Source organism: Melopsittacus undulatus, chromosome Z, assembly GCF_012275295.1.
Source record: "Melopsittacus undulatus isolate bMelUnd1 chromosome Z, bMelUnd1.mat.Z, whole genome shotgun sequence".
NCBI lineage: Eukaryota > Metazoa > Chordata > Aves > Psittaciformes > Psittaculidae > Melopsittacus > Melopsittacus undulatus.
This window is the reverse complement of record NC_047557.1, coordinates 44,450,585-44,556,208: the sequence shown is the minus strand read 5'-3', so window position 1 is coordinate 44,556,208 and position 105,624 is coordinate 44,450,585. Positions and strand designations below refer to the sequence as shown.

Below are 105,624 nucleotides of genomic sequence, written 5' to 3'. Positions count from 1 at the left end.
TAACTACTAGTTAAAAGATTCTGCAGCCTTAATTTTAAAGATCATTTCTACTTACAGAGACGCTCACTGGTTTGGGCAAGTAAGATCTGCTGTTTAGGTTGGTTTGGTTTTTGGGTCTGGTTTTGTTAATTTTTCATTGTTGGCTTTGGTTTGTTTTTTTTGTGGGGGGTGGAGGTTTTTATTCCATTTGGGTTTATGTTTTGTGGTGGGTTTTTTGTTTACTTAGAGTTTTTGTGTGGTTTTTTGTTGGTTTTTTTTTTCCAGACTGGATCCAAACAGCAAAAGCTCCAATCTGCTTCTCTGACTTGTGAAAATACTACCTCAAACGCAAACCAGTGAGCCTTTATGTGCTAAACTCGAGAAGAACTGCAACATATGATTGTGAAATATACACTTCACTCAAAGAAACAGGGAAAGCAGCTTTCAAATATACACTGAAACAGAGTCCCAACTGCAGACCATGTTGTGCAGTTTACACTTCACCACGGTTCACATTTTCACTGTGAAGAACTTAATATAATCTCTAAATACACATTTTTAAACACTGTACTCTTGAACTTCATTAGAAGCCTTGTAGTGAAGGACTGTAAGCCTTCACACAGTTTTCACAGATGGAAGCAGACACTGGAACCTGTGACATGATGCCAGTCCACCAGTGTCTCCAGAACCCAACACCATTAGCAGACATCTGCAATCATTCTACACCTAATATCCAGACAGCTTTTCCAGTTGGAAGAGATTTTCTTTATCGGCACCCACATAAAACTGGTCCCTTCACAGACTACAGAGATATCACCATCCATGACTGTTCTTCATGCCAAAGCTGGAAAATCCTCAGGATCATCAGGATTTGGAGCAACAAGCTCCACCTATAAAGTAAAAAAGGAAGCCTTAGAGAAAAAGGAATGCATTTCAAAAGAACCTGACAACTATAGATATATATTTTACCCTGAAAAGGGTTAATTCTCTGATTAAAGTTAAATGCTTTGTATCCATCACTATCACAGAAACACTATGAATTTATCTCAGAAGTTATGACTACTGTAATGTCTTCAGCATGAACTGATCCATGACCTGAGGAGGACCACAGGATCACAAGTTCTGCAGCACTGAAGTGAAGAAAAAAAGTAAAGTAACCTCACCCAAGATACTGTCTGCTTCTAGAAGCTGCATTATTATCTTGTTACATCATGAGGCTACTGCACATATCAGATTGTAAATTCTATGCTGTGTGCTTAAAGAGCCTTTTTCATTCCGATGAAACAAATGCATCAACTTGCTTCTGCATTATTCTATAAGTTCCCAACCTTAAACTACTTGACTCATGCTAGACAGAATTAAACCGAGACCTTCATTTAGCAGAAAGAAAAATATATTCTTTTTCAGTACACAAATGCTTCCTTTTTTTTTTCCCCTCAAGAGAAAATGGTCAGTAGAGGGGTTTTTTTTAATGGTTACATTGAACACTTGTCTCATTTTGTAGGATTCTGCACAACCCCAAATTTACTTACTGATCTCACTCTCAGTAATCAAACTATTACTGTACCATACTGAAATTTGCTGTAAGGGATACAAGGCTTCAGTAATTTTAATTACTTTTCAATTTATATGAAAACTCATTTCAGAAACAGATCTTCATTACATCCTTTCCTCTAGTTACCATTACAGCTACTAGTAATCAGACCTTTCAAATTATATATGTTAAGAGTTGTGAGCCTGAACCAGTATTTGATTTTGGGTCAGGAACTCAAAATAACCAGGCCAGCATACTATGAGCAGGAATTAGAAACAAGTCTGTCACTACAGAAATCAGTAATTCCACAGAAAATGGGGCATGACACACACACTTATTGAGATAGTTTAGCTTAAATTATTAAGCATTAGTCTGAGTCACTTTAGTATTATTCTGTAATGTATACAGCATAAAAACTGTATGTACAGTTTAGAGTTTAGTATGTCATTTGCTTAGCTTTAGTTGCTTAGCATGAGCAGCTAGATTTATTGAAGTCTTAGGCCATAAACTATGACTTTTGGCTGGAATAGAGTTAAATTTTCTTAATAATTTTCCTAGTAGCTACTACAGCACTGTGTTTTGTCTTCAGTGTGAGAAGACTGTTGATAATACACCAAATGTAGTTGTTGCTAAATAATGTTTATCCTAGGTCTAGGACTTTTTTTCTGTGCTCTGCTGACAAGCAGGTGCATAAGTGGACAAATCAGAAGATAAAGAGGCTGCAGCCATCAGCTGAGGCTGCAACTCAACAAGATAAGAACAGTTAACAGCCTGCCTGTACAAAGACAGAGAAAGAATCTAGTAAGGTGTTAGAAGACCCCATATCAAGAAGCCACCATTAGACTAACAAAGGCCTATGAGGGATGGGTGAACAAATCATAAGGGTATAGCTGCCCAGGGATTTCTTCGTTCAGGGTTCCTCTATGGAGGCACCCAGCTCAAGCTGTTCCTTCTGCCGTACCACTCAATTACTGAATTGTTTTTTCCTGGAATTGAACAGCTGAGACTCTGCTGCAGGAAACCTGGGGCAGAGCCTGAAGGAGGAAGTGAGTGTGTCCAAGAAGTCAAACAGGGCACCCATCATGTCAGTGGAACCATCTGCTGCAGAGGAACTCCAGTCCTAGCAGTTTAAGTCTTGGTTGGTGTGTGTGTAACTCCCTGAAGAGTGTGTGAATGTTCAGGCAGCAGCCACTCCCATAACACATGCACATCAACCAGCAAAAAAAATCCCCAGGCAAGCAACAAGATGACACATAAAATCCGTTACCATTACTGCTGATTGAAGTCTTCTCCCCACAGCTTGTCTGCCACGACCACCACCTCGTGCTCCTCTTGATCCACGGCCAGGGCGAGGAAGACTCCCAAAATTAATATCCAGCTGAGATGTTATGTCATTCACTGGTCTTCGGAAGACATGAGAATCATCTTCATAATATTCTTTTTGCAACTAAAAAAGAAACCGAGTTAAAGCCTATAGCTTCCACGTACAACCTTCTCTCCTTCTGCTATGTACATATTACAGACCAAGCAGCAAATAAATCAATATAACATCTGGAACAGAAGACAGGCCTTAACTTGCACAGGGTTTTAACTGAGGTGAGACAACTGTAGATTCCCAGGTACCTGGGATAGTTCTTCATTGGCTCAGATTTTGTCCTGGCAACAAAATCATTCATATCAGCTCTGTAACACTGAAGAGGATTTTCAGAAATATATCTATGAGGTTTTCTAATGGACTGGAAAATCAGGCTTAAGCTTACTCACTTCTACAATTATCTTGAAGTAATGGTTAAAGGCCACAGTAATGCACAGTATCTGGCTACTAAGCAACCTATTAGTCTGTCTGCAGCTATGAGATTAGTGTTGTTTTAACTCTGGATATTCCTAGTAGCTGTAGTGGATGTAAGACTACTTCCCATCATAATTCTAATGTGCACTATATTAACAGTAACATATGTATAAACTCCATACAGTGATAAGTCACTTACTTTATTCAATGTCTAATGCAGGAATTTGACTTGTCCATGCTACACAGTTCCCCGTAGGTCTTATTCTATGTTCACTTTTACAAGGTCCCTTGATACTACCAGACAAGAAACTTCATGGGCAAAAAGAACAGAAACTTGCATGCACACCTCACATACTTCCATAGTCTTTTCAAAGCTTGTGAAAGACAGTCACTCTACCCCTACCACCGTATCCCTCTGAAAAGGGCGAAGAGGCTAATGACAACTGTAACTACCAAAAGCCATGCTAAAAAGAATGCAGGTCACTTCAGTATTAGCATCTGTCCCTGGAAGTGCTCGATGACCTGAAGCGATTAAGGCTTAAAAAGCTGTAAATTTTGATATTAATATTATAACAAGACAAAGGATACTACATGTATCTATACATGCATGCAGTCATTAAGAATAAGAATTCCATTAAGCTAGACTATTTTGACAACAAAAATCTGAAATCTTAAAAAGCAAGAATCTGTGAAAGAAGTCTCCTCTCTCACCCTAAAAAAAACCCTAGAAGTTCTCCCTAAAATGGCAGTTCCAGTAGAATCATGGAATAGAAGTTAGAGAAAAAGAGGGGTTGAGGTGGGGGGAAAGCACATTACTACAGAACAAGCTCTCCAGAGTCACCTCTAAAAAGCAGGACCCTAAAAGTGAAAAATAAAAAGCAGTACTAAAAGAATGTATATTCCAAATGTGCACTGAAAGCTGTTATCCAGCACAGATGAGAAATAAGACACGTAACATTCAGACTAACCCAAGTTTAATATATACATGCAAGGGTATCCTGGCAAGTAAGCTAAACAGGATTCAAAGTCAGGGTAAGTAGTGTTTAGCAAACACAAGTTTCTCTAGCAGCACTACCAGTGATTTGCCTAGGTGGCACCAGCAAGGACACAGGTTTTATACTGCTAAGTGTGAGCTATGAGGTAGAACAACTTGATATATTTGTAGACAAAATAGGGTTAATGATCTGAGAAAAGAAAATGAACAGACATTAAGTTTAAAGCAAGTTTTGAGGTACATATGTCATTACAGTAATCAAGCTTAGATATTGATTTCTAGGCTATTCCCTGCCCATGGCAGGGGGGTTGGAACTAGATGATCTTGAGGTCCTTTCCAATCCTAACTATTCTATGATCCTATGATTCTATTATTCTATTCAGAATGTACTAAAACTAGTAAAAAGCCAATACAGTTTCTTAATCCTGGGTATAAAGTAGAGAATTCCACAGGCAATGCTTACATGATTGCTGTATTTTGACTTGTGAATCACCACTGCTCTGGACAGAACAATGGATTCTGGCTTCCGAATGTTGAATTCAGGCTTTAGTCGATTTCGTTGCTGAAGCCTTTTCCACTCATCCAATGTCATTTCTTTAACTACTTCTTCCATTGTCTCTCCTTCAGGAACCCTAGAGATTTATAGTTGTAAAGTAAAAACCATTAGTTTGCAACATGCCAGGAAGAACAAAAACACTGAAATAAGGATACTGAACAAAACATTTGGATTATTTCTCATCAAATTACTATCCCAAATTTCACTTACTCCCCACAGTAACTTGATGTGCGAGTCCTACATTAATGTAAGTTGGAAAATATATTTAATTGCCTGCTTGAAATTATTTGTATGAACAAATGCTGTCTCCAGACTCCTGTAGTGAGTTCTGGTGTTTATTGAGTCTCATTATAAGTTCAAGCACTTCAGATTCTAGACAAAACCAGTCTGCCTTTTGATGTGACATATTCTCTGCCCTACTGTTTAATAGTGAATCTACAGTTTTAAAACTGTATTAAAATACCCCAATGTCATGGTTTGTACTGCAGTGACTTGTACTGCAGGATGACAATGAGATAAATTCATGTTTCAGTGTAGCTTTCAGTCATGGTGCTCACAGAATAAGATCTTCTAGGTAATTATTAACATTTTCTTTGTTAATTTCGTAAATGCTTCTTTGATTTCTTTTGTCAAATGTAGTAGCATACAAGGAGACAGTATTTATCATCTGCAAAACTAGGTTAACTGTAGTCCACTTTTAATTGGTCACAAGGTGCAATAATGTTGATACATTCAAGGAAAACACATATAATACATTGGAGTGTGCCTTGCGTATTTTTGAACTGTAAAGATGAAAGTCCAAGGCTTTGTCTGTATTCATAAGACAAAATACATAAGTCAAAACTAACGATTCTTCTCCACACATCACTGCTTGACTACCCTTCTGCCACTTTTCTGAGGCTGACCAAGACTGACTTGCCCAGAACCAGCAGCTATTGGAGTACACTATGGGTGCAGTGTACTGGTATCTGGGGAAAGCTGTCTTCAACTAAGCAGCATCACATGCAAGGAACACAGCTCGCTTCATCATCATAATTGTTTGCTGAGAAACAAGTCAAATACCATGAATTACAGGAAAACCTGCACTGATTACTCCCAGATACTTGAGAAACTATTGCTTCCTTTTCCCACACAAAACTGTTACACATTGCAATAGCAGTCAAACTTGGTTAAGTATTTAGCTAACATTGATTTTTCCAGTAAACCCTTTCATAATTAGGTCCCTTCTGGTAAGAGAAATACGTATTTGGTTTTCCTCACTCAATCACAGTTCTAAGTCTTGTTCTAACAAATGTTGATGATTTTTCCAATGTAAATACACAGCTGATCAGATGCAAGTTGTAAATTTATTTTATCATCGAAAGACACAGAGTCAAACGACAGTGAACTCTGAATTTTGCTTCTGAAGTTGTATGAGCACCCCATCAGAACACACACATCTGTTGGAAGTGTTCTGTGCATTTAGAACTAGCCTGTATAAGAACAGGCCTGCTCCCTCTTGATATTGCAGAGAACCAATCCATTTCTTGCAGTTCAAAATGACACATTATCTTCCTGAAGAACCCGGCATATGACAGGTAGAAGCAAAACTGAACAGTAATTTGGATTCTAGAACAAGCACAATTTTAAATGCAGTTTGCAGAAAAAGTAAATAAAAAATATGCAAGTCCTGTACTATATACCTACCCTCTGACATGCCTTCATGCCCTGCTCGTGGAAAATTCCTGCTACATGAACCAGAAGCTAAAGGTTAGAAGACTGGTAAGCAGCTGTAGTTCTGTACAGATTAAGAAGATCTGAAACTGTATTAGAAGGACTGTTAAGAAAAAAAGATTAACTGGTTTAGTGAGTTAATTGAAAGAAATACCCAGGCGACAGATGCAGCTGCTTCTGGAAAAACACCAATAGACAGTGTCCCATCTGCAAGAGCCTTAAGAAGTAACTGCACCCCAAACATTGCAGTTTGTTGTCCTCAAGAGTAAGAGGCCAGATAATTCTTTTTTCATCAGTTACCTGAAGCTTCAGTTTTGGAAATGGGTGCTGAAAATGCAGGACCAGTTGCAAGCATCCAGAGGAAATAAAAAGAGAGAAACTACAATAATAACAAGGGGTTCTATGAAAATGGTTTAATCTCTTCCTAAGCCACTGCCCATGGGACAGAATCAGTAAATGGCATATCTGAACTTTAGGGAGTCTTTTGTCATCCTCTCCCATTAGGTTTTCACCACATTAGGGAGACACTATTTCAGTCCTTGGTAAGAGCTGTAGAAAGATACAGAATTGGCTGCAACAGTATATGAGAAGGAGCTGTCGATTTTTCAACTTGCAAAAGAAAAACAAGCATCTGAGTGGAGCTATGAGGTCAGTTCCATGCAGTTATCAGTAGTGTAATTTTCTAAACACATTTTCCACAGCACAAAGCTTCTGAAAGAAAAGGGCAATGGCACAAGTGTTCAAGAACGCTGCATGACTGATCTTAGCATTTCAGTGATATGAAATGCTAAGGCCAAGTAAGTAATTCCAAACCAACCAACCAAAACAGCCACCACATGCAAGTTCCAAGGACAGGCAGAAATACATACTTGGTCAAAAGTATCAGCTATCCAAACACAGAAAGAACTAGCAAGGCAGAAGTTCCAAAGGAGGGACCCCTAACTCCCCAAACCATGCAAGAATATTGCAGTTTACCCAGTCAAACTGAACTTTAAATCAACAGCATTTTTCTCTTCTGCAACAGTGTATTATCATAAGGAGATAAAGTTTTATTTGGAACACATGTCACTGCTCCTGGGATGGAACAAGGCCTCAACTAAGGTTTTGTATGTGGGAACAGGTAGAAAAAGTCCAAAACAGAACTGCAAGACAGACAGGTCTAAAATACGTGATCTACATGGGAAACCTTTAAAGATGCTGAGGAGGAAACGTGTAACAGTAAAAAAGAAGGAAACACATAATAGTAAAAAATAAATTAAATTTTGCACATTCATGGTGTTTCTCGGGAGAAAACCACCCCAAACACAGTAATTTCTGTTTTCAATGTATTGGAAAGACCAGCAAGGAACACCAAACTCTCTATCAGTAGATGACATTAATGTCACCTAGACAGGTAAGAAAAGTGGCACCGGTATGTCTGGTGATACCCTAAGTCACCAAGCTCCCATTTAGATCTAAATTTCTATGATCGTAAGACAACAAAACCACATTTCACTACACAGCAACTTCTCAAGAAAAGCAAACACAAGTATTGCTTTGATAAGCACACATCTTTGATAAATAAGCACACATTTTTGATAAATGACAACTTACCTGTTCTAAAGGAAATACTAGTGGATTTACACTGCAAATGTTTGGCTTTTCAACCATAAAGAGTGGTTTGATTTTTACTCCAAAGGATGGTTATTAGCAGTACAGGTGTACTTTAGGATGCTAAGACTCTCAAGGGGAAACACCTCCCACTAATGAATCATAGCAAAAGGAACATGTACATTACATTTTGGTCAGAGACTTGATTGTAGCAGGTTATTCTGGGCACCAAGCCTGCATGGAAGTGCACTCAGTGCATGACTGTCTACCTTGTAACCTTATGCATTTTCAGTAACTGTTTGGTGTACATCTTCATTAATCAAGCATGCCACCAATCATGCTTACAAAATATTGTGAGACACGTTAAGTGCAGCCTCTGGACAAGGGTAAACTGAATTCACAGTGCAAGTACATATCGAAATACCAAATAAGAGTCTTCAGTAATGGTTCCTACAGCCTGTTTTCAATGGATGACCATAAACCTCTACCTACACCTTGTTTACTGTGCATTCCTTTCCTGCAGGAACCACTCTGTGTGAATACAATATTATGCAGGAGAAATGACAATGGCACTCAGCTACTTGGCCGATTATTTTAATTAAAAATAATGATAGCAGGTCTTTTTCAGAATGTTTTTTTCAGATTCAGCTATACAAAGTGAATTCTTACTCAGCTTTTACCAAGAAATCAATTATATCAATCTTTCCTATTAGACACAATTTACAGAAGTTAAACAAGGTCATACCAAGCAGCAATTGTACAAGTTAACTATAAAAACAAAACACTGAACCAAATTCTGATGAAGAGCTGGCCTGGTCTGTAGATAGCTGTCTGTCACTCTTAAAAAAAACAACTAAAAAACACCAAACCAGCCTCCCACAACCCAACCCCCGAAACAAAACAAACAAACCCCCCCAAACCAAACAAGAGGTAAATAGCCCTGCAAACTTGAAGGCAAACTTTTGAAGTTTCCTATTAAATGACCAGAAGAATATACAGCTCCACCAAAAAGAAAGGTCAGCCCTGTGTGAAGAAGTGCAAGAAAGCCCTATAGAATAAATACTAACTCTGCAAACACCCTTCATAGGAATTAATCAGACTTGGTCATACTGAGTTAAAAAAACAAACCTGTTCATTTGAATTACCAGTCAACACAAGCATGTTACATTGTTCAGACAGTGAAGACAAGTTCAACTGAAAGCACCTGTAAGGAAAGCTTATACTGCTGTGTACTTGTACTATATACTAACTGCTTGCAGCAAAAATACCCCAACTATTAGCATGGAGTTTGTGAAGCTGTTGATATATTCAAGAAAACATCAAGATATGAAAAAAAAAAAAAAACACCCTTGATTTATATTATGGAAGTATTAAAGAAACTTCTGTTCTTTGTGTCTCCCCCCCCTTTCTTTTAAATGGGAGCAGTTACAACAGGAAGGAGTGTAAAAGAAGAAACAAACAAGCCCAGTCTTCCATCTCTTCCTCAATGCAAGTACAAAACTGCAATCAAACAGGAGGCAAGAAAAAGATTCTTTGGAGTCACTGCATTTAAGAGTCAAAATGAGAACAATCCTAGTAGTAGCTTAAGCAAACACACATCCTCCACCCCAGTATTGAAACTGTAGCAAAAGCAGAAGGTAACCTAGTTAGAATATTTTGATGTGTTTTACCTGCCAGAAGCCAGCACCTCTGGAGAGCAGGGGCAACCTAAGCATGTAACACTTCAAAATACATCCACCACCTCTTGTTTTTTAATATTAAAAGAACAATTAAAAAATATTCCACCTTAAGGTGTATGCCATACAACTCTCCCTAATTACCTATGTGATATTCACACATCTATTATAAAACACATAGTCAGCAAGCTGACACTGTTCCCAGAGGTAAGTGCAATGAGGTATATGCAATTTGTATTTTGTATACAGATTTGTAAGTCTTCAGGACACTATTTACCACACTGGAAACATACACAAACCAGAACTTTGTACTTGGAGGTTACTTGTATTTTTTAATCTTACAGATTTCAGTGGACTATTCCTAAGCAAAGAGTTCTTTAAACACATGAGAAGTAAAATCTTTAGTAAGGTTCACAGTCTGACTGAATACTTAGTGATTCCTGAGAAAGTGAAAAGAATTAAAGGCAACTGGCAGATTCAGATACTTTTTCCACTTTTCCCATGCCTTATGCACTACAAGGGACTGATGTCAGGATGTATCTACAAAGAGCCTGGAGTAGAATCATGTAAGTCTGAAACAAATAAAAGGTACTTGTAGCTAACAAATAAACAAAACCAAACTGAATAACTGTTCTCATATTTAGCTAATACCATGCATTTTTGATAGTTTATGTACCTTACCCATCCAACTTTAAGTTAGTCTAAATGCAGTTTTCTGGAAGTCAAATCAGTTAATCTCAGAAACAGATTTCCTCCTATATAACTGTTCCTCAAAAGCCAGTTTAAAATTTAAAAGAATTGAAACTGTACCAGTTCCAGTTCTTACAAGAAATTAACAAAGCCACTAATAACTGGAGCTGCACCACTAGGTCAGAGGACCTATTCACCACATGCTATTTGATTATTCTTTAAAGTCTTTTACTTGGACAAGACTGCCCAGTTATTTTTCCTTATGGCAGTGTTTATTTGCTGTAAATTCTCACTGGACACTGAGCAGAATGAAAGCCAGAAAACTAGTAGATTTCTCTCTCAATTTCCCCACTCCTAAGGCTCAGTGCAAGACTACTGCCAGCAAGTTTCAAGCTCTGCAGGAGCTTTTCATGTGTATGTGACACCTGCATGGTAGCAGTGACTGATGAATACTGATTTACAGAATTTTATCTTAGTGTATTTTGATTGTGTTTGCATGATTGCACAGGCATCTTCAATACCTTTTTTGTCAGAGAACTTCAGAAAGCAGGGTAGTTTTTACAAACAGGCTGTTACAAGGATAACAGGCAATATACAGCTTCTTCTTGAAATATTACCAAATCTTAGGAACCTAAGCATCACTGGGCAAGCAAATGCAATCTGCAGCTGTATAAACCAAGTTTCAGTGAAGAATTAGGGATGCATTTTCATGATTCACATACAGACAAAGCTTTTCTATTTTTAAATATGTGTAGTGACAAAACTTCACAGTTCACATTTCAAATGTGTCTCCCAATACAAGTGCATCTGTAAGTCAATTGTTTTCTTTGCATTTATAAAGAAAATACTGTAGTGAGACTATACTTGTTCAGAGACTCTCCTCCAGATGCCCTTGGCTGCCCATCTGTTTCTGCAGTTTCTTCCACAGGAGTAGTCTGTTCCATCCCACTAAAATGGTAAACAAATAAAAACAACAAAAAATGCATTAGAAAAAAAGCCTTTGCTGATCAGTACACCACTTTTTTCCAAGAATTCCTTGAGACAAAAGAAAAAAAGAGAGGAAAACTCCTCTAGGAACATAAGAAAGTAGACCTACTAAGTGACTAGTTAGGCGATATCCGGGTTCAGCAGTAGCAGTCATTTTTCTCCTTCTTAATAGCTGGTGCAGTGCTGTGGTTTTGACTTTCAGCCTGGGAACAGCACTGATAACACTGATGGATTTAGTTGCTGCTTGGTAATGCTTAGTCTGACCAAGGACTTTCTGAGTCTCATGCTCTGCCATGGAGGAGGGGAAGCCGGAAGGAAGCAGAGACTGGACACCTGACCCAAACTAGCCAAAGACGTATTCCATATCACAGCACATCACGCCCACTATATAAACTGGGGTAAGTTACCCAGAAGGGTTAGATCACTGCTTGGGTTGGGCTGGGTATTGGTCGGCGGGTGGTGAGTGGTTGTATCCTGTTCCCTTGTTATTTCCCTTATCATGATTATTATTGGTGGCAGCAGCAGTGATTTGTGTTATACCTTAGTTACTGGACTGTTCTTATCTCAACCCATGGGAGTTACATTCTTTCAATTCTCCTCATCGCTCCAGGAGAGGGAGGAGGAAGTGGAGGGGCAGTGAGCGAGCGGCTGCGTGGTTCTGAGTCTCTGGGCTTAAATCACGACAGGCAACTAACTAAATGAGAATTATAAGAAAAAAAATCTGACTTCTATGTACTATCAAAATAAGTAAAAAACATGCATGAAGACAAAATAATTTAATAGTAAACAGTAACACCAGTAACTTGATTACAGCTTATCACTGATGTTGGGGTTTGCCTTTTTGTTTCTTTTCTACTATTAAAATGGTAGCATTCATACTTGCTTTTTTTCCATAACATGGGCATTAGTTACTGCTCTCATTTGACAGTGAACAAGCACTTAATTTTAAATGTGTATGCCTACCAACAGAATGAAAGTAACACAACTTTAAGGCATCGTTGAGCACAATTAAGGCACAGACATACTTTCTGAATCATTTAGACAACTCCAATTTAATGCCACTTCTACCACACACACTATTTCACAAGAAAGCATTGGCATCTCACGTTTGTATCAAGTTCTGATGCTATTGAACTAAAAAAATATAATGGATCTTAAATTTCTTGTATTTTATGAAGTTCAGACAACCTTCCCTGACATCCTATAGAAGGTGGTTTTGTGATTTTGGTCAGCTAGTTTTGTGCTATCACCTCAGAACTATGTTAAGCTAGCTGATCCTTCATTTTTAAAAGGAACCTATCTTTTAATAAGAAATTTTATAGAAGAGATGGAAATTAATATTCATGAGAATGTGGACTATTAAGTCCGAAAATTATTACCCATCTCAGCTGTATTTTTCAGCCTTTTAACCAGATTGTCTGAATCCATGATTTAAGTTTAAAAAAAGTTTGGGGTTTTTCTTGTTTGCTTGGTTTTGGGGTGTTTTTTTTTTTTTAACAGTTTAATGAATCTGTGTGTATATGGCTACAGATTTTTGCTGTAAGTTCAAAGTGCTGCCTTTTCTCTGCCCTTTACCAGCCTTCAGTTAAAGACTTCTACAGATATATCTAAGAACAAAAGCTACTGGAAAGAGTGGCACACTGAGAAAAAGTCATATTGAGACTACCGAGAAAAATCATAGCTCATTTCAGCTAAAAGACGTGGCCCCTGTCAAAAAAAATGTTGGTAGTCTTATTTGAAGAAACATCACCCATGCCTTTGCTACAATTTAGTCTCTCCAATATGAAGAAGGTGAGGCCAGAAAACTGCAAAACTACATTCATCACAACAACCAATAGAAAGCAAGACTCAAAATGTACACAAAACCGCTGAACAGAACATGATAATATAAGACGGACCATTGCAAATGATAATCGATGACAGGCACAAGTGTATCTTTTACCTTGTATCATCTTTAACTCTTCTCCAGCTGTAAGCTCCACTTCCACTCTTTTTGTCAGCTATTTTCATTCTTCTATAGAGAAAATAAGGGTTCTGTGAGTTTAAGAGCTTGCTTTCATTAGGACCTCAAACTAAAACCAGCACTGACTTTTTGCCAACCAACCTGGATATAGAAGAAGGGATCAGAATACATAGGAGACACTACTGCAGAGCTGGCTATTGCTTACTTGTACAGCAAATAAGAATCAGTACACAGATCAGTTACATTTTCATATTCCCGCTTTGTCTTTCAAAATCCTGTCTTCCTCTCTGGTCAAAGCCATCAAAACTTCTATTTATTCCACTACCTCTTCCTCTACCTCGCATTCCACCTCCTCCACCATGATCTCTTACTGGCCTTTCACAGCTGTCTAATCTTTCAGTTGATATAAAAATAATATTTCTAGTCAGATTTTTTGTTCAGACAGAACAGTTGAAGGAAAAAAAAATTGCATGGTTGTATTTGTGCAACTGTGAGACATCAGAGTATTAGAGCTACCACTTAATATTTAGAGCAGTACAGCTGTGTTAGTTTTGTCATTAAAAATAGATATAAACTGAATACAAATAACAGGAAGAGAAAGATCAGCTGTTTATTGGCTACACTGAAAACATCCAAGAAGTTAAATAATACATTATAAAACTGTCAAATACTCAACAGCTTTATCAGTCAATAGCCCGCTGTCTAAACACAGACTCGTATGCAACTGCTAAAAATTTCAGGGAAATTGTTAAATACCAACTATTGTGATATAAAATAAGAACAGACATGCTCCTAAGCATTAAAGGTTTAGGTGGGCTTTTATAGTACTTGTAAGGAAAGCAAAATTGACATGCATTCACTGTCCAGTAGTGAATTGTATCACAAAAATGTATTTTCAGTTTGAACAGTAAAATTCATTCCACTTGGAACCTGCACCGCATGTTCTGCAGAGCCTGAATAGTACTAGAGCTCAGACATGAACATTTATGCTGCAGAGTAGGGGTTAGGCTTTCAGATCCTCACACTGCTCAGTTTTGCCTTATATTTCCAATATTTAACAGAATCATTCCAAGTCCATCTGCAAGGAAGCTGAAATTACAGCTTTGGTGGGCAAGAACCAATCTTTCAACAAATCTATACATTATTAATGCAACCATACCTTCAAGTTACATCTGGGTACTAGATCTGTTTTATGGTTAAGCCTTTCCCTTCCCAATCCTGTGCAGACCCTCTACGAAGCACCTTACTTCTCCCTCTATGATACATACCTTTCCACTGTGGGTTCCACTTGGCTTTCTGTTTCATTGGAACGATATCTTTCAAAATATGGTCTCTGTTCATTTTTGGCTTGTTTCACCTCTGCTCTTCTGTTATTGAATCCTTGCTGTTCTCTCCAGTTGGGTGCTTGCTTCTGGCCTACACAAACACACATATACAGATTACTGACAGTTTAGTAATAACTGAATTGCGGTTATCAAACTACTGACTGAAATGAGCTGATTACACCTTACAGTCTTTTGCAAGTCCACCCAAACCAAAAAGTACTTAATGTTGCCAGACACTGTCTGTTTTAAGACATTCAATTACTTTCCTTTCTGTATCAATGAATCTGCCTCAGGAAAAAAATACTATGGATATTGACAACAACTCACACATTTCCAGAAAAGACAGGCTACAGAAAAATCTCATTTTGCTATCAGAAATGGAGAACAAACACTGTTTATCTCATGTTCTCTCAAAGATCTTGCTAGTGTACTACAGAACAAGGCAGAGAAGCTTCAATAGAAGACATGAATTACAAGACTGCTGCAGGAGCAACAGAGGTGGGAGAAAGAGGACTGTCAGACACTAGTTGTCTGTCATGAGACAAGACACATCTTGCCAAATGAGCTGAATTTAGAGACCTTTTCTTTAAGCTCACAGTTAGAGTATCCAATAACCAAAAGAGGGTCACCTCCTTCTGGTACTGTTCTCTGGAACACAGGACCATTCACCTACATTAGAAGTCACTGGGTTTAAGTGGCAGAAACCCAAGCATTAAGTACAAAGACTCCAACACCACTAATTGTCAAAATGTCAATATATTTCAAGGTAAAACATATTTAAGCTTTTTGTGGGTTTTTTTCAGCTATTGTCAGGGCTAAGGAGGAACAGCTTGGGTAGGGTGAATACACAGAAACTGTGTATTATAGGAGAGAATAAACTGAGGTTGTCCACTCAACCCATACAGATATATAGCACATAAAAGAAAAAAGCCTATTCTACCCCACAATAAAAAAAATATTAAGATAAAATTAATTCATAGCTCCACAGAAATGACCTTTAAGATGTCTGATGAAAGCTTCATCAGCAAGCATGAAGACTGTAACATCACCTTTAAAAACAAGACCTCAAAGAATTATCCACTCAGGAAATAAGGTACAAGAATGATAAAACAAGCTTGTTATGCTGTGAGGACAGTCATATCTGTACACAGAAGATAGTTTTCTCTGTGCCACAGAAGCAACATAAGCTTTGGTTTTCCTTAAAGTACACACCACTTGACATAAGATACTCCAGTAATTCTCCTCAAGGTTTGAAGTTTCTCAGCCCTCACAGCAACAAGCATATTTGCATCCCAAAAAAACTATAGCGTATACTCTGGATAAAGGACAACTTTTGAAACCAGTTTCTGAGTAAGCCTTTCAAGCCAGGATGCTTTAATAAATAGCAAAACTTTAAAGAACACAGAATTGTACACACTGTTAGGGAACATGTCTACTCTACACAGATCTCAACTACACCACCAACTATACAAGTGGTAGTTCCAAACCAGGATCTTGCTGTGGAAAGAGTGACTGATTTCTGACCTAACGTTTACTTACTTTGTTTGGAACTGAATGCACAACTGCAATATAGAGCACATTTTTATTCATTTTTCAGTTTCTCAGTGGCTATCAGAAACATCAATTATTCTAAACAGATTAACTTGGCAAGAATGCATCAGTCAGAGACCACCTTCCCTAAGTACTTACTATTAATGTCAATTACACCTTCCGATTCAAAGAGCTCCTTAAAAGAAGTAAATCAATGCAAAAACATTCAGCTGCAAAAGTAATCTTAAAAAGATGGTCTTCGCTTCTGTTACCCAGTACCACTTGGAAGTAGTTCAAAGTCTTTTTGCCAGATATGCCAGTGTATTATATGTATCACTAGCACTGATCATGCTAGACATGATAGTCAGCTCTACTCTGACTTCGGTACAAGGCTATTTCACTTTTTCACTTCAAAGGCATGACAATTCTATTTTTCCTACTACTACCTCAATAATTCCCAACATTTGCTTCTCTCAGACATGGCAACTGGAGATAGACCTGCTGTCCTACTCTTTAACAGTCCAAATGACTCCAAGCTCTTGTTCATTAACTAAAATAGCCTGAATAAGAAAAATCTTCACATGGTAGTACAGTTTGCAATGCTGCCCCTCACCTCAGTCAAAGTTCTCCCATATGTATTACTTTATACTTACTGATGGTAAATTTCCTCTGTTGTTTTATAACTCCTTTACAATATGTAACTTGTGTCATTGCCCTGTAACTCTTCTTCTACTGTGCTATACAATCTTGTACCAGCAAACTTTGGTTATTTATTGGTTCTATTTTTGTCATAGATCTTTCAGCAAAGTCTTCCCACCCACCTACACACACACACACACACACACAAGAAAATAACTTAAACTGTGCTTAAATTATTTCATTTCAGACAAGTTTCAGGTGCTTTGTAAATGTTAAAACAAAGCTAACAACAGCACAACCATTGGTCCTAAACTCAAGTCTCTCCTTCATCTTATTCCAAGGCACCCTTCTTTCCTTTTCTTTCAGCTTAACTTTTAAATTGAAAAATCTGAGCCTCATGAAACAATTTAGTAGGAGTTCAGAGGAGAAGAAGAAAGTACAAAAACCAAACAGGAGTACTGCTCCGGTTTGTCTGGAATGAGGGCAAATGGAGAAATAATTCAAGGATCTCTGTTATTAACTATGGCTGCATGCAAACCTACAGCTTCATTATCATCTCAGTAACACAATGATACCTATACATATACAGCTCATCTTCCTTTATAGTAAAGCTGCATAACTGGAAATAGGAAAAACAATTCACACTTTCAGACACATTTTTCTATATTTGAGAGTGCAGGAGATCTAAGACTGCACAATCTGATCTCCTCCCCTTCACAAGTGTGCATTCATGTGATTTTGATTTCAAACTTCAAGTTATTAATTTTGTAAATTAAAGCATGACCAATTATATGATTTGCAGGATAATACTCCAGTATCTGAAAACACACACACAAAAAGGCTTCAGCTACTGTATATACCACACCAAAAAGAGATGTGCAGTTAAAACTCCGTTCTGTGGTACATTTTGGTTTCGTGTGTGCCAGTACTCAATCACAGAATTGCCTACTGCAGCTTTCCTCCAGGCAACCTTATGACTATGTAGCTGAAAGAATGCTATTGGAAGAAGTTATTTAAAATATGAAAATTGCAGTCAGTACAAGATAAAATTCCCCCAAAACATTCCATGCCATATTAATCTTTAAAACAGTAGCTAAAAACTCAAACATACAGTATTCAGTATTGCATCTACATGTTACACAAATCATCAAATTTATATGAAAGAAGAAAAATTTTTATAGGCATTAGCAACAAAGGTTTAAAGATTTCAACAGAAAAGAGCTTATTACTGCATGATCAACACATTTAATTTGCCTGGACTGGTAAAGAATGCAAACTCTGCAACTGGGCCTTTTGAACAAAGAGCTGGTAAATGAGTTTGGCCACTGTGCTAAGAAAGAACTGAGTTAAGAGTAAGAGGCACAATTATAAGAGCTGTAGTATCTACAAACCGCCTTTATCCAAATCCTTACCATACAGTATAAAAATCACTGAACACCACAGTCAGTAAGGGATAAAGCAATACATCACATATATAAGGAGAAAGTTCTTTAAGGGTGGTGAGGCACTGGAATGGGTTGCCCAAGGAAGTTGTGAATACTCCATCCCTGGAGGTGTTCAAGGCCAGGGTGAACAAAGACTTGGGTGATATGATTTAGTGTTGAGGTGTTCCTGCCCATGGCAGGGGGGTTGGAACTTGATGATCTTAAGGTCCTTTCCAACCCTAACTATTCTATGATTCTATGATCATTAAGGTGAAAAGTATAGGTTTTGATGGGCTGTGAAATACGAATCCATTTTCTCCTTAAAGATAGATTCAAAAATAGTCAGCTGTGTCAATTCATAATAAGTAGTTTGGATTCTACAAGTCAAAGTACTGGATTATCTGTCAAAGTCCACTTGGGAGGCTTGTTTCAAACTGAAAACATCTCTAGAAAATAAGTAAAAACTCCCCTAGAAAAGGCAATGAAGAATTAACTAAAAATAAAAAAATATCAACTCACAGAGCTTTGTGAGTAAACCTTCCACTCAAACTTCAAAACATAACAATGAAAGAAGCCTCTCAGACTACTGTAAAACCTTTTCTCTATTTCAAGATCAAAGACTAGGCCTGCTTCAACTCTCTCTAAAGACTATTTTTTTCAGATTTAATATGCTCAAGAAATAATACAATAATAAAACAAAAACTGTGAAACTTCTAACAAGACTTTCTGTAACCCAAAAAAGCAAAACACTCAGTAATAAGAAAAAAAAGTCTGGAGGTGGTCCCATGGGGGGCCATGAAGATGATCAAATGGCTGGAAAGGCTGCCCTATGAGGAAAAGCTGAAGGAGCTAGGTCTCTTCTCCCTGGAGAAGGCTCAGCTGGGGGACACATCACAGTATTCCAGTACTTGAAGGGCAGCTACAGAGTGCTGAGAAGATGAAAGCTTCTATCTTCACAGGAAGCCACATGGAGAAGACAAGGGGCAACAGGTATAAGCTGCATGAGGAGAGTTTTCATCTCAGTTATCAGAAAGAAATTTATAAGAATAATTCACTAGAACAACCCCACCAGAGCCATGGAGGAGTCCTCATCTCTGAGGGTTTTCCAAATGCAATGAGATAGGATGCTAGATGATCCCTTCTAGGCTGCCTTTCCCAGGAAAGGTTGGACCCTGCAATCCTTTGAGGTCCCACTCAACCTGAGCTGATTTGTGATGATTTTATGAACATTAATACAATACAGACTGAATTTTGTCATTTCAACCACAATACCATAATCTGATTCAGGTGTTTAGATTGGTCTAGATTATTTTTATAGTCTTTAATTCCTAATCAGTGAAATGAAGTTAGAGGGAGTTATGCCCAAAACCTGGACTTTTTTTTTTAATAAAAGTTTAGTGATGAGCATCAAGATTTCATAATTTTAATCAATATGCTTTATTTCCCCAAACAGAGAAGCATTGCTCTAGCACTGCATTTACCATTATAAGCTTTATGTCAAACTGAGCTGGCATGAGGACCTTCCTGAGTGAGCACTCATTCTCAGCCACTAAGCTGGTATCTTCTACTCTACCCAGAAGTTTTCTGGTTGAATCCTGTATAACAAATCAATTTTGTATGGCCTAAATGAAAAGCTGCCCCTGCCTTGAACACAAAACAAAATAAAAACGTTAGATTCCCCCCCCCCATGCTTTATGTTTGCCAGCTACATCATCACTGTATTTGCCCTAAGTCAGAGGGTGAGCTCTGGTCTTCAGAGGAGACTCACTAAGACACTACTTCCACAGGAGCAACATGCAGGCAGGAGCAAGTGTCAATTCTCCACCATAGTTTTACATCCCGAGTACCATACATTTGCAATCCTTACTTCACAACAACCTCAAGACACAAACATACAGCATATGAAAAATCCAGGATAGCCACTTTCTGTAAAGAAAGTGAGGCATCTTTTTCACAGCAACTCTTCTTCAAATAGATATTCATTCACTTTCACAAAGACTTCTGTAAGTCACTGGTCTTTTTTCCATCTTAGCAAGCGACCAGTTAAAACAAGGCATGTGTACCTCATCTCTCTATATGAGAAACTAGGTTTCTTAATATCAAGGTATTAGAAAATAGTCAAAACCACTCCACAGAGTCACTGTGTATTACCATAGAATTACACTCAGAATCTGTGTGCTTAAGATAGCTATAGACAAGTGGCAGGTGAAAGATGCTCTTCACATCCTTCCAATACTCCTAGCAGGTTACCAATAACCACCAGCTCTTGTTCAAGAACTTTTTCATCAAAACTTGAGACTTTGAGGGTCCCTGAATAGGCCTCTTCACTTTAAGGTCCACAGCGCAGTATCCCTTAAGTACAATAAGCCTGTTACTAGTGTGACTATTGGTCTTATAGCAGAGATCTGTGACAAAGTCACATAACAATCACAGAGGAATCTCAAAAGGCAAGTTTCATACAACTACTGAACAGGACAGTAACAATTTAAAATCATCCTCTGCAAAGAGGATAATTAACCAGTACTTATTTGTCACTGAAAGAGTCTCTGCTGCACAAGGTGAGATAATTGCTGTTGGAACAAGACTGTATGTAAGTCTAAGCAATAAGAACTGGTAGCACTGGCAATGTCCTGATGGAGCAATAACCCAGACTGAAAGGCCACACCTTTTCCTAGGGAATTTAAACACACAGTTCAACTACTGTGAATTTAATAGGAGCTCTTACTACAGGAAGAGATCAGTATCTTAATGTGTTCAGCTCCAATGCCTGCGGCAGGTGAATGGGAATTTACAGCTCAAGAGGGTAAAACCAGAGTTTTTTGACACAGTGTGAAGAGCCAGCCCTCCAATACTTTAGATACTGAATTCAGAAGCCTGGGGCTCAATACCAGGTAAGTAATAACAATAAGACTCACAATAAAAGAAGACTCCAATTGCAAGGAGCCATTGCCCAGCAAAGCCTTCAGCTGCAAAGAAAACTGTGACAAACGTTCTGATACAAAAGCCGACTGTTCCCTGTTCCCTTGAAGCAACATTCTGCATCACAACCTTGCAGCTGACAAACAGCCTAGACTATTCCTGAACACCGTGCTAAAGAGTTTTTCTAGCAGATAAGTTTTTATTCAAATGTTTGTGCAACAATGCAAGCTTAAGGCAAACTAAGAGCATATTCCCGGGCATATTATAACCCTGAGGAAGCTAAAGTACCAGAAGACTCAGATGGTCCAAGAAAACAAGTCTAGAAGCATCAGACACCACAGGTAAACGGCCACTGATGAAATATATCAACAGGGATGCTAAACCAGCAAGAAAACTACAGGTGCCGCGGCGGCAGAGTTAATGCTCTTTCATCTGTCTCTTAGGTCTACTTCCGAAGTTCTCGTTTGCTCGTCCGAAGACCCATTTACCTTCCTAAGCCCCCCCGGGGAGGATAAGAGAGCTCCCACAATGGCCTCGGAGCTCGGCTCCGCAGTGACGCCCAGCTGTCCCAGTCTCTTCAAGGGGACTTTCAGGTACCCACTCACAACGACAACCCAATGAAATCGATCTTCTCATTACCGCAGCCGCAAGCGGCTGAACGCCCGGACGCCTGAAGGGAGGCAGGGCAGGCGCGGGGCCAGCCGCGACCCCCACCACGCTGCAGGGCCCTCTCCCTGCACCAGCACCCTACTCTTAGGGAACACCGGCTGCCGGACCGCTCGCCCCGCCGATCCCCCCGTCCCCCGCCGTACCGGCTTCCTGCGTCCCCCAGGGCTCAGAGGGATTCCCGGGCTGCTTGCGCTGCTTCTGGGACTCCCTCTTGCCGCCGCCCGTCCTGCCGCTGGAACCGGCTGTCCTGGCGGCTGCCTCAGCCGCCTCTTCGCGCTTCTTGCGCTGGTGCCGGCGGCGCTCGACCTCGCTCAGGATGTCGAAGGGGTCGGACTCGTCGTCCAGGAGCTGGTAGAAGCGGTTGGCGATGGAGCAGCCAAAGCTCTCCTGCATCAAGGCAGCCACCGGACTGTCCACCGTCCCCTTCATCATCGTTCCGGACAACTGACCCTATCCCTTTCCCTACCCGCGGTGCTCTCCGGGGCGGCCGCTGAGTGACCACGGAGCACTGTACCCCGAAACCCACTGCGTCGAGCCCGACACCGGCTCAGCACTACCCGAGCCGCCGCTCCATTGCCATAACCGTTCCCGGTGCCCCGCCTTTTACCGAGCCGCGAAACCAATGAAACTCAGCAGCTGCTAGCGGAGCCGCAACCACCACCTATCGGCGGCGCCGGGCCCACCCACAGCGTCACGAGCAACCAATAGTGCGAAATAACGGCAAGAGCGAGAAACCAATCCGCAATAGCGCCTTTAGGCTTCGCCCCGCCCCTGAGGTGCTGCTACGGCAAATTAGCGTGCAGCACCTGCACCGTCAATAATGGGGCACTGACCAATTGGGTGTGCTCCTCAGGGAGCCCGGTAGTATTAGTTATGCATGAGCCATGGCATTCTGAAGGTGCGCTCTCGTGCTGCCCGTCGGTGGTACGGGGCTGGCAAAGCGCGTCTGTGTGTGCGTGCCTGGGTAGGTTTTTCAGTAAGAGACTGTAATGTAATGTTTTAGCATAACTGTCCCACGTGCCTTCTGATACAATCCACATCCACTAACGACTGACCTTAATGAAACGCTGTACTGCGAGCTCTCAGTGCAACTGTGCTTCAAGCACCCAGCACGCTTTCACAAATTCACCTTGTATTCCCTCGAAGTGTTTTAATTGCCTCTTTCCACTTAAAACAGTGGTGGTGTTGGTTCCTTACATTGGTGAACCCCTGCGGTCATAACAGCTTACTAATGCAGCATAAGGGTGAGACATACAGGTTCCAGAGTCTAACATGGAAAGCTGCTCTGTTCAGCAAAACCAGGAGAGCCCCCAAGCTATCACTAAGCCTTGTATGATGTGAGAGTGTACATGCAGGCACCCTATAACTGTAGAAGCCATGTGGGTCAGTGTCAGCAATGCCTGGAGTGAGCTGCAAATCATTTTCCCAACTCTGAAAACCAACAGCACAAAGACTCCTGGGTTTTTTTTTTAGCAATATCCAGTGATAGGACAAGGGGCAATGGGTGTAAACTGGAGCATAGGAGGTTCCACGTTAACGTCAGGAAGAACTTCTTTACTGTAAGAGTGACAGAGCACTGGAACAGATTGCCCAGGGGGGGGTTGTGAAGTCTCCTATGTTGGAGATATTCAAGGCCCACCTGGACAAGTTTCTGTGTGATGTACTCTAGGTTACCCTGCTCTTGCAGGGGGTTGGACTAGATGATCTTTCGAGGTCCCTTCCAACCCTTGGGATTCTGTGATCCTATGACTCAACAAGGTTCATTCACAGTGTTCAGTGGACAGGCAACTGTGCAGGAAAACCACCCCTGCCCCCTCCATCAGCTACAGCAACCCCAAACGCATGGTGTAAAAATCTCAGCCTTTCAGACACATTCACCTAAAGAATGCCAACTGCAGTCGAGATTTCTGTGGTTAAACTGTGTTATTTCTGTGGTTAGACTCTGTTTTTATTCTTGTCATTCATAAGAAATTTAGCAGTTCCTTTATTATGATAACTTCACTGTATATCCTACCTTGCCTTGAAATTAATCTTATCCTTAGCACAAGTCCTTGAAAGTAAATCAGGCTCTGTACTACTTCATAAAGCGGGATTAGAGACAGCACTGGCAGCATAACAACCACCTCCCTCTGTCCCGGAGTGCAGATAGGTCAAAGTACACAGTACATCCTCCACCTGTTATTCTGAGCCTTGAACATAATCACTGTCTCCCCTAGCCTTCATACAGACCCACGTATGCAGGGCTTCCTTGCTGCAGAATAAAAATGATTTCATTATACTGTGCCCTTTAACAGCTTCATCCTCATTTGTGAAACTGCAATCATGGTAGGGGGGTTGGAACTAGATGATCTTTAAGGTCCTTACCAGTCCAAAGCATTCTGTGATTCTATCAATGGAAATAACGACAGCAACTAAGTTAGGGCTATTGTCTGCTCACAAACAGCTTTACGAAATCCTGGTGGTCAAGTCAAAGCTCTCAGGCTCTGACATGCTTCAAATTGAATAAGGAAATTCTAACTCTTCAAAGAGAATATATCATTATTAATTATGCACAGTTTTGAAATTGTAAAGAATAGCTAGCCATAATTAACAACAAATTAAGAATTTCTGAAGGTACTTCTATGAATATGACACAACAATAAAATGCTGTAAATGTTTATCCAGATCAACTGTACTTGCCTCTGAATAGTTGCTTTATTTTGTAGCAAGATGAAATTACATGCATTTTCAGTGAAAAGAAGTAATTGGAAAACTACTTTACCCTATTTTATTCTGTGGAAATACATTAATGCCACCATATTACCACAACACATAACAAAACTACCAAATCTTTCGCAGGCTTTTGTGCAGCCTTTTGGTATCAATCACAGCATCCACACTACATTGCCTCAGCAAATACTGGACCCAGAGAGCTTTTTAGAAATTTCTGAAACCTTATTTTTATTTAAAACACTTTACAAATATGAATCAAAGCCGCCTGAATTTATACTATATATATGAAAAATGGCATTAAAAGGATGTTTTTATTGACTGTACAGACAATGTGCTTGCAGCTTCAACAGGTGTTTTGAAGGTCATCTTTGGATAGGAATTCAGAAATACCTCAGCAGCAAGACTAACCATATGGTGTTTTGTGGAATCTGGCTTTGTTTTTATGAAGTTTCAAAAGAGAAAAATAATAAGGGACTCTTCATTAGGGGCTACAGTGATAGGACAAAGGGGTAATGGGTTAAAACTTAAACAGGGGAAGTTTAGGTTAGATATAAGGAAGAAGTTCTTTACTGTGAGGGTGGTGATGCACTGGAATGGGTTGCCCAGGGAAGCTGTGAATGCTCCATCCCTGGTGTTGTTCAAGGCCAGGTTGAACAGAGCCTTGGGTGACATGGTTTAGTGTGAGGTGTCCCTCCCATGGCAGGGGGGTTGGAACTTGATGATCTTAAGGTCCTTTCCAACCCTAACTATTCTATGATTCTATTATATATATATATATGTATATATATACATATAACTTCTCTGAGAAGTAGCCAAAAATAGCACTGATCAAGGACTCTTCAGTCTCTCATGCTCTGTCAGTGAGGAGGGATGCAAGAAGCCAGGAGGAAGCAGAGACAAGACACCTGACCCAAACTAGCTAACCGGCTATTCCATACCACAGCACATCATGCCCAATACATAAACTGGGGGAGTTACCCAGAAGGGACTGATCTCTGCTCGGGCTGGGTATTGGTCAGCAGAAGGTGGTGAGCAGTTGTATTGTGCATCACTGCTGTTTTCTGAGCTTTCATTTCTTCTCTTGTTGGTTCCTATTATTATCAGTATTGGTATTGTTGGTATTATCACTATATTTCACTTTAGTTATTAAAATATATTTCACTTTACTCTGGTTATTAAATTATTACCGAGTTCTCATTTCAGTCCGTGGGTTTTACACTATCCTGTTCTCCCCATCCCACCCAGGGAAGGTGGAAGGGGCAGGAGTGAGCAAGCAGCTGTGTGGTGCTGAATTACTGCCTGGGTTTAAAACACTACAGGTCCTCTCTAATCCAAACCATTCTGGTTTGGATTTGCAATGCCTTGCACCATTCACAGCATATGCAATTTTACATACCGAATCGTAACATTAGTTCCCGCTGTCACTGGAGTTCCTCTGCAGCTACGTGTGCTACTCGAAGCGTTGAGTCGTGTAGTTTTTGAAATTTATGGTGTTCTTTTTAGTGTTTCTACCAGCCAAAGCCAAGTCGATGTATGCCACCGTATTCCCAAACCATTCCTCGCTACCACCGCATCTGTCTCGCACTAGCCAGGCACCTCTTAACTCACACAGATGATTGAGAGCCGGGACCAACCCCCACCTCCTGTGGCCGCGGACCGGCAGCCGCCCTGTATACAGTTTGTGCTAGAGGGTTGCAGAACTGGACTGGGTCTCCGTTTCAAAGGATGCAGGCTGGAAATGTAAGTGGTAAGATGCCGTTTTGCTAATTGCAGTGAAAGTACCTGAGCAACTACATTAGACTGGGAAACAAACAAGCAAAACAACAAACAAAAACACCAACAAAACAACCCACACACCAACACTCCTCAAACAGTAATACACTGACACTGGTAACCGGCACAAACTTTTACTATCTCATGCCTGAGAAGACTCCTAAAATTCCCGAGCCGCGGCCCATGGTGGCCTGCCGACCCGTGCCAGCACTGGCAGCCGCTTGGCACAGCCGCCTCCCGCTTCTTTCAGCCTTAGGGACGGTGCCTGTTGTCCCACAGGGACACTGGCAATGCCCGGCGGGACAGGCTGGCCCCTGGCAGTCTGGCTTGCGGCAGAGCGCCACAGCCCTCAAACACCTCGCAAAAGCCATCATGGCCGCACCACAGCGCCCTCCAGCGGTACAAGCGCCGCGGCCGCCTCCTCTCTTGGGGACTCCTCCGTGTCCGCAAACGAGCCACCAGCACTGCGGACAGAGCCGCGGCACGGGGAGGGCGGAGGAAAGCGAACCCGGCCCCACCAGGGCGCTGCCTCGGGACGCGGCCTCTTTAAACTCTGCTGCCGCCGCCAGGGCGCGCGAAACCCGCCAGAGCGCGTCAGCCCCCCGCGGAGGGCCAGTCAGCACCTCCGCCGGGGCGGGCGGGCAGCCGCCGGGAGGGGGGGGGCGGGGCGGTCCGCAAGCCCACTCAGTTTCGAACTCCGCCGGCGAGCCGGACGGCTGCCCAATAGGGCGGCAGAAGAGAACCCGCGTCCCGCTCGAACCCCGCCTCTGAGGGCGTGGCCTTTGACTTCCCCTCCTAGCGGTTGGTCGGCGGGAACCGCCGGTCCGTGACGTTGGCGCCGGGGTGGGTGATTGGTTACGCTCAGGCGCGAAACGTAACGCGGGAAAACCTGGGGCTCGGCCTGGGGTGTGGGCGCGCAGGGGTGGTGGCGGCTCCTCCTCGGGCATCGCTAGGACCTGGACTGCAAGAGGAGTCGGCGCCGCTTCGGAAAGGTGTGGGGAGGCTGCGGCTGCTGTAGTCCGGCCACTGCTATGGCCTGGGGTGGGCGCTGACTTTGCGGATCCGATCGGGGGTGGCCGAGGAGGGGAGGAAAGCACCGAGATCCCGCCGGGAGCAGCCGTTCCCGGCGATGAGTGGCTGAGGTGGGCCAGAGCGGTGGCCGCTGGACCTCCGTGCCGCTCCATAGCTCCTTCCCCGTCCCGGGACGCGGAGTCAGACAGCGAGGCTAAGCCACCGCTCCCTCACCCGCTTCCCGGCGCCGGTGCCCGCGAGGAGTCGGCGATGGCGGAGAGACTGCCGCCGGGTCCCCCGGTGATTTTTTGCCAGGACTCCCCGAAGCGCGTCCTGGTTTCCGTTATCAAAACGACCCCGATCAAACCATCCTCACCGGCAGTCGGCGAGGAACCGGCGCCCGCCCCGCCCGTTCCCAACAGCCCCGGCTTCAGCGACTTTATGGTCTACCCCTGGCGCTGGGGAGAGAATGCCCACAACGTGACCCTCAGCCCTGGCGGCGCCGCCGCGCCCCCAGCTCTCCCACCGTCTCTCGGGGGAGCGGGCAGGGCGGCCACCGGGGACGCCGAGCGAGCCGGGAGCCCGAGCGGAGGAGGCGGCAGGCACCGGCACCTGAAGGTGAGTGAGTGAGGGCCCGGGGCGCGGTGGGCGGCCGCGGCAGAGTTAAAGGGTGACTGCGCGCCCTTCCCCCGCCTCCTCCCGGAGATTTAAAGTGAAGTCATATCCGGCAGCGGCGCGCGCGTCCCGGTGCCGCGAGGGGCGATAAGGAAGAGGGAGGCGGTGGAGCCGGGAAGTGGGTGCCTGCCTGCCTGCCTGCCTGCCGCCCGCCCTTCCCCTGGCATTATGCACTAGGGAAGAGAGAGGAAATAAAAGCCCTCGCCACACACAGAAGTTGTTTTCAGTTGTGCTGCTTCCCCCCATTTCGTTAGTGCACGTCAGAGTGCTGGTGGTGCCTGATGACCCCCCTGGCACTTGCCGGTCGTACCTCCGTAAAGAGCGCGTTAGGTGGTTACCGGTAAACCGCTAACGCTGTCACCGCCCCTCGGTCACACAGACGCGACGCAAAAAGTCACTTCAGGGAAAGTTGCATGTTTCTGGTTACACCGCAGCGGTGGGACCGTGCGGGATGCCAGCTCCTCGCTGTGTTAATGCAGGATGGGCTAAGGCGAGGTCGTCCAAGAGCAGACACCGTCCGCGACCTGATTAACGAAGGAGAGCATTCTTCCAGCAGAATACGCTGCAATATCTGCAACAGGGTTTTCCCGCGAGAGAAATCTCTGCAGGCCCACAAACGAACGCACACCGGTGAGTAGAGAGGTGTGAGCCGCGTAGGAAGCAGCAGGGAAGGAGCTACAAAAGAGAACAACCCCCCAAAAAACATAGAAAACCCTCAACAAACTCAACCTGTTAGTATTTTATTGACCCTATTAAATAAATCATACTTTTCTTTCAATGCTTAGTGCAATGGATGTCTTTATAACAGTATTTGTCATGGGAAAGCATAGAATAGGCCAGGCAAATCATGTAAATACTTCATGTGCTGCTGTCATGGGCTTACTTTGTAAGAGGGAGGGCTTTTCTTGAGTGCAGTGCTCTATATGTAGCGCTTTCTATTCTCACTGCCTCTTTGTGACTTGTTTCCTTCTTGCCAGTATATTTTTCACAGAGATATGGAAGGTTAGCTGTCAGAGGAGACAGTAACTTAAAAAGGGGCTGGTAACTCTTGTGGGGCAGTGTAACACCCTAGAAGTGTAGCTTAAATGTTGAAGAAAGAGTTCAAATGCTCAAAATTAGTTGTGTCTCCCTAGAATTCACTTTCTCCAGTGGAGGTGGTAGCGCAAATTCAATGAATGAGCTGTTTGTAGGAGACAACTCCCAGTTAAAATGTAGCATCAACCTACTCAATACCCAGCTGAGCTTGAACTAAACCGGAGATGCTGGGGTTTTTTTAATACAAGTAAATATATTTTTTACCCTCTTCATGTTCCACCAGTACTCTATTTGCAATAAAGTGTGAACTAATGCAGCTCACAATACAGACAACAACCGTCAACACAAACAAACAAAAACCACCCAAAACAAGACTTCAGAAAACTCTTAGCTCACATGGTCTCTTTCTGACTCAAATCACTAAAACTAAGCTAGATACTGATATTGAACAGCAGTTTCCCTGTGCTTTTTGGTCAAAAGATGATTTTATTTCACTTGGTTGCATTAGGTGTTGTCTGAACTACTTAACTAAGCAGAACATACCCTGTTGTTATTCCTCAGACCTAGCAAGTCAGTATCACACTCATTTGGTCACTCTTCCTGAGAGGTGATGACATGGCATGCCCTGGCATAGTTGCCTACAGTCAGATCCTTTTGACGGAGGAGATGCCTGCTACATCTGTTCTTCTCGTTGCTGTTTGCATGAGGAATTCTTCCTTGATGACTGCCCTAAGAAAACCTTCTTGGCTTAAGTCTGGAATAAGTTTCTCTGTGCAAGAGGCTTTAATTGGAAAATAGGGCAAGGAAAATATATATCTACTTTCTTCTTCCTCCCCTGTCCACCTCCTCCCCCCCCCCCCCCCCCCGAAATAGCTGTATTATCCAGTGGCATCAAGCATGTACTTCAAAGTAAAGATTTCTGTGGGGTAAAAGTGTGCCTCTGCTATTTAGTATACCAGGGCTTTTTAAGTAGGTACAGGTGTCTGAATGGGTAGAATGGGAGCTTGCTTGTCTAAGTCTTAAGTCAGGGACCACCACTCCATACTATGATTCCTCTTTTTATATTCAGCTTTCATAACTCTGTCCTTTTGTTATTTTTAAGGTGAAAGGCCTTATTTGTGTGACTACCCAGACTGCGGGAAAGCCTTTGTTCAGAGTGGACAGCTCAAAACCCACCAGCGTCTCCACACAGGGGAGAAACCTTTCGTCTGCTCAGAGAATGGTGAGCCGTCAGGAAAGATTAGCAGCTTTCAGCCTAGGGTCAGACCAGTACTGGAAACAGGCAGCATGTGCATGTGGCAAAGATCCATAAAAGCTTTGTATTTTAATTTTGGATGAGCTTCAAGGGAAGAGAGGAACCACACAAAAATCTGCATAATCATGCAGATATGTAGCTAAGGATTGCATATCTTATTATGTAATTAGGTTATCAGTAATTCTGTCACTTGATACTAATGTATAAAATGCTGTGTCAGGTTTTTACCTCGCAGCTAGAGCTTGCTGTTTTCAACCAAGCCTAGGGTTTTATGAGTGAGGAAAGCTGGATTCAGCAGCAGCTTCATCCCACAGATAATGCACTTACTTGTTGTTTGACTGCTTTCTGTAACATGTTCTTTGTTATCACTTTGTGGGGTTTTTTTAAGGATGTTTAAGCAGATTCACGCATGCAAACCGTCATTGCCCCAAACATCCATATGCCCGACTGAAGAGGGAAGAGCTTACAGACAGGCTGAGTAAGAAGGAGGCGGCTGACAATAAAGCTGTAGCTGAGTGGCTAGCAAAGTAAGTTCTGTCCCTCATTGTGTCATCTTTCTCTAAGTACTTACAAGGGTCATCTGGGAAAGCATTTTATTCTTGGGGTAAAAAAAAAACAACAAAAAGCAGCTATTCCTCCAGTACAAATCAGTTTGGCCTTGCCTTTCCTTAAAGAAACGAACTACTAGCTAAGGCAGAGTTCCTCACAAGACTTATCTGGATCTTTTTTTTATTTATTTTGTTTGTTTGGGTTTGTTGGTTGTTTTTTGTTTGGTTTTTTTTTTTTTTGTTGTTGCAACAGGGGTTTATGTTGGGTTTTTGGGGATTTTTTTTGTTTGTATTTGTTTTTTGGTTTTTCTCTTTTTAAATACTTTTCTTTGTTTAATCAGCACCTACTAATACCTTCTGTTTAGTGCTAGTGTCTTGCTGAATTTGCGTTTGGAACACCATGTAGAGAAGGAATCAGTCACAGATGTTCATGTGGGCACTTCACACTTAAAATAATAAATAAAGAAGGTTTCTGACAGCTGAAATATAAGGAGTGAAAGATAAAGCCAAATGCAGCGCTTAGTCATATGCAGACTAGTACTTATGTGGGAGGTTTTTGCTGGCTTTGAATTGATGTGCAAGTCAGTTGCATGTATTTCAAAAGCATTTACTAACTTTAATTCTGTAGATACTGGGAGACCAGAGAACAGCGGGCTCCTGCTTTGAAAAGTAAAACAATACAGAAAACAGATCAGGAGCAGCAGGACCCCATGGAGTATCTTCAGTCTGATGAAGAGGATGATGAAGAAGAGAAAAACAGCGCTCATTCAGCTGCTTGCCGCCGCCTCCAGGAACAGCGTGAACGCATGCATGGCGCACTGGCTCTTATTGAGCTTGCAAACCTAGCTGTGGCACCGCTGCGACAGTAGATCGGAACAGAGTCTGCCTATACAAAATGTACTTACTGGTGGTATTTAACCAGTTAGATCCTGAGTATAAATAAGCTAAGCACCTTATTTGCTTATCATAGGCTGCTATTCTGTAGAATTTATGAAGAATGTTGTTGCCCCATCACATGGGGTGAGAGAATTGCACTTTTTTTAAGGTAAAAGATAGTTGTAAAGTTTCTAAGTATTTTGTAAATAAAGGAATGCATAATGCAGGGTTGACAAATGTATGTGTTGTGGGAAGCTAGATTTTGCAAGGTTAACTCATTTATTTGAAGCAGTTTTCACAGGAAGCACTTTCTAAACAAAGTGTTTGTGATTAGCAGAATGGTACATGTGGCCAAAGAAGCCTGACAAAAAAAAGTATTTATCTATTTAAGCAAGTTTATATTAAGTGGTAGGTCTGAAGATGTTAAGCAGCAATGAAACCGTATTTTTCTGGTGTGAGTACATCTTTACCTAGTATCACTGAGGCGGAAGGCAAAAAGCTTGGTTATCTCAGCTTTCAGAAGGGAAGAAACTACTTCATGCAGGAAAACGTAAGATCATTAAGGATTGTCACTGTGACTGCTCAAGGTATGAGGCTTGACTTTGCTGTTTTACCTTTTCTGATTTGATTTTAGCAGAATCTCTTGGTAGCACTTGTTAATCCTAACGTGGTTAGGAACTTTTGCACATTGTTGGGTTTATCTGAAAATGATTAGGCTTGCAAAGTCTACACAAAGGTAAACGATTGGCAACATTTTTTCAGATATTTTTGGACCCTGTAGTGATTTGGCACTTGAATTTGCTAAAGGGGTTATTTACATGGTGGTATGGATTTGCAGTAAACCATTTTAGGAGTCCTATTAGCAAACACTAAGTTCTAAAGTATTGCTTTTATGTGATTATTAGCAAATAGAAGCCTCCGTACTTTCCGTGCATAAAGCCACCTTATTGCTTTACTTCAGGATAACATGCCAGTTTTGTTTTCACTAACTGTAGTACAGCTATCAATTAAACACTGCAGAAAAGTTTTCACTATACAACTAGGAAATAGACTTCCGCAGATAGTTACAAGTGTGATAACAGTGTGATTTCATGTATTTCCCAAATAAATGAAGTTGCAGAATGCTGCCTAGTGCTCAGATGCTGATAAGAAATGTTTAGTAGGGTATCTTGTCACTTCATGAATGTTGTATACTTTCAAAGAGGATTGTCTCATGGTGATAATTTTCTGTATTTTGCTTTGAAGGCAACCAGAGATTCCTAATGTGCTAACAAAACTTTTTAGCTACAGTCGTTTAAAATCTATTTTCAGATCAGACTTTTTGTTTTGTGTGGTTTTTCTGGTTCTATTCTTGTTTCTTTAAGCTCCTGCTTATGGGGCTATTTTTCGTACATCCCTGTAAAGAGATATAAAAGTTTATATCCCTATAAAGGGATATAAAAAAAGAATAAGTTTTATTTGCTGACCTGCTTGCTTTAATTCCTTCTTCTCGTTGAAGGTCAGGAAATTCATATGAGAAGGGAAGTCACTTTCCCTCTTGCTTATACGAGAGGAGGAAACAATTTTACCAATAATTTGACAGAGACTGACCAGATGCATACAGCTGTTCCAGAAAAGTAGCGAGATTTTACACCAGGAACTGCAATTGTTGGATCATGTTCTCTAATAACCTGTTGTGGTTGAAAATCTCATTAACCCAGTTTGTTTTGGTTTTAAGTCATGTATTGATGCACTTAAGTAAAGAGTAATTGAAAATTAAAAATGAAATTAAGTCATTGAATGTAAATAATTTTGCACCAGTGATACGGTTTAACTTTTGCTTTCAGTTCCTAAACTTAGCAGGTGTCAGGGTCATTTGTTTCTGTTTTAAAGTCGTCCAGGTTTAAAGATGTGAAACACTGTAGTCATTCTAGGCTTCTCAGCCTATGTATTAAACTGGTAGTTTGCATGTGTAGGTTTGGAGACTCTCAAATTAGGTGTTTTTGAATGCTTAGCTGGCTGCATGCAAATAGTCTGATCCCAAAATGAGCCCTGAATGTAAATCTGTTGTACTTCTGAGTCATAATTCAGAACTGATCTCATGTAGAATTTCATGGGGCACAAGACTGTGGTAATTACCAGCCAGTTGCAGACTGGAGTTGTAACTTCATAGCATTGATTTTTAACATTTTTTCTTTAGTATTACTGTTTTTTTCCCAGTTGACTGTAATGCTTTGGGCAACTTGCAGAGTATTTCTTCAGATCTGACAAGTACACTGAATTGTACTTGTTTTGTGTTGTGACAAGTTTTGGGTAAAATATCAGGTAAAAAAAAAAAAACAAATGTGGAAAACCGCTTTTCATTTTATTAAGGAGTGATTACATGCAAGGAATCTTGAATTATTCAGTACTTTGAAAGATTAAGTTGTAGTTTGGCATGACTTAACAGCAGAAGAGTGGATATGCTGTCATTTAAATAGAAGCTTTGAATAAAAACTTGGTTTGATTTTCACGTTTACTGTGTGCTGTTTGGTAATTATTACGTACTCTTCCTCATTTCCGTAATCCTGCCAGCCTGGTTTGGCAGAGGATGGAGGTGTTCATTTTCCTGTTGTAATTTGATACAAGGTAACTGCCCAAAACACATTTTTTGGTGATGAAGGCGTTTTTTTATTATTATTTATTTGTTTGTTTGTTTTCCGACAAACTCGTGCAGGGCCGGGCCTGTGGAAGCGATGTGAAACCGAGCTCGGTTGCAGTCCTGGGTGCTTTGAGCCTCCTTCTTGCCTGAGGGCGAGTGCCCAGAGGTGCCGAGCTCCTTTCGCACCAGGGTGGTAAACACCGGACAAGCTGGTGCCGGACGATGGTCCCGGGTGCGGCTGAACCTGCGGACCTGTCCCCCTGGTGCAGCGGCGCCCTGAGGCAGCACTTCGCGCTGGGTTTTACCTCTCATACCTTGCCTCTCGCCCGAGCCGCAGCGGGTTGTGCTGCCGGGGCTGGGCCGGAGGGGAGAGGGGTGGGGTGGCGGCAGGCCTCACACCAGGGCTCCCCACAGGGCTCCGCCCCGCCAGGGAGCGGCCTGCCGCCGCTGCCGGTTCCCGCTGCCCTGGGCCGGGCCGGGCCGCGCCGCGCAGGGCCCGGGAGGAGGGGTGGTGTCCCGGCTGGCAGCAGCAGCCGTGCGGTCCGCGGCGAAGCATTTCCCGCAGCCGCTCATTCCCGCGATGAGCGCCGGGCAGGCCGTGGGGGAGGCGGCGGGCTGCGGCGCGCCGTCAGTGCTTCCCAGAGTGCTCTCAGCCCTTTTCTACGGGACGTGCTCGTTCTTCATCGTGCTGGTGAACAAGGCCCTGCTCAGCGCCTACAGGTGAGGGCCGGCGGCGCGGGCCGGACCACAGGCAGCGGCGGGGCTGGCGGCGGGGCCTGTCCCGGCTCGGCCGTCCCGCAGACTGGCGGCGGGACCGCTCGCTGCCTGGCGAGGGCGAGCTCCCTAACCGGAGTGGAGCCGGGCCGCCCCGCACCGCCCATCAGGGAGCTTTCCCATTGCCCTTCGCATCACATAGGGGTGTTGGGCCGGGGCAGTCATCTCGCCCACCGGCACAGCAGCTGTCATGGTAAGTGCTGAGGGCCGGGTCGGTGGCTTCAGTTTCAGGCCCCATTTTGGCCAGTATGTACTGCTTCGGTAACACCGCCCGATGACAAAGTTAGTGTCAGGCGTACTTTTGAAGCAGGCTAATCTTTTCCTCAAAGGCTTTTCGTTATTCCCAGCTTTGAGGCTAGTGTTTCACCGGTTGTATCACCTTAGGTCCTTCAGGAAAACAGCGTTCCCCCTAACTGTGTCTACCAGTCTGATTACCTTTTTTTTCTGAGGTAACAGAACGCGAAAAGTGAACCCTAGAAAATCTCATAATAAAACCACCAAAGCTACATCCTTGACTTGATGGAGCATCTTATATGGAATCATTGTCCTGTAGCTGTGATCTTTTCATCATTACTATTCTTTGCTTTAAAAGTTTCCTTTGGTTTTGCTGTGTTTCAGCTCATTCTGAACTAGGGGAAAAAAAACCACAAAACACCTAAAATGTGAGAAATATTTAAAAGCAAAAAAAGTTAAACCACAAAACTTGCATTTATTTTCTAATTCAGTGCTATTTGAACACATAACAGGTGTATATAACATCTCCCAGAAATGATGCAAGGCAAGTTGAGATTTTGTTTTATAGTGGTTTTTATCATACAATCTGCAGTAAGTCCCTGACATGCGCCTAGCACATCTGTGAAAGATAATGAAGGACAGCATGCCCATCAGTAAGCCAAAGTTTTGTATACATACCTTACATCTGGGATTGTTCAGGGCTCTTCAAATGAAAAATGCCTGGAGAAATCTGCATTATACAGAAGTCTCCGTATTTATATGGTGTAGCTGTATGTACAAGCCAGTTTAGGAGTCACAGGATTATAAATGGAAGGCCTGTTTTTTCTGCTCTTTTTTTTGTTTGTTTGGTTTGTTTGTTTGTTTGTTTTTTATCATTTCCCCTAAAACCTCTGTTTCCTGTAATCAATTTTGCTACTGGCCACTCCTGAGTCTTTTTCAGTGTTACGACTCCAGTGTCATTGTAGCCCTTCTGCTGTGTTTCAGAGCACTTCTTCCTTTTGCTAATACTATGTTTCTGTCCCGTTGGTGCTCATTTGAGATTTACATTTCTCAGCACACCAGGCAGTAGTGTCACAATTCCCGGTGCCTTCTGTGATAAATAGCCACAATCTTAAGGAGCCTTGATAGTGAAAAATCACAATACTTGCTGTGAATGTGGATCCTCCTCAAGCATTTTTTAGGGCAGATGTGCACAGAGAATGAAATGGGTTTTATTTAGACTTCCTGGATGCAGGTTTCTGTGCGAACACTCCTGATGGTGCAGTCCAGCAAGATGCTGAATGACTCCAGGGAGGCAACAGAAGCTGTCATGGTCAGGGAGCTACTTGATACTCAAGACTTTTGGGCAGTGAGGCTCCAGCTAGTGGTGGTTATGACATAAAGCAGACATCATTCATAAATAACTTCTTTACTTGTGTTTCAGTATGCATGCAGAGAGTTAGCAGTTAGTGCCACACATTGATTGGGTTTAATTGTATGTTGATTTACGGGGTAAAAAGGAAGCACTCAGGCTTTTCAGGAGTCCAGCTAAAGTTTCTGCTTTCTTAATATTTAAGTATCCATGCTTTCCAATAAAGATAATTGAGGGGCTATGGCAAGAATTTAGTTGGTTTAGCAGACAATAAATGTTTCTACATTTACCTAGGTACCTTTATTTTCACAAAAACACACTCCTAGTGAGTTTGGGCTGTGGACATAAGCTTCAAAGTTAGGGCAAGTGGAAGAGATTTAAGTTACTATACCATCTCAGGGTGTACAATATATATGAGTCCACTCAAAAAATAATGCATTGTTAGAGTTCTCCAAATGTGTTGTTACCGTCACTTACAAATATCCCCAAAAGAAGTAGTAATTTAGAATTGATCAACTGTGCATATGCTATATTATTCGGATGCAGCTTGTGTTTTGCTGTAGCAGAAATTAAATGTTAGGACTCCAATAAGGGTAGAAGCTCCTGAACTCTTCTGAAGGACAGGCCAGACATCCACATGTCCAGTTGTTGGCTCTGGGGCTAAATTTTTTTTTTTTTTTTCTCAGAATTAAATATCTGTTTCTGTTTTTCAGCTTCCCGTCACCAGTGTTTCTTGGCATTGGGCAGGTACGTTCACAAGTAAAGCATACTTAATGTACTTATTATTTTGTAAATTAAACTAATGTTAGCACAGGGGGGAATGCGCATAAGGGGCAGGAATCTTAGTTATACTGCACTGCTTGTCTTCTGAATTAGACAGATTAGATGTAAGGAAGAGTGATTTGTTTTAGTGAGATCAAGGAAGTTTCAAGTCAAAACTACTACCTGGGAAGAGTCATGTAAAGGACTGGAAATGCCATTTATTTGCCTTTGTAAAGTTCAGTAATTCAGAGATCTGGCTGTCAAAACTGTCAGCATTTGTTCTAGTAAACGAATAGATCCTATAAGACTACTTGAGCATTTGTGGATTTTCTGCAGAGATATCGCCTCTACTTGTAGATAAATTTCCTCATAAATTTCTCTCCTCTTTACCAGGAGTTTTCCAGTAGGGCTACCACACAATTTTGGTTCTTTGTTGCCTTATTTACCTGTGGGCAATTGCACTGCTGTAGCAGAAATATATGTTTGTGGTTTTCTCCTTTTCTTTTCTTTTTTTTTTCTTATTTTATTTTTCTCTTCCTTTCCTTTCCTTTCCTTTCCTTTCCTTTCCTTTCCTTTCCTTTCCTTTCCTTTCCTTTCCTTTCTCTTTTCTCTTTTCTCTTTTCTCTTTTCTCTTTTCTCTTTTCTCTTTTCTCTTTTCTCTTTTCTCTTTTCTCTTTTCTCTTTTCTCTTTTCTCTTTTCTCTTTTCTCTTTTCTCTTTTCTCTTTTCTCTTTTCTCTTTTCTCTTTTCTCTTTTCCTTTAATTTCTGGGGTTTTTATCTATCTTTTTTCTTTATTTTTTATTACTATTCATTATTAGGCATCATAGTAAAACCAAAGTTCAGATGTATGACTGCAGAGGTATGGCTGGGAAATATGGAGCCTTGAAGCAAGCGTGGTTTAGGCAAATACATTTAAAACAGAGGATTTACTTTCTGCTAAGGTTGCAAGCCAAGGGGTAGTGAGAAAGAAGTGAAAACAAGGTACTGCAAGTCTGACATCTCTGCTGCTTGGTGCTGAAGTAAAATGTCTTGTAAAGTCTTGGCAGTGTGAGAGGGTGAGGCAGAGTTTCACACGTCTGGTCTGCTCAAGGAACCACACAGATGATGTTTCAGTGGAAGCCAAAGAATATAAAATGTGGCAATAATTCATGTTAAGAGCAATGGTATGGCTTTGTTTCATTGCAGAACTTAAGACTCAGTAGCATTTCCATTTTTTTATTGTCTGATCCTTCCAAGACTTCCCTGAACATTTTGTAAAGTGTATATAATATGGTATAATACTTTAGTCTGCAAAGTGTGACTCCACCCCATCCTCTAGATAGTCTATTATTGTATTTTTTAATAAGAAAAATGTTAATTTTTTTTTCATCCCTGGGGCAAGCACCAAGTTATGATGTGTGATTGCTCAGATATTTTCCTTCATCATGTCCATCTATTTATTGTTTCTTCCTCATGTTGTCAACAAACTGATCAATGCACAACCCCTGCCTCACATTACCAAAAAAACTGTAGGAGTGTTTTCTCAGACTAACCAACACTCACTGAAAATAGCATCACTACTCTGGGATCCTGTCCTGTTTTATTTCCTCCGATCCTTCTCAGCATGCATTGTTTTACAGAGTGCTGCTAATTTTCCCAAGCTAGTAAAGCACATGTCTATATTTAAATAAATAACTGGCCAAATTCATAATAATAAAGCTATTCCAGTTTATTAATTGCATTCTGTATTGTTCTTTAGCAGAAATACATAATACCTAGCATTTGTCAAAGGCATGTAAAGGTTTTGGTTTTGAAGCAATTCTTTCAGTCATACATGACAGTTTTGCTCTTACATGACTTCTTTGTTTTTTCTCTTTATTTAGATGGCAGCCACTATACTTATCTTGTATGTGTCAAAAATAAATAAGGTTGTTCACTTCCCCGATTTTGACAAAAGTATACCTCTAAAGGTAAGGACTGCATAGGTTCTGATATTAATACTAAAATGTTACCTCTTATACTGGCATTCTTTCTTATGGAGACAAGATATAAAAGAACAACAGATAAAAAAAATGCATTGTTTGTCAGGTGTGATTATTTATATCTTTGTTTCATTTAATATTAGGTTTGACCATGTTAGTTTCCCTGCAATATTCACGCCTTTTGTTTGCACAGAAATGTGGTGCCATTTTGGCATGTAGTACATAGGAAAAGGTGCTGTACCTTCATACAGCTGATGAAATCTTTCAGATTCCTGAAGTATTTATCTGGATATATACAATTCATTCTAGGATCAATGGGAGATCTCTGTTTCAGAAAAAATTTGCTCACAGTATGACGAGAGAAACGCTGCTTGGAAATTTGAATGGGATATGTGATAAAACAATAGAAAAAGAATATGTGATAGATCAAAAACCTGAGTAGCAGTTGACTCCAAATGTAAGATTTATGTTCCATGGGAATGACTAAAAAAATGCTCACTGAAAATATTGTAGGCAGGGGATAGCTCCTGCCTAAAGTGTACATGGTCTGAAGAGTCAGGGCAGAGAAAATATGAGAGGATATTTTATTATCTCAGACTGGAAGCTAGGATCTGAAATTACTACAGCAATGATCCATGTAGACTTTTGCATCTATGTGCAATATTGCTGGAGCTTTACTTTTATGCATAAGCCTGTGCATTTACTTTTTTGTTGCAGGTTATTGGTCAGTGTTGGCTCAGAGTTACAAAGTTAGCTAACAGCTCTGCTGCAGGGCTCAGATGTCGTAGCTTTTCAGGCCAGCATCTTCGCTGCAGAATCTTGTACTGTCAGTATGAGGTTTACTATGAATGTCTTGCAGCCATTTGTGAATGCTGTTTATTTTTAATGCATACTGAAATTATTGGCCAATTATAAAATGGACAATCCGTATTTATTCCAAAATAGGAAAGAAGAAGGTTTCAAAGTGGGTAGTTTTGAGTTTTGCATATAAAAAATGTCGAGAAGCTTCTTCCCTCCACCTCCCCCTGTTGCACTATACTATGCCCTTTCTTTGCTGTTGGCTTTACTTCAGCATTAGTATAAATTCACTGAAAAAAATACAGCACCTATTTTCTTTGTTTTAATAATACCTATCCTTTGCAATACTTCCCTGGATATGCTGGGAGCAGTCAGCACTGCAGCACCTAGGACTTGTATGTTGCCTATAGTGCTGGATTAGGCTAGTCACAGTTAATCAGATGGATTGCTCATTGTTGATTTCTTTACTTTTTAAAGCCTCCTCTGACTGACTCTTCATCCTTTTGACAACTTTTGCTTTCATTGACACTAAGATTATCATTGCTTTTCACTCCAGGACTGGTTTATGTGCTCAGTTCTTTCAGCTAGAGTTTTTAAATTAGCAAGGTGCTTTTTTTTAGCGATGAAGCTTTGGAGTGCTTGACCCTTTCTAAGTAAACATTTCACTGATCTCTGATGTTGTAATTTTATCTTTACAACAGATGGATTTCAGAGGAAAACAAATGTAATGTCAGCTCTGCTTTCATCCTATGAATGAAATAGACAATTTTTTTCTAAAAAACCTGTAGAAAAGATAGTGCATTATAATTTTTTTTCAAACTTATGTTGACAGGCTGAGTATTTATTGTTACTTCTGTTTATAATCCTGTTTACTTTCGCTTTCACTTAAAAGTTAGCTTTAGTTAGCTGTAGTTAACTTTTACTGCACTTTTCTCTCTTCTCTTTGCTGTCAAAGAAATGCAGAATTGTTAACATAGATAAAGTGCAGCCTACTCCTCTGTACACTTTTCCAGCACACAATGATATGAGAGGGTGTAGCCTCCAATCACAGTTTGCTGATCAGTCTCCTGGAGCATGTATAGGCACAACAGCAGCTATTACACGTTAGGATAGAGTACTTGTCTTTTTCCTGTTTCAGCTCCACTTGACTAATAGTGAGTGGCATTAGATTTACACACCACCTTTGTCCCCATTGATTCCTTTGGTTGGTTTTAATCTTCTGCAGCTTTTCTATGGTGAGAGTATTAAGAGCTTTGAGCTGCAGCTGAATATTGTGTAGATGCCTCACTTGTACATTTTCTTAATGAGCTTTGAATATCACTTACTGTTTCTCTATATTGTGTTAAGGCCCATATGTTTCTGTGCAAGTCAGTTTCATTATGATAGAATTTGGGGAGGGCAAAGTTTATTTTACCCTAAATACTTTTTTTTTTCCATTCTGTTATATCACATAGCATAATTTGTTGGGTAGATCTGAAATGGTGTGTCTGCCAGGCATATTAATGTGGAGTACATAGAGAAGCACAGCATGCTTACTTAGTATGAGGTTTATTTATTCTTTTATTTCACCTGTTCTCTTTCTTATTTAGCTACTGTTATTAATATTACTTTATGCCTAACATTCAGATGTTATGATGAGTATTAATCAGAGGATTGTAAGTAATTCAAATAAAACTGTTTAACATTTAAGCAGAGTCTCAGTCTCATTACAGGTAGATTGCAACTCTCCTAATGAAACCAGTGGAGCTGTGGTTGTGAATGGTCACATGAACACGAGCTGCAGATGAGTTTGCAGCACAGTTGATTCTCTTTTTTCCTTAAAAAAACTCTCTTCTTGCTAAAAGTACATCTCATATTAATACAGTTATCAAATTCTAACAAAGTTTCTTAACAGTGCTTAAAACATAATAATCTGAGTTGTGCTTTTAATTTTATCACAGTTGTTTCCTCTGCCTCTGATTTATGTTGGAAACCACATAAGTGGATTATCAAGTACCAGCAAACTCAGGTACAGTAAATGGAAGATATAAGTAGACTGTTTGGATTTTACCCTTTTCTTTTGCAAGGGGTAAAAATCCTGTAAAAGTTGGATTCATGGGTTCTTCTTTCCCATTTCCTCACTGTATTTGTAAAAGAAAAAAGTTTAGTAGGTTATTTTAAACATAAGTGTAACATATCCTCCTCCTGTGGCTGATTTATTTTAGATTACTTTCATAACTGATTTTTATAACAGAAAAGTAAGAATGGCTGCAGTGTTTCTACCATTATCATTTTGTTAAATTATGTGATATTTGTTTGTATTTTAGAATTTTTCATCTTGTTTGGGTTGTCTCTAAGGTGTAGATGATCCTGTGCATAACTTCAGAATGTCTGTTGGAAAATGATTATACTCCATGTTAGGATTTGTATCACTTATTAATGCAGTTGCTAAAAGTTATCTTGAACCGGGAGTTAATTGGTCCATATGGCCATGCTGTCAGATTTCCAAAGTGTCAGATGCAAGTGTTTTCTCAATTTTGAAAAATTTCCAGTGGCTTTGTGTAGAACAAAAGTATGTTGCTCAAAAGTAGCTGTTTATTGGTGCTCACAGCTGATCCCACATTTCTTACTTTCTCTGAGTTTTTTCCTGTGGATTTATTTTACTTTTTTTAAAGCACAGTTTGTTTGCTAAGCATGTTTGCTTTGTATTTTATTCCTATTACATGTTTTCAAAGGCAGGTTTATTGTGTGTCCTTTACGTTTACAATAGAAATAATTTTTACTTTGCCCAGGAATTATTTCATAGGGGCTGTGCTAGGTAGAAAATAGCTTCTATGTTCCATTTCACTGATGCAGAGGGACGTTTTAGGAGGTAGCCAGTTGCATTGTTTTACAAACTGGCAAATCTTGTTATTTGTCAATAATTCAATTATGTAATCCTACTCTAGTGTCAGACTGACATTTTTTCATGTAAGCCAAGTGGCTGGAAATTTGTTTTGGTTGCTTATTGCTAAACTAATGGTTTTATCCTCTGGTTAGTAAACTTAAATAAGAATTAGAACATAAACATGCTGTTAATCTGATGCTATGCTTGAATTTTTATGTGTTTTTTTGACAGTTTGCCGATGTTTACTGTGCTCAGGAAGTTTACCATTCCACTTACTTTACTGCTGGAAATCATCATACTTGGGTGATTTTTTTTTTTTTAATTTAAGATCATATAAAATGGATTGCTAGTGGCATCTCATCAGAATATTGATTTTTACTGACAAATAGAGAAAAGCAATGAAAGTGGATATATGTAGCTTTCTTGAAGACATAGATATATGCATTTTAGTGAATACTGGGGGAAAAGGTAGATGTCATTTACACAGCTCATTCTCTTGACTGTTAACACAGGAATCAGGTAAGCAGAGCACAACTCAGACATTATTTTTAATGAGAAATCAAGAAGTATATAGTATTGCAGCTTGGGATCACTACTTCCAGTTGTACTGACTTGGAAAAACAAGAATATAAATATATCAGCTGAAGCTGAACGCGGGCAACATGAGGGACATGACAATCAGGAGAAAAGCTTTTCAAAAAGCCTCAGGTAGACTGTCATCTCCTTTTGACTGAAGCAACAGTTGATCAGTGTGATGCATTGTTCGGGATGTTTTGGGATTCTTTTCTAGTTATAAATTCTTACAGGAAAAGCAGAATATGCAGTCCTCTCTTGTTGGGCTAAGGACTCATATGAGGAGATGAGGAAAATGTGAGTCAGTGAGGTTGGCATCAGCTTCCAGCTGGACTACAGCAATGTGGTGTATGAGTGCAAGTAACATCCTAGCCTAAATGAAGCTTAAGAGCAGAATGCTATGTTCTCTATTCTTACAGGCTGCTGCAGTGTATTTCTTCAGAGCTGAAAATGAAAGGACTCCAAAGAGTCCATGCTGGATTACCTCAGGATTTGAAAAGCAGTCAAGATTTGGGTTGTTACTGTCAAGAGACACTATGATCAAAGCCAAAGCTATCTAGAGACAGCATATAGCTTTGTTGTTGGGACAGTGGTCCACAGTTAGGGTCAGTTGACACAGGATTTCTGCAAGAGCATTGTACATTTTGTTTTGATGGATCTTTTCTCACAGGCCAGCTCAGAGCTGAGGCTAGCAAAGGCAAATGTCTGTAAGGCACACTGCAGTATTAAGACATTTCTAAATAAAGTAGTAGAGATATAAGAAGCAGAATAGTTATTTATTATGCTTTTTCCTACTCTGTGGCAGTGCTGCTGTATACATAGTGAAGAATGTCATAAGCTTCTGTGCTTTCCCCTTCAAGTACAAGGTTTCAGTTTGATTTCAAAACAAGTATCTATTTGAAAAATAGCCCAGACAGTGTGCTGTACAGCCCCTTCCCCAGGAAAGGTGAGATGAAAAACTGCATGTGTTGTGATTTTCCGTTATTGGATTATGGAAAGACACTGTAGTATGTCCATTATGAATACAGTTGCACAGTAAATTGCAGTTTGTTCCACAGTTGTTACTTCAAACCTTTAATCTTTACTTTTGAAATTATCTAGCAGCAGAATGCTCACAATATTTTTTCAATCTCTGTTCTCAGGGCCAAAGTCTGACAGCATGGCTCATGGTCAATCACACTGCTTCTCTAAGGTTATCATGACTATGCCCTTGTGTTAAATGTTCTCTGATTACTAATTGCTTTGAAACTTTTCAGGCAGCCAGTCATTTAGTCTCCTTTTCAAATAATGAAACTGTGAACTGTCTTAATTTTTGTTTACAGGAAACGATATCCACTGAGCATTGTAGTCAGCGTATTTGCCATCATTCTTGGAGCTTTCATAGCAGCTGGGTAAGGTTCCCACTTGTTATATGAAGTCCTGTTATGAGAGGAGAGAAAATAAGAGGATTTTTTTCTGTGCCGAGTAAACCTAAATAAAGATCAATTACTCTGGATTAAGCTGGTTTCAAAAATCTCTCTACTGACATCATTTGGAAAACAAAGGGAAAAATTAAGAATTCCTGCTGGAAGTATTTGAGTCTTCTTTTTTCCCCTCTAGGTTTTCCTTTTTTACAGGATCACAAATTAAGCAAGTTAAAACTGTGTGAGGAATGCTGCTTTTATTTCCTAGTCTCAATATATTGTAATAATCTCAGAAAAATGTATTTTTGCTCTGGATATAAAGCGTAATTTTTTTTCGTTGTTGTCAAATATTGTTTTGAGTTAAGCAGTGTCTTTTTTTTTAATTTTAGATAGTTCACAAAGCACTGGTATGCCAGTCTCCTTTGTTTTCTTTCTGTGAATATTCCTTTACTGAGCTGGAAATGTACTATTATTTTTTATTTCTGAGCTTTGATGTGTACAAATGTTCTAATTTCCATGTGATGTGACTCGGACGGGAGCCATGTCTTATTAAATGAATATCCCTATATCCATGAGGTGACTAGTCAAAACAGAAAGGATGACAACATCTGCGCTACCTGTAAAAAACAAGTAGTTTTTCCCTAGCTACTTCTTGTGTTAAAAGAAATAGGTAAGTATGCTCAGTAGTAATTGGACAAGTTGTCGGGATTGAAGCAGATAGAATTTTTCATAGAATGAAAACTGCACATTTCCTAACACTTCCATGCTGAGTACTGGGAACCCTCTGATGACTCATCTATGATGGTCCTGTGACTGAAGAAATGTAAAGTACTTTGACTTACAAAGAAGGCTTGAAGCACAACCTGTGACTTGTTGCGGTTGCCAGGATTTGGATTTCCTCATTTATGATAGTTTTTTTAGGTAAACAAATAATTGCAATGCACTGTATACTGTTTGCTTATTTGCAATATAATATTTCGTTCCCAGGTCTGATCTGTCTTTTAACCTGGAGGGTTACACCTTTGTATTGCTGAATGATATCTTTACAGCAGCAAATGGAGTTTACACAAAGCAGAAAATCGATCCAAAGGTAACTGTGGTGATTAGGTTGAGTTTAATATTATGACAGTATTATTACAGTGGATTGCCTATGATATGACTATGAATATACAGTTAGGAACTAATAATTAGTTTCATTTGCGTTCATATTTCAGTTGATAGATGCATGCTTAATAAATTTTATTTACTTGATTAGAAAACTTGGTCTGTACTTCTAAGGAAGATGACTTTTTGAATAGAAACACACATTTAGTGAGGTTTATGTAAAATAATCTTCTGGGTAGGAAAAGTGACCTGTCCAGTTTAAGTCAATAACCACAAAAACTGCTATCATTTTTAGCTATTTAATAGCAAGTCTACCAAACCCAAATATTAGAAAGAAAAAATTAGGTGATACTTCAATACATTATACTTTACTTAAACACTGAGCAGACTGCTCTTCAAATACAGTGCCATTAAAATGTACCAAGACATAGCAAACAGCAGTCCTGGAGATGTGGGATAAAGGTTTTGTCACTGACTTGTGGTTCAGTCTGTGAAAATATATATCTCAGTAGTTACATATAGTCCATACTCTGCATGTTTCTTTGTCAGCAGCACTTTACAGCCCCACAGCTTCATGCAGAATATAGGGTTTCTTTGTAAAGCAAGAGAGAAGTTGAAGAGATTTGCTAAGTAGCATGGCTGAATCTGGAGAAAGGAAGGGCTGCTTTTTCATTCCCCTAATCTTCTGCCTTTTGTCAGGCAAGTTAACCAACAGGATGTATGGCATGCCCCAAGTCACTTGAAGGTACATCAGTTACCAGTGATTGCAGATGCTCCATCTAAAAGTCAGACTTCATTAATGTTTGTTATGCTTGCAATAGGGAGCCACGAGCCCTATGCTTTCATGGTTGATTTGCAGTAGATGGTATGGGTAATCCCTTGGCCATGCAGAGACATCATACATGGAGCCTAACACAAAGCAGTTCTGGACCAGTGCCTTGGGAATTTTCTAACTAGCTGGTGTTGTAGAAGCTGTCCAAGGTATAGCAGAGCAGTAATACTCTCCAGAGCATAGAGACAATGAAGACCCACCTCAGTACTAAACACTGAATCCAAGGGTCACAAGCTTGTATTTGAAATTGAAAGGTACTATGTTTTGTCTGCTCATTAACAATAGATTACCAGAGTAATATTTAGTATTTTGTTCCCAATTGGCTTGTAATTGCAAACACCATGTTTCATTTTCCACAGGAGTTGGGGAAATATGGTGTCCTTTTCTATAATGCTTGTTTCATGGTGATTCCAACAGTTATTATTAGCTTTTCTACTGGAGACTTTCAGCAGGTAAGGAGCAATACTGCATATTTCAGACTGCTAATGGTATTTAGTTCAAGGTGATTTTTTGGTGGGTAGGTTTTGTTTGGTTTTTTTTTTTTCAGAAGGAGGGGAAGATTGGTGGCAATTTTTGTTTGTTTTGTTTGTTTACCTCCATATTAGTGACTAGTATTTGAAATATGTGACTTCAGCTTGCCCTTCATAGGTAAGAACTTTTAATTATTCGCTCTAAGGAGAAGCTGCATTTGTGTGGTAGCTCTTGCCATGTGTGATTTGCCACATGCTACAAAATAAGATTGCAAATACCAAAACCAGACAATTTCCAGTCTGTCTTTCTGATGCAGAGAACAGATTCCTCTTTAGTCTCAGCCTAATTTAGTAATCTATATGTAGCATTCTTATGGAATGACAGTGTGACTCTCCATAGCTAATAACACAGTATAACACCTTAGGCAGAATATCCTGGCACAAAGTATCGGACCAAGAGGTTTGTGGTTTTTTGGCTCCCTCACAGACTTACTGAGTTGACTTTTTCTTACCAGTAAAATGAGTATAGACACTCATATTACTTTTTGGAAATGTTTGAGATTTGCCAATAAAAATTGTTACAGAGTTTGAGGGTCTCATAAATCATTGCAGTGTCCCTTGTTGTGCCCTGAATTCACATGATTTTGTCATTGTGTTCTTAGAAGTCTGTTTTATGTGGAAAAATTGTCATTCCCTGAAAATGATGGATTTAGATCTGCTCTGAATATGAAATCTCATTATGTCAGTCCAGCATGACCTTTTGCCAGTTTAGGAAAATGCAGCTGATGCCTTTCTTGGCAGATGTACTGGGGTCCAAGTTTGACTGTAAAGTTTCCACTGCTTTCCCAGCAGTCAGGCTACAGGCATTTTGGGAGAACTGGACAAAGAAGTTTACCTTGCTACTAGGTTAATTCCATGGGGAAAAAAAAGGAGTTGTTGATTTGGCACAAACAGTTTAATCTTCAATTACCTGAAAAGAATAAATAAATGTCAGATAAATGCATATTGCCTATTGCACATGTGCATTGGCTTGCTCACTTAATATTAAAGTGTCATTAAATGACATGGATAACTAGTGTCTAAGTGATGCAAAGGATTAAATCTCTGAAAAAAGGGAGAAAATGGAAAAATACTGGTGAAAAATCAACAAATCATTCTAGGTAACATCTGTATTCAGCGGATTTTCAGGCCATATAAGTTTGTTTGCTTTTACCCTAGCAGAGCTTTTTGCCTTGATCTATCACAGACAATGCACAGCATGTGTCTTTTGCCAGTCAAAATATCAATACTGTGTCTATGTGATAGGGAGATTTCTTCTGCTCCTCTAGCTAGTTCTGGAATGGTAGATATTATGACTTTAGAGACTGCAGTTTGTGAGTATCCCAGTATTCACTTTTTCCTCCTGGCTGACTAGGAATACAGGAAAGCATGATGCAATGGAAGAGAAAGTAAGTCCTGGAATGTCTCTCTGTAATACTTTGCAGTTTGTTGTTGCACACCACAGCACAATTCAAGCAGGGCAAAGCTGCTCAAGATCCCTCCAACCTATTACCTCAGGTGGTGGAGGTTCAGCTAGTCACAGCTCAGGATGGACTAACAGACCTTTATCCTGTTTCTAAGGAATGTGTTCAGCCTTTGATGAAGTTTGTGCTGATACAGGTGACTTTAAACTAACTGGATTAAAATAAAGCATACCCTGGAGTTTCTAGAGATGGGAAAGAATCTATGACATATTTCTTAATGATTGTTGTGTGGCACTGTGTGTTTGTTTGCTGTGTGTCATTAAGAAGCAGACTTCATAGAAATACAGCATCATAGAACAGCTAGCGTTGGAAAGGACCTTAAGATCATCTTGTTCTAAAGTGATGATTTAGTCTTTTCACTGACCTTCATTGTTGAGAGACCTTAGCAGTGCTTATTTATTCTAGTTTACCTATTCTAGGTCAGAAATGAAGGCTTGGACCTTGAAAGCTGACTGGCTAAGAAAGTTGGGGCTTTCTGCAGACTAGAAGGCTGCATGGAGACCTCATAGCAGCCTTCCAGTATCTGACATATCTGCAAGGATGCTGGAGAGGGACTCTTCATCAAGGACTGTAGCGATAAGACAAGGGATAATGGGTTCAAACTTAAACAGGGGAAGTTCAGGTTAGATATAAGGAAGTGAGGGTGGTGGGGCACTAGAACTGGTTGCCCAAAGAAGTGGTGAATGCTCCATCCCTGGCAGTGTTCAAGGCGAGGCTGGACAGAGCCTTGGGTGATGTGGTCTAGTGTTCTTTCTAACCCTAACTATTCTGTGATTCTAAGAGTCTATGAAACAGATTTCAAGGAGGTTATTTATTTATCTGGGTTTCCTCCCTGTGTCATTTCAACATGATTTATTATACAAAATTAATCGTTGTTAACTATCAATAAATATAAAACCATAAATTCTCTGTATTGTATTTTTATTTATTGCTTGCAATGTGCAGTTTTATATCTGCACTGCTATACATGGTACCAAAGTGTGTCTAGGCATCATGTGTGCCATCATCCTGTTTCTGAATTTAAATGCCTTAAACTGAATTCAATAGTATATGAGTGTTTTGTAATTATAATATGAATCAAATGCATTTCATGATTTTGCACATTTTCATGTAACTACATTTTATATGTATTTATGGTTGATTTAATAGTACATAATTATCTCTCTTTTTTTTTTTTTTTTTTTTTTAATAGGCAACACGTTTCCAGCACTGGACAAATTTTTTGTTTGTCTTTCAATTTGTTCTTTCCTGCTTTTTGGGGTAAGAACACAGGGCAATCAAGTAAGGTGTTTTAGTGACAGTATTTCAAATTGCAGATCTTAATTGTAAGACTCACCAGTAAGTTATGTTAAAACTTAAAGAAAATTTGTTCCCCCCCCAGGCTTCTGTCTTGTCTTTCAGTTATTTCTAAAAATGTAAATAACAGTATCACTACTCTCTGTGGTGTTGACATCACAATACAGTAATCAAAATCACACCATTCAGCTTTTTATTTTCTGTACCCAGGTTCTCTGCTGGCTGTCTCTTCTGATTTACTTCTTTGCAGTTAATAGAATGTAAGCCCTTTAGCATATAGGATATTCTTTATAGGATATTCTTTATAGGATATATTGGCATATAGTGTATTCTTTAAAGTACCTGGAAAAGCAAGGGAGACTCAAAAGTAATGAAACCATGCTTTGTTCCTGTTGGAACTGCTGAGTCAGAGGAAGAATAGAAAAAAAAGTAGGGTTTCTGTTCTGCTCCTTCATATGTCGTCAACCAATGGGTCAGACTAACTTCAAATACTGATGTATAAGAAGCACAAAGAATAGGCGTGGCTCTGCTAGAGCTAAAGCAGCATAAATTCAATGTGTATTTACAGTATGTCATTATCTTAAAATACAGATCCACAGATTATTTTTTTTAGAGTTTGGAACAGGTGGGATTGAAGATCTCAGCAAAATACCAATCCAAAAAGTGTTGGAAATTTTCAAAAGTGTTGCTAAACTTCTGAGGTCTCTGTGAGGAATTTATAAAACTTTCTCCTTTACCTAATTTAGGTTTCTCTTGATGTATTCTACTGTCCTATGCAGTCATTACAATTCTGCGCTCACAACGACAGTAGTTGGTGCCATCAAGGTGAGTTATGGGGCAGAAGAGGAAGACAGGAATGTACAAATAAACAGGGAAGAGCATTGACTCAGTAGTGATCCTGGTTACGCTTTGAGCTGGAAACTCAAAATAAGGGCTAACTATTAAGACATTGCTTGTGTCAAACATGGTCACGTCACAAAGTGACTTCATTCTCCTCCACTGAAGCTCAGGTATATCTAGAAAGCCATGTATCAATGTATATTTCCTACAAGAGAAACTTGAACCACTTCTATTGAAAGTTGTAAATCTAACCACATTTCATTAGGTACTGTCACCTGCTTCTGTTCGGAATCAGATTACTCTCAAGGTCAAGGTGGCCTGGTGCAAATCCAGTGCAAACTGATACAGACTAACCCACTTTCACTTTGGGCTGAACTGATTTTGTTGCAGCTAATACATAGGGCGTTCACAAAGAATAATGGCTAAATTGTGGTAAGGAATGTATTCCTTTATGGTTAACTACTTCAGCCTCTATGTGAGAACTTGTATTCTAGCTGAACAGAGGATTTAATTTGTGGTTTCTGATCAATTTGATCAACACCAAAACACACACATCTTAAAAACTGAACTTGGTGTCCTTACAGTCTGTTTTCTCTAATACAGTTTAATTTAAAACCCATTCAGCTTCTTTTGTGTTGATGAGGCCAGCATGTTTGAGCAAAGAAAGTCATTGACTACCAAGCACCTTTCTGTGGGCCAGTTTAAAGAGAAGAATGGAGCTAGAAGAGTTTTAACAAAAGACAAAACTTGCGCAGTTGTGGGTCAAACAATTATCAGAATCCTAGGAACTAGGTTAGGTGCAGGAATAACAGTCCTCAAAGTGCTCCCTGTATTCCTTGACTAAGGAATACAATTCCACCAGCATAGCAAAATCTGCAAAAGGAAGATGGTACTTATTCTACAGCTTGGTGTTGGTTTGGGGTTTTCTTTTTGTTTAGTTTTTTGATTGTTGGTTGACTAGTTGTTTGTTTTTTGAAGCTGGCATGTTTAATCAATCTAGTAGTTTTCATTCGGTGGCCCTGGAAGTGTTCTTTTAAATTTTATATGTGTGCATTGAACCATTAAGCTGGACCAACACTATTTCTGTTTTCTGAGCAACAATAGTCTTTGAGGCATTTTAAACAATTTTAAAGGTGAGAAGCACTTTATGATGCTGTAGTCCCCAGCAGAAACTGGTAGAAATTATGTCATTGTCCAGTCTAGCTGCTAACACATGTGAAACCAGCACAGTGTTGGTAAAATGATCACACAGTTCTATAGCTTTCCTTCTGTCTTCAGGGAACAATTTTCCCAAGGCTAGATGGGGGAGGGGTGACAGGTAGAATCTTCAAACTGTGCCTAACTTGAACATGAGCCAGGTGCTTTCAATGCACATTTAGTTGGCAAAATAAGGAGGTAACAATTTCAAAGCAATAATAAAAAGCTTTAAAGCATTTTTTTTTATGCTTGAGAACCCAAAATCTACTTTTAAGAAATGGGATTTAAAAGGAGCTTTCCAAAGATGAAAAAGAAGTACATTTTCAGAAGGTGGCTGTGCTCCATTTTGCTTAATATCAAATAGCTGATTTTCTGTTTTCTTTCTTGGTTTTTGGTTTGTTTTTGTTTTTATTCCCAGAGAGTCACTCTCAGTGTATTACGTGCATTTAGTAAACATACTGCTTTTATTATTTTATTTCACTGTGACAATACCCATAAGACTGCTACCCCATTAATATAATTTAAATGCTGATTTTAAAGTGGCCAGCAACAGAATGCAGCTATTTCCTTAGAAAATAAAGAAATTGTTATCATTTATATTCTTGGAGATGAAAACTGACTTGAATAAATGCAACACCTTTGTTTCCTTTCAGAATATATCCATTGCTTACATTGGAATGTTGATTGGTGGAGATTACATATTCTCCATGCTAAACTTCATAGGGTTAAATATTTGGTGAGTGGAACTTGGAATAACCTTTGTTTGTTATAAAGTGGAAAATTTCTTAGTGAGGTACACTTCTATGTTTTGTTTCATTTGGCCCACTTGGGTGAAGCAGTTTTGAAACTACCAACCTGAAGAAGCACTGCCTTAGGATATAAAGTTCATTACAATTAGTTGTCTTTTCATGTCTGTTTTCAGATATTGGATCTTACTGTGGTAGGATCTTAACTATGGAAACATGTCTGCAGTTTTACTATGTGAGATTGAATTCACTGGGTTTTTATGAGCAACAGTTCTGAGCTGTGAGGCTTCCACAGTTCTGAGCTGTGAGGCTTCCACAGTTCTGAGCTGTGGGGCTTCCAAGTAGAAGCCAAGTGGTGTGAGAAGTGAGAACAACTCAGTGAGCTGTGCCTATTGAATATAACTCGTGAGTTGTTACTTTCTGTGCTTGGATGAACAGTTACATCTGTTTGTTTGAATCTGTTTGAGAAACTAATAATTGATCTTTGTCAGCTCAGGGCTGCTTTCTCAGATGGCTGATGTGGTTTGAGGCACTCCTAATTTATGCTAGCTGGTATTCTTTAATTTTTGGAAGGAAGGGTACATATGTATAGAATGGCATATACAACACCAAGTGTCTGACACCTCTGTTCTCTTTTCTTTAGTATGGCAGGAGGACTGAGATACTCATTTTTAACTTTAAGAGGAAACAGCAAGCCTACGCAACCTGGGGATGAAGAGAATGCACTTTCTCAATCAAATAGTTAGCCAAAATGCCCACCTTGAAAGAAACTGAAGATACAAGTTTGTTTAGCATCGCTGAGAACTTAATAAGTATACGGTGGAACATATTTAGAACAAGGAAAAAAATCTACCTCAGTTGGCAGAGATGTGCACACAATTCATTGGTTCAGAAATACCTTGCACACCATGTGTTGTACATGTATACAAGTTTAGTTTTAGCTTTTTTTTACATCACAAGCTACTTTATAGGAAGGAGTGCCATGAGAAAGTCTGAAGTTGTAAATTTCTTCATTTACCGTACTTCGGTACTGTTTGTACTTGGAAAGATCTGTGAGATCTGTCTCAGTGTCTGCCATTACTCTCTGAGGCAAAGCTCCCTGTAAAGACAATGAAGCTTGTTTCACCATTGCTTTATGACATAAACTGTTTTTGATACCGGTGAAGAGGTGAAAGATGCCAGTGATTCAGACTGATTTCATGTATGCATTTGCTCTTGTGTAAGTGGTGTAGAACGAATGGGGTAAAGAGGAGATGTGCTCTTAGGTTGTTTCCTGTGTAAGTGTTGACTAAGGAATTCAGGATACAGACTGGTGTGTTCAGTATACATTGTGTAGACATTATTTCTCCTTTCTTTCATCCTCAATAACATCATGATGCTCTCTGAATTGGCACTATTGTTACAAGTGAGCCCTCATAACTTTGCTGTAGGATCAAGGAGAGTGGGAAATTGAGCAAGCATTTTTTAATGTTTAAAAATATTTTTGTGTGTTTGAGCCAGTATCAAACAGGTGATTAGGAGAGATAACAAAGATAAATATTTTTGTTTAGTGCTGGAACAGGGGTTAAAAAAAAGGTCCAGAATGTGGTAGTCTGAGTTATCATCTGGGACAATAATGGCACTGCTCTGTATCTTTAATTCCTTCTCTGAAAGTACAATTGATAATGTTTACCAGTGTCTCTGAGGATATAGCGTTAATCTTTGAAAGCACAATGGAAACATTGCAGCTTTGGAAGACAACAGCGTAATTAATCTTATTGAAGTTCTCAATTCCCTGCAAGCATGAACCAACATTTTTTTAAAATAATTAGATCAAAAAAAGATTTTGGAAGACCTTGACATGGAGTTAGAATTGTCTAATGACTTGTTTTATCACCGTTTGAATTAAAATAGAGCTAAATCTGAAATGTGTTACTTTGTGACTAACATGTGAATGACCAGATCTAAGCAACATGCAAGTAGCTCACACCGGCACCTTTAAGGAATGATTGGGCTGCCCACTGCTGTGTGGAGATAAACGGCAGGAGGAGCAGTGGTTGCAGGTGCTAGAACTGAAATTTAAGGGCACAGTCAAAGTGGAAACAGAAGCCTGGGGTATCCAGTTTCTTACAGCTGGCTAAGAGATGTGACTTTAATTTTCTACCTATCAAAGAGGTGGGGAGGGAAAGGGTTGCTGCATATATTTTAGAGAGAGCTTCCATTTTTTAAGCATTTCCTTATTCTTAAAAAGCCTCTAGTACTTTTTAGTGTATTCTTTTATAGGACTTCTCTTTTTCCAGATTGTCTCTACCTCCAGAATCCTAATTATTGAACCTCAACTCTCTCAACTGTCTGCAGTGGTACAAGGCATTGGAATGTTTCTATTAATTACAAAAACATGGTGAGAGCCATTGCAATACTGATGGACACACAGTTACACCTGATAAATAAGATGCAGGTTCTCCAAAGGAACAGCTACTGTATGCATTTGATTCATTAATAATTTACTGTACCTTTTATAAATAAAGAGATGCAGATCACAGTTTTAACAAGTTTTTCATTTTGTTTGTATGGATGGACATGCAGAGATAATGTTGATTCCAGTAAAATTCTGGTTGAAACTCTGGGAATATGAGCTCAACCAGGCTAAACTATCATGTTCGAATTCAGGCAGTTAAGGGAATGGCGTTTCATTCAGAACCTCAGTGATTGTGTCTTTCAGTTAACAAGGTACCAATTTAGAATTTATTTCTCTTAGGATACATCTATAGGTAAACCTTTTCTACAGATTTCCTATTAGCTTAATGAAATGAAAATGTAACAGATGGGTGTCAGGGTGATGGAGCTAGTTTTTTTTCAGTAATATCCAGTGATAGGACAAGGGACAATGGGTGTAAACTGGAGCATAGGAGGTTCCATGTGAACATCAGGAAGAACTTCTTTACTGTGAGAGTGAGAGAGCACCAGAACAGGTTGCCCAGGGGGGTTGTGGAGTCTCCTACATTGGAGGTATTCAAGGCCCGCCTGGACAACTTCCTGTGTGATATACTCTAGGTTACCCTGCTCTTCCAGGGGGGTTGGACTAGATGATCTTTCGAGGTCCCTTCCAACCCTTGGGATTCTGTGAAATATTAAAACATTTGTAAAACTAGATTACTTAATTGCTGTGTGAAATTTCATTTTCTTTCTTTTGGGAAAATGGTAAAAGCAGTTGGAAACATTGTCAGTCTTCAGAATACATATTTAAAAGAATTAGTAACTGGGCTACTTTTGAGAAATCTGCTACAGGCCAACCGATCAGGAGGACTCTGTGGATGAAGCACTCTATAGATAGACAGGACAAGGGCTCACAGGCCCTTGTCCTCATCGGGGACTTCAACCACCCTGACATCTGTGGGAGGGATGGTATGGCCCAGCACAAACAATCCAGAAAGTTCCTCGATTGTGTGGAAGACAGCAAGTAATAGAGGAGCCAACAAGTAAAGGTGCCATGCTTGACCTCGTGCTCACCAACAGAGAAGGGCTGGCTGGAAATGTGACGCTCCAGGGCAGCCGTGATTGTAGTGCTCATGAGATGGTTGAATTCTGGATCCTCAGGACAGCGAGAAGAGCGTGCAGCAAGCTCACTGCCCTGGACTTCAACAGATCAGACTTTGGCCTCTTCAGGAACCTGCTTAGCAAGGTTCCATAGGATACAGCCCTAGAGGGCCAGGGGGGCCCAAGACTGTTGGTTGATATTCAAGGATCACCTGCTACAAGCTGAGGAGTGTTGCATCCCAGCTAGAAGGAAGTGCAGCAGGAGGGCCAGGAGACCTCCTTGGATGGATAAGGAGCTGCTGAGGAAACTTAGAAGGGAAAAAAGAGGCTTCTAAAAGGTGGATGCAAGGACAGGTGGCCCGGGAAGAATACAGGGATGTTGTCTGGGAATCTAGGGACCAGGTTAGGAAAGCTAAGGCCCAGCTAGAATTGAGTGTGGCCAGGGATGTTAAAGATGATGGGAAGGGCTTCTATAGGTATGTCGCTAACAAAAGAAAGTTTAGGGACAGTGTAGGCCCCCTCCAGAAGCTATCGGGAGAACTGGCTACCCTGGATTTGGAAAAGGTTGAGGCTCTGAATGGCTTCTTTGCCTCGTTCTTCACTAGCAAAGGCTCTGACCACACCACCCAATTCTTGGAAGGCGGATGCAGGGACTGTGAAAACCTAGACCTTGGGCCCACTGTAGGAGAGGATCTGGTTCGAGACCATCTTAAGAACCTGAATGTACACAAGTCCATGGGACCTGATAAAATCCATCTGCTGGTCCTGAAGGAGTTGGTGAATGAAGTTGCTAAGCCACTGGCCATCATATTTGAAAAACCATGACAGTCAGGTGAAGTTCCTGATGACTGGAAAAAGGGAAATATAACCCCCATTTTCAAGAAGGGGAAAATGGATGACCCAGGGAACTACAGACCAGTCAGTCTCACCTCTGTGCCGGGCAAAATCTTGGAGCTGATTCTCCTGGAAGGCATGCTAGGGCACATGAAAAACAACCAGGTGCTTGGTGACAGCCAGCATGGCTTCACTATGGGGAAATCCTGCCTGACCAATTTGGTGGCCTTTTGTGATAGGATTATGGAACTGATGGACAGGGGTGGAGCAGTTGATGTCATCTACCTGGACTTGTGCAAAGCATTTGACACTGTCTCACATGACATCCTTGTCTCTAAATTGGAGAGACATCAATCTGATAGGTGGACCACTTGGTGGATAAAGGACTGGCTGGATGGCTGCATGCAAAGAGTTGTGGTCAATGGCTCAATGTACAGCTGCAGACCAGTAACGAGTGGTGTCCCTCAGTGACTGGTGTTGGGATCGGTCTTGTTCAACATCTTTGTTGGTGACATGGACACTGGGATTGAGTGCGCCCTCAGCAAGTTTGCTGATGACACCAAGCTGTGTGGTTTAGTGGAAGTGCTCCTGCCCATGGCTGGGGGGTTGGAACTAAATGATCTTAAGGTGCTTTCCAACCCTAACTACTCTGTGAGTCCGTGATTCTGTGAAATAATGGGTTGATGTCTGAATGTCATATTCCTTTACAGAAGCGTTTTGCAGTTACATGCTGCTGGCTACAAAGCTTGATTTTCAGGAGTCAGTGGCATTGTGTAATTACAAGAGAACATACAACAAAACTTCAAAACTTTAGCTGGACTGGAAAGGAATATTGTACTCTATATTGATATGTTCATACACTTAATTTTACAGGGATTTCTTGGCAGTGGATTATTAGAATAAGATTAGTCGAGAAAAAGGTGGTGGTCACCCAAAAAGCTTTCTGCCTGTGCAATATGTAAAGTTCTTGCAGTGATACCTGTGAAAGTCAGAGATGCAATGCCTCAAGAAAAAAAACTTGGACTGGGCTGGATGAACAATTCTTTTACATTTGTAAGAATTTTATCTCTCAGTATCTTGGCCTGATTTATGAATATAAGGCCTATGAAGTACCACAGGCATATTTCAGACTTACTCCAGCCTCTGGAAAAAAAAAATGGCAAGGCAGCATGGGCAGAGCTAGAAGTGCAAAAGAGAAGACTGGCAGCTATGGAAGCTTGCAATTTGACTCCCATCATCAAATAGAAGTGATTTTCTCCACTTCCCCCATTCAAATGAGGTATTCAGCTTCATTGTTGCACATGAAAAACACAGTGAAACTTGTTCAAAGTATTCCTTCAATAGCGAGTGATTCTGTGGGGTATTCGTGACTGTAATTATCTTTTTCAAAGGTAATTTTTAGTGCTTTTTTGATTTGAGCAGCCTTACAAGTTAAACCAGATGAAGTTGTAAGAGAGATTATGTGAGGAAACTGAGTTGTTAAGATGGTAATGAGTTTTTTATCTTCCTGTTATAGATAAGTTAGTGCTACATTTCTTGTGACTGAGACATCATCTTTACTCTGTAATGCATGTGTATGTTTTAGTTTTCTGGCTCAAGGTGACAGTAACATGACATGAAATTTATCACTGATCTTCAGCTGGAGATTCCTGGATGTCAAAAGTTTGTATAAGACTCACATTAAATATGGAAGAATATCATTAAAGTGTATACACAAATTTTATTTTACCTCATCCTAAGTGCACATATAAGCATCAGCCTTTCTGTTGTCCATTATAAACTGATCTTTGAAAAACTGATAATGTTTAAAATTGCCACTACAAAGAAGTATAAAAGTTGTTTCTGTGCTTTCCCTGAGAAATTTCTTATGTTGAATTTTAAAACATTTTTGATCACTTTGAAGTCTGAATTTCATTGATTTCATCTTGGTCTTGCAGTGAGATACTATTCTTGTGAACATTTTTCCCCCTTAAGGTTTTGATACATGTCCTCAATTTTAATACCATTTCAGACATGGTTTGTTCAGAAAAGCTGAAAGTCCTATTCATTTGTTAATAGAATACAGTACTTGTTCATGCCATAATTACACAATTTGTAAAATGGGTGTAATGATATTAATCTCTTTTCAGAAGGCTCTGTGAAAAGTTTTATAATACTGCTTTCAATGTATAGAAGGAGTTAGTTAACTTGTGTAACCTTTTATTACTTTGGGTTTGAATTGGTTTGAATTGGTAGATAAATCTATTCTTCTGGTTTCAGTGTGAACTTGCCCTGTAAATGGCTGGGCTAGAGTTTAACTCTTTGCTGTAAAAAGTAGTGCTGATGTTATCCCCAAGGTTTGCAGTATTCCTATCCAAGGCTTTGGTTTAGACATATCTTCAGTTTCTAGGATTACCAAATAATGACAATAAAAAATACTGTTTTTCCTTTTGTTCTTGGGTAGTTTCCAGAAAAAGCAGTGAAACCTTTTGTTTAAAATTGTTTAGTTTGGATTTTTTTCAGCAGTTTACAGATTCGGGTGTAGCATAGTGATGTTATTCTAATCCAAACCCTGGACATTCTGTTGAAGAGCAAAGGCACGTGATTAGATTAGACTTCTCACTTCTCTGCCAGTGTTCGGAGGCTAGCAGCGCACTGGAAAGAGGCATTTCCCAGGGAGAAAGCGAGTGATTCATACTAGCTCACCATGGAAGCGTTCCAGCATCAGCTATTCACTCTTACTGGGGGCCTGATCTGTTTCTATGTTCTGGTAAAATGCATCAGATTTATGAAATACATTTTCCCACACACATGGAGTGCTGTGCCTCAGACTTTCTTTCGGTCGATGGGAGAATGGGCAGGTAAAGGAAAATTCTTCACCTTCTTTTTCTTGTAGCTAACTAGTGGATTGTTAAACTACTAATCAGGAGCAGTTTTCCTTGCTTTTCCTTTCCTTATCCATTAAGGACAAGCCACAGTTTCCACTAGGTGTGGTTGTCTTAATTTCTTTTTCTTTTCTCCTAGTAACTTCAGGTTTATGAGACACAAGGTTTTGCATACTTGGTGAGAATAGACAAATAGTCAAACTGGCAACAGCTCACACACCTGATGTGAATTCTTTCCCCATTCCTGCCTTTTTTCTCTACCGTAAATGCTTTCGTTTTAATAGCATTGCCTATATTCTCAGTTTCCTGATACATGAAGCAACTAGTTTATGTCTAGCATATGGACTCCACTTTTCAAAGCAACCTTTCTTTGTTCCTGGGGATGTTGCTCCAGTGTTTTGGGTTTTTTTTTTCCAGATTAGTGAGCTATCCTTACTGGTACTGTTAACAACCAAATCTACTTTAGCCTAAAAACTTCAAAGGCTGCAACTTGGCAGTACTTTTTTAAAGATATTATGCATTCTCATAAAATAACAGAAATGTTTAATACTCACCTTTTTCTTCCTGCTGTTCATTGATGTTTTTCTAAAGCTTGTTAGATCATCGGTATGAAGCAAAAATGAACAGGTATTACAGTTTTTGAGCTCCTGGGTTACACATGTCACTGATGGTGTCATCTTGTTAATAAGTGACCCAAACAGTACATTCGTGCTTCATTCTTTTCCCCTGCATTAAACGGGATTGAATACCTGCTTAGTAAGTATATCTCACAGTGGATTAGTCAGAAATTAAATCCACCCCTGTGCAAAAGACCTGCCTGGATAATAGCTGCATCTGAAGCAATATGTAGGTCTTGTTTTGATTTAAATAAGGAAAGGACCTCTGATATGTGTGACAAGGGGAGCAGCACATGGGACTTTCTGTGTAAAATCCTTATTTCCACTGAAGGCTGGGAGACTTGTTTCCTTTCATGGACCTTTTCTGCTCTCTGTTTTTTGTAAACATAAATCATCTGGGCCCAGTAAAATTCATAAGGCTTGGATGATTTGCTGGCACATGTGATCCTGGGAATTATGAAAGTTAAAGTTTATTTCCCAACAGACACTTGCATTTCATCTGGAAGTCTGCTAGAAAGCTAAAGATCCACTGCTGCTTGACTGAGGGGTCTCTTTTCTCTGTGAAATGAGAGAGTAGTTGCTTTTCTATTGGCAACAAACCTAATGATTCAAAATCACTTTTTCCTCAGTGTCTCTTGCTATTTAAAAGACCTTATCCACATTTTTTAATATCAGACAGTTTTATTTTTTTATTTGAAAACTTCTAAGTTATACCTTGGAATTGCTTTGGTGTTTTCCTACTTAATTTATTTCTTCTTTATTTCTAAGGTGATAAGGATTTTCTTTCCTCTTTGGCATTTTTTTGTGTAAAATTTAAAGTTTAGCTTGCTTTCCAAATGCCAAAACTTGTTTACTTTCCTACTAACACTAAATCCAGAAGCAAACCTGAGTAGGACAGCTCTGAAGGAAGAGCATTTTATAGGTAGTGTCAAGTTTGCTGTGATGTTTCCCTACAGCAGATATTTTTTGTGTGAGAAGTTGTTGCATCAGCTTCATCCACCAATAAGTCCTTATCTCCTATCATTCTGCCACAAGCACATAAATGAAAAGCCCGCAAAGCAGAACTTGTAGAAATATGTGTATGGAAGAAAATTCTACCCCCCTCTTCGGCAACTGGTTTGTTGCTTGGTTTCAATCCCACTGAAAATAAAAGCAGTAACTACTGCATTGGGTACATTACTGTGGGGAGGGATTTGCTTTGCAGACAGAAAACACTAAATGAAGCAACAGAATGATGACAAGGTCACAAGGACTCATTTTTAAAAAAAAATAGATTGATTCTGTTCTTCAGTAGAGCATTTAGGATGCAAACTCACTCAGATAATACAGAAGAACCAGTTAAAGCAGAGCTCCAAATGTAATCTTTATTCTTCTTTTTACTTTCTTCAGTGGTCACAGGAGCAGGAGAAGGGCTTGGAAGAGCATATTCCTTTGAGGTAAGATAGATTACTTACCCTTAAGTTTATTTTAACAAAATGGCAAATGCTACCCCTTCATCAGTCTCTGCATGTTAGTATAATCACTCTAGGATTCAAAGGCACTGCAACAAACATGGTGCTGATCCTTCTCCCCTGTATGCAGAACGGCATTTATCAAGTTTCAAAAGGAAATAGGTGCAGCGTTTCAGAAGAAAGTAATTCATTTCACAACGGTCTCATCAGACCAAGGAAATCAAAAAGATTTCACATTGCCTTCCAGGGTAGGAGTCTCCCAAATTGTCCTTTTACCCCAGTTTTGCAGCTAATATGTTTCTTGACTTCCAGTGGGGTGGTTCATCTTTAACATACAAAATGTAGTTTTCCAGCCTTTACACTTGCAAACACATTTTGAATGATATATCTGAAACAAAAAAAGTAAAGACAAAAATCTCTAAATTAATATAAACTTCAGGTTTCAGAAATTATAAGGAAACCTAATGGTTTAATTATGGACTGATAGCTCTTGGAGGCTGCAGGAGGAAGGAGGAGCTCTGTGCTCATCCTGTGGCTGTTACTGTGCAATCACTACAGCAGTCCCTTTCTGTTCACCTGTGTTCACCAACACTGAAGACAGGGTGATCTTGTACTGTCCTGCCCCAGCCTTGGTATTAGTGACAGTGAGTGGCTCCTTTTCTAGAAGCTAAACTTGAAGAGAAGGACTTGGGGGTGTTGGTCGATGAGAAACTGAACATGGGACGGCTTCAGTGTGCACTCACAGCACAGAAAACCAACCATATCCTAGGCTGCACCAAAAGAAATGTGACCAGGAGGTCAAAGGAGGTGATCCTGCCCCTCTACTCTGCTCTCGTGAGACCTCACCTGGAGCACTGTATGCAGTTGTGGGTCCCCCAATACAAGAGCAACATGGAACTGCTTGAGTAAGTCCAGAGCAGGCCACAAAGGTGATAAGGGCAGTGAAGCACCTCTCCTATGAAGAGAGGATGAGAGAGCTGGAGTTGTTCTGCTGGAGAGGGCTCTGGGAAGACTTAAACCAGTCTTCCAATATCTACAGGGGGCCAACAAGAAAGCTGGAGAGAGACTTTGTACAAGAGCATGTCATGGCAAGAGACAGAGCACGGCTTTAAACTGAAAGAGGGGCAATTTAGATTGGATCTTAGGCAGAAGATATTTTTGTGAGGGTGGTGAGGCGCTGGCACAGGTTGCCCAGGGAAGCTGTGGCTGTCCCATCCCTGGTAGTGTTCAAGGCCAGATTGGATGGGGCTTGAAGCAACCTGGTCTAGTGGAAGTTGTCCTTGCCCATGGCAGGGGGGTTGGAACTGGATGAGCTTTAAGGTCACTTCCAAGTCAAATAATCTTATGATTTTATAATAATAATTTAATCAAGAGTTTAGCTGTGATGCAATCTGCTCATAAAGTATGCCTCACAGGAAAGGAAAGTAAGCTGGCTTTTGAATTGATTTACAGGATTAAGCTAGACTTGCAAAGCATGTGCATTGTTTCAGCACCTGCCTCATGATTTCCATTACTGGGAATGGCAATACAATAACTCCTTTTGAAAGTGCATTGAATGCTGGAAGCACAAAGACAAATACCAGGTATTATTGTTAAACATTTGGCACAGGTGTGATAAAGATCACAGGCTTTCCCATGGGAGAGAAGGGATAATATTGTCACCTTGTCTGCTCATTGAGTTGCTGTAGTGATGGACAAATGGAAAGGGTCTGATGAATACATAGCTCATGGGGGAATGGGGTGGGATCAAGACAGTGAAAGAAATAGTCAGAAATGCTTGAACATTTACTAGCATCAAGTGTAGTCATCTGTACGTGCAGCTTGCTGAACTCAATTTGTGTGTGAGCACCTAGTGATATTTTACCCCTGTGAAGGCTGCAAGAACCTGTGAATGTCTAGGTCAAAGCCTCTGTGTTAGACCACAATATTGTTCTACTTTTGTGCTGTGTGGGTTATGCAAGAGTAAATCCTATTTAAAATGCCAGCTGTAGCATGCAAATGGCTGCTTTTCACCATGAGAAAAAACAAAAACAAGTACTGTGTAAAAAAAACCCAAACAAAAAACAAAAAAAGAAAAAGAAAAAATGAAAGAAAAAACACAAACCACCAAAAACCTGGAAAAAAAAAATCCTGAAAAATCTTGGCTGGAACTGGCTGGATTTTGTGAGACATTTGTTCATTATTTTTGGCTTTTGCTGGATGACTGAGAGCCATCTTTATACATGCTGAGATGTACTGTCCTCTCCAGGTGATCCCTTTGATTGAAACTGTGCTCAGCTACTGCTCTGTGGGGCAGATCCCAAACCCACACCATGTGAGCTCATAGCTTGGCGTGTCATCTTGCTGGCTGAGGTCAAAGCACACATTTTGTGTGACTTGTGGATAAATAAATCTGACCCTGCTGTTTTAGTATCTGTATGCCTTTGGAGTTCCTGGCTCAGTGCTGCTGTCTTGCTGGTCTGATGTCAGGATATTAAATTCTCTGATGTTCTTCTGGCATAGGTTCCTCTGGTAGTACGGGCTTATGTGAAGTCAAGCCTTATTTGATGGCCACAGTGACTATTCTAGAGTTTGAGCTCTGACACAAAGTGATGAATTTCTTTCTGACATTCTGAGCTCAGCCGTGGGCTGATAGCAGTACACAAAAGTTCAAGGGCTCTGCACTTGTTGGTAGAATATGATACAGGAGGCTGAGGAGAGCAGCTCTTGTGTTTTAGAAGGCCAGTGTGGTGTGGCTTTCTCTGCCCTTTCATGTGGAAATCCAAGTAGGTGGTTCATTAGGTAAGAGCCAACAGATTGAGGCACACACAGAGATTGTAATATTTACTGGTTCAGTATCCTCATTTTCAAGGTTTATGACTAGATAAAGGTCTCTGCAAAGTCTATTAAGCTCAAGAGCTGGCTGGGGCTGTGTGAAGAGCCCAGCAGCTGTGAGCTCTCAGAACACTACTTTGTTGATGCCAGGAGACAAACTTTTTAGAAATAATCATTGCCCCTTTAGTTTTCTGAACCCCTATTGAGAGGCAAGCACACACAGAGCTTGAGCTTATCATCTTCTGCATGGAAGTCCAGCTTCCATGAAGGCTGTCTATTTCTAGCATATCAGGGTGTTTTTGAAGGACTAACCTTTTTGAGCATAACGACCCTGACTGTTTAACTGACTGCTCTGATGTCAGAGCACTGGAATTTTGGGTCTAGTTTGCTATGCTTGTTTCAAAAGCTAGGTTTCTGTTAGATTTGGTCTGTTAGCTCTTGGGCTGATAGAGTTTAGACTCTCCAGACTTAAAACAAAGAGTAAAACCAAGGAACAAAACCTAGTGTGCTGCTAGACTGTCACATCTCTACTAAACTGTTAGCATTTCAGGTATCAGTGCAGTCTTGTTTCTTCTGTTTTTCTGATGTAATAACTAAAGATGTGCTTTAGCATCTGTTACTGACTTAGCACTTCAAACATACTGGGTTTATGGATGAGACTATGCTGTACTCCGAGATTTATGGTTTAGGCCCTGCACACTTGTCATCTGATGTCAGGGCACAAGCAGGGTGTTGGTGGCTTACATGGTCACTATTTTTGTTATTGTTAATGATTCATAACTCTCTCATAATTCAGACCAGTTCTTGTGTTTATTGAATACTTTAGCAGACCATCTTGAGACAGGCACTGCACTCATTTCTTAATACAACAGTTCCTCAAATCTTAAACCTTTGTTTCATTTCCTGAAATTGGGCATAGTATTACCAGCAATATAATACAAGATAAATATGATGTGAGTTCTTCCACTCCAGTTGCAAAAATATTCTAATTTCTCCACTCACTCTTGATTTACCCTGGAAATACTGCTCTTCTACTTGTGTGGCACAGGTGCACAGATGGCAGAAAGATTGTGGAATTCTTCTGCCCTCTTGTTTCAGTCCTGGTTTGCTGGACCAAAAGAGGTTGAAAGATTTGAATCATAGAGATCCTCCAGGTGTGAACCTCAGGGAAGGAAAGAAAAGCAGTGAAGCACTGAGGACATATCAGCTTACTCCTGGAGATTAATCTTTTTTGTAATGGGTAGAAATTTATGGTGGGAGGCTACAGATCCCATGAGGCATTTTTAAGATTTTTAAAGTATTACATCTAGTTATTCATGGAGAATATAACCAATTTATCAGAGTAACTGTGGTAGCTATGTGCATGGTTTGAATCTGAAATCCGTGTCTTGCCTTTCATGAAGCTTTATTGTTTAAAATTTTGCCTCAGACTGAGCTGCAAGATCAGACTAGAAAATGCAGTGACTTTGTAGTAATTTAATGTAGGTTTAAACTTTTTAACCATGAATTCTCAAGACTCCAGAGTGCAGATCCTGCTTGATCTTTCTTCGTTATTAGCTCCGTTTCTAAATGCTAAGTTGTCATAATTTGTTATAGCTGACACCAGCAATAATGACCTTATATTTTGGCAGAGGTGCAGGAGCATTTTAGTCCTTTGCCACTGGGAGTCAGGGTTTCCTAACACAAGCCCGGTTCACATTACACAGTGCTGGAAGCCAGTGATTGTTCTTAAGTGTGAGGGTCAATAACATCCTCTAACATCAAAGCCTTTGCACATTCAGAAAATACGTTGTGCTAAAGACATCTACACTAAAAGTTACCATTAGTTGAAATGCAGCAGAGTTAAACCTGATTTAAATTTTTCAGTGAATGGCCAGGGATTTCTTTTCTAAACACAATTCTTTTTGTTTGAGGGTGCGTTTGAATCTCATGGTAGTTATAATGTGCTACAAAACATATTTCTGACAAAGGTGTGCATTTTGTATGTGTGCAAGGAAGCAAAAAGGAATAGTCAGGTGTAGCTTCTTTTGCCTCCAGGAATGGTTGTTAACAGTGTTATACTTCTGCTTAGTCCAGAGTACAGCAGTTAACAATTTGCCACAAGCGTGCGCTTTTAGCTGAAGGACAATGCAATCTTAGCAACAGGAATGGTTCTTTTACTTAGGTGTTAGGAGATATTATTCTACCAAGTGAAATACAGAGACATAAGTGAGATGATACTGATCAGCCCAGTGAAACAGAACCTTGTTTTTATTTTGTATATGACATTGGGTGGTATTTAATTTTGGGTCTGAAGGCACAGAAATTAAATTAAACCCAACTAACACTCCCAAGTGGCAGTGACCGTGGAAACAGAGACCATGCCTCTGATTGGAAATGGCTTGAGTCAAGCTTGCTGTGGACAAAGGGAAATCTACTGCCTGTACGTAGGCAATTAGTGTTCTCTTCCTGGCAACTTCAAATGAAGCCCTTAAAACAAGCTTTTGAAACTCCTGAGTGTCTCTATGTCTGTGCAGGTCTCTTTGGAGCACCAGTCAATTATGTTAGAGGGTCTCCAAAAGCACAGAATTTTGAACTTGGTCTTTGTGCTAAAAACACAAATGGTTGTGGCTGACGTATTTAATGGGCAGTCTTCCCCTTGTACTCTCAATGTAGTGAACTTTTGAACAAAGGTCCTTATTCCTTAGCTTTCTCTGCACTGAAGCAGAAACAGAAGAGCCAAGCAGGACAAACTTTTCCCCTCCAATAGCTTTAAGCAGAAATCATTGCAGGGCATCATCTGTGGAAACGAATAGGTCTTCAGTGTGTGGCCTTCACCAGTAAGTTTCTTCTTCTAAGAAAAGCTTGTGCTTTCAGATGGCATTGGCTTTATCTTAGTGCTGGCTAATCTAGCTCCTTCTCCTTGCTCTCATGGGCATGTTTCTTTTTCAGCTTTTTCAGCTTTATCTTTCTTCATGCACAGAACTCTGTTTAGCTTCCAGGTTTTGATAATCCCATTTCAAAAGCTGGGGCCACATTTGTCCTTCAGGTTTTACCCCAGACTTTTTAACTGATGGGAATGGGATGCCTTAGGAAAACAGGAGAAAAACATTCTCTATTTGTTCTGCATTTCTTCTGCACATGGTAATGCCAAGCTGACTATAAACAGACTACTGTATTAAATAGTATTCATAGGTACAAACTTCAACTATTGCCAGTGTCTTTGTGAATGTACATCTGTGGGACTGTATTTTGAGTTTTTAAGCACAGACTTCATCCCTTTTCCTTGTTTCTTCTTCTTTTTTTTTTTTCCTTCTTTTTGTTTGGCTTGGGGTTTTTTTGGTTGGTTGGTTTTGGTCTTTGGGTTTTTTTTCGTGTGGGATTTTTTGTGGGCTTTTTTTGTTGTTGTTTGTTTGCATCTAAAGGAAGAAACAGTTAAAATGTATCGTATTTGATTTCTATTAAAAAATATGAATAAAGTTCAATTCCTTTCAAACTCTCAAGCCTTCAACTCAATATACGTGATTTAATTCCTCAGGATAAAAAAATGAGGATGGAAGGTGATGCTGTAAAATGACTGTGATGTCATCAACATATTTGGGCTCTGAAATCCACGTAGGAACAAAAATGTGTTTCTGGGAAATGCCATGTTTGTTTTAGCTCCCTACAGACATTCGTTCATTTGAAATTGGCTCGGGTTTTTATTTTTGTTCATATTATTGGGGTTTGACTACATGTATTTCTTGTAAAGGTCCAAGATTATCCAATTAAGGAGATGTTTTGGAAGACTGTTTACTGTTTGGCCTGGTTTTAATATCTGTTGTTTACCCATTAGACAGATGACAGGTAAATGAAAGCAATATTAAAGACTCCATGATTGCTTATGTTGCAGAACTGGAAAAAAATGAAAGATTCTTATCACCTTACTGTTTCTTAACAACTCTCATATTCTTTTCTTGTAGCTGGCAAAACGTGGATTAAATGTAGTTATGATAAGCAGAACTCTTGAAAAACTACAGAGATCAGCCATTGAAGTTGGTGAGTGTTTTTCTCATCTTCCTGTTTAGCAGGGTGGATTTACAGGGAGCTGGGGGTCTCTTCCATTGGTACAGTGTCTAGTACAGTAGGGCCTCAGGCATTGCTCCAGTATGAAACATAATTCTGGTATTACCGTGTTGCTTGAACACTTCTGATCACAGATTACTTTAAAAATGTATTCTATCATTCAATCTGTGTGATGGGTTTGATAAAAAAAGTGAATATGTATTCTTTACTGGCTTTATCTGCCCTTAAAACCTGTGGGGCAAAGGAGATGTGATACTAGAATCATTGGAGGCATCTATGAAATGATTTAAACTTGGAAAAATAAGATTACCTTTATGCTAATTTTTGGACATAGCAAAGGAGGAATTGAAAATTGAAATTCAGGTTCCTGTCTGAATTTAGTTTGTTTGGAAGTTTTTTAGGGTTTTCAAGTTATATTTGGCTTTTGATAAAGCAATTAAATAGTATACCTTTGGAATTAGTTTAGAATTAATGTTCCTTTTTTTTTTCTTAGAAAGAAATTAACCATTTACAATGGGAAATGGCTTGTTTAAATACAGTCAAATTCACTGTTAGGTTTTATTTAGGAGTCAAATGAGTTTGTACCCTCCATTAACTTGAAAGACTGCTGTAATCAAGGCTGCAATTTCCACTGTCTCCTTTCCTATACATGTCTTCTACCCATCAGATTCCCGGATTCACAGGTTCTTGTGTGAAGCATGTGTCACTCCAAAACTGCACCTCTGTCAGGAGCTGTCTTTAAGCAGGCTTAGCAGCTGACTCCAGCAGAGTATCAGGTTCAGTGAGAGCAGGGCATCTTTTAGGGACATGGCAGACTGCAAGTAGGTGAAAAAGTCTGTGATGTCTGAACCTGCTGCTACCAAAATCAAAGATTTGACCCTGAAATTTTCCATGCAATTTTCCTCTTTTTATTCCCCCCCCCCCCCCCCCCCCCCCCCCCGGGATAAGCTTGTTTTCCCTTGGGAAGCAAAAGGTGTCAGAGGAGGAAAGCACCAACTTCCTGTAAGCAGTGATATCTATGAGGTCAATGTGACTATGGCCTACACTAGCCCCTCTTTAAACAGCCATAAAAAAATAATTTCTGTGACAATCAGGTCAGACCTGGTGCCATTGTTGCATTCGTTTGCAGCTATGATTGTTAAAGAATTACAATACTAAGACCCTGAAGAAATAAAAGCTAAATAATTTTTAGTTTCTTTGCATTGTAAATTATAACCAGAAGCAAATAATGGAAACAAGAAGATTCCTGACACTAACATAGCTAAGTAAAGAAAAACCATGGTGAAGGGGTGGAAAGATGACATACTGTAAATTCCACTGGACTATGATTTATTGTAAGGCCGTCCACTGGCCACTTTCCTAATTAAGTCCATACTGTGCTGAATGGTGTAGCAGTGTGTGATGAAGTATTTGCCATGTACTGAAAGGTACTCTGAGATAGCCAACCCTGCAAAAACTCCTATGCCTGTGCAGAACTGATCCGTGACTTCTTGCATGTCAGGAAGCTTCACTGACTGCAGCAGTGTTATCCACATAACCGAAGGTGTGGGGAGGTGGTTGGTATGACCGCAGCAGCTCAGGCTACACTGATTAGGCTGCAGTATGTTCAACTTGGTTGTGAGCATATTTTTCCCCAGAGCTTGCTGAAATTGGTGGCAAATCCCAGTGAGACCTTTTCATTGTTTTTGGTGGGTTTTGGCAGAAGCCCAAAGTGACTCTTCTGTTGTTTATTGTGTCAGGTTGGCAATGAGTACATAACAACAAATAGATGGCACAGACAAAGGGAAAGAGAGGAAGACAGAGTGATGAAAAGCATGTTATCTGACCTGGATGCCATTAAAATCAGCAGGGAGCTCTGGATGTGGTCTTATGTTAAAGCTTTGGAAATGTTCCACTAATTCTAACTTTCAGACTCAGGCCTTACTGTAATTAAGCTGAGCAGTCATTGTGAAGGAATTAAAAATAAACTTCCTGTGATGTTATGTGAGTAAATAAACAGTGGAAATCAAATATACAACAGGAACTTATCCAGAATGATTATACTGTTTTCACAGTTTTCTAACTCTTACTGACTTTCTAAACTGCTTTAACAAGCAGCATCTCCCTCGAAGCAGCTATCACTACCCTGAAGTAGGAGATTGGGACACAGAAAGTTTTTTGCAGGCTATGTGAATTTGTTGCAAGACTAAACAAGTTACTTTTGTTTCCTTTTTCTTAACAGCTATACCATGTATCTTTTTGCAGTCACTTGGACATCATAATTAAGCCTTGACTCCCTGCTCAAGCTGATAACATTATTTGCCTAATCACACTGTCACATTCCACTGGAGTACTGAACAAGAGAAATTAAAAGAGCCTAAACTGTGGGTAATTTCAGAGATCTCAGCGTTTGGCTATCCAGGGTCTGTTGGCAAAAATTGGGCCTGAGAGCAACTCTCAAAGCTGGAGTAGGCAGAATCCTCAGTAAGAAAAACATTTTTCTAAAGAAGCACTAGAATTGAAAACCAAATTTACATCCATTCAGACTGGAAAGCTCTTTTAGAATGGGATAAAAGATAAAAAAGTATGTCTTGTGGAGGGCAGACGGAGAGGACCACCACACCAGGTGTACTGCTCGTTTGACCCGTTTAGCACAGTGGTTGTGAAAACATTGATCAAAGTATGATACCAGGAAATTAGAAATGGTGTAGTGTGATGTGTGTCTGTCCATAGCAGGGTGGCTGGAACTAGATGATCTTAAGGTCCTTTCCAAACCAAATTATTCTAGGATTCTATGATTTTACAATGGAACGTATTAACTGCACACTTACCTTATTTCTTCTTCTAGGCAAAGCTAGGTCCTGATTGAGAAGCTATATCTTAGGATCAATATACGACCGGGTTTACTCTTTTTCTGTTAATGCCAAACAAACAAAAAAACCCCACTTCTGTAAAACACAAAAATCATTCTCAAAGGGTGTCTGGGTTTTGGTGTTGTTAATGTATTTGGGTTTGATGACGCAGGAAGTATTTTATCCAGCTCTCCCTCCTAAAATTATTCCTTTTAATATTGAGCAAAGTAATGAATTAAAAAAAAATCACCTCACATGGTCTGGAATTAAATGTGTCTTGCTCCCACTAAGACCTGCAAAGGCGCTAGTTCATTTAGCTGTTCCCCTCTGTTATAGGTTCTTTCCAGTCTGTTGTATTCTGTGTGCTATGCTTCTCTTGTTCTTCCTGCTTCAAGAGCTAAGGTGGTTACAAACTGAAATCACTGATTAGCATAAAGCAACTCACTTGGCACATCTTTCCTTCATCCTCAAGGGCTGTCAAAATGCCTGTTGTGTCTTGCTAATCCCTTGAGATAAAGTGCTATTGCTCAAGACTCTTTCCCAATCTTCTTGCTTACTCCATAAAAAAGCACTTGACCGATTTCCTGATACCCAGTAACAACTTCTTTCTTTGTTCTTTGGAGTTTGTTTGCTTGTTTGTTTGTTTGTTTGTGGGGGGCGGGTTGCTGGGTTTTTGGTTTTGTGTTTTTGGTGGAGAAGGATGTGGGGTTTTTTTGTTGGGTTGGTTTTGGTTGGTTGATTGGTTTTGTAAATTTCACTTTGGTTTTCATTAAGTTTGTCTTCAGTGATGCTTTCTATCATAATTTGCAGTTCTACTTTTACCCTCATTTTTTGTTTCTTTTCGTTTCTTTTCTGTTTCCCTGTTATTTCTGAAACCATGTTAGTTTTTATTTCTGAGAAGATGCATTTGTCAAAAATACTTTCAAAATGTAGCCCGAATTTGTGCTTCATAATTTAACATAGAAGGTGGGTTTTTTTTCTGCCCAGTTTTAAATTTATTGTTTTGCAACTTCTTTCTGTTATTTAAATAGATTCTCATGTTGCTCTTCTCTCTGCAAATTTCCACTGAATAGGAATGCCGTCTAATGTCCTAAGCCCTTCTCACTTCATGACCTGTGGCCAGCAGGTAGAGAGAGATGATCCTCCCCCTTTACTCTGCCCTGGTGAGGCCATATCTGGAGTACCATACCCAGTTCTGGGCTCCTTAGTACAGGAGGAACGTAGAACTACTTGAAAGGATCCAGCAGAAGGATACAAAAAAGTTTAAGCGTCTGGAACATCTCTCTCATGAGGAAAGGGTGAGGCAGCTGGGCCTGTTTAGCCTGGAGAAGAGAAGGCTCAGGGGGTATCTGATCAGTGCATACAAATATCTTAAGGGTGGGTGTCAGAACTACAGTGCCACTCTTTTTAGTGGTGCTCAATGACAAGAGAAGGGGCAATGGGCAAAAACTGAAATGCAGCAAACTCCATCTGAACACATGGAGAAACTTCTTTACTTTGAGAGTGACAGCACTGGAACAGGTTGCCCAGGGCAGTTGTGGAGTCTCTTTCTCTGGAGACATTATTAACCCCACTTGGATGTAATCCTGTGCAACCTGCTTTAGCAGGAGGTTTGGACTAGATGACCTCCAGGGGTCCCTTCCAACCCCAGCCATTCTGTGATATTCAAGTTTTGCTATAGTACTTCAAAAGGGTCTTTTTCTAGAAAGATCAGTTCTTGTATTACTTGGGCATTCATTTTGCAACCTCATGTTTTCAGAAGATCTTTGTAACTCTCTAAATAGAAAATGAGAGTTTCTGGTGCACTGCATGTCCTAACCAACTTCATGCTTCACACTGATTTATTCTATTCCCAATAAATTTCAAAAGGCATCACATTATCCTATCTGACAAGTGGGATTCCCAAGTGGTCTGAGGTCAGAAAGGGCTAGATGTATCCTTCTTAATGATACATTTTTAACAAATTGGATTAAACAACTCAGCTCAAGTTTTTCATTTGACTAAAATTAGTTTTCTATTAATTTTTAACATAGGCAATAACCTGTCCTGATGCTTGAAAACCTAAGCTTGCTGTTTCTGGCATGCTTAAGACTTTTCAGAAGAGTGGAATGACTTGTGTATTCAAAGACTGTCATAAATCTTTGTTGCAGAGAAGTAAAGATATCAGAAACATTGGAAATTATTTTTTTGTCTCTCTCCTTTGCAGAAATTTTATCATTTTCTGAAGGGTTATCCCTGGATAATTCTTCTATCAGCATGATAGTTTTATTGTTTTTTCATATATTGTTTTATTCATAAATGAGACAGAGGAAAGCCATCTGGAGTAATTGTTTGTTGGCTGACAGTGCTGGTTGCAGCAGTACAGTCCCATACAGACAAGGGGACACAGAGGAAGTCCAAATGCTTTGTTTGATCCTCATTTTTATGTTGCTTTAGTTTTGGCTGCCCTTCTGATCGCCCGCAAGCAAGACAGCTACAACATCACTACAGCTTTTAAGACCATCTCATTTTGTTTATAGAGCTCTTCAACCACAAGGACACCATGGGTGTCCACTCCAGCTGTTGCTGTCCTTTCCCACTCACTGCATTTCCCTCACAATGTCCTTTTCTCTATAGTTGTACTATTCCCCGGCCTGGGACCATGAGGGGCTCATTTGCCACTAGAATGAAGTTTCAAAAGGTGTTTTGTCCCTTTCATACACACACACAACACCAGTTTGGGAAGAGGGCAAGAAAAAGGGCAGTGAGCATTTCAGATCTGGAGTCAGAGCACCTGCTGTTTCCTCAGAGTGCTTGCATTACCTGAGTAGCATAAGGTGGTCAAGACTTGTAGTATATCAAGGGGCAAGGAAGAAAAACTGGGAGGGAATAGCTTGCTCTCATCCTCCAACAGAGGCTGTGTTTTGATGCAAAACAACTGCTGGACCCAAAGCCAGCTTTCTGCTAGCTTTGCTCTCTGGTGGGGGCTGGTGCAAGGCCACTTCCTAAGTTCTCAATGTTCACCAAGGGGTAAAAAAAGATTACTACATATAAAATATCAAATCAGATTCGTATTCAAGGTGATGCTCTCTGTTGCCTGTATGATAAAATCAGCATCCAAACAGAGACAGTTTCCCAAACAAGACCCATGCACCTGAATTTCTGCTGCTTGCACTGAGTATGAAACCCAGTCATCTATTGACATTTCCAACCTTTGCCTGTCACTTTTTCAGACAACTTCATCTGGATTTCAGGCTGCCCATGAAACTTGAAAGCAGGTTTAGTAGCAAGAATTTTCAATGTGAAAATCTACTAAGAAAAGATCTTACTGGACCCCTGTAAAGGAAAACCTTGCCTTTAAAAATGAGTAAATAAGAGCTTCTACCTCTTTTCCTCATGAAACTTCATTGAAAATATGAACAGCAATAAATCAACTGCTGAGAAAAATGGCAATGTACAGCTGGGCTCCACTCCTGCATTGCAATAACACTGGAAAAATCTCACATATTTCCCTTCTGTGTAAATTGACCTTGTAAAATTCAAGCTATACCCTCCCAAAAATGCCTTTTAGTCCTGCAAAATCCTGGGGAAAGTTCAGCCTAGGAGAGTGAAAATGTCAAAAAAAAAGAGAGGAATTGTTTGGAAATAATGCAAAAAATACTGTTTCACATTCAGACCTATTTTCTCCTCCTACATCAAAAAACAAGCTCTGCTTGTTAAAATGTTCATCTTATACATGGAAACACCTCTAAACCATTCTGCAAAACAGTGCTTATATAGAGGATCTGGCATCCACATTCACTTGCCTGATGTGTGCTGACAGTGTTCAGTTATAAATATTATGATAACCAGAGGAAGAAGTCCTGTGTTGTTTATTTCTGGGATTTTTTTCCTTACTGAAGGTCCAAATGGTGTTTGGATTTTGTGAAGGAACTTCCACAGATTTCAGAGCATAAATTCATCTTATGTATGATAGGACATTTCCCTGAAAACAACTGAGTAAAATGGGAATGCTTTGCTTGTGTTGTGATATTTCTCAAAGTAAGAAAGTTGAAACAATTATGTACTATACAGCAGGCATTACTAAATGAGACATCTGATTGTTTCTCTTATTACTTAATTACTGTCTTTGGGTAGATACAAAGGGGTTTTCTATGTTTTTTCTTTCCTTATTTACAGAGCAAACCACAGGTCAAAAGGTGAAGATTATACAAGCTGATTTCACAAAAAATTCAGTATATGAGAACATTGAAAAAAACCTGCAAGGCTTGGATATTGGTGTTCTGGGTGAGTCATTAAGAGCTGTTAATTGAAGGGTATTTTATGGCTGCAGTGTATTAAACAGAGAATTGTACAAATGATGTGTCATAAGAACCTGTTAGCCAACATTTAAAACCAAGCACTTCTGCCGAATGCATTTGAACATTACTTATTGTGAACAAGTTTTAAAAGTTAGTTAGGATTCTCCAAAGGCTTTTTGTTTCTCTGTGCTGTGTCTTCTTCATTGTGAAACCTCTTCTGCTGCTTTACAAACAACATTTATCTTGTGGGGTTACTTCTTCCCTATTTGGTCTCAATAAATTAATTTTCACTCTTGGTTGTTTTACAACTATGTACAATTCTTATATTCAATTTGAAATGAGCTTGTGGCTAACACAAATTGGTATAATACAGGCAGCAACAATGAAAATATGGTTTTGGGGAGGGCATTCTTTTTGTTTGGTTTTCTTCTTTTGCGAAGAAAATAATCCTCTTAATAGTGAAACAAATGACAAAGCAACAACAGACCCCAAAACCAAACAAACCCCTAAACTGTAGCAACAGACTGGGTTTTCATTCCCTGAAGTCAGGAACGATTACTATTGATGACTTCAGTGAGAACAAGACTCGATGTTAAACAGCATTTCTATTCGCATACAACTCAAAAGCTTCTGGGCCTTGAGGAGAAGCCATTTGTTTAACTAGCTGAACTATGCATTTTGTCTAGATTTGGTTCTTATCATTATATTTCCTTTGATTAGTTAACAATGTTGGAATGCTTCATAATCCTCTTCCATGCCGTTTCCTTAATGGATCAGACATAGATGAGGTAGGATTACTCTGTGGGTTTCTACTTTAAATATAACAATGAGGAATTGTAATTCCATTTAACAAGGGACAGATTTTGCCCCTGCTACAATCAGCGTGTATTCAACTGTTCAGTTGAGTGGGAAAAGAACTGGTCCTGAAGGAGCATAGTTTGATTTGGTTTTCATGCTTGGAAGAGCTTACAAAAGACAAATAATGGTAGATTTCAGCTAAACTGCAGCAAGCACCCAGTGATAGAGGAAGAGCGTGCAGCTGGACAGGTTGTAGGAGGAATCAGCAGCACCTCTGGCTCAGTGCTGACTTGCAATATAATGGTGTCCAGCCTTGTCACTTCAGCCACAGCTGAAACATTGGGTTATTGTTAGTATTATGAAAGCTTACTTTCTTTAGAGCACCATCATTTAAGTATGTGGAAAAAAAAAAAAACAAACAACCAAAAACAACAAAAAAACAACTAAACTTCATTTAAATACCATTTACTTTTGGAAGGAATTAATTAATTTACACATGTAGAATAGTTTGACAGGATTTAGGATGTGATCACATTTTTCATTGGCTTGTTATTTACCTCTATAATACTAGCCATGAAAAAAAAAAAAAACCAACCAAAAACAAACAAACAACAAAAAAACCCACAGAATTTCTAAACATATGTCTTGCTAGCACCTGTTTTGGGATCCAGTCAATCTATATATTACAAACTATGACAAGTAGGAGGTCCACAAGCTGGCTGCTTCGCTCTGACCTGCAGTCATATGATGGCATGTTGGCATGTCTGCTATGACTTGTGTTTGGTGCTGGTCTTGGGAGGGTATCTCTACATGGCAGTGCTGTTGCAGCGCAGTGTACCTCTGTCATTGAGAGCCACTCACTTTCTCCCTGGCACATCCGTGATTTGTTGCCTGTGTGCACCCATTTTGGTTTGCTACTGCCATCACTGCCCAGACGTCCAGCTTTCTCCGTGGCAATGGTGTGGCTGGGCAAAATGGAAGGCATGGAATCAAGTGGATGCAAAGCAGATTTGGACACTATGTTTAAAATAAAATCAATTAGGATTTACCTGCCTTTGACTATTCCACAGCACAGGCACAGCCAGTGAGAACCTGGGGCAAGCTAAGCAGCTCTAAAAGCAGCTGCCTTGCTAAAAGGCTTTTCAGTTGGAATTGCTAGCTGTCTTGCCTGGCTCTCTGAAATTAGCTATGAACTGAACTGTTTCTTTGCTTCCTGCAGAGCCTTGTCAACTGCAACATTATTTCTGTTACAAAGGTATGTGAAACACATCTATGTTACATCTGCAATGCAGTTTATAGGGAAAAGGGTCCCACACAACGGTGTCCAGCCAGCTTTCCTTTGTATTTTCATTTAATTTTGCAGCAGACAGCAATTTTCAGCAGGAATGTCAGCACTATTTTAAGGGCCTTATCTGCTCCTCGTGCCTGTGAAATATTTTCATCAGAGCTGACTGGAAACATTTTAATGCAGTTCTTGGTTGAAACATTGTTATATTACACTGCAGCTGAAACATGTTGCAAAACCATGTTTGTTTCGGTAAACAGGTTTGTTTCAGGATCAAAATCTTCAAAACAAGAAGATCTGCAGTTTAGCTTTTTTTGTACCGTGCTCTTGCCTTTTTTTCCTTTGGTCACAATTCTATTCTATAAAACCAGAATATTAATTTTGCAGAATATTTATTTTTTATAATAATATTTTAATATTATTTTATGGAATATTAATATCAGTGAAGAGCAAAATCTTAAGGAGCTGACTCCCAGTTCTGTACTTTACCTCTTGGTGCTAATTTTGGTTGGCTACTTTCCTACAAGAACTGTTAGTAGTTAGTATTTCATACTTTCCAAGCATGATTAAGATTTGTATTGCTCTGCTGTTTGCAAGCAGTGTGTTAGCATGAACAAAAGCAGGACAAGAGCTTTGTAGTTCATTTCAGCCTTGGTTAATGTCTTTCTAAGCATGGCATGAAAATTATCAGCAGATGTTTGTCTTTCTTTGGCTAGCAAACTTTATATCACAAATTTGTACTGCTGCTTGATGACTTCAGGTAGTAAATCATGCAATATTAGTCAAAAGAAACAAATTCTTCTATAAGGTAGTTTGGTGAACTTTCTGCTCCCAAGTTTTATCCTATTTACATGTCAAAAACAATAGAAATATCTGCAATACCTGATTGCTACATATATATATACATCTCACAAAAACAGGCAAACGTTTTGTACCCTCTCAGTCCAGATAAAAGAAGTGTTCCCATTTATCATTTCCAGATTTACACATACCTCAGAATTCACACCTTCTGCTTCACCAGGACGTGGGGATTCCTTTCCCCCACAGTTGCAATGCATACTTTTCAGTCTTTCATGAACATTCACCTTCCTCCAAAATACAAAGAAGAAATCATGCTGCTAATCAGCACTCCTCATAGTTAGGTCCAAGTCACCTGTTTGTTCCTCCCTGCCCTCCTCCCTGCCTTAATTCCTGTCAGAATCCTGCTTACCACTTCTTGCATTAGGATGCCCGACTCCAGGTATTCCTGGCTCCCACAGATGTGAGTGAGATTTGCAGCACTGCAGAAGCAGGACTTTTGTCATGTTTTCTGCTTGTAAATCCTTTTTTTACCCAAGCTGATGTGGCCCATTGCCACCCTTTCTGAAAATTAGACTTATGAACCACACACTGCTCCTGCTACCCTGATGTGCACAATGGCACTATCAAAAAAATAGGGAAACAACAAGTACTGAATTAATGTGCATCATTCATTTGCACTACTTTTCATTACTAAAATCCTAAAGCTATTTTTGGTGGCATAAAGAAAAAAAAAAGTCTTTTCATGGATTTCTGCTATTTCTGATACAGTTGCAGCAAAAATGAAAAACCACTATGAAGTTGACTTTCTCCTTACAGTTATAATTCAGTAGTGAAGAATGACAGAATTCAGAAACTGTTGGAAAGCTTTGGAGAAGCAAAAGACTTTCACTGCTTAGAAGACTAAACATTGGGGGGTTTTGTTTTGGTTTTGCTTTTTTTTTTTGTTTGGTTGGGTTTTTTTTCTTTGAAAATTCAGATGATTTGCAGGTTATTAACATTTTTTAAAATGTCTTCCAAAACTTTGAATGTGCTCAAGCAATTCACATCTTGTGAATAAAGCAAGATTAGTTAAAAAATTAAATCAGAAAGAGGGAGAGTGGATATAGTTGCTAACATATTTGTCTTACAGATGACAAAAATGATTTTGAAACAAATGGAGTCGAGGTAAAACTGATTTTTTTCCTAGAACTTACAATAGCTTTTAGCTGTTACCTCCAGTTTATTCAGTTGTAGCTATGCTTTTTCATTATTAACTTCTGCACTTTTACATTATGTCAATCAGTACGAGTTCTACTGCTAGTGCTGTGTGAATGAATGATAGGAACTGCCACAAATTGTCAGTCAGCTGTAGAACAAGACAAAAAATACAAAATATAGGTCTGTGTGCACTAAAAACATGAAGGCATTGCAGAAATAAAATGGATTGGGATGGGTCCAGTTAAGCCATTTCTTAAATGGCATTTGAATATAATGTCGTATTCTTCTAAGAGTGGTAGCTGTGCTTGGAATAATGCTTTTCAAGCTCTGAGAATACCTGTACTACATCAGAGAGATTAATTCAGCTATGCAATTAAGGATCCCTTTTTTCTTTTTAACACAATGTGTAATTTAGACATGGGGGTCCTTAAAGGAGATGTTAAGGTCTTCAGATGGAGCTTCTAGAAAATATCATTAACTACTGCATTTTAGAGGTTAGTGCATGTTCTTTGTTTTGGCAACAAAATAAGCTCTTAGTGTTTAATTGTTTTGGTTTGTTTTTTTTTTCCTGGTTGTTGCTGAATGAATTGTTTTTAGTGATTTGTACAGGGAGTTGTGAATAGGAAAGCAAAAACAACAGATGCCAGGAGCAGAAGAAAGAATGTGCCGTCTAACGAGCAAAGGGGACCAACCAATTACTTAGAAGCATAAAATCTTTCCTCTGATGGCATTTTTTTTTTCTCTGTTAGATGTACAATAGCATGCACAATGTTCCCATGGCTCTGATTGCACTAGGCATTTAAATTTCACTTATGACATTATTCCTAGCTGGTTTAGATTTAATTGCACCTAACAAAACCATAAAAAATGGGGTCTTTGAAAGTGTAGTCTACAGTATAATAGGAGATCTTTGCCTCCTCAGGAAAAAAAGTTGTTTTCCACTTGTGCAGGCTTATACTACAATACTGTCAAATGTAAACTGAATATGACTATTTAAATTGAATTTCAGACGGAAAGGTCTTATTCTGAATCTGTCCTCTGGTCTGGGTACTTTCCCTTGTCCACTATACACAATGTACTCAGCTTCTAAGGTAAGTCTGTCTCGTTGCCTTATAAAGAAATCTCCATCAAGTGTTACCAAATCATTTCTATCAATCAGCAACACAGGGACAAGTTTTCAGGGTTTAAACCAGTGTTGCTCTGCTGAAATAATGAAGTAATGTAAATTAGCACTAACTGAGAGCTAAGAATCAGGGAAGCTATGTAAATGAAATCCAGCTGAAGGTATGTCTGATCACTAGAACAGAATTTGCCTTTTCTTAGATACTGTTATTCCAGTGCTTGCAATCTGCCCTCTTTCTGGGAACTGATGACTTTTGCCAGGCTGTCTCAGCTAGTTTACTCAAAACTGTAGATGCATAAAAATGCTAGGTTTTGCTTATGGAATCAAGAATAAGATTCTTGGTATATGGGTGGTGAGTTGCCTGACTTCATAGATTTCACTTTAAAATTTTGCTCTGAATTTAAGCCCCACAGCTTATAAAAATAGGGAGTAAATGATTTTTATGGAAGAAGCAAATTGCTTAGCTCAGGTTTGCTTCAAGTGAAAGATTCCAACAATATTTGCTTGAACATAAAGTTCATCTTAGTAAGAATAAGCTAATTATTCTTGGTAAGAAAGTCTAATATTCTTTTTTCTATTTTTAATGTAAGGTTCTTATTACTCCAAATTTGAACTACATTAAAACCAGACAATTTTAGTTCCGTTAACATTATTTCAAAGTGATATGGTACATTGTATTATTTTTACTTTTTTCATTCTTGGGTATCTTTAACCTCCTTTTTTATTTTTTTTTCTGCAATGCCTTGAAAGGAAACTATTTTATTTGTCAGTGTACTGATGTTTTGTGCAATATCACAACATTATTGGTGCTTAAATTGAAAGATCCATCAAATGATGACTTTGAAACACTGCCATTTTTCCTCTTTCGTAGGACTTTTGTATTTCTAATTACAGAGGCGTCATCCAACATTGTCAAGTTTCTGAATATTTCTCAAACATCTGACTCCTGAAATCTGTCTTGAGAGATACTCAATTTCTATACAAATAAGTTAGTGTATGTGTGCTCTTTATGGTGTTCTCTTCAAAAGATAAATCTTAACAGCTAAAGATAAAGAACCCCCAAATTCCCAACTACCTTACTTTGAAAATCCTATTTGTAGGCTGTGCTAATAGTTTTACACTGAAAGCATGAGTTGTATTTTGCTCCCCTTTTTTATTGCAAGACAGCAGTGTAAGCATTGAACTGGGAGGGCAGGTGTCAATCAGAGATGAGAGCCACATGAAACAATAGCAATAATAATGGAACTAAGATATTTACATCGCCGCATTTTCACAAATGTGATAAAGCCTTCGGCTCAGTCAGTACTTGATCGATGTTTGGCTTGGGTCAGTGCCAGGCTCCATCTTTTCTGGTACAGATAAGACTCAATTTTACCACTGATCATGTGCACCAGCAGAAACTGTCTTGAAAAGTTTGTTTCTGCGGTTTTCATCACTGTTCTGTGCCCTAGGTTGTGTGATGCTTGGCTTTTTTTGTTAAGGACCTGTTCTCATATATTTGTCACTACCTGTGAAAGTACTTAGTTTCCCATGCTAATGTTATTTTGCTGTTTTGTTTTATTTTTTTTGTTTGTTTTGTTTTGTTTTAGGCTTTTATAAGCACTTTCTCCAAAGCACTACAAGCAGAATATAAGGCAAAGGGAATTATTATACAGGTATTATTATATCTTGCTTTACTTCCTCAATTTTAGGAAATTAAGGAAACAAAGAATATTTCTTCAATAATATCTGAGATGGCTAAATCTGTATAATGTTGCCATCCTTGGTGAAGTGCTGGGTGACCCTCTGAAAGTGCTATCTCCTCCTTGTATGCAGCTTCTCCCCTTATTCCACCATAATATCATTACTTATTCCATATAGTGCCTTAGTCCATTGCAAATATGTGTCATAATCTGTCAGATGCAATGGTATTCCTCAGGGTGAACGGCCCTATGTAAATGTTAGATGACATTACACTGTTATGATTTCTTGTTTTAGGTAGTGACTCCTTATGGTGTTTCTACTCCAATGACAAGGTACCAAAAACCTGATTTTATTACAAAGACAGCAGAAGAGTTTGTGAGTGAATCACTGCAATATGTCACCTTTGGAGATGAAGTTTTTGGATGTTTAGCCCATGAAGTGCTGGTAATTGAATTTGATAGTGTGTAAATGGGTCCCAAAGGCTGAACCAGAACTGTTTAAGCTCAGCAAGTTCTTCTGACTCATTCCAGGAGCCTTAAGGTTGGACATAAATAAGAAACAGTGAACAGGTTGTTGAGGCTAATATGACACCAGTAAACTGTGAAGTGAGGAATACACAAGTAAAGCATAGTTAGCAGTGCAGTGTGGCTTTCTTCACTTTTGTGTGTCAAGCTCAGCTCAGTTTGATATTTGGTTAATCTTTACACTTTCACGAGCTGCCTGTTTTCATGACGCTATAAGAAATACTTCTGAGACTCCTACTCCTTTACAGAAATTGACCAACATATTAAAAATAATTAATGGGGAAGGGGAAAACCACAAAAACAGACTGTGCTATCACATAAACAGAATTTCCTTAGGATATTAAGCTAACAAAACCAGGATAAATATTTATACATGACAGCTGTTAATGGTAAGCATTAAATAGAAGTATAGGGAAGAAAATATATTTACTGAAAACTGGGAGGAATAAACATTACTTTCTAAGAGAAACATACACACTATAAGTATAAAGTAAAAGCTTTTGCTTTTCTATTACCTTCCTGAACACTTAGTTGATTTATTTAATGAGATTTTGATAACTTTCTGGCTTTGTATTGTTTTTGTTTGATTATTCTGAAGGCACGTGTCCTGCAGTTTGTCCCTTTATGGGTATTCCACAGCAACAGATTTCAAGAAACAGTCTTGCACTCATTTACCAACTATCTGAAGAAGACGTGGAGGAACCCAAACCCTTAACAGTCATTTTTCTAGAGGATGTGCAATGCAAAACCCCAACACAACGTATTTTGCTGTGTCTCTGCATGTGAATGTCGAAGGAATCAATCAGCTTGAACCATAACTCCATCCAAATCACCTGTTAACTGATAAGTGATTATTTGATCCAATGAATCTATTCAGCAAATTCATTCCTGTCCTTCTTCAAAGACCTTAAAATCTGCTAAAGTTGTTCCAGTTGCTTCTATCAGCCTTACATAGGTATTAAGAAATTTATGCTACAATTTTCACACAAGCTTAGAGGCAGCAAATATGGTTGTTTGATGTTCATGAATAAAACAATAATTTACTCTACTTGCAAACCTGTTCACAGTGTATTTGGTGCTTTCAGCGTGTGTTTTATGTCTTTGGTTTCTTCTAAAAGTGAAGGAAATTTACAAGAATTAAAAAAGGAAGCTTTCAGGATGTAAAGTATACACTGGACCTTTGGAAGCCTGCAACTACAACAACTGTGTTTCTGACCAGTGCCTGTGAATTACTTCATTCTCTGCAATAGCTGTTATGAGCTGGAGGAGTCAGGAGCATTGGCAAAAGATACGACACAATTCTACATTCCTAGGTGAATCCGGAAAGCAAATCTTTTGACTCTAGATACCTATGAAGATCATACTTGGTGCTACTTGAAAGGTGCTTCAAGGACAACACATGCTCAGTCAGCATGAGTTCACAAAGGGAAAGTCATGTTTAACTAGTTTGAAGTCCTTCTGTGATAAGATCACTCATATAGTGGGTGAAGGGAAGGTGGTGGAGGTAGTTTTTCTTGTTTTTAGTAAGGCTTTTGATACTGTCCTTTGCAACAAGTCCCTGGACAAGTTGTGCGACTGTGAGATAAGCAAGTGCACAATATGCTGGGTGAGGAACTGGCTAAAGGGCAGAGCTCAAAGCGTTGTAGTGAATGCAGCTATATCTGGCTAGTGACAAATCACCAGTGGTGCTCCTCAGGGCTTAGTTCTAGGGCCAGTTCTGTTCAACAAGTTTATTAGTGATCTGGATGTAGTAGTTGAATGCAGTGTTAGGAAGCCTGTTGACAGCATCAAACTGGGAGGTGCTGTTGACTCTCTTGAGAGACAACAGGCCTTGCAGAGTGATCTGGGTAGATTGGAGCACTGGGCAGTGATTCATGGGATGAAATTCAACAACTCTAAATGCTGGATTCTGCACCTGAGGTGGAAGTAACACTGGGTGCAAGCATAAATTGGGAGTGGAGTGTCTGGAGAGCAGCTCTGCAGAAAGGGACGTGGAGGTGCTAACTGACAGCAGGCTTGATGGGAGGCAGTATTGTGCCCTGACAGCCAGGAGGGTGAACTGCATCCTCGGTGCATCAAACACAGCATCACCAGCCGGTCAAAAGAGGTCATTTATCTGCAGCACTCAGTGCTGGTGCAGCCTCACCTTGAGCACTCTGTGCAGTGCTGGTCCCCACAGTTTAAGAAGGATGTGAAGGTCCCTGACTGCATCCAGAGAGGAACAACAAAGCTGGTGACAGAACTGGAGTGGCTGAGGGCTCTGAGTTTGCCTAGGCTGGGGAGAAGGAGGCTGAGGGGTGACCTCATGGCTCCCTGCAGCTCCCTAAGGCGGGGACATGGAGAGGGAGCTGCTGATCTCTTCTCCCTGGGATCCAGTGACAGGATGAGTGAGAATGGTTCAAAGCTGCACTTTACTGAGAGGGTGGTCAAACACTGAAACAGGCTTCTTAGAGAGGTGTTCAATGCCCCAGACCTGTCAGTGCTTCAAAAATAGGCATTTGCACAATGGCCTTCATAATTCGCTTCAACTTTTGGTCAGTTGTGGTCAGGTGGTTGGACTAGGTAATCATTGTAAGTACGTTCCAACTGTTCTGTTCTGCTTCATTCTGTTCCATTCTGTTCCATCCCAGAATCACAAAATGTATCCTACTGGCTTCAGAAACTCCTGTCTGCTGCATTCAAGCTAGTGACATATATAGGCAACGCTACATAGGCTTACAGTACTACACTACAGTGTCCCACTTATCTGCACATGCCTCCTACACTTGTTGCTGTAATTCTCAAAAAGAACAACTAAGGATTGTGCTGAGATGTCTGAAACAATGAAAACTGTGATACATAAAATGATATACATCTTTCCTGCAGTAAAACCAGATTTGATCTAGGTTTGCAAATAGTCATGAAAAATCACCTTATTCACATGGGTTCCCAGGTCCTGCTATTGAATTCAATGAAGCTGCTGATGCACTTACTTAAATTCTTTCATGTAAGCGTTGGAAATGGAGAAATAGCTCACTAGAGATCAGTGTCGCTAAATCCCAGTACTAAAAAAGGCTTGTCTCACACCTAAAATGATGAAATTTTAATATACTGTAACTATTCCATATTTCTGTATTTCTTGTTTGGATTTTTTTTTTAAAAAAACAAACTTTTGAAATTCACAACTTCAGTGCCTTTTCTGTGCCTCCCCGCTGTGTCCTCCCCCCCAAAAAAAAAAATCCCCAAACCCACAAACCCTGTATATTTAAAGGATAAGCTCAATTAATACATAATGGCAAGATTTTAGAACTTGGTGCTTTAAAGACAACACAAGCAAACATTGATCTTGATAAAAGTACATCAGTGTCAACATTATAATTCCTTTCTTTCTTGAGAGGGGATTTTAAATTACTCTTTGTGCTGAAAATTAAATCCTGTCTTTGAATAAAGATAGTACTTGAGACATAGTCACAAAGGGCACTAGAAAAACTGTTGGGATGTGGGAGCACTGAAGTGTTGCGGCCGCAGTGTTTGTCTGGGAGGTCCTTCTTGTGTGGAACCTTTCTTCAGAATTCCTGAGATGAAATAGCTGTGATTACATCTGCAGCAGATAAAGTTTAATAAATATCACCTCCAGCCCCCAAAAGAAATTTTGCCTACTAGTTTTAATGGTCTGCAAGCAGAAGTTTTAACTTCCATTTGGTGCATGTGGAAGTATCTGCTTCAGGATAGGTTTGCTGGTTTTTAAGGAAGCAATGAGGGAGACATTTGGTTTTGGTGTTCACAATGATAATTAAAAATAAAAGCAGTGAATAAAGTTTGTGGGCTTTTTTATCAATTCTGTGATTCAGAAGACGAAGTATCACCAATTCTTAGTGTATAGAATCAGTTCAGTATTTTCTAAATATTTTCTAATTAATTTCTTGTCATCAAATCATAACATTCTGTTCTTCAGAACAGGAAAACATTTCTTTCAATGATTGTATAAGTTTTTTAAGAGTTACTCTTGTACTGTCTGGCCATCACATCTCATTACCTTTTAAACTAAATGGCTTGTATATTTCTCTATGGCTTCTTGTATTTCATGCCTTCATATAAAATAATTTTGAATCTCCTCCCCTATTGCTGAGTGTTACCACCCAATGTAGAAAATGTCTGGAAGTGAAAATGTGACATCTGTCCTGGACATTTCAGCATTGCTGGTTTGAAAAACAGGGAATAGCAACGGCTGTCCATCACTTCATAAAGACTATTTTCAAGTGATTAAACTACAGTCTTCTAAGTGTGATATTTGTGCAGCTCTGCAGCAAATAATTTTGAAATATAATACATGATACATACTACATGGGGGACAAAATCTGAAGTCCCTGTGGGAAATACACATTCAGGAAGAAGCCTGAATGTGGAAGCCAAAATATGTGTTTTCTTCTGAGGTAAGTGCTCATTTCTCAATGGATGCATATTTTCAAGCAATATGTTCACAGATATAGCGTGAAATGTAGCACATGACTCTTTCCCATATCTCTCTACTCCAGACACACACTGAGGCCTTGCTCACTGGCAGGCCTTTCCATGTTTGATTTACATGTGTGATTAGTCCCAGTAGGGTGAAGCAGCTCTACAGAGCAGTGACTGCTGCTGCTCTGCTCAAGTCAGTGGGGGATTCACTGGCAGCAGCAGCAAACCTAAGGACTCCCCTGACTGCAGTTTCTTGTGATACCACATAATATAGCTTCAAATTCCCTTCTTCTCTCTTAATTTTCACATGAGTTACCTAAGTCAGGTTAAAGAACACCCTTTCACTCTCTCCACAATGACAAAAGATCGGTGTGTTTGCTGCCAGCTTTTGTGACATATACAGACCCTGGTATAACAGAAGTAGCGTTAGCACAGTAGGATGTTCATGAGCAGTGGAAACTTGGTTTCCAAGGTTTACAAGTTCTGTAATCTATGACAAGTGACTTTCCCATATTTCTTGTCTCACATTTGTTTATGGTTGTGCATGCTGTGTGGCTCTTGCAGGCTGTTACTGAAGTTGAGCAATTGGCTTTGCATAGAATTGTTTCTTTTGGGGAACAGGAGGATCTTGTTACTCACTGCTCTTGCATGGTCACTCTATTAAAGCAGCCATATTTTGACCTTTCAGCTCATTACTTTAAAAATATTAGGCCAGGATCTTGCTGATTTGCAGTCTTCAGGATGTTCTTTCCAATGGTGTGTTAATGTAAGGTCACAAAGAGAGGTTTCTCTTCCCTTGGTCATTTGGAGAAGTCAGTGAGTGGATCAGCCATCAGTGTACAAGCCTGTAGGGAAACCAGTTGTGTCATCCCCTTCATTTTGTAGCCCACGTGTCTCCTCTGAGCACTGAACACACAACTCCAAAGTTGTGTCACCTATTCTTGCTGTGACACTTAGACCTGGGTCTGAAAGTATAGTGTAGCGCACAAAGCAAAACATAATGAGGATCTCATTTTCTTTCTTTCATACATTCATGCTGATTACATTCCCCTGCTTTCGTCCCTCTGTGAAGGCAAGTGCATGGTCACCCAGGTGTGATGCTAAAGCATTAGCAGCTTGGGTTCTCTTGAAGGTGTGGTTCAATGAGGGCCCCAGTTTGTGGAAAATCATGTATTTTTGAACTTCAGTTCCTTTTCAGAATCACACTGCAAGCATTCACTAAGAGGTTTGAATGTGTAGGCCAGTACAGAGTTATAGGTTATTTTTTTTCGGTATTTTTATTTTGACTATTTTTCTGGGGGGGGGGGGTGGTGTTTTTTTTTTCTGTTTGACATTTTTTTCCCCAGATCACTGTTTCTTGAGTAAAAAGGATCTAACCTAAAACAATTTACAGTTGTGGGGTGCAAACAGCAAATCTGTAACTCACACAGATTTCAGTTATTGAACTAGTCTTATGTTCAAAGGAGACAATCACTCAAGAAAAAAAATACAGTCAGTCTTCAAGACTGCTAGGCTAAAGAAAATGGGAACTATGCAGAGCAAGATTGCTTTTAACAAAATGATGTACTCAGTCAGTGGATTATATCAGTACTGAGTCAAAGCCCTACTTTTACAACGATTGGAGCTCCAAATCTGTCTAGACAAGCAATTTACAGCAAAGGTAAAAAAATCTAGACCATTGAACCCTAATGTTGTAAACAGTCTGTTATCAAGACTGGTAATAGAGACAGAGCCCTACTTTTCTCAAGGACCACCCGCAAAAGAAAGAATTTGATATGGCAGCTTGCCTGAAAAAAATTATTTGTGATATACTAGTATGCGGTAACCGCGTGAAAGAGCTGTAGGAGTGAGGACTGCTCTGCTGAAAGAGCAGCTGATGAGACAGTGACTGCAGTATGCACTCCAAACAATCAGTCTTCCAAAGACACAGCTGAAAGACAGAGAGGCTGCAAATGGTCTCCTTGGCTATTCTGCTGTGTCCTCTCATCTTTCCATCATGATGGTATTTCAAGAATCCTGTGTGCAAAGGGACAGTTTTTGTTTAATTTTTAATTTTTAAAAAGCTTTCTTGGCTAAGAGTATACTTGTGGACTCTGTGCATGTTCTTTAAGCCATGGTAGCATATATTTTGGTACATTTGGGTATCTGGGAGTGAAGGCAGAATTCAGCATTACAAGTAAGGATTTTCCAAAGTGAGACAGACTATCAGTCACTGTCTGTGGCTGCAGCAGAAGCATGGCAGACATCTTGAATAAACTGCCCCTTGACATCGCTCTGCATCTCCTGGGACAGCCGTGAGACAATGAGAGCTTTCTAAAACATATTTTCAGTCTTGGATATTAAAGCTATGGGCCTGCATCCACACTCACACACTTAGGTCCCCATTTTAGAGCAGTATGTGCGACCTGCACTCAAATTGCTGGCCAGTTTACTCTTCAAGTTGAGAGAGAAACAGAAAAATTACACTTCTGACCAAAGTCCCTACATTGATTTTGGTGTATTTTAACCTTTCAGAAATTATTAAAAGAAGAGTAACTGAAAAGTTTATATAAATCATGTCTCAAACTAAAGGTATCTAAACTTCTCCAAAGTTTCAAAGCTAAGGGAATCCGGGTGTTTGTCATGAAAGCTGTAGCAAATGGACCAAACCGGGAGCAGCCTGTAAAACAGTTCTGCCTCTCCAAAATGTTGTGTGGGTGGGTTTTGGTGTGTTTTTGGTTTTTTCCCCTCCGAGCAAGAAAGCTGCATATAAAGTCTGGCTAGTGCTACTGGCTACTTGCTCAGTGAATCAAAACACAGGAAAGGCAGCTGGCCCAGGAGGGCTATTACATTCCTCTCTCCCCTTCTCTCTGTCACTCTGCAGACTTCAGAGCTAAATGGTATAGAGAGAAAGAGTAGGGAGCAAGGTCAGACACAGCTTTACATGCAGAAGTCAGAACTTGATAGCTTTGCTAGCACAAGGGGAGAGTGTAAAATCTAGTGGAGGTAGACCTACTGCAGATTGTATCTCCCTGAAGTGTCAAGGCAACTAGGATTATTACTCCCTGTGAGCAGATTAAAAATGTATTGGGCTTTCCCAGAGAACTGTCTGGAAATGTCAAGGATGGCAAAATAATGTGTGACCAAATAATTAAGCTTGCTACTGTTCAAGATAATAAAGGCTTAATTCAATGCTAATATGCTGTGATGTAGAAGAAAATGTCATCTGATGGAAGACCTTGATATATTCTGAGCACGTTGTAATTTTATGCTGGGGAAATATCTTTAGTGAATAGTTCAAAGAAAATCAAATAAACGAATGAAAATGTTCTGCTTGCTGTCTCCAAACAGACAGGTGACCTGGGATTTACAATATAAGTAACTAGTAGAAAGAAATAATGATAAAAACATTCATGCAAAAATACTTAGAGCAGAAGGGAAGATGTCAAAAGCAGTTTTGCTTTGACATAGGCTAAAGCATACTTGGAATGGGGGGAAAGAAAGAATGAGGAAGAAAGAACGGGGTGACACAGGTGCTTGAGCTGGAGAGATAAAAGGGAAGCTATCTAGGCTAAGATCTGATGCTGGCACAGGCTAAATAAGTGGTCAGAGGTGATCATTAAATTCTCTGGGGCAAAGTGGCCCTCCTTGGAGACCTGAACATTTATCCAACATCAGAGATACTGATATGTGAAGCCACTTTCTTGGAAGACTTAACAGAAATGTGGCGACTGTTTAGTATTACTGCTGTTTGATGACTTCAAATACGTTAGCACTGCAAGGGCTAGAAAATTTAATTCTTACCATGAAGAATGTACAGTCTAAAATAATGTCCTGAGTTAAGAAGATGTAGCAAATAATACTACTATAGTTGCTCGAATTTCCCTGAGCAGGCTAGGCCAACTTCCACAAGAATGCTTTAGAAAGTACTAATCTGTCAGCATGGAAAACAAGGCAGAAGAAAGATTCCCAGTAATCCCAGTAGCCTTTGGCTCAATCCCTAGTGAGACAGAATGACTCTTTGCATAAAAGCAGCCATCTTCTGCTGAGAATGAGTATTGTACTTCAAGCAAAAGTAATAGTGCTGCAATCCATCTTACTTATATACTCCATCCTAATGGGGTAGTTGAGGTAGCACAAGTATCTTTCAGGGAAGTGACTGATAGTATAATCAGACTGATTGGTATCTCTTACTGAATATTGAATGTCTGTTATTGAAACTAATTGAACGAAGTATCAGATCTTAAGTGCTGATGAAGGCCAGGAGCACTGGCCCACTTTCAGGGAGAGAGGTGTAGGTTGGCTTCCCTCCCCGTTCAGACCCAAGTACGGCAAGAAACCGAGCAAGGGGAAGGAGCTGAGCGCTGCGGGGGTGCCTTTGCGCAGCCGGCCCAAGGCGTGCCCCTTCTTCTTGCGTCTTACTGGGGAACAGAAACTCTGCCCCACGACAGAAACTGCTTCCTTGGAAGCAGCAGATCATTAGGCGTGATTGCCACTAAGGGGAGCTACGAGAGCGAGGAACTGAAGCACACTTGGCAAGGCAGCTGCAGCTTGTGCCTGGGAAATACCTGCTGCGTGTAGCTGAAACCTACAGAAGCGGACGTTTCCTTCAGCGCAGAGGAGCACACAAAACTGTACGAAAAGTAGAACCAGCCAGAATTAGGAGAACAAGCCAGATCTTTAGGGTTTATGTATTATATAAGTACTTAAGGTTAAAAATTACGGGGAGCCATGCAGCTATCCGAACAGATACCTCAGGGGGGCACTATGGCCACAGATAAGATCCTGACAGATTTAGCTACTGTTTTATTTCACTATTTTGTTTCTCCTAATTCTCATTGTAAGCTTACAACGATCTTAGTATATTTATTCAACTCCTCCCTCCAAGAGTATATGCAGTCTTCTTCTCAGAAAATTAAAATGCTGCTTTCAATGGTGTTTTTCTTGAGCCAGAGCTCTGTGAAACTCAGGTAAAGACATCAGAGCTTCTGATGCTTGTTCTGACCTCAGTCATACACAGGCCTACTCCATGCTGACCTGGCAAGTCTGACAACCCAGCAGAAAGCCTTGCCATTCATACGTATCTTGACAACGTGCTGTCCTCATTAATAACTTCCAAAGGAGCCAACTGGGCACACTCACACCAAAAGCCCACTGATGTCAACACAATACTGAAGAAGGATCAACAGTAAAGGACAGCAGCCCATAGGGGCACACCTGGTTCTGGTTTATGCCTGCTATGCTTGCAGACTTTGGTCTAAATCCCCCGTGTTGTTCTGTTCCTACCCACAGGCTAACATATGGCTAGGAGTGGTGTCATCTGACTGCTTTATGGGCTCTTATCTTTCACTGTGCTTTACACAAGCAGAAATATTTCTAGATCTTGCTCTGGTAGGGCAAACAAGGGTATAAATGACATTAGGTAAATAAAACATCTTTTTGCCTTTGAAGAACATGAAAGAATGTTGTATACCTTCTCAGTGATCAAAGGTGGTTATATTGCCCTTTTAGTTACAGATACAGACTTACTGTTGTGTTTGTCTAATATTTACAGCATGTAAGGCTGCTTTAATCTGTCACTCAAATTTCCTAGTTTGCCTGGGTCTGTTTTTATCTCTTTGACTGCTCTGACCAATAAGATTTAGTGTGAAAGTGTAACCAACTCTTTATGCTCCCTTTTTGTTCTAGCCTGGGTTTTCACCTGCATCTCTTTTCTAATCAACTCTACCCAGTACTCTCCAGCCCAAGTGTATCAGCTGAGCAGCACTGCTGGTTTAAGTTGTAATAAACATTTCACTTCAAACAGAATGAAAATCTCTCAGATGTGACCAGAATGGCATTCTCCCACACATGCAGGGGTACATTGGCAGAGGGACCTCAGTATGAAGAGGAGGGTGGAAGAAAGAATAGCAGGGCAAAGAGCTAGGGTGGAAAATGAACTGAATTTGAGCATCAGCAGCCAGAGAGATGTTGGAGTTCCCTTGGCAGACTGGCAGACTGCCTGAGGGCTTTTTGGGCACAGGCAGGGGCCACAAAGGCCATGCAGGAAGGATACGTGCACAGCCAAAGAAGAACACACAGACTTCTTGGCAGCTTTTTCTAAGCATGCTTCAACCTAAACCACCTTGAATTGGAAAGTCCAGGGATGCCTTTCTAAGAATGTAAATCTGAGTCCATGTGAGATTTACAAGACAAGCAAAGCTTGTAATTTGAGTCAGTTTAAGTAATCTGAGGGCACCACATCTGCTTTAAACATGTAAGTGCTGATTACCTAATATTTTAGTGTGAGGAAGCCAAGTCAGCTTAAATAACTGAAGGAGTTCATCCCAGTGAACTCCTCTAGGGTTTGCTGCAGCTTGGACCATGTCTACTTCATTTCTTGTGCTTCCTTGATCTCAGGTACACAGACATATCATTCTGTAAAATGGCTTCTTGACTTCCTTAATTTGTTTTGGTCCTTCTATGGGACCAATATCTGGGAAAATTAAAGCTCATCTAATATGAAGATAAAACTATTTATTTTTCCCTAGCATGAGTCAAATGCTTCATAACTTCAATCAAGGGCCTGTCTTTAATCAGCTAATCATAGCTGACCTGTTCCAGTGCTTCACCACTGTCACATTATAGATATTTTCCTAATGTCAAATCTAAATATATTCTTTCAGCTTAAAGTGATTCTCATTTGTCCTGTGACTACATGTCCTCACAAGGAGTCCCTCTCCAGAGTTACTGTACCCTCCCTGTAGGTATTGGGAGGCTGCTCTAAAGTCTCCTTTAGACTTTTCCAGGCTGAACAAACCAACTCTCTCGGCCTGTTTCCACAGCAGAGGTGCCTCAGTCCTATGATTGTATTCATGGCCCTTCTCTGGACTTGCTTCAACATGTTGATGACCTTCTTGTGTTAGAAACCCCAGATCTGGGGTCTCACAAGAGCAGAGTAAAGGGGCAGGATCACAGCCTTTGACCTGCTGGTCATACTCCTTTTGATGCAGCCCAGGATACAGTTGGCTTTCTGGGCTGCGAGCACACACTGAAGCCGGATCATGCTCCTTTTCTCATCGACCAACACCCCCAAGTCCTTCTCCTCAGGGCTGCTCTGAATTTCTTCCCTCCCCAGCCTGTAGCTGTGCCTGGGATTGCTCTGACCCAGGTGTAGGACCTTGCACTTAGCTTGGTTGAACTTCATGAGGTTGGCATTGGCTGCCTCTCAAGCGTGTCAAGGTCCCTCTGGATGGCATTCTTTCCCTCCAGCGTATCAACCGAACCACACAACTTGGTGTCATCGGCAAACTTGCTGAGGGTGCACTCAATCCCACTGTCCATGTCACTGACAAAGATGTTGAACAGGATTTGTCTCAACATCAACCCCTGATATTTGATACCATCCCCAGATGGACATTGAGGTGTTGACCACAATTCTCTGAGCGTGATCATCCAGCCAGTTACCTATCCAATGAGCGATCCATCCATCAAATCCACTTCTCTCCAGTTTAGAGACAAGGATGTGGTGTGGGACAGTATCAAAGGCTTTGCAAAGGTCCAGGTAGATGATGTCAATCATTTTTCCTTTATCCACCAAAGCTGTGTCCCCATCATTGGAAGCCACCAAATTTGTCAGACAAGATTTGCCCTTAGTGAAGCAATGTTGGCTGTCACCAGTCTCACCCTAATTTTCCACGTGTCCTAGTTTAGTTTCCAGGAAGACCTGCTCCAGGATCTTACTGGACTCCTAGGTGGGACTGACTGACAAATATCTAATGCCCAAGGGTAAGTGGATGCACTTTCTTTAGAGAGGAAATTGAGGAAGCAGCAACAGGCAAGATCATTTGGTTTTGGCTCCTATGTTTTAACAACAATCAAAATCTATACACATTTCAGTTATTTATCTGTCCCATTGCTTCTCCACAAGGCTGCAGGCTTATTGAGCTGAAACTACTCCCTGCCATATGGCTTGAAGCATGTGCCCATCAGTGGCCAAAATCCAGGAACATCCAACTTCTTCCTCCTTCTCTGCAATTTTGGCATATGTCACAGGCATGACTTCAGTCACACTATGGGAAAGAGTTGGACATAGCCACCCTCTGCTATGAGGTGTATGAACTGCCCACATCACCAGGTTCTCCCATGGCATGACAACTGTTGTAGTTCTGCAATTTTGAGACATACTGCTGTGAGATGTGAGCCACTGGAACGTGCTGTTTTGGTGTACAGCTGTGATGGCGTAAGAGCAATTTCAGGTTTAACTGTGTCTCCTGATTTTGATAGTTTATCAGTATGTCCACCTAAGTTCTGCATGTATTCCTTTCAATTACTCCTCTGGGGCTGTTTTGCTGCAAGACAATGTAGTACTGCCCATAGAGTACAGTTTTAATTAAAACTTGATTTTTTGGGGGGTTGGGAAGCACTGGAAAGACTAAAAGCTTCTGAAGATGTTTTATATATATCACATTTAACTACTTGCACCCTAATACAATATGTGAGTTGCTCAGAAAGTATAAACAAAACACATTCTGCTTTATTTCCAAAGCAGCAACAATTTTGGAAAGGAGGCTGCTCAATAATGCATTCTGTAGAAAAACACATTAGAAGCTCTTGGTGTTTGACACAAATGTTCACAGAACAGTGTCTAACTATTCTCACATGCTGATTTTATAGATCCAGGCTTTAAAAGACAGCTTTCTTCCGCCCCCATCCCCCAGGCTCCATCCACATAATAAATCAATAAATATATCAATAAGTAAAGTAACAAAATGTCTCCACTGCTGATACACAGTAGATGCCAATTTCTTTTCCTGTTCTGTTTGGTAGATCCCCATGAATGGCACAGAGTGGGTGGCCTGTACGTTGATAATCACCTTGACTTCCAGAGCTGCCTCTGTTATTAAGCTGTGTCACTGATCCCATCTGGATTACAGAGACCCATTTTACTGATGAAATCACAGAGGAGTTCAGTATAAGTTGAATAATATTCTTTCAGTATTGAAAAATTGTGTGTGGACCTGGCAGTGCTTGCAACATAAGCATATGGCAAGCACATGAACAACATATTGTACTCTGAATCTATTGTTTTAGTTTGTTTCCAGCAGTTTCAGTCCAGACAAATCCATTGCTAATAAATGACTTGTGATGGTTTGCTAGGAGAGGAAGATGTTGTAGCAGAGGAACATCCTACACTCCCTGCCCCAGCCTTTTGGGATAGAATTAAAGCAATGCTAAATAAATGCTGTACACAAACAACTTCTTTCTTTTCTAATATAAACAAGTCTGGCAGAAAGAATGAAAACTGCAAAGTATAAGAATGAGGCAAAGTCTGTCAGGAGAGATGATGTCCTTTACTAGATTGAGTGTTACACTTGGATAAAACAGGTGGTGTTACATGCCCTTCTTCATGTCCTAATGTAATAAAAGATATTGCCTCTCCCAGCAAACCTGGACTGCTTTTATCCTCATACCATCACAGCCACATCAACACAACTGTTAGTATAATGAATTCATATGCTTGTGGATAACAGGCAAAGATACACATTTGCTACCTGAAAATTTCAGATGTTGCTTTTGGGGTTTCTAAGGATACACTTTCAGCCATATTTTACTGTTTTGTTTGGGGTTTTTTACAGGCTTCACAGTAAAAATGAAAATCAAATATATTCAAAATTATATATTTTTTTAGACTTTTGGGTATTCTCTGGTGTAGATGCATACCTCTGGTTAATGTCAGCAACAAGTTTGCTTTTCTTAATGGTTTCTTAATGACTCTATAGAGACAGCTTCTGGCTCTTCCAGGTGCTGTGTAGCTCTTGCAGTGGGCATACTCTTAATCCCATTTAAATGTGAAGCAATTTGCTGCTTTTTCTCCAAAAGAAGGGCCACCCAGCACTGTCTGATACTGTGGGGGTGATCACAAGCATAGCAAGAAGGTGATAACTGCTTATTGAGCTAATTTCCACACCCTTCAGTAACTAGACATCCAGATGGTGCATTCATGCCTATGCTGAAAGTGTCTGACTCCTGCTTGAAGGTAGGACCTGCACATGGATTTGGCCACCTTCTTTTTCTTCATCAACCACCTTCTTGTGAAACCTTCTGTTGTGGGATGTCTCTTCCTTCCCCAAGGAAGCAAAGTAGAGCAACAAAGAGCAAGTACAGCCTCACACAGGATGTTAGGTTCTACCCTCCTGGTCTAGGCACTGCTGCCTGTCTCCCTGGTGCACCCAGGGCTGATAACCTCACAGAGCATCCCTCCTCCTCTTTCTCACAAGACTAGCCTTGGTCCCTGGTGCTCACAAACTGTGCTGCTGATCCTGGCCCTGAGCAGTCTGAAACTGTGCTGTGTAATTCAGTGTAAGGTGGCTGGTCAGCCCCTCTGGTAAAGAGGGTTTCCCACAGCTCCAGCACTGAACAAATTATTGTGTATGGGCCTGGACAGAGAGAGAGGCACACATAGCCTGCGTACACATAAGCGGAATTCATTTTATTTCACCTTGAGAGATGACTTTCTCTGTTGAATGTGGCAATATAGCTCAGGAGGAGCAGAGTTCCTCTTGGCACTGGTAAGCTGATTTCACCCAGCTGGGGTTACTGTCCTGGTGGGTCCAGCAGCACCATGTGTAGCACTTATGTAGGGAAAGCTACACCTCAACTTGGAGGTCAGTGTAATACCTGGCTAAGCCCAAGCAGTCTCAGGGCCATGTAAGTCCTTTTCCACTTCTGGGGGGACTAGACCTTTTAGCATTTACAGGAATTAAGTATGTGTGAAACATATGTCATATCTCTCCACACCCCCCTGCTCATGCATGATGTGGATGCTCTGAGACTGTCAGGTCATTTATAATGCTGTTTGGTTTTTATTACCAAGTAGACACAAAATTATTCATGTACACATCTTGCATATTCACACACAAATTATTTTCAGCTGTTACAAGGTAATAAATATTCTCATGCACTTGGCCATATTGCTGCTGCAATTCTTCTATATCCCATTTGCCTTTCTCCAATCATTACTTTTGAAAGTAATTAATCGCTCCATAATACTTCAGACGTGTGACAATTATTTTATTCTGATTGAAGAAATTAAAGAGTTGTTCCTGGGTAAAATACTTGCTTAGCAAATACCTCTGAAGATCAGTGACAACAATATTAAAGAAATAGCTGAGCAGCTAATGTTTGGAATTCAGCTCTTTGCTGCTGCTGCAGGAACCATATACCTCCCTCAGATCTGTGTCACCATTTACATTCCTGGCACTCTGCAAGTCATAAAGCTCATACCTACTCTGATTGTCACAGCCCAGGCTATATGGCCAGATTAAGCATCTTAAAGTAAAATTCTGACAAGAATGAAGGCATAAGTGACCCAAATGAGGCAGTTTTGCCCCATGTACAAAAGTGGGATGACACTACATAAGCCCAGCGTTGTATTGCTTGAAGCCCATGGTGCTTATGTTGCTGCCCCCAAGGAAGATCCTCTTCCCTTCCAGACCACACATCAAGTACAGTAACCACAGCAGCACTTATCAAATCCAGAGTTCAAGATGACTCAAGCTGCAGCTGCAGATCTGGTGCAAGTGCACAGGGAATCTGCTGTGGTTGCCACTACTCTCCACACAGCAGTACTGGGGAGCCTCCGCAAGCAGCACAGTGCCAGGGAGCTATAGGTGGGTTTCTCTGAGGTTTCCACTCTGCTGGTAGAGCACAGAGCTTCAAAGGCCAGGAAAAGCAAACAAGCTCATGCTTCTTTCAAATATTTCAACCGGTGCTATTCTAAATATGTGCATGATTTGCAAAAAAAGAGTGTGCCGGTGGACCTACCATTTCACTGCTTAATTGAGACAAGGTTCTGCATGATGTTTCACCAAAAAAATGACAGATGAATGGTATTTGTCCCGAGGTGTGTTTCTAGCTGCCCTCCCCCCCGCAGCTGACTGTGTGGTGTACTGACATCAATTTGTAGTTTGTGGGAGTTCTCTACCACATAGGGAGCAATTGTTGCCTTTCAAGATGCAGCCTTTTTTTTTTTTTTTGAGACCATTAGGTTTTCCTATCAAGTCCAAACACTGGGAAAAGGGGGAAGAATAAAACCTACAATGATGCAATTAACTAAGTGTGAAGCTTCAGGATATTAAAATATATTGAAAAGAGTCTTCACTCTTTTAGGCTCTCTCCTGTCCTCTGCTTTGACCTTGGCTTATTCTAATTAACATGAAGCTTCCTTGAGTCAAGGAAAAAACCCAGGGTGGAACATAAAGGATATGTAGTCAGGAAAATGTCTCTGGTGTCATGGAATAAGGACAGCACTAAGAAAAATACATTGGAACAGGGCAGCTCAGAATATTTTTATGTTTACAGAAGCATAAAAGTCTTTCTGTCTCCATTTAGATATATTTTGAAAGTATAATAAAAAGTGCTTCCTTTCTCATCAGAGTGTCCTGGGTGGCTCCTGACACAGAACAGCATTTCAGAAATGGCATTTAAAATCTAGTGTGAGGTGAAACATAATTCTTTCTGTTTATGGCTGTGGGTTGTAAAGACCATGAGTGATAGTCTGGCATAAAGGTCCTGGCAAGGAGGATTACAGTGGATTTTAATAAGACTTTAGAATGTAATGAGGGTACTTCTGGTGTCTACATATTTTGATATCTGCTTCTCCATCCATGTGCTCCAGGACTAAGGCTGCAGCATTAGAAATGCTGAATAGATGCAATCATACACATGATACTGTGCTGTTTTAATTGCTGGATTGCCACTGGGGACAGTACACTGAAGAAAGCCCTTCCACAGAGTATTGCTTACTCACATCAATGGAATGAGTCAAGAGAACACACATACACCCAGAGTATATTTCATAATGTGATTTGGTAATCCGAGTCATCTGGTGAAAGATCCTTTACCTCTGGATCACTGAGTGTCCGGCAGGACAGGACCCCAGGTAACATGGTAGTCATTAGTCAACTCTTCTGCTCCCCTGTTGGAATGACACTGTGGTGAAGAGAAACTTGAAGCCTTTCTTGATTCCTAATAATGTAACTGTTAGTCAGAGGAGATGCTTTGGTCACCACCAAGAGCTCCTCTAAAAGCTATCAGAACTTTAATGATAATTATTTCTGGCAATTCCTCTGCCTCTTTTAAGGGAGGGTGAGATTAATTAATGATAAGGGATTTTCACTACTAAACCCAGGCTACGCTTTTCCCAGTATGTGAAAGATGAGAAAGCTTCTTAGAAAAGAGCTTAACTTGTGGAGAAATGGGGAACTCAGTTCACTCACTTCATAAAGAAACCTCAAAGGAAACTTTCTGTGTTAAAATTCCTCTTGTTAAAAAGCTGTGAAGTCATAAAATTTTACTGAACAATGGTTTTCTATGCAAAGGGCTCTTCAGTCAATAGTTCCTCTCTAAACTGTTCTACATCACCCTGGCTTAAATAAGCTCAGATAGTCAAACAATCAGTACAGGAAGCAGTGTGACTTCTATAGGTTTAAGAGCTGTTCAACATGCTCTGTTGTCAGTCTATCTGTGTGCAATTTTGTTATGTTTTTCACAGACTTCCATTATTGTGTCTATCAGACAAGATATGGAAGAGTTCAGATTTTAAAATAGGTTGTGGGGGAGACATTGCCTATATCTTTCTTTATTGTTATTATTGTGAGGCAGACAGGAGTCCCACTTGTTAAGGCTCTAAATGGTTTTACAGTAGGGTGGCCATGTAATAGTATCTGAGCTTCATGAAACAGACAAATGGTTTGCAGTCCCATATGGCAATTATTGTTAGTATTATGTATTTAGGCAATGAACATGATGATGAATTCAAAAATATAACCCAAATTTCTACAGATGTTGAAGCTCTTGTGTTTGTTTCAACAGGAAAGAAAAAAATATGAATGCTTATCGTCTTAATCCTGTTTTTCTTTATCTAAGAGTCAGTAAACTAGAAGTATAGTGGAGATGATAAATGCTTTCACGTCATACAGTCTATGCTCATCAGTTGCCTTGCTTTCCCCAACTGAAAGGGCATGTGCAGGGGATCTGGTGTCACATGCTCTTCTTGTTCCTTGCCAAGAGCTCAATCTGAGGTTCATCCACATGCTGCTTTATTATTACTCCTGTGCTTTGGCAGGATGTGTTCCTGAGAGCAAAATTCAGATTTCATTAAAAATCTGCATCTTCCTATAGTCCACCTGTAGGATTAGTTGGGTTTTCAATCACAGGCAAACTGGGAAGCTGGAAAAGTACTGTTGAAGAAAGTGAACAAGGGATTTCATTTAACCCCAAATGCAAAGTTTCAGTCATAGATTTTTCTCTTTCATAAAATAAAGCTGCACAAATTTCTAAACAGAATGTCGCTTCAAAACACCAAAGCAAACTTCTCAATTCTTACTTGGATATCTAATAGAACGTTAGCTTTTTTCTGGCTAAAACAACTTGGAAAGTTCAATGTGAATCCCAGCTTACTTGTTAAAAAGTAAAGATTGGCAAAAAAATAACTTCACTGAAAATATGGTTCATCTGTATCAAACTGCACTTATTTCTAGTTTTATTTAGGTATAATGGATTGTAAGGCTTTGGGAGACTGTTATAATTCATTTTGACCTTCTATGTTACTGAGGCAATATAATTTCCTGGAAGAAAAAAATTCTGCATCACTTACAATACTCTGGTCCTTCATTTGGAGAATTTTAATATGTGTAGTAATTGCTCTGAGAATTGCAGTAAAGCTAATGATGCCTGGTCTCTGTCAAACACTTACTCTACAGAATGGTAAGATCAATATGTGTGGCGGGTCTCTCAGCAGAAAACAGTTGCTTTGTCCTCCATCATATAGCTGGGCTGGGTGGACTGTATCTCTGATAGCAAGAGTCTGAACTTGGTAACACTGTAAATACATAATAGAGGTATTGATAATATAGCACTGTTATAATTTCAGATGGTTCAGATTTAATGTAACCATATCTCAGATTACCTAGATGCCAGATATATCCTTCAGTTCTAAAACTCATGGGGTATTGAATTTGTTTGAAATCATGACTCTTGAATTGTCCTGGTGCTACTTGGACAACAGGAATTCATCTGCATTTCAGTTAGGTTTCAGAAGACTTTCCACCACCCTAGAATTTTCAGAATAAAAGCTGACAGGTCATTTTCACAACCGTCTACTCATATGCTTGAGTGGCATTTTGTGTATTAATATGATGTTGCTTCATTTTGTTCCAAAAGTTTCAGGATTAAGGTGTTTAAGATACTCTTATTACGTGGGAGAGCTGTTCATTATGTATACCTGTATCTAGTTTACTGTTCTGCAGTCAGATTTTCCACTCTCACTCCAAAACAAGCTATGTGGTTTAGACAATTTGGGCTGCATGCTATCTTGCAGATTTGAGAAGCACAGCAGTCAAAACACTGTCTACAGAAATCCACTGGTAGAGCTGCAGCAAGAAGCGTACAGAGATACTTTGGAGACAAATGCTTAATCCCAAAACATACTTTCTATGAAGCTCTGTCACTGCTGGCTGGTGTAAGCAGCAGGCAATAGTTTACTGAAGAACAAACAGATTTTAAGTTTTGGTTGCCCGCTTTTTTCTCCTTGAGGACAGGTGTCGATAGTCTTGGCACAACTAAAACATGACACTGGCAGATTAGAAGCTCATTACTCACTCAAGGCTTGCGGACAAACAGGATCCCTACTGCTTCCAAGGGACACTGTGCCTGATGGTAAATCTCAGTTTTGACAAAAGCGACATGATATTTTTATGGTCCACATGGAGTGGAAGGGCACTAGCTACCTAAAGAGCTCTTCTGAAAGAGCCTGATGCAGTAAAAAACCAGCTTTTTATCAATTTAATTCAGCCAGTAGACTTCTGTGAATGTGTGGTTAGTCTGGGTGTGTATATAGGCATTTGTAAACCTTTAATATTTGTACTGGACTAGCTCACAGAGATGTCAGGGTAGCTGTGTCTTCCTTATGCCATGGTTTCCTATGGAGAAGGAAGTTGTCACAGCACCTGGAGAGGATCCATATGGATTCGTCTCCTTCTGCTTGACAGTTGAAAAATAGAAGTGAACTGCTCTTGGACAGATAGCAATATCTATGAAGTAGATAGGTATGTTTTACAAATAATCATATGCCTACATTACTTTCATGGCATGGTCAGAGTTCATGAGAAAAGCAGAGATCAGCTTTCTCTGTCCCCAGTTCTGGAGCTTAGCTTTTCCATTTATTCCAACAGTTCAATATATTTCTGTTATAGTTGTGGTTCTCACATGTAAAGAAATAGATTCACAACTGCAGCTGTGCAAGGGTTCACAAAAATCTGGACTTCCTTGCTCCAAATACATCATTCTCTGTCATTTAGGATCCCCCTGATAAACCATGAGTATTGCATGAATAAACTGTGAAGCTTGCTGCAGGTGCATCAAGTATTTACTAGCTTGTTGTGGTTTTTTTTTCTGTGGGAAAAGGAGGGAGATAAGTGCCCTTCTCAGAGAAAGCTGGTGAGCTGTGCTCTGATGCCATTCAGAACTTGCTTTCACTGGTCCCTTAAAAACCTGGGGTGCAAATGAGGGCTGCTTCTTCTGTTCTGGTAGATTTCAAAAGTGCCCAAGAATGTGTATTTTGAGAAAGAGCTTTAGTTTGTCTACTTGTCACTCGAATAAGGAGCTGCAGAAAGGGATGTCTGCACATGGTGTTGTATAATACCAAGGTTGACAAAATAAGAGTGGGTGAGATTGTAATTTAGGGTAGTAAAGTCCAGATCCAGAAATCTATCTAGGTGCAGTGTGGGTGTAAGACAGGTAACCCTTGCTGTTGATCCCAACCTAATGGTTCTGGGTAAAAAGATCAGTGTTAAGGAGCAATCATAAGCATTTTGGGAAAGAATAAGCACCACGGAAAAATATTTTAGTTAAAAAAAGAATGATAAAAAATATTATTTTGATTCTTCTCTGATGTGATCACCACCTGAGATTTATCTGTGTAAGTTTATTTAGAAAACTCAATTTCAGATGCACATGAATATTTGCTGACACATTCTTTAACCAGTGAAGAGAAACGGAAGTTCTGGGGCATGGGTCCTCTAATCCCTATCTAGATAGCTCATAAAAATTCTTTTCCATTTCAACTATCAACTTTCATATCAACTAATGTCTAGATGTACCAGTATTAAGTGCTAAGTACTCATTAATTAGATAACAAGTGTTGATGTCTAAATTCTAGGTGCCTGAACTCAGATTAAATTAATGTATTTCCCTGTGACTGGGAAAATGAGTCTCTCAAATGCTAGTAAAATGGTATTGCCGTTAGGACTTCATTGCCACAACCCAAGTAGTTGAAAACCCTTGTAACAGAGC

General features: G+C 40.1%; 4 protein-coding genes across 4 annotated transcripts; 3 read left to right on the top strand and 1 right to left on the bottom strand.

The window, feature by feature from the left end:
• Positions 1–812: 812 nt before the first annotated feature.
• HABP4 (hyaluronan binding protein 4) lies at positions 813–22,409 on the bottom strand. Its single transcript, XM_034073092.1, has 10 exons — positions 22,121–22,409; positions 20,640–20,794; positions 19,871–19,984; positions 16,486–16,522; positions 14,740–14,887; positions 13,451–13,522; positions 11,386–11,469; positions 4,760–4,928; positions 2,787–2,960; positions 813–869 (listed from the first exon to the last, which is right to left on the bottom strand). The coding sequence occupies exons 1-10, from the start codon at positions 22,407–22,409 to the stop codon at positions 813–815; spliced, it is 1,299 nt and encodes a 432-aa protein (XP_033928983.1).
• Positions 22,410–27,369: 4,960 nt separating this feature from the next.
• ZNF367 (zinc finger protein 367) lies at positions 27,370–34,353 on the top strand. The gene is made up of 5 exons (XM_005154920.4): positions 27,370–28,091; positions 28,628–28,778; positions 30,286–30,405; positions 30,827–30,965; positions 31,615–34,353. Exons 1-5 carry the CDS (start codon positions 27,744–27,746, stop codon positions 31,853–31,855), a joined length of 999 nt encoding a protein of 332 aa, XP_005154977.1. The 5' UTR covers positions 27,370–27,743; the 3' UTR covers positions 31,856–34,353.
• A 563-nt stretch (positions 34,354–34,916) lies between these two features.
• On the top strand, positions 34,917–55,723 carry SLC35D2 (solute carrier family 35 member D2). The gene is made up of 12 exons (XM_034072961.1): positions 34,917–35,202; positions 37,555–37,588; positions 39,466–39,552; positions 42,303–42,370; positions 43,460–43,531; positions 45,124–45,192; positions 46,192–46,294; positions 47,500–47,592; positions 50,326–50,393; positions 51,176–51,254; positions 53,120–53,202; positions 53,856–55,723. The coding sequence occupies exons 1-12, from the start codon at positions 35,063–35,065 to the stop codon at positions 53,956–53,958; spliced, it is 999 nt and encodes a 332-aa protein (XP_033928852.1). The 5' UTR covers positions 34,917–35,062; the 3' UTR covers positions 53,959–55,723.
• Positions 55,724–60,248: 4,525 nt separating this feature from the next.
• On the top strand, positions 60,249–83,818 carry HSD17B3 (hydroxysteroid 17-beta dehydrogenase 3). Its single transcript, XM_031054383.1, has 10 exons — positions 60,249–60,402; positions 62,433–62,479; positions 69,250–69,325; positions 76,342–76,449; positions 77,184–77,251; positions 78,481–78,516; positions 80,477–80,511; positions 81,554–81,635; positions 83,257–83,322; positions 83,645–83,818. Exons 1-10 carry the CDS (start codon positions 60,249–60,251, stop codon positions 83,816–83,818), a joined length of 846 nt encoding a protein of 281 aa, XP_030910243.1.
• Positions 83,819–105,624: the final 21,806 nt, after the last annotated feature.

Excerpts from the sequence above, each read along its gene's own strand:
- HSD17B3 (XM_031054383.1), top strand. The coding sequence starts at position 60,249 with ATGGAAGCGTTCCAGCATCAGCTATTCACTCTTACTGGGGGCCTGATC. Across the intron at positions 69,326-76,341 it reads GAGATCAGCCATTGAAGTTG|AGCAAACCACAGGTCAAAAG; the intron begins GTGAGTGTTTTT and ends CCTTATTTACAG. Across the intron at positions 83,323-83,644 it reads CAAAGGGAATTATTATACAG|GTAGTGACTCCTTATGGTGT; the intron begins GTATTATTATAT and ends TTCTTGTTTTAG.
- HABP4 (XM_034073092.1), bottom strand. The coding sequence starts at position 22,409 with ATGATGAAGGGGACGGTGGACAGTCCGGTGGCTGCCTTGATGCAGGAG. Across the intron at positions 16,523-19,870 it reads TTGACATAAAGCTTATAATG|GAGCTCTTTGAATCGGAAGG; the intron begins GTAAATGCAGTG and ends ACTTCTTTTAAG. Across the intron at positions 14,888-16,485 it reads AGGTGTAATTGACATTAATA|GCCAGAAGCAAGCACCCAAC; the intron begins GTAAGTACTTAG and ends GTGTTTGTGTAG.
- SLC35D2 (XM_034072961.1), top strand. The coding sequence starts at position 35,063 with ATGAGCGCCGGGCAGGCCGTGGGGGAGGCGGCGGGCTGCGGCGCGCCG. Across the intron at positions 35,203-37,554 it reads GCCCTGCTCAGCGCCTACAG|CTTCCCGTCACCAGTGTTTC; the intron begins GTGAGGGCCGGC and ends TCTGTTTTTCAG. Across the intron at positions 39,553-42,302 it reads ACAAAAGTATACCTCTAAAG|TTGTTTCCTCTGCCTCTGAT; the intron begins GTAAGGACTGCA and ends ATTTTATCACAG.
- ZNF367 (XM_005154920.4), top strand. The coding sequence starts at position 27,744 with ATGGCGGAGAGACTGCCGCCGGGTCCCCCGGTGATTTTTTGCCAGGAC. Across the intron at positions 28,779-30,285 it reads CCACAAACGAACGCACACCG|GTGAAAGGCCTTATTTGTGT; the intron begins GTGAGTAGAGAG and ends GTTATTTTTAAG. Across the intron at positions 30,966-31,614 it reads GTAGCTGAGTGGCTAGCAAA|ATACTGGGAGACCAGAGAAC; the intron begins GTAAGTTCTGTC and ends TTAATTCTGTAG.